The 144,179-nt window shown below is 39.7% G+C and overlaps 1 long non-coding RNA gene across 1 annotated transcript; it reads left to right on the top strand.

The window, feature by feature from the left end:
• The first annotated feature begins 6,207 nt into the window (after positions 1–6,207).
• On the top strand, positions 6,208–93,312 carry LOC133248936 (uncharacterized). Its single transcript, XR_009736785.1, has 4 exons — positions 6,208–6,287; positions 26,689–26,781; positions 46,290–46,425; positions 93,128–93,312. It is a non-coding gene; the product is annotated as an uncharacterized LOC133248936 (long non-coding RNA).
• Positions 93,313–144,179: the final 50,867 nt, after the last annotated feature.

Below are 144,179 nucleotides of genomic sequence, written 5' to 3' on the forward strand. Positions count from 1 at the left end.
CAAGCTACTATAACAGAATACCACGGACTTGGTAGCTTATAAAGAGTAAAAATTTATTTCTCAGAGTTCTGGAGTCTGAAAGTCCAAGATCAAGGTGTCTGCAAATTTGGTATCTGGTGAAGGCCCACTCCCTGGTTAATTTTTGCTGTGTCCTCACATGGTGGAAGGGAGAAACTCTTCAGCCTCTTGTAAGGGCACTAATCCCATTCATAAATGATACACCCTTATGACCTAATTACCTACTAAGTGTCCTGCCTCCAAATACCCTCACATTGGAGATCTAGGCATCAACATATGCATTTTGGTGGGACACAAACATTCAGTCCTTTGCATTAGTGAAACTCTTATGTCCTTTTACTAGTTTATTCTCATAAACCTCATTTTTTTTTTTTCCCTGAAGTGAAAACATTGTATAATTTTTCTTCATATTATTTAATCTTCTTTATAGGAATGTTAAGGTTTTATTCCATACCTGTGATGCTATGAGAGACCAAATGCATTTCAGATCATTATTAACAGCATTATATGGGTGTGAGAGAAATTTGATGAGCTAGGGCAGTGAGATTTGTAAGACACAGAATAATCTGTAACTAAATCATATGTAGTTAATAAATAATAACATTTTCTTCTGATGGAAATTGTTGTTTACCTGTTATTCCTCCTTCCTACATTTTAAATGCCTTTCCTTGTTGACTAAATTCAGATGAGTAGTTCTTGACTTTATTCAGCTGCTACCTGTCAAAAATGAAATAATGGAATGAACAAGGTGTGAAGTTAAATACTGAGACTTCACAGAATATACAACCACTGGTTAAAGTGATGTTGTGAAACCATGCTTGCTTAATATGCTAATCTCTTCACTTTGAAGTGTCTTGATGAAAGCTTAAGCCTAATTAATAAGTAAATATGCTTAATTCAGAGCATAGTAATGACATGACAGGGGATCTAACTTCATATTTTTTGAAGTCATTTTCGCCTTTCAACTTCTCTGTCACTACTAGTTTCTTCTTATTTCCTTTTATTCATTTGCATGTGAAATTTCTTTATTTAAAGATGTCTTAGGAAATATGTTGCTATAAAGGTTTTTATTTTATTGGGAGATAGAAATATTTTAGTCTTTTGTTGTAGAATTTATGATGCCACATCCAGACAATTATCACTGAAGCTGGTGAAGCAGGAAGGTGGTGGTGGTGGGCACAGAGGGAGAATTAGATTCAATGCAGCTTTTGTTCCTGATACAAACCAAACTCACTAACAAAACTATTATGATATATCATTTATATTATTATATATTTGAACTCTACAATTAAGTGCATACACATTTAAGATTGTTATGTCTGCTTGATGAATTAACTCTTTCATCATTATGGAATGCCCCTTCTCATTAATAGTAATATTGCTTGTTCAGAAATTCAGTTGTTGTTTTTTAGTCACTAAGTCATGTCCAACTCTTGCGACCCCATTGACTGTGCCTGCTAGGCTTCTCTGTCCTTGGGATTTCCCAGGCAAGAATACTGGAGTGGGTTGCCATTTCCTTCTCCAGGGGCTCTTCCAGACACAGGGATCCAGTCCATGTCTCCTTCATTGGCATTGGCAGGCAGTTTCCTGTGTTTTTTTTTTTTTTTTTTTTCTGTGTTCACTGCTGCTACACTTGATTTGTGAAGCCCTGGGCATAGCCCAGACACCACACAGAGCACAGGGGGAAAGCACAGGGTGTCACCGTGTGCTCCAGCCCAGCCCAACCCCTACCTCACCCCTCCTCCAGGTCCTCAGGCATGAGCAGGCCCTGTCCCTACCCCCACAGCTGGAGAACAGATTTGGGCCTGCTCAGATACCCGCTCCAGTGTGGCTCCCAGGCCACTCCCAGACATCTTAGCAGCCAGAGGAGGTCCCAAAGTGTGCAGAACCAGCACCGTCCAGGCAAGTCCAGGCCCCAGACCCTAGTGTCTGATCCCTGGCTTCACTTCCTGTCCACACAGTGTGAGTGCCAGTCTTGCCCTCTGCCACCTGCCGTGTGGCCCCAGGTAAAGCAGTCCAGACCCCACAGGCTGAGGGATCATACAGCAGGGATGGATGGTAGGGGCAGGGGTGGGCAAAGGAACAAGGCTTGGTGACAGGAAGCAGAGCAGCCATCGAGTGAGCAGCCCCAGGCAGGACAGGACACACCTGGCTGCAACACAAGGAGGGGACAGCACTCAGAAAGCAACTCCCCAGGCCTGGTGTGGCCCCCCAGGGCAAGGAAGGCAAGGTGGGTGGGGACAGCCACCAGGGCCTGGCGCCTGCGCACAGAGAGTAGAACGTCCTCAGATGGCAGTGAGTTTAATGGCAGAGCAGCCTGCAGCCCTTGCACTTGGGAGTCAGCTGCGCTCTAGCAGGACCAGGGCCAGTCCAGCAAGGAAATATTAAAAACTCAAACCCCGACAAGAGGCACACGCCTGCACATTTGCCACACTGACACACACACTCAAGAGACACGCACACATGACAATGACCTCCCTGCTGCCAGCCAGAGTCCTTTGCTGAGTCCTGTCCCAAGTCAATGGTCCAGGCAAGGGATGGGGAGAGGCCAGGTGGCATCTCAACCTTGTACAGAGCCTGCAGTAGATTGTGGCGGGGAAAGGAGCAGGATTCCAGGGTGCCGTTGGGCTTGGTCATGAATGCCAGCAGCAGGGGGGCAAGGGCCCTGGGGAAGTAGTCCTGCTGCACCACGTGGTTCAGCACCATCAGGGGACAGTACAGGTTGTGCCAAGGTCCAGCCCCAGCTGATCCAGGGTATTCCAAGGGGACACGGCGTCGGCGACTATTTACATATTTATCAAAGATATAAAGAGTAATAGAATGAGGATAGCTCAGTAGGAAAATTCAGTGGAGAAAAGAGGCTGAGTAGCTTGGTTTACGTGGAAAATCAATATAACTTGTGACACCAGGTTAACTCTGACCACGGAGGCTGCAGGCGCCCTCTCGAATAGCAGAAGGTGCCCCACCTTAGACACCTTCTCGAGTGGGTCTTAGAAGCCCAGGCAAATAAATGGTCGCAGAGGACCTCTGCGCTCCAGATGGAGACTTCAGCCAGAATGTGAAAAGAAAGAATGACATGGGGAGACCAAGCTCTGATGAGCAAGGCCCGTAGCTTTATTTTCAACAGGGGCTTTTATACCCTAAGTTACACATACAGGATAATAGGAGATGCAAAGTCAGCAGTTTTTGATCCTTATCAAAAATCAGGGTTTCTTTCCTGCAAATTTATCGTATACAAATGGTTTAGGTGATTTACATCATCTTCTGGCCAGAAGGCCTATTAACATTTTATGGCTCTTGACAAAGACTTATTAACCGTAAGACTTATTTTCTCTAAGAGTAATTATTTTAAGGTTTGGCGCCATCTTCTGAAGATAAAATTGCATTCCTATAGGGCGGATGTGTAATGGGTTTACAACAAAGGAAAGAATTTATTACCTTACGGGTCTAAAGTTACTAACACCAAGGTCACTACTTATTTTTTCTACATACCAACTATATTAATTAATACACATTCAAGGATACAATTCAGGGGATGTGGAAACTTGGCAGCAAGCATTGGCTCATCAATGAAATCTTTTACTAGTTTTATTCTGACAGTTTCTAACTCTCTGAGAGGCTCTAAGCTATTTGAATATCTTAAGCTTCCCGTGCCTCTCGAGGCTGGGAGACTGTAAACAATCGTATGCATAGCTGTAGGAGTCTGGGTAAACTTGTCAGGTGAGTTAGAGAGCCATCTGAGGGGTTTGGATTTAAACACTCCTTATTGCCCAGGAACTTTATTAATTGGAGCTGTAAGTTAACTCTTTGTCAGAGAGAGCGAGATGTTCGTGGCGGACAGCCCCCAGTAAAGTCAGAGGTGAGAGCACAAAGCAATAAAGTAGGCAGACTCTGGTTTTTTGGGGGTAGATGCTCGAGAATATCCGGGGGGACTCCTGAGGCTCGATCCCGCCTTTGCATATGCCGAGCCTCCTTCCTCATGACCTTTGTCACGAGTGGAATGTCTCTCGCCGGCTCCCGGCGAGGTTGCAATGGCCTTGATCTTGTCTTCACTCTTGAGCAGACCCATGTGGATGAGGAGCGGGTGAGGAAGGCATTGGAGTAGAAGGTGGAGCAGCTGAAGGCCGTCTTCATCAAAACATCTACTGCATCCTGTATGGCTGTTCTCACCTAGGCTTCCTCCTTGAACACGGAGGACACCTTCAGGAAGGCGGAGACCACCTTCTCCGGGTGGCAGGTTCTTTACCAGGTTGTTTCACTGTCAGCCACCAGGGAAGCCCTAGAAATCCAATTAATGTGATATTAATATAGCTTTCTTTTGATTAGTATTTGCATGACATAGTTTTCCCATCATTTAAATCTATATATCTATGTCTTTGTATTTTAAATAATTTTCCTTTAAAAAGTCTATAATTGGATCTAGCTTTCTTCATCCTCTCCAACAGTCTGCCTTTAACTGAAGTGTTTACACTGTTAATTTAATTACTGAATCATTTGTATTTAAATTTGCCCTTTTTAAAAACCTAATTTTAGTTCTTTTCTATGTGTCCTATTTGTTCTTGTTTCCTTTGTCTTTTTCTTATCATCTTCTTTTGAGTATTTTTTATGTTTCTGTTTTATCTCCCCTACTGGTTTATTAGTTATACATCTTTTAAGTTAGTTGGGTTGTTCTGTGGCTTCAATACAAAATTTTAACTTATGGCTATAGCCTGCCAGACTCCTCTGTCCATGGAATTCTCCAGGCAAGAATACTGGAATGGGTAGGCATTCCCTTCTCCAGAGGATCTTCCTGACCCGGGGGTTGAACCTGGGTCTCCCACATTGCAGACAGATTCTTTACCATCTGAGCCACCAGGCAAGCCCCTAACTTATGACAGTACATTTCCAATAATACTATAGTACTTCCTATATTGTGCAAGAATCACCATATTATTTATTAATTTCCTCCATCGTATCCTGCATGCTACTCTTCTTACATATTTTACTTCAACATATTCTATGAAACATATGCCTGACAGGTATTTTCACTTCAGACAGTTACCTTTCAAAGAGATTAAAATCAAGAAAAATGTCTGTCATAGTTACCCACATTTTTCCCCTTTTCCCATGTTGTTTCTTTTTCTCTATCTTATATCAGATTTCTTCTGCCTGAAGAGCTTCCTCTAAACATTTCTTGTTCTACAGATTTGCTGACAAGTAATTCTCCTCAGCTTTTGTTTCTCTGGAAAAATCTACCTTTCAGCCTCTTTTTTGAAAGGTATTTTCACTGGACACAGAATTCTGAGTTGATTTTTTTTTCCAGTTCTTTGAAGGGGTGACTGAACGGTCTCCTGCTTGCTTTATTTCTGACAGTAAATCTGTTCTGGCTTCCTATCTTTGTGCCTCCAGAAAATGTTTTTTTCCTCTGGTTACTATGAAAAATTTCCCTTTATCTTTGGGTTTCAGCAGTTTGGCTATGAGGAGTGTAGGTGGGGTTTTTCTTGGTACTTGTACTGCTAAGGCTCTCTGAATTTCTTGGATCTGTGGTTGCTTTTCTTTCAGTAATTTTGAAAATTATATCTTCAATAATCTTTCTGTCCACTTCTCTTTTATCCTTCTGGTACTCCAAGTACATGTGTATTGCCTCATATCTTTTGGATAATCTGTTCTCTTTGTTTCATTATTTTTTTAAAGCTTTTTTTATTCATGTATTTTTGGCCATACTAGTCTTTTTTCTGCCTGGGACTTTCTCTAGTTGTAGTGAGCAGGGGCTATTCTTTGTTGTGGTTCACAGGCTTCTCATCTTTTCTTATTGTGGAACATGTTCTTTAGGGTGAATGGCCTTCAGTAGTTGCGGCATGTGGGCTCAGTAGTTGTGGTTCCTTGGCTCTAGAGCACAGGCTCAATAATTGTGGTGCACAGGCTTATTTGCTCCACAGCCTGTGGGAATCTTCCCAGATCAGGAATATAACCTGTTTCTCATGCATTGGCAGGTGGATTCTTTACCATTGAATCACCAGGGAAACCCTCTCACTATATTTTGCCCCCAAATTCCTCCAATGGTGGGCTGCTGCCACTTTGTACTCAGCACGTGGTTTTCATTGCATGTGTGCTAAGTCACTTCAGTCATATCTGACTCTTTGTGACCTCATGGACTGTAGCCCTCCAGGCTCCTCTGTCCGTGGGATTCTGTAGGCAAGAATACTGGAATGGGTTGCCATGCTCTCCTCCAGGGGATCTTCCATATCCAGGGATGGAACCCACATCTCTTACATCTCCAGCATGTGAAGGTGGGTTCTTTTCCACTCATGGTTCTTTTCCACTCAAGGCCTTGCTCATCTACACTGTGGGTGTGGAACTGTCTTACTGTTTCAGACCTTTGTCCTCGCTACAACTTCCCCCACCTTCCCCTGTCACATAGCCATAGTCTGCCCTATACCAGTGACAGTGTCTCTCAGGGAGCCCTTCCATCAGGGCACATGTCCTGCCCTCTCCCAGTGATAGCAGGCCTCTGCTTTAGGGACCTGGGCTCAGTTGCAGGGCCTGGACTCAAACAGCTGTCTCATCCCCCTTCAGCTGCAGATCACTTCGCTGCTAGCCCTCCTTCCCCAGCAGCATACCTTCATCCAACAGCAGGTGCAGGAGGGTTCCCTACCACCTTCCCCATGTCTTCAAGGTTTTGCTTCATACAAGATGGGGTTTAGTGCTTGTGTTCCAGTGAAGGGGCCTATGCCAGGTACCATTCCTGTCCCGTCTTGTGAGCACTCAGTAGAGGCCCCCAGATAAAAGCTGGTGAATGAACACAGACCCTCCTTAAGTCTGAGGCTCCCAGGGATATAACCTGACAGGTTAGTCCATACTCAGCATTTCAGAATTTGTTAAAATTTCACTTTTTCCCCTTACTTTATGGTGATTATTTCTTTCTCCCACATCATGCTAAAAGTGAAACAGTTTGTGGGTCTCAGTTTTCTGCAGAGGAATTTGTCATCCACTGGATTTCAACAAATCCTGGTAGCTTTAAAGTAACTTGTTATTTAAAAAATGCTTCATAATATATCTTAGTATTTGAATTTAATAATTTCATACTGCTATGATCTTTTCCAGTCTTTATCCAATTGCATAAAAATGTTATTATACTGTTTACAAAATATTTAAAAAAATTTTTAAGCACAATAAACTCTCTATAGATTTTGTTAACACCAAGTACCCTGAGGTAGCATTCTTAGGGTATGTGAAGGCATTGGAGAAGTAGTTGGGTATACTGATGCCCAGGCAAATGTCTTTTAGCCAGGAAGAAGTTATTTAACTAGGAACATGATCAGATATCTTCATTTTAGCATATGAGAAACAGAGATGAGGGAAGCCATTGGAGAATTTATAGAAGAAACTATATTAGACTAATATTACTGGCTTTCTAAATTATCAGCCACTTTCTATTGGGGATTATCATTAGGTAAGAGGGTTTTATTCTGAAGACTCCTGCCTCTATTATTTTTTGGACTGGTTGATTTAACCCAAGCTGGACTTTCAAATTCCTTTATGGTGAAATACAGAGAATAAAATATATGCGAGACAGCAAAAGAGACACAGATGTATAGAACAGTCTTTTGGACTCTATGGGAGAGGGTGAGGGTGGAATGATTTTGGAGAATGGCATTGAAACACGTATATTATCATATGTGAAATGAATCAACAGTCTAGGTTCAATGCATGAGACAGGGTGCTTGGGGCTGGTGCACTGGGATGACCCAGAGGGATGGGATGGGGAGGGAGGTGGGAGGGGAGTTCAGGATGGGGAACACATGTACACCTGTGGTAGATTCATGTCAATGTATGACCAAACCAATACAATATTGTAAAGTAATTAGCCTCCAATTAAAATAAATAAATTTATATTTAAAAATATATGTACATATATTTATGCCTTGTGAGTCCCTAGAATATGTAGTAAAACAAAAATTATGTTGATATATTCATTTAAAAGTTTATTGGCAGCTGTGTTGGTATTTGAACTGAACTCAGCGCTAAAATGGTTTATTTCAATAAAATGTTTCTTGGCTTCATTCAGAAATTAGCACTAAGAGCTCCTTCAAATAAATCATTTGCTAAAGAGACAAAATTTCTTTAGTTTACTGGTAGCAAAATTTCTTTACTCTATGGGGTAGTTCTAGCTACTGCTGCCCTTGGTTCACTTTGCTTAATGTTAATTGGGCACTGGTGCTTGGCCATTTTTTATCACCCATATGAATTTCAGTCAATGGAAGATAAACTATTTCCTTTCTCAGTTAAAACTAATCAATTTAGGTATCTACCTTCAGATAAATGGCCAGGATCATATGTTGAAAGAGAAGATAACACAGTCTAGGCATTTCTGACTGACAAGCAATTCAGTCAGTCATAACATCTTCTTTGTTGAATATTCCATGTCTCAAGCTTTTCCATCAAAAAGTCACCATATGGAATTCTCTATCTTTAGTTAAGAGCTGTGATTTCAAGATAACCAAATATCTCTCCAGCCTTTTGTAAACACACATTAGCATTTCTCTTTTTCCCTCCCTGTCTTCCTTTATTCCTCCCTACTTTCTTCTAATGTAACCTGCCAAAAGATTGTGGTTATAATAAAAGCAGTCTCATCATAGTTCTGTTGTACAAACTCAGAAGATCTAGTAATAGTTCCTTCATGAGGACATAATTCTAGACTATGTAGCAAATCCTTAAGATCCCAAATTACCTGGTAAAAGCTCTAGTTTTTCCCCCCTGAAGATCATAGGTCACATGTTTGGGCACATGAATAATATAGGTCACATAATAAACATAGGTCACATGAACAATCTACATTCTGTAGAATGATTGTGACAGAAAACAAGAAATACATGCTAGAAACATTTTTTAAATGAAGAATTGAGAAGCCAACATTTTCAGCCAAAAAATAGGACTGTACATACAAAAATAATTGAGAATGAATATTTTAGAATTCAGCAACAAGCATCACAATTCATGATCATGATTATAAACCAATAACTGTGATTGTGACCACTATAGTTATACTTAACTGGGTACTTACTAATGGGCAGGAACTATACTAATTGTTTTGCATATTTATTTAAGTTTTACTATTGGCTCAGTGGTAAAAGAATCCACCTGCCAATGCTGGAGATGCAGGAGACCTGGGTTCAAACCTTGGGTTGGGAAGATCCCCTGGAGGAGAAAATAGCAACCCACTCTAGTATTCTTGCCTGGAAAATTCCATGGACAGAGGAGCCTGTTAGGCTATAGTCCATAGGGTTGCAAAGAGTCAGACATGACTGAGTATACACACAGCCACAGCCATTACAAAAGCATATGAAGTTTTCAGTACACAGAGTGGTGAAGAGCGTGGATTCATGCCAAAAGCCTGGGCTCCTGTTCTGTCCCACTATTTGTCAAGTGTATGAACTTGGGGAAATTTATCTTTTTAAATAGTATCTTAGTTTAATATCAAAATTAATGCAAAAATCATGATACACAAATATGTGTAATCATGGTACACAAAATATAAACATTTAGAAGGAAGATAGAATTTAACCCTGCATTTGCACAACTCGCCTCCCCCTAATCCCAGCCCTGATCCTTATTGCTCTCAAACTTCTGGGCACACTCCATCAGCATCCCTTTTCCATTTTCTTTTGCCCCAAAATATCTGCAAAGCATGGTCCCTCAACTGCTTTGACTTTTGCTCAAATATCACCTTCATAATGAGCCTTCCCTGACCCTTTATTTAAAATTGTAGTGCCCGTTACCAGCACTCCCTGTAGTCATGTACAGATGTGAGAGTTGGGCCATAAAGAAAGTTGAGAGCCAAAGAATAGATACTTTCAAACTGTGGTGCTGGAGAAGACTCTTGACAGTCCCATGGACAGCAAGGAGATCAAACCAGCCAATCATAGAGGAAATTAACCCTGAATGTTCACTGGGAAGAGTGATGCTGAACTTGAAACTCCAATACTTTGGCCCCCTGATGTGGAGAGCTTACTCATTAGAAAAGACCCTGATGCTGGGGAAGATTGAAGGCAGGAGGAGAAGGGGACAACAGAGGATGAGATGATTGGATGGTATCACTGACTCAGTGGACATGAGTTTGAGCAAATTCCAGTAGATGGTGAAGGACAGGGAAACATGTAGTGCTACAGTCCATGGGATAGCAAAGAATTGGACATGACTGGGTGACTGAACAATGAACGACAAAAAAGGATGATAAGAGTTATTTTAACAAAGTCAGTTTCTATTGATTTCTCTCAGCCTTGACTCCCTGTCTCTGGTGATATGACTGTTCCTTTCCTCCTGGTACATGGAAGGCATCTTTCACATAAGCATCATCTCTTTCTTAGGAAGAAAAGAGGAGGTCAGAGTGCTGGACAAATTTCTTAAACTTTGTGTCAGGGTCCTCATGTGCGCAGAGCAAAAATACTAGTACTTACCTCATTTGTTGTGAGGAATAAGTGAGATAATACATCAGTCAGTCAGTCAATTCAGTTGCTCAGTCATGTCCGACTCTGCGACCCCATGAACTGCAGCACGCCAGGCCTCCCTGTCTATCACCAACTCCCGGAGTTCACCCAAACCCACCTCCATCGAGTTGGTGATGCCATCAGCCATCTCATTCTCTGTCATCCCTTTCTCCTCCTGCCCCCAATCCCTCCCAGCATCAGAGTCTTTTCCAATGAATCAACTCTTGGCATGAGGTGGCCAAAGTACTGGAGTTTCAGCTTTAGCATCATTCCTTCCAAAGAACACCCAGGACTGATCTCCTTTAGAATGGACTGATTGGATCTCCTTGCAGTCCAAGGGACTCTCAAGAGTCTTCTCCAACACCACAGTTCAAAAGCATCAATTTCTTCAGCGCTCAGCTTTCTTCACAGTCCAACTCTCATGAAAAGGCTTAAAACAATCCAATGCATAGAGACAATTAATCAGTGGTAGAGCTCAGATTTTCCCATGTTTATTTTATACCAAATTGATGTTGAATTATTATTGAGAACTATATTCTTTCTACAATGTTCCTGCATTCTCTGTTGGGTACATTAGGGGAAATGGGATCATTTGACCTGTTAAGTTAAATTTTCTCTTTTTTATGAGCTTATAGTATTTGAAAGGGAACAAAAACAGAGTATTAAGAAATAAAAAATAAAAGTATTCTGGGATAATGTACTAAAGTTCATCAGTGTTTGGGATGCTTAGAGAATACCTGGGTTAACAGTCATTCCTAAACAAAGGGTGTATTTATTTAACTGGTTAATGCCTCATTATATTAATAAAGTATTGAGAAGAACTGTTTGTGTTTATTCGTTATTTTTCTGTAACTAACAATAGTCATATATAAGCTAGAAAATGTATATTAATTTTGAAATTATTCTAAGCATCAGTCCTTATGAGGAGACTGACATTAAAGACTTGCCTTTAAAGATTTACTCTCCAAAAGAATTGCTGAAGTATTTAAAGGAAACATAAATCTGAATTTCTAGAGTATGGAGGCAACTAATCTATCGTAATTTGAGAAAGAAAGAAAACAAATTCAAATAACCATCCAGAATTGGGTGAGTGAGAAGATAATGTTGAGGTTAAGGTCTGGCGTTCCTCTGCACCTAGTGAATAGTCAATGCATTTTCGTTATTGATTGATAGAGCTTTACGTGACTGTGAGTTAAATCTTTCTCAAAAGATTTTTCTTTTATACTTTGCATTCAGCTTTAAGTAATTTTTTGTGATTGTGAAAAGAATTATGATATATACTTCAAATATGAGACATATACATTATTGGTTAAAATGGTTACTTATTTCAATTGATAACTGTAATTTGGCTTTTATGCAAAAAAAATGAGTTGTCTTTCATGTCTCCAATGATTATTCATTAAATCACCTAATTTACAGCTGAGATGGTGAGTCCCCTGATCTTTCTTTAATCTTTTCAAAAAGGTGTTATCATGGTTAAAGACTAAGAGAATATGATATCTTAAAACCTGAGCTCTTACCATTGCTTTTCTTGAAAAATCTTCAGAATAGAAAACCACCATCTGGTTTTGTTCTTCTGAAAGCTCACATCACATCACAGGTGTTTTCTTGGTCGTCCTTGAGTCAAAGGTATAATGAACTCTGTGGTGATTCTGACTTGCTTTATGACCTTGGGCAATTTTCTCACCTCTCTGGGCCTCTATTTTCTCATCTTTAAAATACTGATAATTGGAGGAAGTTAAAGATTTTGAGTATCCTCTATGATCCTTCTATATCCAAAATCTTATAAAACTGTACTATTATGTTTCTTCTTTTAAAAATTGCTATTCTTGCAATGTTGGGTGCAAAACTGGAGGTTCTACTGTGTATTGGTGGCCGAGAGGGAATCTTTGCTCTGCTGTGCTCAGTTGCTCAGTCATGTCCAACTCTTTGTGACCCCATGGACTGTAGCCCACCAGGCTCCTTTGTCCAAGGGGATTCTCCAAGCTAGAATACTGGAGTGGGTTGCCATGCCCTCCTCTAGGGGATCTTCCCAACCCAGGGATCGAACCTAGGTCTCCCGCATTTCAGGCTGATTATTTACTGTCTGAGCCACTAGGGAAGCCCATGAATACTGGAGTAGGTAGCCTACCCATTCTCCAGGGGATCTTCCTGACCCAGGAATTGAACCAGGGTGTCCTGCATTGCAAGCAGATTCTTTACCAGCTGAGCTACCAGGGAAGCTGCAGGGAATCTTTGTTGTTCTGTTCTAATAAATTTAGGCAGTCATTGGTTCATTTAGTTAGTATATACACATTCATCACTTATTGTATGTGTTTTAGGAATCATTTGCTTGTTAGAAACAAAAACACTTTCAAAACTGTTTTGTAAAAATGAAAGTTTTATTGAAAGAATACATGAGAATCTCACCGAACTCAAAGCTGCATATGTGATTATGGTTTCTGGACACAAGCAATGGTTAAGTTAAACTGTCCTATTTTTCACCTTGTCAGGAATTTGCTACTTTTCTTTTGCATTTTGCCCATGTTGTCTTCCTTCCACCACCCCCCCCTTCAAAGACTATTTGCATGATCTCTCCATTTGTCTTGAGAAGAGATGAACTAGAATTATATTGTCCTGACTCCAGATCCTCATTAAAGAGAGTGTCTAGCCCAGCATAGGTTAGATGTCTGTCTACACTCTAGTGGGAGAGTCATGTAAATATAAAGCGTAATGATAGATAAAGGCACAAGGTGCCATTGGACAACTGAATGGAGCATCTTATCCATGTGGAAGTTGGGGTGGCATCCTGACAGATAGTGAGCTGCAGAAATGGTGGAATGTCTCGGCACAAGTAGCACGAGAGGTATGAACTGAAAACAGATGTGTGTGTGACAGCTCAGAACCTGTGTAGTAAGCAGGATGAAGTGGGGGATGGAGGCAGGAACACCATTAGGAAGGAAGATGAGAGAGATGCCAAGGGGACTCCTGCCTGAGGCAACAAGTACAGTGGCGTGGACATCTTTGAGTCAGATTCCTATGTGGCAAAAAGTGATGAAGTCAGAAGGACTTGAATGTGAAGGTTAAAAATAGTCAAGTTGCTTTATAAAAACTGCTGTTTTTTAATAAACTGACAATGATAATTGTTGAGAATGCCAAAGTCCTGGTTCTGAGATGTTTGCCATAGTTCAATCCTGCATATCTGTGAAAACCCAACATTGATGATCTCTTAAAATGTTCATTTTTCCTCTGAAGAATATAAAAATGAATGGGAACTTTCTTATTATTTTATACTTTTTATAATTTTATTTCTAGCTTCTAATTAATTTTGCCATTTCTGAACACTTAGAGTTGGATACGCTTGGGTAAAATGAAAGCTGTCTACCTGCCAGAGACATTTGAGACCTTGGTTGGAAGAGAAGAAATACATTCTCACAAAACTGATAATTGGAAGTAAAACGAACACTTTGGTAGTAATGTCTTGTTTACTTGTTGTTACAAACACACATTCATAGCCTCATTTTCAGAGTTTGTTTTATCCAGTTTTGATAATGTTATTATAATAATGAAATGGCAGCTAGTTTATGTTGATAAAGGTACATCTGAATTCCCTTGCAGAATGGGGGAAAAAAAATAGAGAATGTATTTCATCTGTGGTCTGCCAGTGAAAATTAAAATACAGGCTATTTATTAAATGTACTTCCATCTGGATTATTCTTGTGTACCTGATTGATATATAAAGCCCAACTAATTATGTGATTTGGCTTGGAATTTAACTCATGCTTGCTGCATCCAGGCAGCGGGTAAACTTTGTGCTTGAACAGATGACTGCTTATTTACTTGGAAAACAAAATAGACACATGTAAGATATATTTTACTGGCCTGATTGTTAGGAGGCTGCTTTAATGTTGATCATCTTCTTAAGTGATGTAACAGGTGCATATCCCCATCAGATTATGGTTATAAATTGTCAAGAATTCACTTTGATCAAGATTATATACAAGGCCTTTAGTATCAAATCTCTTTAAATTAGGGCTTGGATAGTAAGAAACAGTTTAGTTTTCACATAAGGAAAAGTTGCTTCATGACTTGAAAGGTTGTTCTGGTGTACTTATTTTTGAAAAGTGGTTCTGGCATTTCCTTTCTTGTTTATCTTTAATAATGATAGAGTAGCATAGTTTGGGCTTCCCAGATGGCTTAGTGGTAAAGAATCCTCCTGCTAATGAAGGAGATGTGGGTTTGATCCCTCAGTCGGGAAGATCCCCAGGAGAAGGAAATGGTAACCCACTCCAGGATTCTTGCCTGGGAAATCCCATGGACAGAGGTGCCTGGTGGGGCTACAGTTCATGGGGTTACAAAAGAGTCAGACACAACAACTAAACAACAACAGCATAGCTTAGTGATTAGGTACAAAGCTAGCCTCTAGGGACAGAAGTTCTGGGGCCAAGTCTCAGCTTTTTTACTGAGAAGTAGTATGAGCATAAGTTATTTTCTTACTCCAAAAATGGAATAATGGCCTCATGAAGTAGTTATAAGATTTAGGGGATTTGTTCAGTTGGTAAGTTATGTCTATTCAAACTTGAATCTCCTGCATCTTCTGCATTGACAGGTAGGTTTCTTTATTACTGAGCCACCTGGGAAGATTTCATCCTGTAGGCTGCTCCAGGTTCTGGAGGTTGCCCATTCCCATCCCCGGTATCTTCTTAGACAGCTAGAAACATTTGGTAGAGAGCACTTTTGTCTGATCTAACTTTCTTCTCATTCTGTGGGCCCTGAGTTGCTTTAGCCTGCATTTTGCCCTTGTTGGGCACTGATCATTTGACCTCCTCTTTCCTATGTTATCATCATGCTGGCAATAAGTGGGATTCTACTGTCCAGGGTCTTTGAGTTCAGCATTTTTCAAAAGGACCTTACTCATCTTTAAGTAAAATATGAAACATCACACTCCATCTCTAAGAAGCCCATATGTTTTTGAAGGACTGTAAAGTGACAGCCTGTTCACTGATAGAATGAAAACCTGGGCCCTGATTATTGTATCTGGTGGGTTTTTTTTGTAGAATTGTTCTGTTCCTCAGTAAAACAACATTGTGTGTAACATTTCTGGGGGATATACTCTTTTATTTTGGCAAGGTCATAATTATTTTTATGGGCTCTTGGCTGAAACTGTTCAAAGGTAATGCATGTCTGTGCAGGTATTTATGGTGATATGCTAAAGAAGTGCTTCTCTGTAATTGGTCATGGTCTTGTGCTAGGGAATCTTTAATTTCTTAGGAAAAAAAGTGAGGCAGGCTCACTTTATTTAATATAAATAAGAGGAAAAGGCAACCCAAGTAAGATGGTAGGTGTTGCAAGAGGGCATCAGAGGGCAGACACACTGAAACCATACTCACAGAAAACTAGTCAATCTAATCACACTAGGACCACAGCCTTTTCTAACTCAATGAAACTAAGCCATGCCTGTGGGGCAACCTAAGACAGGCGGGTCATGGTGGAGAGATCTAACAGAATGTGGTATACTGGAGAAGGGAATGGCAAACCACTTCAGTATTCTTGCCTTGAGAACCCCATGAACAGTATGAAAAGGCAAAATGATAGGGTACTAAAAGAGAAACTCCCCAGATCAGTAGGTGCCCAATATGCTACAAGAGACCAGTGGAGAAATAACTCCAGAAAGAATGAAGGGATGGAGCCAAAGCAAAAAGAATACCCAGCTGTGGATGTGACTGGTGATAGAAGTAAGGTCTGATGCTGTAAAGAGCAATATTGCATAGGAACCTGGAATGTCAAGTCCATGAATCAAGGCAAATTGGAAGTGGTCAAACAAGAGATGGCAAGAGTGAATGTCGACATTCTAGGAATCAGCGAACTGAAATGGACTGGAATGGGTGAATTTAACTCAGATGACCTTTATATCTACTACTGCGGGCAGGAATCCCTCAGAAGAAATGGAATAGCCATCATGGTCAACAAAAGAGTCTGAAATGCAGTACTTGGATGAAATCTCAAAAATGACAGAATGGTCTCTGTTTGTTTCCAAGGCAAACCAATCAATATCACAGTAATCCAAGTCTATGCCCCAAACAGTAATGCTGAAGAAGCTGAACTTGAATGGTTCTATGAAGACCTACAAGACCTTTTAGAACTAACACCCAAAAGAGATGTCCTTTTCATTATAGGGGACTGGAATGCAAAAGTAGGAAGTCAAGAAACACCTGGAGTAACAGGCAAATTTGGCCTTGGTATATGGAATGAAGCAGGGCAAAGACTAATAAAGTTTTGCCAAGAAAATGCATTGTTCATAACAAACACCCTCTTCCAACAACACAAGAGAAGACTACACGTGGACATCACCAGATGGTCAATACCGAAATCAGATTGATTATATTCTTTGCAGCCAGAGATGGAGAAGCTCTATACAGTCAGCAAAAACAAGACCAAGAGCTGACTGTGGCTCAGACCATGAACTCCTTATTGCCAAATTCAGACTGAAGTTGAAGAAAGTAGGGAAAACCACTAGACCATTCAGGTATGACTTAAATCAAATCCCTTATGATTATACAGTGGAAGTGAGAAATAGATTCAAGGGCCTGGTTCTGACAGATAGAGTGCCTGATGAACTATGGAATGAGGTTCATGACATTGTACAGGAGACAGGGATCAAGACCATCCCCGTGGAAAAGAAATGCAAAAAAGCAAAATGGCTGTCTGGGGAGGCCTTACAAATAGCTGTGAAAAGAAGAGAAGTGAAAAGCAAAGGAGAAAAGGAAAGATATAAACATCTGAATGCAGAGTTCCAAAGAATAGCAAGAAGAGATAAGAAAGCCTTCTTCAGCGATCAATGCAAAGAAATAGAGGAAAACAACAGAATGGGAAAGACTAGAGATCTCTTCAAGAAAATCAGAGATACCAAAGGAACATTTCATGCAAAGATGGGCTTAATAAAGGACAGAAATGGTATGGACCTAACAGAAGCAGAAGATATTAAGAAGAGATGGCAAGAATACACAGAAGAACTGTACAAAAAAGATCTTCATGACCCAGATAATCACGATGGTGTGATCACTGACCTAGAGCCAGACATCCTGGAATGTGAAGTCAAGTGGGCCTTAGAAAGCATCACTATGAACAAAGCTAGTGGAGGTGATAGAATTCCAGTTGAGCTATTCCAAATCCTGAAAGATAAGGCTGTGAAAGTGCTGCACTCAATATGCCAGCAATTTTGGAAAACTCAGCAGTGGCCACAGGACTGGAAAAGGTCAGTTTTCATTCCGATCCCAAAGAAAGGCAATGCCAAAGAATGCTCAAACTACTGCACAATTGCACTCATCTCACATACTAGTAGAGTAATGCTCAAAATTCTCCAAGCCAGGCTTCAGCAATATAAGAACCGTGAACTTCCAGATGTTCAAGCTGGTTTTAGAAAAGGCAGAGGAACCAGAAATCAAATTGTCAACCTTCACTGGATCATGGAAAAAGCAAGAGAGTTCCAGAAAAATATCTATATCTGCTTTTTTTTTAAATTTAATTTTATTTAACTTTACAATATTGTATTGTATTTCTGCTTTCTTGACTATGCCAAAGCCTTTGACTGTGTGGTTCACAATAAACTGTGGAAAATTCTGAAAGAGATGTGAATACCAGACCACCTGATCTTCCTCTTGAGAAATTTGTATGCAGGTCAGGATGCAACAGTTAGAACTAGACATGGAACAACAGGCTGGTTCCAAAGAGGAAAAGGAGTATGTCAAGGCTGTATATTGTCACCCTTCTTATTTAACTTATATGCAGAGTACATCATGAAAAACGCTGGACTGGAAGAAACACAAGCTGGAATCAAGATTGCTGGGAGAAATATCAATAACCTCACATATGTAGATGACACCACCCTTATGGCAGAAAGTGAAGAGGAACTAAAAAGCCTCTTGATGAAAGTGCAAGAGGAGAGTGAAAAAGTTGGCTTAAAGCTCAACATTCAGAAAACGAAGATCATGGCATCGGGTTCCATCTCTTCATGGGAAATAGATGGGGAAACAGTGGAAACAGTGTCAGACTTTATCTTTTTGGGCTCCAAAATCACTGCAGATGGTGACTGCAGCCATGAAATTAAAATATGCTTACTCCTTGGAAGGAAAGTTATGACCAACCTAGATAGCATATTGAAAAGCAGAGACATTACTTTGCCAACAAAGGTTCATCTAGTCAAGGCTATGGTTTTTCCAGTGGTCATGTATGGATGTGAGAGTTGGACTGTGAAGAAGGCTGAGCACCGAAGAATTGATGCTTTTGAACTGTGGTGTTGGAGAAGACTCTTGAGAGTCCCTTGGACTGTAAGGAGATCCAACCAGTCCATTCTGAAGGAGATCAGCCTTGGGATTTCTTTGGAAGGAATGATGCTAAAGCTGAAAGTCCAGTACTTTGGCCACCTCATGCGAAGAGTTGACTCATTGGAAAAGACTCTAATGCTGGGAGGGATTAGGGGCAAGAGAAGAAGGGGATGACAGAGGATGAGATGGCTGGATTGCATTACTGACTCGATGGATGTGAGTCTCAGTGAACTTCAGGAGTTGGTGATGGACAGGGAGGCCTGGCATGCTGCGATTCATGGGGTCGCAAAGAGTCAGACACGACTGAGCGACTGATCTGATCTGATGCCTATTTATTTATTTTAAATAATTTAAAATTGTATTTATTTTTGGGCGTACTGGATCTTCACTGTTGTTTTGACTTTTCTCTAGTTATGGAGACTAAGGGCTACTCTCTATTTGCAATGTGTGGGCTTTTCATTGCCATGGCTTCTTTTGTTGTGGAGCACAGGCTCTAGGGTGTGGACTTCAGTAGTTGCAGCACATGGGGTCAGTATTTGTGGCTCCCGGGCTCTAGAGCACAAGCTCAATGGGCTAGCTGTTCCATGGCAAGTGGGATCTTCCCAGATCAGGGACTGAACCCATGTCTCCTGCACTAGCAGGTGGATTCTTTACCACTGAGCCACCAGGGAAGCCCCTGCCTCCTATTTAAAATGAAGTATAGTTGATTTATCATATTAATTTCAGGTGTATGGCATTATGATTCAGTATTTTTACAGATTGTTCTCCATTAAAAGTTATTGAAGATAAATAATTCCCTGTACTGTACAGTATATCCTGGTTGCTCATCATTTTATATACAGTATTTTGTATCTCTTAATCCCATACCCCTAACTTGCTCCCACCTTCCCTCTCCCCAACAAAGTAATGGTTAGTTTGTTTTCTATACCTATGTGTCTGTTTCTGTTTTGCTATAGACTTTCACTTGTGTTATTTTTTAGATAATACATATAAGTGATATCATACAGTATTTGTCTTTCTCTCTCTGACTTATTTCACTAAGCATAATATCCTCTAGTTCCATTCACATTGTTGCAAAGGACAGAATTTTATTCTTGTTTTGGATGAATAATATTCCATTGCATATATACCAAACCTTCTTTATCCATCCATCTGCTGATGGACACTTGGGTTGCTTCTATATCTTGGCTATTGTTGATAGTGCTGCCCTGAACACTGAGGTGCATGTATCTTTTCAAACTGGTGTTTGCATTTTTCTAGATGTATACCCAAGAATAGAATCGCTGGGTTGTGTGGCAGGTCTATTTTTTTAAAAAAAATTATTATTATTATTTTACTTTACAATATTGTATTGGTTTTGCCATACATCATTTCTAGGGAATCCTCCATATCATTTCCCATACTGGCTGCACTAATTCATATTCCCACTAACAGAGTACAAGGGTTCCCTTTTCTAAGCATCCTCACGAGCATTTATTATTTGTAGACATTTTGATGCTAGTCATTCTGACTGATGTGAGGTGATTTCTCATTTTGATTTTGACTTGCATTTCCCTGGTGATTAATGATGTTGAGAATCTTTTCACATGCCAATTGGCCATCTGTATATCTTCTTTGGAAAAATGTTTATTCAGGTCTTCTGCCTGTTTCTTTTCTTTTTTTTTTTGATTGGGTTTGTTTTTATTATTTTTTTGATATTGTGTTGCATGAGCTGTTTGTATATGTTGAATATTAACCCCATATCCATCATATCATTTGCAAATATTTTCTCCAGTTCCTTCTGTGGTCTTTTCATTTTGTTGGTGGTTTCCTTTCAGTTTAATTAGATCCCATTTGTTTATTTTTATTTCATTTCTTTTGCCTTAGGAGACAGATTCAAAAAAATATTGCCACAATTTATGTCAAAGAATGTTCTGCCTATGTTCTTTTTTAGGAGATTGATGGTTTCTGGTCTTACATTTAGCTCTCTAATTAATTTTGAGTTTAGTTTTGTATGTGGTGTTAGAGAATGTTCTAATTTCATTCTTTTACATGTGGTTTGTCCAGTTTTCCCAGCACAACTTATTGAAGAGACTTCTTTCTACTGTATTTTTTTGCCTCCTTTGTCATAGATTAATTGGCTGTAGGTGTGTGGGTTTATTTCTGAGCTCATTATTTTGTTCCATTGCCTGTCCTTAATTATCAATAAATGGCTCAAAGTATGAACTTATTTTCCAGGTTACAGTGAAACGATAAGAGTTTCAAAATTCATAAACTTCCTCCTAAAGCTCTAGCCCCTCTCAATGTCTTCATGCAAGAATAACATACAAGAAACTGACAAATTTTATTTTGTCAAGGTCCAAAAGGTATGATCATCATGATCATCACCTTCATGCTTCTCTGGGCCACCATACCACTGGGAACTGCAAGTGAGAAGAGCTGCCCTGTGGCCCAGGCTCTCTGGTTCGAATAGACTGAGAGGACCAATTCGTTTCCTGCTTCTCATTCTATTTTTGTTTCTCACTGCTATGAGAAGACTAGAATTCCCAGCTTATGCATCAGTGCTCATATTCTCACCCTATTCTGGATATCCCCTTCCTTTTCATGCCATCCCAAACACCTCCATTGTGCACCCCACAACTGTCTTTAGCCAGCTTCTCCGTTCCGCATTCTCTTCACCTACTTTGACCAAGTGAAACCTAAATTTCCTCTGATGACACTGCAGTCCTCTTGAGTAAAGGCCATAATTTTTTTCTCTCCAGTAATACGCTGTGGTTGGTAGAAATGAACTGGATATCCTATACTGGCATCTTATCACCTCTTCTCCATCTTCCTTCAAAAGAGAAGCACCCCACAATAATTCTTTTTGTTGCTGTCATTGGTTGCCCACACATGTAGTTATTGTGGCAGGCTGGTTAAAAATGTATGCTCTGGAGTCCAATATTGCCTGGGTTTGAATTCCAAGGCTCCTACTTGTATGAGTTCTGGTATGCCGCTTAATTTCTGTGCTTCAGCTTCCTTGTCAGGAAAATGAAGTTTCTTATGAGAAGCAGGATAATAAATGAAAGGTTCTTAAAACAATGTTTGAAACATAGTATATGATTGATAAATGTGAGATATTATTTTTAAAAGTAATTTTCACTTCCATATGCTTATCTTCATCAATGACTATAGTGTATCTAAAGTCTGAATTTTAGGCAAAGTGTCTTCTTCCCTTCCAGCTTACTTCCTCTGATGTTTCCTCTAGCATTTCTTCCTTTCCACCAGGATCACCAAGTTTCACATCCTATTGCATTTAACTTCCAATCAGTATCCACATCATTGCTACCTTTCTTGGTCATGTTAGAACCTATGGGCCATCTTTGGAGTTCCTGTAATTTAATATTAACTCCCTTCTTGCTCTCTCCTTTCTTCATATTCATCTGGCAAAACCACAACTTTACTTAACCTGTTTTCATATCTATTCTGCTAGATCCAAGCAACTAAATATTCAAGGAAAAAGACATATAACTTTCAGATTAATGAATATAAATCTCAAATGACAACCCAATGCTACCCATCAATCTTACTGAACTTTCTAGTCCATTCATTTTTACATACTCCAAAATGATTGTCTCACATCTTCTCTCTCTTTCAACCTATAACTCTCCTGCCACTTCATCCTTTTATTTTTCTGATTATCTTTCTAATACATTGACTCTTTCCCCTTTGTCTTCTTTGCTTGCTACCTATTAATATTGTAATTGTTCTGCTTAATAAATCCCTCAAAACTTAATGGCTTTAAATGATCATTCCTGATTATCTTTCTCAGTTTTTGTGGGTCAGGAATTTGGGAGTGACTTGGGGTATCATGTAGTTGCAATCAGTTGTTAGCAGGGTCTGCAGTCATCTGAAGGCTTAACTTGGACTGACTCACTCATATGGCTTCTCTATGGTGCTACTTGAGTATCCTCACAACATGGTAACTGACTTTCCTTTGAGTAAGCAGAGATGCTGCGATGCTTTATATGACCAAACCTTGAAAGTCTTGCACCTTTACTTCTACAGTGTTTTGTTGGTCACACACACTAACCCTGATTTGTTGTTGGTGGAGTGTTGGAGTCACTGCCCAAGGGCATGGATACCAGGACATGAGGATACCAGGAGATGAGCCATCTTAGAGATTGTTACCACTACAAATCAGCTTGATGGCTAAATAATGACATTCCCTGTATCTCTGCATAGACATTTCTTTTTTTCTGTATCTATACTCTCTCCTCTGGTGCTCTTATCTAGTCTTATGGTATTATATATCATATATAAGCTGTTGACACTCAAGTTTATCTCCACGCCTAAACACAAGAGCTGTACATTCAAATTCTCACTTGACATTTTCAGTTAGATGTCTGATAGGTGTTTAAAACTTCCTTCTCAAATATCTCCTAAGCTTCCTTATCTCATGGAATGACATCAGCATCTGTCCAGTCACTCAAGTCAGAAATCTGAATTTTACCTTTCCCTGATGTAATTCTTAACAATACCTTTCAACCATACCTAAATTTGTCTACTTTGCTTCATCTCTGTTGACACTTTCCTAATCCAACACATCTTTATCTCTCATCTAATCTAGATCAAGAGCTCCTGACTGGCCTTTCTACTTCCCATTATTCACTCACTAGAGAGATCTTTTAAAAAGAGTATTATTATATTATGTCTTTGTTGTCATTGTTCAGTCACTAAGCTGTGTCTGACTTTTCGTGACACTGTGGATTATAGCTCCTCTGTCCATGGGGTTTCCCAGACCAAGAATACTGGAGTGGGTAGCTATGCCCTCCTCCAGGGGATCTTCCTGACCCAGGGTTTGAACCTGGGCTTCTCTTGCATTGGCAGTCGGGTTCTTTACCACTAGCACTACCTGGGAAGCCCTTAATGTGTTTCAACACCTCTCTTGGCTTCCCATTTCACTTAGAATGACATCCCACTTCCTCACCTCACCTAAAAGACCTTCCATGCGTGGCATCTGCACACCTCTCTGACCCTGTTTCCTATCACGTCTTCCCTTGTTTACAACATTCCATTCACCCTTGGTTACTTTCTGATCTTGAAACATGCCAGCACATCCCAAAACATGGCCTTTTGTGCTGGTTTTCACTCTGAAATGCTCTTGCCCTGGATCTTGGTGGTGTCATTCTTTTCTCATCATTCAGGTCTTGGCTTACGTGTCCAGAGAGGACAGTAAGGCCTCCTCAGAGAGGCCAGTCCTTCTCATACAATCTAAAGCAGCTCCAGGTCATTCTCTAACACATTTTATTTTCTGCATAACACTTAATGACACGGGCAATTTCTTGCTCCTTTGTCTGATGTTTGTACCCTTCAGTAGAATGTAAGCTCCATAAATGCAGAGGCCTTAAGTCCTTTGTTCATTACTGTATTTCCAGTACCTAGAGTAGTGCTTGGCTTATGTTAAAGACTCAGAAAATGAGTAGTTGAATGGAATAATGAACAGTTGTTAACTGGTCACTCACTAAGGTAACCTTCTTTGAATCATTTAAATTGAATTATACCTGGAAATAATAATAATAATTATATAGATAGATAGATATGAACTATTTAATTGGAAGACAAGTCTTTGGCACATTCTGGTCCAGAGAAAACAATTCAAAGAGGCATCTTCTTTTCTTCTGTAAGGCAAATATTGTCTTCTTAATACATAACATTTTTCTTTGCTTTTATGCATTCTGTTGTAAGAATTGAATACTCTTTATTGTTCTTGGTATTTAAGGAAATTTACCTACATTTTAAGAATGTTATAATTTCTGTTATAGATAATTATGCCTTTGGGGTACTACAGGCTTAAGGAGTCTTGTGTTAACAAAAATGTGTGTTCATTTATGCTGTTTGCTATGGCATTTTGGGGCTTCCCTAGTGGCTCAGCAGTTAAAAAAAAAAAAAAAAAAAAGGCCATCTGCAATGCAGGACATGTAGCTTGATCCAAAAGTCTACAAGCAATAAATGCTGGAGTTCAGTTCAGTTCAGTCGCTCAGTCATGTCCGACTCTTTGCGACCCCACGAATCACAGCAAGCCAGGCCTCCCTATCCATCACCAACTCCCGGAGTTCACTCAGACTCACATCCATCGAGTCAGTGATGCCATCCAGCCATCTCATCCTCTGTCGTCCCCTTCTCCTCCTGCCCCCAATCCCTCCCAGCATCAGAGTCTTTTCCAATGAGACAACTCTTCTCATGAGGTGGCCAAAGTACTGGAGTTTCAGCTTTAGCATCATTCCTTCCAAAGAAATTCCAGAGCTGATCTCCTTCAGAATGGACTGGTTGGATCTCCTTGCAGTCCAAGGGACTCTCAAGTGTCTTCTCCAACACCACAGTTCAAAAGCATCAATTCTTTGGTGCTCAGCCTTCTTCACAGTCCAACTCTCACATCCATACATGACCACAGGAAAAACCATAGCCTTGACTAGACAGACCTTTGTTGGCAAAGTAATGTCTCTGCTTTTGAATATGCTATCTAGGTTGGACATAACTTTCCTTCCAAGGAGTAAGCGTCTTTTAATTTCATGGCTGCAGTCACCATCTGCAGTGATTTTGGAGCCCACAAAAATAAAGTCTGACACTGTTTCCACTGTTTCCCCATCTATTTCCCATGAAGTGATGGGACCAGATACCATGATCTTTGTTTTCTGAATGTTGAGCTTTAAGCCAACTTTTTCGCTCTCCACTTTCACTTTCATCAAGAGGCTTTTGAGTTCCTCTTCACTTTCTGCCATAAAGGTGGTGTCATCTGCATATCTGATGTTATTGATATTTCTCCCGGCAATCCTGATTCCAGCTTGTGTTTCTTCCAGTCCAGCATTTCTCATGATGTACTCTGCATAGAAGTTAAATAAACAGGGTGACAATATACAGCCTTGACGTACTCCTTTTCCTATATGGAACCAGTCTGTTGTTCCATGTCCAGTTCTAACTGTTGCCTCCTGACCTGCATACAGATTTCTCAAGAGGCAGGTCAGGTGGTCTGGTATTCCCATCTCTTTCAGAATTTTCCACGTTTATTGTGAACCACACAGTCAAAGGCTTTGGCATAGTCAAGAAAGCAGAAATAGATGCTTTTCTGGAACTCTCTTGCTTTTTCCATGATCCAGCAGATGTTGGCAATTTAATCTCTGGTTCCTCTGCCTTTTCTAAAACCAGCTTGAACATCTGGAAGTTCATGGTTCATGTATTGCTGAAGCCTGGCTTGGAGACTTTTGAGCATTACTTTACTAGCGTGTGAGATGAGTGCAATTGTGCGGTAGTTTGACATTCTTTGGCATTGCCTTTCTTTGGGATTGGAATTGAAAACTGAGCTTTTCCAGTCCTGTGGCCACTGCTGAGTTTTCCAAATTTGCTAGCATATTGAGTGCAGCACTTTCACAGCATCATCTTTCAGGATTTGAAATCGCTCAATTGGAATTCCATCACCTCCACTAGCTTTGTTCATAGTGATGTTTTCTAAGGCCCACTTGACTTCACATTCCAGGATGTCTGGCTCTAAGTCAGTGATCACACCATCGTGATTATCTGGGTCATGAAGATCTTTTATGTACAGTTCTTCTGTGTATTTTTGCCACCTCTTCTTAACATCTTCTGCTTCTGTTAAGTCCATACGATTTCTGTCCTTTATCGAGCTCATCTTCACATGAAATGTTCCCTTGGTATCTCTAATTTTCTTGAAGAGATTTCTAGTCTTTCCCATTCTGTTGTTTTCCTCTATTTCTTTGCATTGATTGGTGAGGAAGGCTTTGTTATCTCTCCTTGCTATTCTTTGGAACTCTGCATTCAGATGCATATATCTTTCCTTTTCTCCTTTGCTTTTCGCTTCTCTTCTTTTCACAGCTATTTGTAAGGCCTCCCCAGACAGCCATTTTGCTTTTTTGCATTTCTTTTAGGAATGGCGGCTGCGCAGGCACAGGAGGGCCTAGAGGAGCTATCACATGTTGAAGGTCAGGAGGGCAGCAGTGAGGACATAACCCTCGTCCAAGGTAAGGAGCAACGGCTGTGCTTTGCTCGAGCAGTTGTGAAGAGATACCCCATGCCCAGGGTAAGAGAAACCCAAGTAAGATGGTAGGTGTTGAAAGAGGGCACCAGAGGGCAAACACACTGAAACCATACTCACAGAAAACTAGTCAATCTAATCACACTAGGACCACAGCCTTGTCTAACTCAATGAAACTAAGCCATGCCTGTGAGGCCACCCAAGACAGGCAGGTCATGGTGGAGACATCTGTCAGAATGTGGTCCACTGGAGAAGGGAATGGCAAACCACTTCAGTATTCTTGCCTTGAGAACCCCATGAACAGTATGAAAAGGCAAAATGATAGGATACTGAAAGAGAAACTCCCCAGCTCAGTAGGTGCCCAATATGCTACTGGAGAAGAGTGGAGAAATAACTCCAGAAAGAAAGAGGGATGGAGCCAAAGCAAAAAGAATACCCAGCTGTGGATGTGACTGGTGATAGAAGCAAGGTCCGATGCTGTAAAGAGCAATATTGCATAGGAACCTGGAATGTCAAGTCCATGAATCAAGGCAAATTGGAAGTGGTCAAACAAGAGATGGCAAGAGTGAATGTCGACATTCTAGAAATCAGCGAACTAAAATGGACTGGAATGGGTGAATTTAACTCAGATGACCTTTATATCTACTACCACGGCCAGGAATCCCTCAGAAGAAATGGAAGTGAAGTGAAGTGAAGTCGCTCAGTCATGCCCGACTCTTTGCGACCCCATGGATAGTAGCCTGCATCAAGCTCCTCTATCCATGAGATTTTCAAGGCAAGAATTACTGAAGTGGGTTACCATTTCCTTCTCCAGGGAATCTTCCCAATCCAGGGATTGAACCCAGGTCTTCCGCATTGCAGGCAGATGCTTTAACCTCTGAGCCACCTCTGCCTCAGAAGAAATGGAGTAGCCATCATTGTCAACAGAAGAGTCCAAAATGCAGTACTTCGATGCAATCTCAAAAACGACAGAATGATCTCTGTTCGTTTCCAAGGCAAACCATTCAATATCACAGTAATCCAAGTCTATGCCCCAACCAGTAACGCTGAAGAAGGGGAAGTTGATGGTTCTATGAAGACCTACAAGACCTTTTAGAACTAACACCCCAAAAAGATATCCTTTTCATTATAGGGGACTGGAATACAAAAGTAGGAAGTCAAGAAACACCTGGAGTAACAGGCAAATTTGGCCTTGGAATATGGAATGAAGCAGGGCAAGACTAATAGAGTTTTGCCAAGAAAATGCACTAGTCATAGCAAACACCCTCTTCCAACAACACAAGAGAAGACTCTACATATGGACATTACCAGATGGTCAACACCAAAATCAGATTGAATATATTCTTTGCAGCCAAAGATGGAGAAGTTCTATACAGTCAACAAAAACAAGACCAGGAGCTGACTGTGGCTTAGATCATGGACTCCTTATTACCAAATTCAGACTGAAATTGAAGAAAGTAGGGAAAACCCCTAGACCATTCAGGTATGACCTAAATCAAATCCCTTATGATTCTACAGTGGAAGTGAGAAATAGATTTAAGGGCCTAGATCTGATAGATAGAGTGCCTGGTGAACTATGGAATGAGGTTCGTGACATTGTATAGGAGACAGGGATCAAGACCATCCCCATGGAAATGCTAGAGAGGATGTGGAGAAAAGGGAACCCTCTTACACTGCTGGTGGGAATGCAAACTAGTACAGCCACTATGGATAACAGTGTGGAGATTCCTTTAAAAACTGGAAATAGAACTGCCTTATGACCCAGCAATCCCACTGCTGGGCATACACACCGAGGAAACCAGAATTGAAAGAGACACGTGTACCCCAATGTTCATCACAGCACTGTTTATAATAGCCAGGACATGGAAGCAACCTAGATGTCCATCAGCAGATGAATGGATAAGAAAGCTGTGGTACATATACACAATGGAGTATTACTCAGCCTTTAAAAAGAATACATTTGAATCAGTTCTAATGAGGTGGATGAAACTGGAGCCTATTATACAGAGTGAAGTAAGCCAGAAAGAAAAATACCAATACAGCATACTAATGCACATATATGGAATTTAGAAAGATGGTAACGATAACCCTGTATGCAAGACAGCAAAAGAGACACAGATATATAGAACAGTCTTTTGGACTCTGTGGGAGAGGGAGTGGGGAGATGACTTGGGAGAAAGGCATTAAAACATGTATAATATTATATAAGAAATAAATCGCCAGTCCAGGTTTGATGCAGGATACAGGAAGCTGGGGCTGGTGCACTGGGAAGACCCAGAGGGATGGTATGGGGAGGGAGGGGGAAGGGGGGCTCAGGATTGGGAACATGTGTACACCCGTGGTGGATTCATGTTGATGTATGGCAAAACCAATACAATATTGTAAAGTAAAAAAAAAGAAAAGAAAAAAAGAAATGTCCTATGATATTGTTTACCTTTTAGACTTTTTTTTTTTTCTTTTTTCCTCTCTTATCACCTGAGGAAATACATGCTGCATAGTTGACACTCAGTCTGGATCGGTGGGTACCTTCTCCTCTTCATGCTGGCCTGAGACCCACCTGAGTGAGCAGGACACTGAAATTATGTGTTGGTTAACTTGCCTCCATTCCATTAAATTTTATGTCAGGATGTTTTATGAAACATAGCTAATTCTGTGAGTTTAACTACACAAATATTTGTTGATGTTTGTTCAACACCTGCTAATCAGATACAATTCTGAATTCAGTAACAAATACCCCATAGATTTTAGACATTTCCAGAATAATTAATGATACCAGCTGTAACAGTTATTAGAGTTCTATCAGAGATACAAAGCTATATTTATATCCACATTTATATATATATCTATAGTTGATCCTCGTTATTTCTGGATACCATATTTGTGAATTCACCTACTTGCTAAAATTTTTTGCAACCCCCAAGTCAATATTTGCAATGCTTTTGTGATCACTTTTGGACATGCACAGCGTGACAAAAAATTGCCTTTTATGTATGTTCCCAACTGAGGGTAGAGGTTAGATGCCCTTAATTCTTGCTTAAATTCTCATACTGTGAACAAAAGGGTTTTTTGGTGGGGGGGGATGGGGAGCACAGTCTAAAGTCTAATGTACCATATTTTTCATACTTTTGTTCGTTTTTTTGGTGATTTCACTGTTTAAAGTGGCCTTTAAGTATAGTGCTGAAGGGCTGCACAGTGTTCTTAAGCACAGGAAGACTGTGATCTGCCTTATGGAGAAAAATCTGTGTTCTGGACAAGCTTCCCTTGGCCATGAGTCATAGTGCTATTGGCTGTGAGATCAATGTTTATAAGTCTGCAATAGGATACATCCATAAATAGGAAAAAGAAATTCACTGCTTTGCACATGAAACCACTCTTCAAAGTGTTAAGATAAAACTAGAGTGTGTGATGAAGCTATGGAAATGATGATAAAGTGGCTAAGATAATGCATTCATGAGCTAATGACCCATTAAAAGAGCATAGTGGACAGCAATGACGTGAGGTTGAGAGCCAAAGAAATTTAAAGCCATGTTACCCATGACTAGAAAAACATTTCTGGGCTAGTGCTACCTTGCTGACGCATTTCAAAAGATGATACAGTATTTAAAAAAAAAAATGTTGAAGATGAGGTAAGTTCTGCAGATCAAGAAGCTATAAGAAGAATTTTAAAAATACCTGCTAAATGGTTGACAAGAAAAGGGTTATGTGAAACAGCAGATTTTCAGCATTGATGAGGCTGGCTTCTTTTGCAAGGACAGTTCAGTTCAGTTCAGTCTCTCAGTCGCATCCGACTCTTTGTGACCCCATAAACTGCAGCACGCCAGGCCTCCCTGTCTATCACCAACTCCTGGAGTTCACCCAAACGCAGGTTCATTGAGTCGGTGATGCCATCCAACCATCTTATCATCTGTCGTTCCCTTCTCTTCCCGCCCTCAATCTTTCCCAACAATAGGGTCTTTCCCAATGAGTCAGCTCTTTGCATCAGGTGGCCAAAGTATTGGATTTTCAGCTTCAACATCAGTCCTTCCAATGAACACCCAGGACTGATCTCCTTTAGGATGGACTGGTTGGATCTCCTTGCAGTCCAAGGGACTCTCAAGAGTCTTCTCCAACACCACAGTTCAAAAGCATCAATTCTTTGATGCTCAGCTTTCTTTATAGTCCAACTCTCACATCCATACATGACTACTGAAAAAACCATAGCCTTGACTAGAAGGACCTTTGCTAACAAAGCAATGTCTCTGCTTTTTAATATAATGTCTAGGTTGGTCATAACTTTCCTTCCAAGGAGTAAGCGTCTTTTAATTTCATGGCTGCAATCACCATTTGCAGTGATTTTGGAGCCCATGAAAATAAGGTCTCACACTGTTTCCGTTGTTTTTCCATCTATTTGCCATGAAGTGATGGGACTAGATGCCATGATCTTAGTTTTCTGAATGTTGAGCTTTAAGCCCACTTTTCCCACTATCCTCTTTCACTTTCAAGAGGCTCTTTAGTTCTTCCTCACTTTCTGCCATAAGGGTGGTGTCATCTGCATATCTGATGTTATTGATATTTCTCCCAGCAATCTTGATTCCAGCTTGTGCTTCTTCCAGCCCAGCATTTCTCATGCTGTACTCTACATGTAAGTTAAATAAGCGGAGTGACAATATACAGCCTTGATGTACTCCTTTTCCTATTTGGAACCAGTCTGTTGTTCCATGTCCAGTTCTGACTGTGGCTTCCTGACCTGCAAACAGGTTTCTCAAGAGGCAGGTCAGGTGGTCTGGTATTCCCATCTCTTAAAGAATTTTCCACAGTTTATTGTGATCCACACAGTCAAAGGCTTTGGCATAGTCAATAAAGTAGAAATAGATGTTTTTCTGGAGCTCTCTTTGTTTTCCAATGATCCAGCAGATGTTGGCAATTTGATCTCTGGTTCCTCTGCCTTTTCTAAATCCAGCTTGAACATCTGGAAGTTCACGGTTCACCTATTGCTGAAGTCTGGCTTCAAGAATTTTGAGCATTACTTTACTAATGTGTGCCACCACCGCTAAGTCACTTCAGTTGTGTCCGACTCTGTGCGACCCCATAGACAGCAGTCTACCAGGCTCCACCATTCCTGGGATTCTCCAGGCAAGAACACTAGCGTATGAGGTGAGTGCAATTGTGCGGTAGTTTGCATACTCTTTGACATTGCCTTTCTTTGGGATTGGAATGAAAACTGACTATTTCCAAGTCAGTGGAAAAGGCTACTGTGACCACTGATGAGTTTTCCATATTTGCTGACAAATTGAGTGCAGCACTTTCACAGCATCATCTTTCAGGATTTGAAGTAGCTCAACTGGAATTCCATCACCTCCACTAGCTTTGTTTGTAGTGATATTTTCTAAGGCTCAGGTGACTTCACATTCCAGGATGTCTGGCTCTAAGTGAGTGATCATCATTATCTTGGTCGTGAAGATCTTTTTTGTACAGTTCTTCTGTGTATTCTTGCCACCTCTTCTTAACATCTTCTTCTTCTGTTAGTTCCATACAATTTCTGTCCTTTATTGAGCCCATCTTTGCATGAAATGTTCCCTTGGTATCTCTAATTTTCTTGAAGAGATCTCTAGTCTTTCCCATTCTATTGTTTTCCTCTATTTCTTTGCATTGATTGGTGAGTAAGGCTTTGTTTTCTCTCCTTGCTATTCTTTGGAACTCTGCATTCAGATGCTTGTATCTTTCCTTTTCTCCTTTGCTTTTTGCTTCTCTTCTTTTCACAGCTATTGTAAGGCCTCCTTTTTGCCTTTTTGCATTTCTTTTTGTTGGGGAAGGTCATCAGGCGCTCTGTCTATCAGATGTAGTCCCTTAAATCTATTTCTCACTTCCACTATATAATCATAGGGGATCTGATTTAGGTCATACCTGAATGGTCTAGTGGTTTCCCCTACCTTCTTTAATTTAAGTCTGAATTTGGCAATAAGGAGTTCACGATCTGAGCCACAGTCAGCTCCCAGTCTTGTTTTTGTTGACTGTATAGAGCTTCTCCATCTTTGGCTGCAAAGAATATAATCAATCTGATTTCAGTGTTGACCATCTGGTGATGTCCAGGATCTTCTCTTGTGTTGTTGGAAGAGGGTGTTTGCTATAACCAGTGTGTTCTCTTGGCAAAACTCTATTAGTCTTTGCCCTGCTTCATTCCGTATTCCAAGGCCAAATTTGCCTGTTACTCCAGGTGTTTCTTGACTTCCTACTTTTGCATTCCAGTCCCCTATAATGAAAAGGACATCTCTTTTGGGTGTTAGTTCTAAAAGGTCTTGTAGGTCTTCATAGAACCATTCAACTTCAGCTTCTTCAGCGTTACTGGTCGGAGCATAGTCTTGTATTACTGTGATATTGAATGGTTTGCCTTGGAAATGAACAGAGATCATTCTCTCATTTTTGAGATTGCATCCAAGTACTGCATTTCGGACTCTTTTGTTGACCATGATGGCTACTCCATTTCTCCTAAGGGATTCCTGCCCGTGGTAGTAGATATAATGGTCATCTGAGTTAAATTTACCCATTCCAGTCCATTTTAGTTCACTGATTCCTAGAATGTTGACGTTCACTCTTGGCATATCCTGCTTGACCACTTCCAGTTTGCCTTGATTCATGTACCTAACATTCCAGGTTCCTATGCAATATTGCTCTTTACAGTATTGGACCTTGCTCCTATCACCAGTCTCATCCACAACGGGGTGTTGTTTTTGCTTTGGCTCCATCCCTTCATTCTTTCTGGAGTTATTTCTCCACTGATCTCCAGTAGCATATTGGGGACCTACTGACCTGGGGTGTTCATCTTTCAGTGTCCTATCTTTTTGCCTTTTCCTACTGTTCATGGGGTTCTCAAGGCAAGAATACTGAAGTGGTTTGCCATTCCCTTCTCCAGTGGACCATATTTTGTCAGAACTCTCCACCATGACCCATCCATCTTGGGTGGCCCCACACAGCATGGCTTAGTTTCACTGAATTAGACAAAGCTGTGCTCCATGTGATCAGATTGGCTAGTTGTCTGTGATTGTGGTTTCAGTCTGTCTGCCCTCTGAAGCCCTCTCTCAGCTCCTACTGTCTTACTTGGGTTTCTCTTACCTTGGACATGGGGTATCTCTTCACGGCTGCTCCAGCAAAATGCAGCTACTGCTCCTAACCTTGGACATGGGGTAGCTCCTCCCGACCGCTCCTGTGCTGCACAGCTGCCACTTTTTGCAAGGACAGTTTCAAGTAAACCTATTTAATGAAAGTGGCTTCCAAATTCCCTGGCTTTAAATAACTCAAAGATCACGAAACTAATTATTTGTAATAAATATATATTAAATAAAGTGTCTTTAAACAGAAACACACAAGAAAACAAGATTATGTAATGACTGGTTGGCAAAAATAGAGTGACCAGAGGCTAGAGGAGTCTATGTATCTCCCCATAGGAGCAATGGTTCCATATTCACTAGTTGTGAAGTGTTCTTGGCAACTTTGTGGAAGATAACTACTGTAAATAACAAGAATTGGCTCCTCTTCAAGGAATATGATTGGTTTATGTGATTGTGGGATCTTTCTGGGAAGTCCAAAATCTATAGGACCTAAACTAGCCAACCAGAAACCCCTGGGCAAGTGCTTGCAATGCAGCCCAGAAGCAAAACTTCTCCATTCAAGGAAACCTGTTTTGCTCTTATCATCATTTGACTGATCAGATGAGGTTCTCCCGGTTTATTGAGGCTAATATTTACCAAAAGTCAAATGACTGTAGATGTTAAGCACAACAACAAAACTTTCACAGCAACACTAGACTAGTGTTTACTTGTATAACTGGGTACCACAGCCTAGTCAAGCTGACACATGAAACTATCCATCACACTAATATAATCATCTTTTTTTGAAAAAAAAAATTGGAGTATATTTGCTTTACACTATTGTGTTAGTTTCTGCTGTACTGCAAAGTGAATCAGTTATATGTATAGTACATCCCCTCTCTTTTGTATTTCTTTGCCATTTCGGTTACCACAGAGCATTGAATAGAGTTTCCTGTGCTGTAGTGTAGAATCTTGTTAGATATTATACGTCTCTCTCTAGCTCACCTACTCCAGTGTTCTTGCCTGGAGAATCCCAGGGACAGAGGAGCCTGGTAGGCTGCCGTCTATGGGGTCATGGAGAGTCAGACACGACTGAAGCAACTTAGCAGCAGCAGCAGCTCTCTAGCTCTAACTTGGTTACTCACTGGTGTCTGATTCTTTGTAACCCCATAGACTACAGCCTCCCAGGCTCCACTGTCCTTGGGATTTTCCAGGCTAGAATACTGGTGTGGGTTGCTACTTCCTTCTCTAGGGGATCCTTCTGACCCAGGGATTGAACCTATGTCTGCTGCATTGGCAGGCAGATTCTTTACACTGCACCATGTGGAAAACCCATTTTATACACAGTAGTATATATATGTCAATCCCAATCTTCCAATTCATTCCATGCCCCTTTCCCCACCTTAGTGTCATATGTTTGTTCTCTATGGCTGTGTCTCTATTTCTGCTTTGCAGATAGGTTCATCTGTACCATTTTTCTAAATGCCACATATATGAGTTAATAGCTGATATTCATTTTTCTCTTTCTGACTTACTTCACTATGTATGACAGTCTCTAGGTCCATCCATGTCTCTGCAAATGGCACAAAGTCTGGTTCCTTTTAATAGCTGAGCCATTGAGTGTTTTCTGTGTTCAGGCACTGTTGTCAATACCTCCATGCTTATTTAACCACCACAGCAATCTTTTGCAGCTGGTACTATCATATATGCATGTGATGGATGAACAAATGGAGACATAAGTAAGCAGAAATGACCTGCTCAGGTTCATGCAGCATGTGTGATGAAGATGAAAATCAGCTCTAACTCTAGCCCTAAAACCTGCCTCCTGGGTCCCTCCTCTGAATCAATTCATTCACTCTCTGATGTAAAAAGAAAGCTAGCTATGGCAGGAAATATCTTAACTTCATAAGTGGACGGGATTTTTACATTAAAGAACGGTACCACCTTGGCAGATATCAAGGGATATACTCAATTTGGAAGGGTCTAGGCTTCTGCATGGGTATTGTTCTCCTTCTGTCATGATCTTTACCTCTGTCCACCTAACTCAGGCTCAGCCTGGTTCTGAGTTTGATGAGACCACAATTGTGACTTGATGGGCTATTTTAGCTATTATCTCTTTTTTAACTAGCCTGGGAAAGGCCAATGCATGTTACAGAGTCAAATACTGTTGAGAAACAAAGTTCACATAAAGAGATTCAATGAATTGTGTTCTGAAAATGTTTACACAGAATTGAAATAACCTCAGAGGTCCCAGGTTATCTCCATAATCACAGTATGGCTTAATACAGTTGTTAACTAAACCGTTAACTGCCTCGAGGTAGAAGGATCTGTGATTGCTGGAAATACCCCTTAGAAATGTTTCAGTTGTAAAAAGCAAAACAAGCAAAAGTAGAACTGCAAATTACCAAGTGCTAAAATTGAGGTAAAAATAAAGTTAAATACAATTGAATGTCACAAAAATCTGATAATGACATTCCAACACAAATAGCGTGGGAAATACGGCACACTCCAAGAGACTGATTTTTCAGCTATTTCCATAATGTGATTCAAAAGTTTTTTCTGTTTAGTTTGTAGAACTCTTGAAATAATCCATGATTTTCTGGATTAAGGAAGCAGGTCACCCATCTACTTACTAACGTAGTCCCAAGAAAGTACCTTGAAACTGTGAGCAAAACTTAAGATGCATAGATATCCTAGGTAGAGGCGAAGGTATTCAAATGCTGTGTCTCCCACCACTCCATGCAAGATCAGATCAGGCCAGCTAAGGCACATGGCTCCATCAGATAGAGGCCAACTCATATGAGTGTTTGAGAAGAAATACATCATCTGTAGCATCACCCTTTCTCTCTCCCAAAGAACATGTGGAGGAGTACAAAGATAGAATGGCAACATGAATCAGAAAGGAGTGAATCATGATTTAAGCAAGTTTGCAACTGCTTGGTGAGGTGAGAGGTGTTTCAACATATATTTTAAGATGCATCTTATACTTAAGAGTATGAAGGAGCGTGGTTGATCATCATGCTATAAAAAAGGTAAAAAGAATTGAACCTTATTATTAAAAGTAAGTTATATTTATTTTCCCCAGTAAAGTGCTGGATGTAGGTCTTCAAAGAAATGTGACTGAATAGTTTCAGGTACATTAATGTAATGTGGAAATGGACATTTTGAAAAAAAAAAGTAGGCCTTGTGTTGTCAAGGGTTTCCTAAGTGGCACTAGTGGTAAAGAACCTACCCGCCAATGCAGGTAGACCTTAAGAGACTCGGGTTTAATCACTAGGTTGGGAAGATGCCCTGGAGGAGGGCACGGCAACCCACTCCAGCATTCCTGCCTGGAGAATCCCTTGGATAGAGGAGCCTTGTGGGCTACAGTCTGTAGGGTCTGAGTCTGCACAACTGAAGCAACTTAGCACTCATGCACTCAAGCACTGTGTTGTCAAAACAAAGAAATGGGAAGCTTCTCAAGATGAATAATAGAGCAAGCAAAACAATATTGAGACAGGTCAGGAAAAGCAGGTGTTGAGTACAGAAAAATGTTAACAAAGAGATTGAGGGGAAGCCCAGTGAGGGAATGAAGGCTTGAACAGAGAAGCTGGCTGTGAGCAGTTCAGGCCTCCATGGAGGCAGAGGCAGCCTGGTTGTAAGTTTTGTCAGGTCGAAAATAGGAGAGGGAGAAGGCTGGCTGTTTAGAAGATGGTCATTTTGACCAAAGTGTGTTCTCTGGAAGGAAATGGGAGGGGATGGGTGAAGACCTGAGACCTCAGCTGACTCTGTGGCCTCTTTGGACACTGGGCATGACTGTCAGTGTCTGACTTAAGAATGGAACAGAGGATAGTAAGTAACAACTTTCAACTTCCTGGAGAACACAAAGGATTTCCCTTTGATTATGGCTTTTCTGTGACTCTAAGGCATCCTCATGGTGAGTCGGTGTGGTCAGGGAGGCCCTGAACCCCAGAGTCTGACACTGGCCCACGAGATTGTTCTTGGGGTCCTGAGGAGGTGGGAAGGAAAGGGCGAAGTGGTGTCTCTGGGGTCAGATTCCCTGAATCAGATGCAGTTTTTTGCTACTCCCAAACTCTGTGACCTGCTAACTTACTTCACCTTTCTAATCTCAGGTTCTTCACATGTAAAATGGGACTAAAGACACCATCTCCCTCATAGAATTGTTAGGATGATTAAATAGACAATGCCCACGACTAGGCATGAAGTGGAATCCAGAAAATAATTGCTAGTATTGGCACCTTTATAGCGAGCGTGCTATGTGCCTGGTTCTCTTGGTCACTTGCTTTTGCTATAGTTATCTGATTTTAGCCTCATGCTAACATATACGTGTTGCTTTTATTATTTACATTTTTTTATTTGTAAAAAATTGAGCTCAGAGAAAATAACTTGTTAAGGAAAACACATGCAATCACTATGTGACTCTCCGTCTTTCCTGATCCAAGTCTATGTTAACTGGCCTGTGACGCTTAGCATTTGTAAGAGCAGATGTGGAGAATTAGTGGGAACCAACAGCTGAGTGCAGAGGCATGGTTCTAGTTATAGCAAAATGATTCATCTTGTCCAGTACTCTACACCAAGACCCTTCTAATGGTGACACAACCAGACCCAGATCATTCAGTGTGGCTGGTTATAGGAACTCATACTTTTTTGATCCCTTGATGTATGTTACACACCAAAAAAGGAGATTTCCCATTTAACATTAATAGGAATTCTCGGAAGTAGCCACCATTACCACCTCTGTTTTGCAGATGAGGGAATGGGACTGGTAGGTGGCCGAACCACAGTTGGAAAGGACATCTGTCTGGTTTCAGAGCCCATGACTCAATGACGCAACACCATCTGTACTGTCTCCCTCTGCTGCTGTGGGCTGATTGGCCTCATGTATGCATTTCATGTCTGCAGAGCTCCCACTGCTCTTTTGAAATAGTTTGCTCCCCAAATCCCTCTCCTCACTGGCATGAAATATACCTTGTGCTTACCAGTAGCTATGGTTTCCCTGTGTCATCACCCACCTCCACATCTTCTCCCCCATAATTTCTTTTGGCATAAAGCAATACTTTAGATACTTTATTTTCAAATACCCTGCCTTGTTCAGTTGCAACTTATCTGAAAACACACAGCACTTATTATTGATTTACATATTCAACAATTGTCATTTGCTGGTTTGTATTCTTAATTAGCCTTTATGTATCAGCACCTTTCCTTTTGAAATAGATTACCAAGTCCTTGAAGTTCATGACTTCTTAAAAAAAAAAAAACAACAAAACACTAGAAATTCTTGAGAGTTGGACCATAAAGAAAGCTGAGCACTGAAGAATTGATGCTTTTGAACTGTGGTGTTGGAGAAGACTCTCGAGAGTCCCTTCGAATGCAAGGAGATCAAACCAGTCAATCGTACAGGAAATCAATCCTTAATGTTCATTGGAGGAACTGATGCTGAAGCTCCAATATTTTGGCCACCTGATGCAAAGAACTGATTCATTAGAAAAGACTCTGATGCTGGGAAACATTGAAGGCAGGAGGAGAAGTGGATGACAGAGGATGAGATGGTTGGATAGCATCACCAACTCAATGGACATGAGTTTGAGCAGGCTCTGGGAGGTGGTGAAGGTCAGGAAAGCCTAGTGTGGTGCAGTCCTTGGGGCTGCAAAGAGTCAGACACAGCTAAGTGACCAAACAACAATAGCAAGAAATTCTTGCTTTACATATCATCTAATTTAATGAATATCAACTGATTCACTCTTTTCAGAAAAACAATGTATTTATCAAGAGAGATAATTTTATTTTATGTATTTATTTATTTGGCCTCCATGTTTATTATAGTAATCTGTAAAAACCTTTTTAAAAAATGGCAATGGGGGTTACACATGAAATGAAATACAAAGTTCACTTTATAAAAACACTGAAAACATGATTGTGTCCTTCCACAACCCAACAACACACATGGTGTCAGAAACACCCACATGGTTCAAATTGTAGGTTTTAGTCATTTGACAATTATTTCCTGCACACTTTTTACATGCAAGGCACTGCACTGTGGTAGGTGCTGGAGATGTATTAATAAGCAAAAGAAAATTCCAGCTTTCACAGAGCTTCTGGTCCCCTCGAGGGCAGACAGACATCAGATGTAACAAGTACAAACATGTCAGGTCATCAAAGGGGTATGAGGGCAGGGGGGAGGGCAGGTAGGAAAAGTTCCTGTACACTCTCCAAATTCTTAGGAGCAATCTAAGACTGCTTTGAAGGTCACAGTCTGGGGAAAACATATAAACTCTAAATATATATACATATATATTTTAAATGTATTTATTTATTTGGCTGGGCTGGGACTTAGTCGTGGCATGTGGGATTTAATTCTCTCACTAAGGATCAAACCAGGGCCCCCTGCATTGGGAGCTCCATGTCTTAGCCACTGGATCACCAGGGAAGTCCCTAAATATATATATATATATATATACATATATATATATTTTTATTTGAAACAAATTAATCTTTACACATACTGTAAGTGAAGACAAATGACAGCAAACTGCTGTAGGGAACATTTTGCAAATATATGTGTATTAAGAATATTGATACCAGCATTATTGATTATAATAACAGGACATTTGGAAAATATAGCCCGTAGGAAAGATTAGGTAAGTAAATTCTGGTATATCCACATAATGAAATGCTTATCAATTTGTGTTTTAGTTTTCTTATTATTGTATTTTTATTTATTTTTTAATTGGTGGAAAATTTCTTAATGGTTTTATGTTGGTTTCTGCCATACAACAATGTAGGAGTTAACACACCAGTTTGGAAAACTTGTCAACCATGTGCCCAAATGCAGCAGCAAATGTGACAGGAAAAAAGGATACATACTTAGATTTTAAGTAGTATTTCTCTTACATGTTACTTTAATTGCCTTAATACTAAACATAATGTTTGTATATTATATTATTTAATCATCTGACTTCACATGAATGAAGAAAGATGATTTAGAAATAAAGCTGGTACTCAATTCAGTTCAATCATTCAATTGTGTTCTTTTGCAACCCTATGGACTGCAGCACGCCAGGCTTCCCTGTCTATCACCAGCTCCCAGAGCTTGTTCAAATTCATGTCCATCGGGTCAGTGATGCCATCAACGATCTCATTCTCTTGTTGTCGTCTTCTCCTCCTACCTTCAATCTGTCCCAGCATCAGGGTCTTTTCCAATGTGTCAGTTCTTTGCATCAGGCAGCCAAAGTATTGGAGTTTCAGCTTTAGCAGCAGTCTTTCCAATGTATATTCAGGACTGATTTCCTTTAGGATGGATGCATTTGATCTCCTTGCTGTCCAAGGGACTCTCTCAAGAGTCTCCTCCAACACCACAGTTCAAAAGCATCAATTCTTTGGCATTCAGCTTTCTTTATAGTCCAACTCTCACATCCATACATGACTACTGGAAAAACCATAGCTTTGACTACATGGACTTTGATGGCAAAGGAATGTCTCTGCTTTTTAATATGTTGTCTAGGTTGGTCACAGCTTTTCTTCCAAGGAGCAAGCATCTTTTAATTTCATGGCTGCAGTCACCATCCAAAGTGATTTTTGAACACAAGAAAATAAAGTCTGTCATCACTGTTTCCATTGTTTCCCATCTATTTGCCATGAAGTGATGGGACCCGATGCCATGATCTTCGTTTTTTGAATGTTGAGTTTTAAGTCAGCTTTTCCACTCTCCTCTTTCACTTTTATCAAGAGGCTCTTTAGTTGCTCTTTGTTTTCTGCCATAAGGGTGGTGTCATCTGCATATCTGAGGTTATTGATATTTTTCTGGGATATCTTGATTCCAGATTATGTTTCATCCAGTCCAGCATTTTGCATCATACTCTGCATATAGTTATATAAGCAAGGTGAAAATATAGAGCCTTGAGGTACTCCTTTCCCAATTTTGAACCAATCAATCAACTTGTTTCATACCTGGTTCTAACTATTGCTTGTTGACCTGCATACAGATTTCTCAGGAGGCAGGTAAGGTGGTCTGGTATTCCCATCTCTTGAAGAATTTTCCACAATTTGTTATGATCCACACAGTCAAAGGCTTTAGTGTAGTCAATGAAGTGAAAGTATATGTTTTTCTGGAACTCTCTTGCTTTTTCTGTGATTCAAAGGATGTTGGCAATTTGATCTCTGGTTCCTCTGCCTTTACTAAATCCAGGTTGAACATCTAAGTTCTCCATTCACATACTATAGAAACCTAGCTTGGAGAATTTTGAACATTACTTTGCTAGCATGTGAGATGAGTGCAATTGTGTGGTAGTTTGAACATTGTTTGGCATTGCCTTTCTTTGGGATTGGAAAGGAAACTGACCCTTTCCAGTCCTGTGGCCACTGCTGAGTTTTCCAAATTTGCTGACATCCTGAGTGCAGCACTTTCACAGCATTATCTTTGGGAATTTGAAATAGCTCAATTGGACTTCTTTTCATTCCAGAATGTCCAGCTCTAGGTGAGTGATAACACCATTGTGGTTATCTGAGTCATTAAGATCTTTTTTTGTATAGTTCTTCTGTGATTCTTACCACCTCTTCTTAATATCTTCTGCTTCTGTTAGGTCCATACCATTTCTGTCCTTTATTGTGCCCACCTCTGCATGAAATGTTCCCCTGGTATCTCTAATTTTCTTAAAAATCTCTCTAGTCTTTCCCATTCTATTGTTTTCCTCTACTTCTTTGACTGATCACTTCAGAAGACTTTCTTATCTCTCTTAGCTATTTTTTAGAACTCTGTATTCAGATGGATGTATCTTTCCTTTTATCCTTTGCCTTTAACTTCTCTTCTTTTCACAGCTATTTGTAAGGTCTCCTCAGACAACCGTTTTGCCTTTTTTTTTGCATTTCTTTTTCTTAGGGATGTTTTTGATCATCATCTCCTATACAGTGTTACAAACCTCCATCCACAGTTCTTCAGGCACTCTATCAGATCTAATTCTTTGTGTTTATTTGTCACTTCCACTGTATAGTTGTAAGGGATTTGATTTAGGTCATACCTGAGTGATTCAGTGGCTTACCCTACTTTCTTCAATTTAAGTCTGAATTTGGCAGTAAGGAGTTCATGATCTGAGCCACAGTCAGCTCCTGGTCTTGTTTCTGCTGACTCTATAGAGCTTCTCCATCTTTGGCTGCAAAGAATATAATCAATCTGATTTTGGTGTTGACCATCTGGTGATGTCCATGTGTAGGGTTGTCTCTTGTGTTTTTGGAATAGGGTATTTGTGATGACCAGTGTGTTCTCCTGGCAATACTCTGTTAGCCTTTGCCCTGCTTCATTTTGTTCTCTAAGGCCAAACTTGCCTGTTACTCCAAATATCTTTTGACTTCCCACTTTTTCATTCTAGTCCTCTATAATGAAAAGGACATCTTTTTTGGGTGTTAGTTCGAGACAGTCTTGTAGGTCTTCATAGAACCATTCAACTTCAACTTCTTTGGCATTAGTGGTTGGGGCATAGACTTGGATTACTGTGATATTAAATGGTTTGCCTTGGAGACAAACAGAGATCATTCTGTATTTTTGAGATTGCACCCAATTACTGCATTTCAGACTCTTTTGTTGAGTAGGCAGGGCTACTTCATTTCTTCTAAGTGGTTCTTGCCCACAGTAGTAAATTTAATGGCCATCTGAATTAAATTCACCCATTTCAGTCCATTTTAGTTCACTTATTCCTGTAAAATGTCTATGTTAACTCTTGCCATCTCCTGTTGAACCACTTCTAATCTACCTGGATTCATGGTCCTAACATTCCAGGGTCCTATGCAATATTGTTCTTTACATCATCAAACTTTACTTCCATCACCAGTCACAATAACAACTGGGCATTGTTTTCGCAATGGGTCAACCTCTTCATTCTTTCTGGAGCTATTTCTCCACTCTTCTCCAGTAGCACATTGGGCCCTACTGACCTGTCATATCTTTTTGTCAGTGTCATATCTTTTTGCCTGTTTATGGTGTTAAGGCAAGAATACTGAAATGGCTTGCCACTCCCTTCTCCAGTGGACCACATTTGGTCAGGACTCTCCACCATGACCTGTCCATCTTTGGTGGCCCTACACAGCATGGCTCACAGTTACATTGAGTTAGACAAGGATGTGATCCAAGTGATCAGTTTGGTTAGTTTTCTGTAATTGTGGTTTCCATTCTGTCTTCTTTCTGATAGATAAGGATAAGAGGCCTGTGGAATTTTCCTCATGGGAGGGACTGGCTATGGGGAAATCTGGGTCTTGCTCTGATGGGTGGGTTCATGCTCAGTAAATCTTTAATCCAATTTTCTGTTGATGGGTGAGGTGTGCTCCCTGTAGTTTGGCCTGAGGCCAAACTATGGCAGGGGTAATGGCAGTAAGGGCAACCTCCTTCAAAAGTGTTTATGCCAGGACTATTGTATTTAGTGCCCCTGACACCACAGCAGGCCACTGTTGACCCATGTCTCTGCTGGAGACTCCTGGACACTGACAGGCAAATCTGGCTCAGTCTCCTGTGGGGTCACTGCTTCTTTCTCCTGGGTCCTGGTGTGCACAAGGTTTTGTTTGTGCCCTTTAAGTGTCTGTTTCTCCAGTGTATCAAATCCCACTGGCCTTCAAAGTCAACTTCCCTGAGGGTTCTCAGGCCCTTTGCTGGATCCCCAGGTTGGGAAATCTGTTTTGGACTTAGAACTTTCACAACAGTGTGAGAACTTCTTTGGTGTAATTGTTCTCCTGTTTATCTGTCATCTGCTCCATGGCTCTATGGTGGGGTTCACATGCTGTGCCTCCCAAATCTGCTTCAGCTAGAGGCCCTGTCTCTGTGGCAGGCCACTACTGACCCATGCCTCTGCAGGAGACACTCAAAAACTCAAAGGCAGATCTGGCTCAGTCTCTTGTGGGGTCCCTGGAACCTGGTGTGCACAAAGTTTTGTTTGAGCCCTCTGAGTGTCTCTGGTGGGTATGGGGTTTGATTTTAAATGTGATTTTGCCTCTCTTGCCAAAATCCCATGGATGGAGGAGCCTGGAAGGCTGCAGTCCATGAGGTCGCTGAGGGTTGGACACGACTGAGCGACTTCACTTTGACTTTTCACTTTCATGCACTGGAGAAGGAAATGGCAACCCACTCCAGTGTTCTAGCCTGAAGAATCCCAGGGACAGGAGAGCCTGGTGGGCTGCCATCTACGGGGTCGCACAGAGTCGGACATGACTGAAGAGACTTAGCAGCAGCAGCAGCAGCAGAAACAACCATCTTGTTGGGGCTTCTTCTGTGCCCTGGTACTCAATAGATTTAGACATTTTTATGTATCTTGAGAGTCCCTTGGACTGCAAGGAGATCCAACCAGTCCATTCTGAAGATCAGCCCTGGGATTTCTTTGGAAGGAATGATGCTAAAGCTGAAACTCCAGTACTTTGGCCACTTCATGCGAAGAGTTGACTCATTAGAAAAGACTCTGATGCTGGGAGGGATTGGGGCAGGAGGAGAAGGGGATGACAGAGGATGAGATGGCTGGATGGCATCACTGACTCGATGGACGTGAGTCTGGGTGAGCTCCAGGAGTTGGTGATGGACAGGGAGGCCTGGTGTGCTGCGATTCATGGGGTCACGGAGGGTCGGACACAACTGAGTGACTGACATGAACTGAACTGAACTGATGTATCTTCCTGTATTATTTGGTGCACAAGAAGCAAGTAATTTTTATAGTCATGTAAGTTGAAACAGTTATCTAGTTTTAAACTTTGTTTTTTATGAAGTTAATGTTTATTTTCTGATATTTTATCATCACGTTGTTTTGTGTTGTGCATGTATGGCTTTTAAACATAAGTGTGTTTTAAGCATATATCTGCTTTGCTAGACATTTAGGGTACTATTCGACCAATTGCTGTACTTGCTGAATTAAATCTTTTAGTGGGAACTATAGTTCACTGATAGAATATTATGAAAATCAAATTCTCATGGTTATTCTTACTCTTTCATCCAAAGCTTCTTTAAGAATATGTGGAATCAGTTTCTATTTCATATTCTAACATGATATTTGCAAGAAAATATGTGATCTCTTAATATCTCATGACTTTTTTTCTGTTTTGAATATCTTCTCATGTTGCCTTCAGATATTTTTAGAGGACAAAATGTAGAGATTCTGTGGCATTGTTATATCACCTTACAAAAAACAGGGAGTTAAAAATATCATTCTCAAAGAGACTTTTTCCCACTTTTTGTATCAATATAATGTCGTGCAGTTCCTGTTTTATTTATACCTCAATTCTGTACAAAGTTGATTATTTAAATGCGAGAGCATCTGAATCGTTATCACTCTGTTTACCAGCTCTTTTAAATGTGTGCAATTTATTTTAATACAGAACAGCTGGAGAACAATCAGGTGACACCTCTGTTGGCATCGAGAAATAATTACATCATCCTTATGCTAATCCCTACCATCCTCTGTTGCAGATGGCAGTGCTGTCTCCCTCCAGTGATCTTTCTCAGAGATGGCTCTAAATGTGGAATCTCTGCTTGCTTGTAGCAATCTGACTTATTTAAAAGGATAAGTGGAAGAGAGGACATGATAGCATCTCCTTGTCCCTAGGTATGTGTATTATTTTGTTGAAATTATAGACAGTTGTGTAACAGATTGTAAGGCACTCAAGCCCAGAATTGTAAGTAGTCTAAGTTACTAATAACATACTCTGTAATCCATCAGCCTCCTATGTGAAGAAATGTGGCTGCTTTCTATGAAATGCATTTTGAAAAAGTCACCTTGAAATTTTGTGTGTGGTAGTTCTTGAGAAGATGGTGGGTTATGCTACATACAATCACCGTATCTGATAGGCAAGCTACTAGGACATTTTTGTGCTCATTTCAAAATCTCATTTGCCCAGACGAAATATTTTGTGTTTCGGTGAATCAAAAAACTTTGATTCATTAGATAAGAATAAGTGGGTTTATATGGAAATAATTATACTTTTTTGTTTCAGCTTATATTACCTTTCACCCTCCCTCTGACTGTCAGCTCCCCTCTCCCTCCCCCATTACTGATTCCAGGAATATTTCCCTTGTGTGGCTTATTCCACAGTCTTCCCTGAGTCATTTCAGGAAAATCTGCCACACATAATCATCCACCTCTTTACCACCTACCTGGAAAAGTCTCTTCATGTTGAAAAAGTGGGAAAATTTTAATATGAAAAGTAAATATGTTCATCCATGAAAATAAGTGCCAGGCACTGGGCTAGGTCCAGAATATAAACCTGTAAAGTTGGGGTCTTATTCTCAGTGGTGGAATCATTTTTGGCACAGAAATAGACACAAAACCAGATAGAGGGACAGTGTAGGGGCCACAGTAACGACAGGAAAGAAGACATACTCAAGTTAGGGTAATTGGAGGAGGGTTTGTTCACAGGACTGGAAAAGGTCAGTTTTCATTCCAATGCCAAAGAAAGGCAATGCCAAAGAATGTTCAAACTACCACAAAATTGCACTCATCTTACACACTAGCAAAGTAATGCTCAAAATTCTCCAAGTCAGGCTTCAACAGTACATGAACCGTGAATTTCCAAATGTTCAAGCTGGATTTAGAAAAGGCAACGGTACCAGAGATCAAATTGCCAACATCCATTGGATCATTGAAAAAGAGAGATTTCCAGAAAAACATCTGCTTTATTGACTATGCCAAAGCCTTTGACTGTATGGATCACAACAAACTGTGGAAAAATCTTAAAGCGATAAGAATACTAGACCATCTCACCTGCCTCCTGAGAAATCTGTATGCAGGTCAAGAAGCAACAGTTGGAACCGGACATGGAACAATAGAATAATTCCAAATCGGGAAAGGAGTACATCAAGGCTGTATATTGTTACCTTGCTTAATTAACTTCTATGCAGATTACATCATGCAAAGTGCCGGGCTGGATGAAGCATAATCTGGAATCAAGATTGCCAGGAGAAATATCAATAACCTCATATATGCAGATGAAACTACCCTTATGGGAGAAAGTGAAGAAGAATTAAAGAGCCTCTTGATAAAAGTGAAAGAGGAGAGTGAAAAAGTTGGCTTAAAGCTCAGCATTCAGACAACTAAGATCATGATATCCAGTCCTATCACTTCATGGCAAATAGATGGGGAAAAAATGGAAACATTGAGAGATTTTATTTTGGGGGACTCCAAAATCACTTTGGATGGTGACTGAAGCCATGAAATTAAAAGACACCTGCTCCTTGGAAGAAAAGCTATGACCAACCTAGAAAGCACATTATAAAGCAGAGACATTCTTTGCCAACCAAGGTCTGTCTAGTCAAAGCTATGGTTTTTCCAGTAGTCATGTATGGATGTGAGAGTTGGACTATAAAGAAAGCTGAGTGCTGAAGAATTGATGCTTTTGAACTTTGGTGTTGGAGAAGACTCTCGAGAGTCCCTTGGGCTGCGAGGAGATCAAACTAGTCCATCTTAAAGGAAATCAGTCCTGAATACTCATTGGAAGGACTGATGTTGAAGCTGAAACTTCCTGAAGCAAGCTCCGGGAGTTCGTGCAGGACAGGGAAGCCTGCAGTCCATGGGGTCACAAAAAGTCGGACATGACTGAGCAACTGAACTGAACTGAACTTGTTCACAATGCAGGTGTAGATCCCACAGGAGTGCTACCCCAGGGTAGGGAGGGCAGAGTTACTGTTACCACCCCCAGGCCTGAAGGGAAGAGGGGGTGACACTTACTCAAAGCCAGAGGAGAGAATCCTGTAGAAAGCCTGAGACTTGCAAAGAGTGACACACCCATCCTGAGGCAGCCTTGCAAGACTCTTCCCTGACCTCCCTTCCTCCCACCTCCTGGCAGGGCTCCCCGTGAAATCAAACTGGAAGGCAGAGGCCACAGGGACCAGTTGTAGCACACAGGGCAGGTTTCTGTATGGAACAGAGAGGAGCAGGATGCAGAAATGGTCCTGGGGACCACGGGAGACCTGGAGCACATACAGATAAAAAACTCCTGTCAGTAGGAGCTCTCGACCATAGAGGAGGAAGAGTAAATAGAAATGGGCTCCCGCTCCATATGTGTTTAAGGAGGGTGCATGCAGTGTGCAATTGGAGCACCGAAGACAGACATCCAGCCCTTGGTGTGGAGGGCGGGCTCACAGTCACACTCCTGGGTTTTAAAGGATGAAGGGTTTCCTTGTTGAGAAAGCCAGCCACTGCTAGCTGGTTACTGGCCTGTCACTCACTGTCAGGCCTGGGTGTCTTGCTGCATACAAATAATTTCATAGAACAGCAACGTCTGAAAATATTGACAGATCTGAGCTCAGAATAATCAAGTCAAAAACAAGTGTATTCTAAAATCACATCTGAGCAGAGAAAAAAGCCAGAACATTGTCTAAAGTGCAAAGACGACCAAATATTCCTCCATTCTAGATAATATGGGTGAGTGCTCTTTCCTTACAAATTACAGATTCAGTTTTGCTTCAGTTCTTCCCCATTGTTAATAAGGTAGACAACAGTAAGTCTTGAGTAATGCTCTTCCTCGCTACCTGTATTCACCTAATACTAACCCCAATTCTATGATAGGTTCCTTCTAAACCCTCTTCCTAAGGCATCGCAGAGTTGCAAGGTGTCATTCCCCTTTCTGCAATGAGCAATAGACTAGACTGTCAACTGTTGAATATTCCTTGTAGTTTTCCTTGTAGGAAAACTTCCTTGTAGGAATCAGTGTATTCCTTGTTGTTTTAAGTTGGAAAGTATCCACAACAGTTAAAACTGAGAAAGAACATTTTAAGTATGTAAAAAAAATGCATAAAATGGAGAGAATCTGATAAACTGAAAAAAAAATCATAAGTAGTTCACAATGACTGGAGCTATCTTAGTCTGTGAGAAGCTGTAAACATGTCCCTATGTCTGTAATCAAATCTAAATTTCACTGCTTTCCGGTTTGTGTAATTTGGTGAGGAAGAAGAATAACGTGCATAAAAATTGGAGAAAGATCTTACATTTTGACATAACACCAAAATTACCTGTGAAGTGAAGTGAAGTGAAAGTCGCTTAGTTGTGTCCAACTCTTTGTGACCCCATGGACTATACAGCTCATGGAATTCTCCAGGCCAGAATACTGGAGTGGGTAGCCTTTCCCTTCTCCAGGGAATCTTCCAAACCCAGAGATTGAACTCTGGTCTCCTGCATTGCAGGAAGATTCTTTACCAGCTGAGCCACCAGGGAAGCCCAAGAATACTGGAGTGGGTGGCCTATCCCTTCTCCAGTGGATCTTCCCAACCCAGGAGTAGAACTGGGTTCTCCTGCATTGCAGGTGGATTACCAACTGAGCTGTGAGGGAAGCCTTACCTGTATGCACATATTAAATACTTACTTACCTGTGTGCACATATTAAAATAGCTTTATTCCCCTTAGATTTTCTGAGTGCAAAATTACAACAGATTCATAGAGCAGTGCTTCATAAGTTTTGTGGAGTGAGGTGGAAATGTGGCTTGTTTGTGGGTATCTTCAGGATGTTCAGTTGACCTACACTGGGTAACTGGGACTCGGGGACACTCTGGGGGGAGGAATAGTGGGGGAAAAGAATCAATAGCATCTTCTGGGCTCTAAGGAGTTGGTATTTTAATGAAACTTTCAGGCAGATGTGGAAAGATGATTTTGCAAAGCCTCAAGCTCAGAATTTTAAGTGACACATGTTGCTAATGAGACATTTGGCTTAATCCATCTGCCTCCTAAGAAATGTGGCTGTTTTTGTTTTTCTCATTGTGGCAAGAAGAGACTGGATTAGGAAGCAGGGATAAGACACTAAGCCATCCTTTTATATGGAGCCTGGGAGTTCTCAGTTCTTTGAAGGCACCAAGGTGTCACTATATCGAGTCTTGCAAAATCCATATCTTTAAGCAGAGGCATTCCCTGATAGCTCAGTTGGTAAAGAATCTGCCTGCAATGCAGGAGACCCCAGTTCAATTCCTGGGTCGGGAAGATCCTCTGGAGAAGGGGTAGGCCACCCACTCCAGTATTCTTGAGCTTCACTTGTGGCTCAGCTGGTAAAGAATCTTCCTGTAATGCAGGAGACCTGGGTTCAATCCCTGGGTTGGGAAGATCCCATGGAGAAAGGGAAGGCTACCCACTCCAGTGTTCTGGCCTGGAGAATTCCATGCGCTGTATAGCCCATGGGGTCACAAAGAGTTGGACACAACTGAGTGACTTTCACTTTCATATATATGCAGAACTTGGTAGTTGATGACTTTCAGATGTTTTTCTTGTCAAATCATTTTAAATAAAACTAATATTAAAAAAATAATTGCTGAAATTTTTATAGAATTTATTTTATGCCAGGCATCATACTCGGAGAAGGCAATGGCACCCCATTCCACTACTCTTGCCTGGAGAATCCCATGGATGGAGGAGCCTGGTGGGCTGCTGTCTATGGGGTCGCACAGAGTTGGACACAACTGACGCGACTTAGCAGCAGCAGCAGTAGCAGCAGGCATATACTTGGCACTTTCCATACATTCATTAGTTTACTCCCAACAGGAACCCTGTGAAGTAAGTATTGTGAGGATTTTGCATAAGGAATTGAGAGACAGTTTTAAGCAGTTCACCCAGGATCACACAGCTAGTAACAGTTTGTCGGTAAAGTCTGAGCTTTGCTGGACTGCAGGAATTAAGCAATGTGGTGTGGAGCTGTGCTTTCTTTCCAAACCTTAATATACATGGGAATCTTTAGGGGCTCTTTGAGAATAACTCCTGGTTCAACAGATCCTGCCACAGGGCCTGAGAACCTGAATTTCTACCAACTGCTGTTGATCTGTTTCTGGCAGCGAGGGATCCAGGACCTGCAGTTAGACATGGAGTCCATGTCTTAAGGGTAAGACTCTCAACCAGTGGTCTCTCTGCTCTTCCTTTTTCTGATGTGTCACATGAGCAGGTCGGGTGATATTAAGGCCCAGCCAGGCTTGTGAACCCCACGCCTCTGATTTCAGCCTGGAAGCACCTTCCAGCTGTCCTGGTGTGGTCTCCTGGTCATGACAGCCTAGGATGCCCTGGAGGGGAGCTGGCGTGGCAGCCTCCTCCCCACAGGCTGAGTTCAGGTGACAGCACTTGAGCTTTTGGCCACATAGGGGCTGCTCCATTCTCAGCTGTTCCTTCCAGGAACACAGCCTCCCCTAGCATCTGGCACTGCTTCCTTTTGCCACATGGATTCTCATTCCTGTCACAGCTGATTAGGGGCTGGGTCTAAAAACAGAGCCCGATACTCAAGGTACCACATTGTGTCATTTTTGGTGTGCCTTGTAAATGGAGCCCCAAATTGTAATATTCCTGTGAAGAAACCTCTAGCATCTGAATAAAGCTCCTTCTTCTTTAGAAGGGTTTCTACTATCAGACTAATGGAGGATACTTAATTCAGTGTGGCCAGTCAATGCTGTGCTTAAAACCCATAATTTTGAAACTCCTTTTGCTTTTGTAATAGCTGTGAGGACCTGTGAATAGAAAGTGATAAACCCTAGTATAACTTAAGCTTCAAAGAAGGTTTCATTGTTATGGTTTCCTAAATCTCACAGTCTTGTACATGTGGTTTAGGGTTCCATTTCCCTGTAATCCTCATTCCTATATTCACTATGCAAATCACAACTCTGTGTTTCAGATGATCAGTCAGGGTCCACTGTAGCGGGCCTTTCTGCTTTTTCTTTCTTTTGCTTTGATCATGCAGTGCTGTAGCACAGGCTCAATAAATTATGCAGAGAATTTCTCCAGATGCAGAGCTTCTGTGACATTATGCATTATGATTTCCTTGCTGCATTTTGACATTTTGTGGAATTTAATTGCATTCAATGATGCTCCTAGCCTAACTAGACCATAGCAGCCGTATTATCCCCCTGCTGCGCTCAGCAGTGCCTTCTGGAATGTTGTGGAATAGGGTGTTTGCTGTCCTGTTACCATGTGCATGTAATTCATTGTCTCAACTACATCCAGGTTAGTTACAAATCATGAAGATGTTTGGACTGGATAATCTTTTAAGCACATGTTTAACTTCCAAGTACAGAAACAAGTCTTTCCATCTTTAGAATGATCTCTATTCTAGAAGCATTGAATGATCTGGCTTCTGAATTTTTCCTAATCTGTGGTTAAGGATGCTTGTCTTATGTGCCATTGATACTAAATGATTATTCCAGCCATGATTTAGGATTAGTATGTATAATACTTAACCAGGGATGAGATATTTAGGATAAAAGGTACAGAGTTTCAGAAATTATTGTATATCTTGTGATGACTATGGTAAGATAAGGATGATGGTTCCAAAAACCCTTGAAGAGAAACACAGTTGGTCTGTATTTCTTTCTGTATGTCTGTCTTAGCTAAATGCTCCATTCCCACTTGTATTGAAGATCCAGAATTTTTTTTTCTTTTCCAAAAGAAAGCTATAAAAATCTGTAAAGCGTTTCTTTGGGATTTTCTTAATATTGGAAAAATGGTGGAATCCTTGTTATTAACAGAGTAAGTACTGTATTTAAATGTCCCCCATGAAAGCAAGCAGCTTTCATGTTAATTGATTTTGGATTATAGTAAAAACATTAAAAATATCTATTTAAACAGGTAGAAGTTAGGGCAGAAATTTAGGAAACCTCACAAGACAGGCTGCTTCTCCCCTGCCAGGCCTCACTTCCTATATTCTACCCACACTTTGCCTTGCAGCTCAGGAATTTAGGCAGAAACTCTCTCAGGTTTGTGGGGTTGAGTGGTACTCCCTGAGACTCTACTGTGTTTCCTGGAGCAGTGTTAGATGAATCAGAGCATAGTATACGGTCTTCCTTTTCCTTTTGGATCAATAATTGGTTACTCAGTCAGGCCATGGAATCCTGGCTCTGTATATGAAAGCTTATGACAAAAAAGTAAGAGGTCATTGTGGGATTTGTCTCTCTCTGCCAGATGGCCTGTTATTTGGATTCAGATTCCCTTTTCTGAAATGTCACTTTCACATTTGCGTGCATGCATGCTCAGTCGCTCAGTCGTGTCTGACTTTGTGATCCCATGGACTGTAGCCCGCCAAGCTGCTCTGTCCATGGAATTCTCCAAGCAGGAATACTGGAATGGTTTGCCATCTCCTCCTTCAGGGGGTCTTCCTGACCCAGGGATTGAACTTGTGTCTCTTGCATTTGCAGCAGACTCTTAACCACTGAGCCACCCAGGAAGCCCCACTTTTATGATTATGTAGCTGCATTTTGAATTTGAGTATTTGGTTTATAAAACTGGGACTCATGTACATTGTTCCCTCCCCACCACATCAATTCCAGTGTAGTTCTGATATTGGAATATACTTTCACACAATGTGAAATAGGTGTATCATGTGTCCTAATTTTTTACTTTACAATATTTTTTGTAAATATTAAATGTATAACAAAAATTGTAATAAAACATTTGATATATTTTAAAGTTTCAGATGGATTCAGTGAATATATCTGTATTGTGTGCCCCTCCCCAAACCATTCTGCCTCAGAGGCACCATTATCCAGAATTTTATGTTTATTTTGCCTTTATGGCTTAACCACATCTTTAAAACCACATCCTTAAAAATATTTTTTAGGTTTTCATATTCTTGAAATTTATATAAATCAAATCATCATTTTTAAGTGTTATTTTTGAAATTGCTTTTTTTTCATTTACCTTTATGTTCCTGAAATTCATCTACATTTTTGCATTTAGCTGTAATTGATTCCTTTCAGTGGATGTTGAATACTTCATTATAGGATTGTACTATAATGTATTTATAGTGCTATTGATAAACTTTGGTTTTCCACTGTTTTGTTACCTACTACAAATAGTCCTCGTATGAATAGTTGTTACATGCTCATTGATGTAAATGCATAAGACCTTCTTTAGTTAATTTTCCTAGAATTGACAATCCTGAAACTTAAGATATAGACGCCATCAATATTGCTGGATGGGTGAAAAAATTAAGGTCTTTAGCTAAATTTTCAGTCTTATCCTTGAATATATGCAATCCAGTTGATCCATATCTTTGCCAATACTTGATACTATCAGCTTTAAAATCCTGACCAATCTTGTGGGTGTGAAATGGTACGTCACTGTGGTTTTAAACTTGTTTTTCTGTGAATATTAATGAGATTTAGCATATTTTGATAGTGCACTCTCAGCCACTGGGGTTTTTTTGTGAAGGGCTTGTTTTAAGTCTTTGCCCATTTTTTATAGGCTGAATTGTGTCACTCCAAAACTCACATGCTGAAGCCCTAACCCCTAGTACTTCAGTGTGTGACCATATTTGGAAATACAACCTTCAAAGAGGTAGTTAATAGTACCTTGCTAGGGTGAGCCCTAATTCAATTCAACTAGTGCCTCAGTGAGAGGAAATCTGGACACAGATAGGTTCAGAGTGAAGGTAATGTGAAGAACAAGAAGATGGCTGTCTGCCAGCCTAGGAGAGAGGCCTGAGAAGGAACCAACACTGACAAAACTTTAATTTGAACTTCTAAGACCCAGAACTGTAAGAGGATGCATTTCTATTGTTTAAACAATCCAGCCTGTGGTTCTTTGTTATGACAGCAGGAAGATGAAGACTGCTATTAATTTTAACAACTTCCTCTATGGTTTATACTTATTGTGTCTTATTTAAGAAATCTTTCTCCATTCCAAATACATGAAGACCCTCCTATATTATATTTCTAAAAGTTTTTAGCTTTGCTTTTTCATAGCTGTTTTTTTAATTTATTTTTTATTGAAGGGTAATTGCTTTACAGAATTTTGCTGTTTCTGTCAAACCTCAACATGAATCAGCCATATGTATATATATATATCCCCTCTCTTTTGATCCTCCCTCCCACCTCCCTCCCCATCCCACCCCTCCAGGTTGATACAGAGACCCTGTTTGAGTTTCCTGAGCCATACAGCAAATTCCCATTGGCTATTTATTTTACTCATTAAAGACCCTGTAATTGACTTTTTTAGTACACACAGAGTAGCCTTGGAATACAGTTCCTCTTCCACTATGTCAAAAATCACTGATCATCATGTGGCTTAGGAAAAATCCACCCTTTCCTCACTGAAGTTTCCATGTATCTGTGATTCTCTTTTTACTTTCCCTGTGCTAATACCACATGATTTTTAATATTATAGCCTTATAATAACTATGGATTTGGTACAATAACAAATATGTTTCTTTTTTTATGGGTTCTTAGCTATTCTTAGACATTAAATATTCCAAATTTATAAAGTTTTGATTAAAATCATATTGAATTTATAGGTCACTTAAAGAGGCTTGATTTCATTAAGATATTCAGCCTTTCTACAACCATAAAGCTAATGTAGGCTGAAACTTATAGTGTCTCAAGTGACAGCAGTCAGTGGCTCTTGAACCAAGCATTCAGATTTTAAACAACAGTTCCATTTGGTGAATCAACAAGCTGATTGATTGCCTGGAAATGAATCCCAATCATGAGCCCTGGCTGTTCACAAGGTATTTCAGGATCCCCTTTCTCCTATTGCCTTTCAAAGCATTCTGTATTTCTGGACTAACGCAGTTAGAGTCATTGTGATGTCAGGGATCTATGCAGTGCAGGATAGGTATCTTTGTCACAATGAAGCTTTTAACTTTTATTTTAGAATAAGTTACCTTTTCCACTGAGCTTTCATTCATCTTGAATTTATAATTTTTTTCTTTAAATACACTACACATATTTGTTTCCTTAGTTCTTCAATTTGGACATCATGGAACATAGACAGACACCAGGGCAGCTTGGTTGCCTTTTCACAGAGTGGTAGGTCATAAACATTCTAAAATCTACCAACTTTTCATCTTATCTATTAATTCACATATGCAAAATCTAGTCAAATGCCTAAAAATTATAAAGGAGCAAAAGATCTGTTCACAAATTGTGTCACTGGTTTTTAAGCTTGGGATTCATAGCAACACTGATAACCCTTAACAATGACAGCAAGCGTCTATCAGTTGCTTGTGTGGCTGGGCTGTTTTGCATTCAACGTGTACTACCTCATTGATCCCTGCAGCCGCCGTATTAGGTAAAGTTTGTCATTAGTCTGTTTTCTTGATCTAGAAATGGGGGTGAGAGGAGTTAAGCACTGTACCCAAGGCCACTTAATAAGTGGCAGAGACTTAACTTGAACTTTACCGGCAATGTTCTTAACCTCTACACTTGTTTTCTTGCAAGATAGTCATCTGAGGAAAAACGATACTACTGAGAGTTAAACTGCAACTTTCAGCACTGAAATCACCATTTTTTCCTAACCAGCCTCCATATACTCTCAAAATATAAAGTGATGAAACAATGAGTAAAAACCCAGATTTCTTTCTTAATTCCACATTATCCATTTTTTAATTCACATTGTGGGTTAAAACTTATCCTTTTTTTCTTAGCAGCAAGTTTTTATTTTGGTTTTGCTGATTCCCATTACCTATCTCTTATTTTCCTTACATTGATTTACTAATGTGTATTCAAAAAGCAGTAAGTAATTTCATTAGAAATGTAACACCTGAGTTAATAAGAAACATGTCTTCATAATAGATAGAAGATATTTTCCATCATTTTATACTTTAAAATTATTTATTCTTTTGGAATAGTTAATACATGCATGTGACATTTAGAAGGCAAATTCTCATTATCCAAAAAAGTAACAAGTGAAGAATGAGTCCCTCTTTAGCCCTTTGTCCTCCAACTACCATTTCTCTCCATAGAGAGAACCACTTAGACCATGTTTGGGCATATACTAGATGTAGAAAGGAGAAATTCACTACCTTGTAAAATACATTTATCTCTTTTAGAAGCTTTAAAGTTGTTGTCCTATATTTGTTTTGATAGTTTACATATTCCTGCATAGTAACTAGTATAATAATGAGATTTAACTCATCATAAGTGATCTGCAGCTTTTGTAGAGTATTTAATCTTGGTAAGTGCCTGTTGTTACTTTACCATAAATCTCTTGAAAGCTGAGGAGGCAACTTGCCAAACTGAAGTACAGTTATTGGTCTGTTAGATTGTAATAAAACACATATTTTAGAAAGAATTGTAAACCCCCAACATCATAAATTTTTGAAAATTCCAGAATAATTGCTAAATGACTGTTACTTGCTACTTTCTAATTATAAGTGGGTATTATATCATATGTATAAGAACAGTCTTGTACCTAATAAAAAACATCAAAACTAAAGAATGCAATTGGTAGCCTAATTATAACCCTTAGAAAATTTTAAGAGTATTTATTTCCTATTTTGCGTGTGGGCAAATTTAAGTAAGATGTTAATAGGACACAGAACACAAGTATTTTTACTAAAACTGTGTCATTCTAGGAAAAATCAGCAGGCATGATTCCATTCAGACCTGGTATATTTCAAATAATTATGGGACAGTTCTCTAGGCCCAGAACTTTGATCTTGAAGCTTTTCTTTTATCTAGGGCTGGGAGTTTAAACCTTTAAACTTTTGGTTTGTGTACCTACTAAATTTTTACAAACTGCACATGCCCTCACAATTTTTAAATTGGTATCTTAAATTTTTTAATCATGTTAAAAGTTAAAGTATGTCATTTCCCATATACTTTTAACGTTGATGATTTACACAAAGCTGTTTTTATCTCTCTTTTTAATATACCTGCTGCTGCTAAGTTACTTCAGTCGTGTCCAACTCTGTGCGACCCCATAGATGGCAACCCACCAGGCTCCCCCATCCCTGGGATTCTCCAGGCAAGAACACCTAATAGAATATAAATACTGGAGTGATTTGTTATCCATTAACATCCATTTTAAACACACACAAATAAGAGGGCTTTCCAGGTATGGCAAAGTAAGTAGTTTGGAGAAATGCCTCCAAAACAAGAAAGTATAAAACTACACGTAATTAAAATAAAAAACAACCACTTTCAGGCCCATGCAAACTCGATGGAACCAGACAGAAAATTGAGAAGCATTCACTACTGAAATAATTCTAGACTTCAGGTAATAACATCAGGATATCTGCAGCCTTCTTGCCTGGAGCCTGTCCCAGTCATCCTTCCCAGCTGTAGTTTTGTCAATTTACCAGAGTAAAGATGGATGCAAAATAAACAAACAAACAGCTTCACTGCTAGAAGGAGCAAACAATCTGAGGTACAATGGAAAATCACTATTTTGTCAACTAAAACTTACAGACTCAGTGGAAACTTTGATGGTCCTAAGTCCTGTTCAAGTGAACTGTGGATCATCCAGAGAATTTAACAGTGAGAATCTGCAAATGAGAGTGTCATAGAAGGCTGACACAACCTCTACACTTGTGCCCAGTTAGCTAAAAACACTACATGCAAGCAACCAGTAAAAGGCAAGGCAGATCCAAGAACTGGCTGTAATTTTGAATGTGCTCCCCAAACCTCAAAAAGATTGACTCATGGAAGATGGAGGGTGTACAGCTCAAGGTAGTTAGGCAATATCTGCCCAAGTCATTAGGTAACCTCTAAGGTATGCAGACCCAGAAGCAACTCCTAGGAAACAAAACCAAAAAATAAAGACAGAATTAAAAATTAAGCAGAAACACCAGTGGCTACATACTGTAGGGGAAACAAATTCCAAAGTTCAAGCAAGTTACAACAAACAACAACAATAAAACCTTCAGAAAAAATAGAGTTTGTGATTTCTACAATACATTAGCAGAAATGACCAGTTTTCAACTGAGATCTCATGAAATTTACATTTAGGGGGAAAAAAAAAAAGGAAATAACACTGAGAAGGCCCAAATATTGGATTTTTCAGACAAACACTGCAAAGCAGTCCTTATAATGCTAAGAATGAAAGGAAACTATATTCTGAGAACTAAAATATGACAATAACTCAACAAATATGGAATATCATTAAAGAAATAGAACCTAAAAAGGAACCAAAAGATATTCTACAGTTGAAAACAACTTAAATACTCCCTGCTGCTGCTGCTGCTACTACTAAGTCGCTTCAGTCATGTCCGACTCTGTGCGACCCCATAGATGGCAGCCCACCAGGCTCCGCTGTCCCTTGGATTCTCCAGGCAAGAACACTGGAGTGGGTTGTCATTTCCTTCTCTAGTGCATGATAGTGAAAAGTGAAAGTGAAGTCTCTCAGTCGTGTCCTACTCTTAGCGACCTAGATTGTCTTAATAGCAGATTTCAGATGACAGAAAAAAGAATCATTGAACTTGAAGGTAGATGAATAGGAATCGTTCAATCCAAAGATCATGAGAAACAAAGATTGAAGAAAGTGAATGGAGCCTTAGGGATTTATACAAAACTGTCCTGTCAGTATATGCTTCATGAGAATTTCAGAAGGAGAAGAGAGAAAGACACAAAAGAAAAACTAGAAATTAATGATTGAGTGATTCCAAGTTTGAAGAAAGATATTAAACTGCAGATGCAATGAACACCAAGTTTATGAAAACAGAAAGATATATATTGTGAAACTACTGAAAGCCTGCCTGATTTTAAAACTAACTGTACAACACCATAGTAATCAAGATTGTGTATAATTGGTATAAGGAAAGATGTATAGATCAAGAAAGAGCTTCCAAGGTGGTGCAGTGCTAAAGAATCTGCCTGCTAATGCAGGACACACAGGAGACCCAGGTTTGATCCTTTGGTTAGGAAGGTCACCTGGAAATGACAACCCACTCCAGGAAATGACAACCCACTCAAGGAATTTTCTTGCCTGGAAAATTCCATGGACAGAGGAGCCTGGCAGGCTACAGTCCATGGGGTTGTGAAGAGTCAGACAAGACTGAACGACTGGTCACACACACCTGTAGATCAAGAGATAGTATAATGAGTGCAGAAAAAAAAATTCACTTGTTTACAGTGAATTGACCACTTCATGGATCATAGTCTTGTGGTGAAGGGGCTTCCATAACTCAGTGAAGCACTGAGCCATCTGTGCCATACAGGGCCACGCAAGATGGACAGGTCATGGTGGAGAGTTACGGCAAAACATGGTCAACTGGAAGAGGGAATGGCAAACCACTCCAGTATTTTCGCTTTAAGAACCCCATAAAGAGTGTGAAAAGGGAAAAAAAAAAAAAAAGGAAAAAGAAGAGTATGAAAGGTGAAAAGATAAGCTCCGAGGTGGAATGTGTCCAGCATGCTACTGGGGAAGAGTGGAAAAATAGCTTCAGAAAGAAAGAAGAGGCTGGGCCAAAGCGGAAGCGAAGCTCATTTGTGTATGTGTCTGGTGGTAAAAGTAAAGTTTGATTCTGTAAAGAACAATATTGATAGGAATCTGGAATGTTTAAATCAATGAATCAAGATAAATGGACATGGTCAGCAAGAGATGGCAAGAGTGAACATTTACATTTTAAGAATTAGTGAACTAAAATGGATATGAATGGGAGAATTTAATTCAGATGACCATTATATCTATTACTGTGGGCAAGAATCCCTTAGAAGAAATGGAGTAGCCTGCATAGGTAACAAAAGAATCTGAAATGCAGTACTTGGGCGAAATCTACAATACAACAGAATGACCTTGGTTCTAACACAAGCCATTCAACGTCACAGTAATCCAAGGATATGAGCCAACCACTAATGCACAAGAAGCTGAAGTTGAGTGGTTCTATGAAGACCTACAAGACCTTCTAAAACTGACACCAAAAGAGAAGTCCTTTTCATCCTAGAGGATTTCATCCTAGAGGACTGGAATGCAAAAATAGGAAGTCAAGAGATACCTGGCATAAAGGCAAGTTTGTTCTTGGGGTACGAAATGAAGTAGGGCAAAGGCTAGCAGATTTTTGTGAGAGAATACACTGGTCATAGCAAACACCCTCTTCCAATAACACGAGATGACTCTCCACATGGACATCACCAGATGGTGAGTATCGAAATCAGGTTGATTATGTTCTTTGCAGCCAAAGATGGAGAAGCTCTATACAGTCAGCAAAAACAAGACCTGGAGCTGACTGTGACTCAGATCACAAGTTCCTTATTGTAAAATTCAGGCTTAAAGAAAGTAGGGAAAACCACTAGGCCCATTCAGGTATGACCTAAATAAAATCCCTTATAACTATGCAGTGGAGGTGACAAACAGATTCAAGGGATTAGATCTGGTACAGAGTGCCTGAAAAACTATGGACAGAGGTTTGTAACATAGTATGGGAGGCAGTGGCCAAAACAATGCCAAAGAAAAAGAAATGCAAGAAGGCAAAGTGGTTGTCAGAGGAGGTTTTAAAAATAGCTGAGGAAAGAAGAGAATCAAAAAGCAAGGGAGAAAAGGAAAGATATACCCAAATGAATGCAGAGTTCCAGAGAATAACATGAAAATAAGAAAGCTTTCTTAAGTGAACAATGCAAAGAAATAAAGGGAAACAATAAAATGGGGAAGACTAGAGATTTCTTCAAGGAAATTGGAGATACCAAGGGAACATTTCATGCAAGGATGGGCACAATAAAGGACAGAAATGGTACGGACCTAACAGAAGCAGAAGATATTAAGAAGAGGTGGCAAGAACACACAGAAAAACTGTACAAAAAAGGTCTTGACCTGGATAACCATGATGGTGCGGTCACTCACCCAGTGTAGACATCTGGAGTGTGAAGTCAAGCGGGCCTTAGGATCATTACTATGAACAAAGCTATAGGAGGTGATGGAATTCCAGCTGAGTTATTCAAAATCCTAAAAGATGATGACATGAAAGTGCTGCACTCAATATGTCAGCAAATCTGGAAAACTCAGCAGTGGCCAGAGGACTGGAAAAGATCAGTTTTCATTTCAATCCAAAGAAGGACAATGCAAAAAGAATGTTCAAACTATCAAACAATTGTGCTAATTTCACACACCTGAAAGATAACTCTCAAAATCCTTCAAGCTAGGCTTTAGTGGTACACGAACTGAGAACTTCCAGATGTGCAAGCTGGATTTAGAAAAGGCAAGGAACCAGAGATCAAATTATTAACATTCATTGGATCATAGAAAAAGCAACGGAATTCCAGAAAAACTTCTGCTTCATTGACTACACTACAATACACTAAAGCCTTTGGCTGTGTGGATCACAGCAAACTGTAGAAAACTGTTAGAGATGGGAGTATCAGACCACCTTACTTATCTCCTAAGAAACCTGTATGCAGGTCAAGAAGCACAAGTGGAACAATAGGCTGCTTCAAAATTGGGAAAGGAGTACATCAAATCTGTATATTGTCACTCTACTTTTTAAATATTTATGTAGAGTACATCATGTGATATGCTAGGCTGGATGAATCACAAGATGGAATCAAGATTGCTGGGAGAAATATCAACACCTCAGATATCAGATGATACCACTCAAATGGCAGAAAGCGAAGAGGAACTAAAGAGCTTCTTGAAGAAGGTGGAAGAGGAGAATGAGAAAGCTGACTTAAAACTCAACATTCAAAAAGCTAATATCTGGTCCCATCACTTCATGGCAAACTGAAAGGGAAAAACTAGAAACAGTGACAGATTTTATTTTCCTGGGCTCCAAAATCACTGCGGATAGTGATTGCAGCCATGAAATTAAAAGATGCTTACTCCTTTGAAGGAAAGCTGTGGAAAACCTAGACAGTATATTAAAAAGCAGAGACATAACGTTGCCAGCAAAGGTCCCTATAGTCAAAGTTTTTTCAGTAGTCACATACAGATGTGAGAGTTGGGCCATATAGATGGCTGAGCACCAAAGTGCCGGGGTCCAGCCCCGGCTGATCCAGGGTATTCGAAGGAGAGACGGTGTCGGCGAGGATCAGGAAACAACTGCTTAATTAAACGTTAATTAAGGATATAAAGAGTAATAGAATGAGGATAGCTCAGTGAGGAAATTCAGTGGAGAAAAGAGGCTGAGTAGCTTGGTTTACGCGGAAGACCAATAAAACTTCAAGACAAGAAGTTTGCACCACTTACGTAGGCCGCAGGCGTCCTTCCGTTCTCCCGAAGGAGAGAAGACACTGAGGCCTCCCCGGTCGGATCTTAGAAGTCCAGGCATAATTAGTAAGCATGGTGGGTTCTGCGCTCCAGATGGAGACTCAGCCAGAGTGAGAGAGAGAGCGACATGGGGAGACCAAGTTTCGGTGAACAAGGCCCGCACTTTATTTTCCAAAGTAGTTTTTATACCTTAAGTTATGCATAGAGGATAATGGGGGAAGGGGTGGAGTCATGTAAGGACAGCAGTTCCTGGTTCTAATCGAAGCCAGGCTTTCAAACTTATCATATGCAAAAGTTCAGGTGATTTACATCATCTTCTGGCCAGGAGGCCTGTTAACATTTTAAGAAACTTATTTTTCTCTAAAGGTGATTATTCCAAAGTCAGGCACCAGCCTCCAAAAAAGGATTGGACAAAGCTGCATTCCTATAGGGCAAAGGTGAGGTGGGCTCAGTCAAGAAAAAAATTAACTCAAGGAGCCAAGGTTACAAACATTGAGGCTACTACTTACATTTCTATACATCCATTATATCAATCAATACACTGCCAAGGACACAGTAGGTAAGGAGTATGGAGACTTAGCAGCAAACATTGGCCCAATAAGTGAAAAACCCTTCACCAATACAATTTCTAATCAATCTTTTAACTACTCAAAGGAATCTGTGTTTAGACAGTTTAGAACATCTCCCGCCTCTCACAGTTGGGAGGCTCTGAACAATCACATGTGGCCCGAAAAACCTATTCAGGTAGGCTAGAGGATTTCCAAAGGAGTTTGTAGGTTGAAACACTGTCACACCCACCCAGGAATTAATAACTGGAGCTGTAAGCCAACTCTTTTTTCAGAGAGAGGTAGTTGGGGACAGCCCTCGTAAAGTCAGAGGTGTAGTTGAAAGCACAAAGCAGAAAGTAGGCAGACTCTGGTTTTGGGGGTAGATGCTCAAGAATTTCCAGGGGGACTCCTGAGGCTCGATCCTGCCTTCGCGTATGCCGAGCCTCCTTCCTAATGACCTTTGTCATGGGTGGAGTTCCTCACGCTGGCTCCCGGCAGTGATAGAATTCCAGTTGAGCTATTCCAGATCCTGAAAGATGATGCTGTGGAAAGTGCTGCACTCAATATGCAATATGCACTCAATATGCAATATGCAATATGCACTCAATATGCAATATGCCGGCTCCCAGCACCAAAGAATTGATGCTTCAAACTGTGGAGCGGGAGAAGACTCTTGAGAGTTCCTTGGACATCAAGGAAATCAAACCAGTCAATACTAAATGCAATCAACTCAATATTCGTGGAAAGGATTGATGCTGAAGCTGAAATCCAATATTTTGTCCACCTGATGTGAAGTGCTGACTTATTAGAAAAGACCCTTATGCTGGGAAAGACTAAGTGGAAGAGGAGAAGGGGGTGACAGAGGATGAGATAGTAGGACGGCATCTTGACTCAACGGACATGAGTTTGAACACACTCTGGAGGATGGTGAAGGACAGGAAAGCCTAACCTGCTGCAGTTCATGGAGTCACAAAAAGTCAGGCATGACTTGGTGACTGAACAATAAAGTTAGAGTCTTTCAACACCAAATGTTGGCAAGAATATGGAGAAATTCTCCTGCATTACTAGAAGGAATAAAAAATGCTACAAACTGTTTGGAAAACAGGCACACACAGTTTTTTAAAAAGGTATTAATAAATACACATTTCCTATTCTACCAGCAATTACATTCCTAGGTATTCATCAAAGAGAAATGGTAACATATGTCCACAATAGACTTTCATGTGAGTGTACCTAGAGGCTTCATTCATCGTTACCAGTCAAAAACTGGAAACAAACCAGTTATCCATCCATCATTTGGTGAACGAGTACACAAAATATGGAATATCTACACCATGAAGTACTACCCAAAAAGAAAAAGGAATGAACTACTGAATATGCAACAATCTGGGTGAAATTCAGACATCACTCTAAGTGAAAAAAATCAGCTGTGAAATACACATAATAGATGAGTCAAATATATTGAAATAATAGGAGAATGGAAAGTTATACAGGTAGAAAGCATGTCAGTGCTTGTCAGTGACTGGGGGTGGAATTGAGGATTAGTTGCAAACTGTGCATGGGGATTTTGGAGAGATGATGTAAATTAAAACTGGCTTGTGAAAATCATTGCAGGATTTTTATAAACCTAATAAATTCCTCATACTGTCCATTTAAATTATTGTATTTAATAGAGCTTTAAAAAAACAAATTGAATGAATTGATGCCTTTGTGATAAGAAAGTATAAAAATATAAGAAAATATCGATGTAGAGTGTATGTGGTAGATTTATGAATACTCCTTATAAAATTCTTATTTTTCATTGTAATAGTATTTTATTTTTTAAATATTTAATTGGGGGAAAATTGCTTTACAATGTTTGTTGGTATCTGCCATACAACAATGTAAATCAGTCAGATATAAATATAAATATAAATATATATATATATATATATATATATATATATATATCTCCCCTCCCTCTTGGGACTCTCTTCCTGACCCCATCCCATCCTTCTACATCATCACAATGTGCCAGGCTGGGCTGTCTATGTTATATAGCAACTTCACACTGGCTAGCTGTACTTCCCAGGGAGCTCAGTGGTAAAGAATTGCCTTCCAGTGCAGAAACTGCAGGAAACACTGGTTTGATCCCTGGGTGGGGAAGATCCCCTGGAGGAGGAAATGGCAACCCACTCCAGTATTCTTGCAGGGATAATCCCATGGACAGATGAGCCTGGTGGGCTGCAGACCATGGGGTTGCAAAGAGTCGGACACAACTGAGCAACTGTGCATGTATGTATGCACTGGCTATCTATTTTACACATGATACTGTATATATATATATATATACACACACATATATACATATACATATATACATATATATTGAGATATATATATATATATATATCTCAATACTACTTTCTCCATTATTCCCATCCCTTCTTATCCTGCTGTGTCCACAAGTCTGTTCTCTACATCTGTGTCTCCATTGCTTCCCTGCAAATAGGAGCATTAGTAACATTTTTGTAAATTCCATTTTATGTGTTAATAAATGATATTTGTTTTTCTCTTTCTGACTCACTTCATTCTGTATAAGAGGCTCTAGGTTCATCCACCTCACTACAATTGACTCACATTTGTTTCTTTTTATGGCTGAGTAATATTCCATTGTAAAAATGTACCACATCTTCTTTATCCATTCATTTGTCTATGGATATCTAGGTTGCTTCCAGGTCCTGGCTATTGTAAGCATCACTTCAATGAACATTGGGGTACATGTGGTCAAATTGTGGTTTATTTAGCATATATGCCCAGTACTGGGATTGCTGGATCATATTATAGATTTATCCATTGTTTTAAAAGGAATCTCCATACTATTCTCCACAATGACTGTATCAGTTTACATTCCCACCAACAGAGCAAAAGTGTTCCTTTTTCTCCACATCCTCTCCAGCATTTACTGTTTGTAGATTTTTTGATGATGGTCATTCTGATCAGTCCAAGGTGATAGCTCATTGTAATTTTTATTTGCATTTCTCTAATAATGAATGATGTTGAGCATACTTTTATGTGTTTATTAGCCCATCTGTATTTCTGTTTTGATTGTTTTCTGATATTGAGCTGTACAAGTTACTTATATATTTTGGAGATTATTCCTTCATCAGTTGCTGCATTTGAAATTATTTTCTCCCATTCTGAGGGGTATCTTTTCATCTTGTTTATAGTTCCCTTTGTTATGTAAAATATTGTGAGTTGTATTAGGTCTTTTTGTTTATTTTCATTTTTATTTCCATTACTCTAGGAGGTAGGTCAAAGAGTATCTTACTGCAATCTAGTTCTGAGAGTGTACTGCCTATGCTTTCTTGTAAGAACTTTACAGTTTCTGGACTTACATTTAAGTCTTTAACCCATTTTGAATGTATTTTTGTGTATAGTGTCAGGAAGTGTTCTAGTTTTATTGTTTTATAGGTAGCTGTCCAGTTTTCCCAGCACCACTTATTGAAGAGACTGTATTTTCTCCATTGTATAGTCTTGCTCCTTTGTTAAAGATGAGGTGCCAGTATGTTTGTGGGTTTATCTCTGTGGGCTTATTTCTATTTTGTTCCATTGGTCTATATTTCTGATTCTGTGCCAATACCATGCTGTCTCAATGACTATAGCTTTGTAGTATAGTCTGAAATCAGGGAAGTTGATTCCTCCAGTTCTGTTTTTCTTTCTCAAGATTGCTTTGGCTATGTGAGGTCTTTTGTGATTCCATACAAATTGTGAAATTTTTTGTTCTAGTTCTGTGAAAAATGCCATTGGTAATTTGTTAGGGATTTCACTAAATCTGTAGATTGCTTTGGGTAGTATAGTCATTTTGACAATATTGATTCTTCCAATCCAAGAATATGGTATGTCTCTCTCCATCTATTTGTATCATCTTTGATTCATTTACTGAGTGAAGTAAGTCAGACAGAGGAGAAGAAATATCATATGACATACCTTATATATGGAATTTAAAAAGAAAAGATACAAATGAACTTACTTACAAAACAGAAAGAGACTCACAGACTTATGGTTGCTGGGGGGAAGGATGTGGGGAAGGTATAGTTAGGGAGTTTGGGATGGACATGTACACAATGCTATATTAAAAATGGATAACCAACAAGGACCTTCTGTATAGCACGAACTTTGCTTTATGTTATGTGGCAGCCTGGATAGGAGCAGAGTTTGTTGGTGAATGGATACATGTATATGTATGGCTGAGTCCCTTTTCTGTTCACCAGAAACTATCACAACATTGTTAATTGGCTATACCACAATACAAAATAAAAAAGTTTTTTAAGAATCAAATGACTTTCATTGACTACTCTATCATATTTATTCACAAGAAAAATTTGTATATACATTTTCAAATTTTAAATTATGACTGTAAATTTCTAAATATGGAAAAATGTTTGTGGATTTGGTTATTAATACAAGTAACCTAAATATACTTATTATAAATGCACTGAGACAACACAAGGTATGGTTAAGAACACACACTCTGGAATCAGACTGCCAAGATTCAAAAGCTAGCTCTGCCCAGATATGTAGCCTTGGAAAAGTTTCTCAACCTATGTTTTTATTGCCTCAACTGTAAAGTGCAGTAAAAATAACATTAAGCTTGGAGATCTTAACAGAGTCCAATGAGATAAAAATATATAACACTTAACGTCCATAGTAAACACTATATATATATATATTATTTTCATGTTGATACTTTTACATGGAAAATAAATTTTATTGGAAATGCATGATAAATATCAGTTATTTCTCAACATCAGTGTTATCCCTATTTTCCATTGCAGTATTACAGAGAGCAACTTTTCTCATAAATCAGTAAATGGTTTTAATTTTCTAAGTGTATAATAAAATAATCCAAGTTACATCCCAAAAAAATCACTTCCCATTTTCGATCAAATATTTTAAAATGATCCTTCACTAGATGACCTGGTTCAATTATATTGAAAGCAAGGATTTGGATACCATCTGCCTTGCAAAGTGTTTCTTCTCCATGTTTCCAGTCATTTTTCTTTGTAACCACAACAGAAATTTTCTTTGTGATGCCTCATCAGTCTTTACCCTCCAGGGCAGTGGACTTTTGTGATGTTCTCGAAGAGGGGAAGTTTTGCCTTCCCTCTACTAGGTTGTAGGAACAGCTATTGGGAAGGAGAAACAACATAATAAATGGACTGCTTACTATCTCAGGCAAACCTAAGGAAGTAATATATGTAGAAAGACTTTATATGTGGCCTGAGGACAAGGACTTCAGTTTAAGGACTCACTGTACAGGGCCTCTTTTCTGTCCCATGTTGAATTAGGAACATATCATGCTCAGCATCTGCACACTTGAGTTTCCTGTTCTTGTTCCCATTTGTTGTGGATACTGAAGGTGGCCTGTGAACCAACAGTAGGGAAATGAAGTTAGGAAGAAAATAATTGCTATTGTGGCTGAGAACATGCTGCTGCTGCTGCTAAGTCACTTCAGTCATGTCTGACTCTGCAACCCCATAGACGGCAGTGCACCAGGCTCCCCCGTTCCTAGGATTCTCCAGGCAAGAACACATATTGTGGTTAAAATTTTGTCTTTAGGGATTAACCTATTTGGAGATTTTTGCATAGAAAATAGTTTCTTACAGAAAATAATACTCTTTTTTATGTGCATATTCTTTTATGTGCATAAGTCATGTCTAACTCTTTTATGATCCTGTGGACTGGAGCTGTCCAGGCTCCTCTGTCCATGGGATTTCCCAGGCAAGAATACTGGAGTGGGTTGCCATTTCCTTTTCTAGAAGATCTTCTTGACCCAGGGATGAAACCCGCACCTCCTGTATTGACAGATGGATTCTTTATATCTGAGCCACTAGAGAAGCCCCTATAATACTATCATCACCCTAAAGGAAAGATTCTGATTTTTCTATTAAAGTTATATTTATACAATTTATTTATTTTGTTGTTGATGATCTTAAATTTTAAAAAAAGACAAACCCACTGCAAACATTATCCTCAATGGTGAAAAATTGAAAGCATTTCCTCTAAAGTCAGGAACAAGACAAGGGTGCCCACTTTCACCATTACTATTCAACATAGTTTTGGAAGTTTTGGCCACAGCAATCAGAGCAGAAAAAGAAATAAAAGGAATCCAAATTGGAAAAGAAGAAGTAAAACTCTCACTATTTGCAGATGACATGATCCTCTACATAGAAAACCCTAAAGAGTCCACCAGAAAATTACTAGAAATAATCAATGACTACAGTAAAGTTGCAGGATATAAAATCAACACACAGAAATCCCTGGCATTCCTATACACTAATAATGAGAAAACAGAAAGAGAAATTAAGGAAACAATTCCATTCACCATTGCAACGGAAAGAATAAAATACTTAGGAATATATCTACCTAAAGAAACTAAAGACCTATATATAGAAAACTATAAAACACTGGTGAAAGAAATCAAAGAGGACACTAACAGATGGAGAAATATACCATGTTCATGGATTGGAAGAATCAATATAGTGAAAATGAGTATACTACCCAAAGCAATTTATAGATTCAACGCAATCCCTATCAAGCTACCAACAGTATTCTTCACAGAGCTAGAACAAATAATTTCACAATTTGTATGGAAATACAAAAAACCTCGAATAGCCAAAGCGATCTTGAGAAAGAAGAATGGAACTGGAGGAATCAACCTACCTGACTTCAGGCTCTACTACAAAGCCACAGTTATCAAGACAGTATGGTACTGGCACAAAGACAGAAATATTGATCAATGGAATAAAATAGAAAGCCCAGAGATAAATCCACGCACATATGGACACCTTATCTTCGACAAAGGAGGCAAGAATATACAATGGATTAAAGACAATCTCTTTAACAAGTGGTGCTGGGAAATCTGGTTAACCACTTGTAAAAGAATGAAACTGGACCACTTTCTAACACCATACACAAAAATAAACTCAAAATGGATTAAAGATCTAAACGTAAGACCAGAAACTATAAAACTCCTAGAGGAGAACATAGGCAAAACACTCTCCGACATACATCACAGCAGGATCCTCTATGACCCACCTCCCAGAATATTGGAAATAAAAGCAAAAATAAACAAATGGGACCTAATTAACCTTAAAAGCTTCTGCACATCAAAGGAAACTATTAGCAAGGTGAAAAGACAGCCTTCAGAATGGGAGAAAATAATAGCAAATGAAGCAACCGACAAACAACTAATCTCAAAAATATACAAGCAACTCCTACAGCTCAACTCCAGAAAAATAAACGACCCAATCAAAAAATGGACCAAAGAACTAAATAGACATTTCTCCAAAGAAGACATACAGATGGCTAACAAACACATGAAAAGATGCTCAACATCACTCATTATCAGAGAAATGCAAATCAAAACCACTATGAGGTACCATTTCACACCAGTCAGAATGGCTGCGATCCAAAAGTCTACAAATAATAAATGCTGGAGAGGGTGTGGAGAAAAGGGAACCCTCTTACACTGTTGGTGGGAATGCAAACTAGTACAGCCACTATGGAGAACAGTGTGGAGATTCCTTAAAAAACTGGAAATAGAACTGCCTTATGATCCAGCAACCCCACTGCTGGGCATACACACTGAGGAAACCAGAAGGGAAAGAGACACGTGTACCCCAATGTTCATCGCAGCACTGTTTATAATAGCCAGGACATGGAAGCAACCTAGATGTCCATCAGCAGATGAATGGATAAAGAAAGCTGTGGTACATATACACAATGGAGTATTACTCAGCCATTAAAAAGAATACATTTGAATCAGTTCTAATGAGGTGGATGAAACTGGAGCCTATTATACAGAGTGAAGTAAGCCAGAAGGAAAAACATAAATACAGTATACTAACGCACATATATGGAATTTAGAAAGATGGTAACAATAACCCGGTGTACGAGACAGCAAAAGAGACACTGATGTATAGAACAGTCTCATGGACTCTGTGGGAGAGGGAGAGGGTGGGAAGATTTGGGAGAATGGCAATGAAACATGTAAAATATCATGTAGGAAACGAGTTGCCAGTCCAGGTTCGATGCATGATGCTGGATGCTTGGGGCTGGTGCACTGGGACGACCCAGAGGGATGGCATGGGGAGGGAGGAGGGAGGAGGGTTCGGGATGGGGAACACATGTATACCTGTGGCGGATTCATTTTGATATTTGGCAAAACTAATACAATTATGTAAAGTTTAAACATAAAATAAAATTGGAAGAATAAAAAAAAAAAACAACAACAACAACAAAATAAAAAGAGAAAAGAAAAAAAAATAAAATAAAATCATGACTTCTCAAAGTTAAAAAAAAATTGGAATAATTTTGATTATTATTTGATTATATATATAATTTGATTAACTCTTAAGCCAGGTTTTTGTGACTCAGGGGAAGTCTTAGAGACTAAAGCTTGGGGAAGGTCCTGTCCTGGGAAAGCCCCATAAGGTCCTGCTTGGTTGCATATATTTAAGGACAACATGATGATTTGATGTACATATATATAGTGAAATGATTGCCACAATCAAACTAATTAAGAAATCCATTACCTCACATAGTTACCAGTTTTCTTTTTTGTGTTAAGAACACTTAAGGTCTATTATCTTAGCAAATTTCAGATATACAACACAGTACTCCTAACTGTGGTTGCCATACGCACATTAGATCCCCAGAATTTAGTCATCTTATAACTGCAAGTTTGCACTTTTTGTCTGATATCTCTCCATCCTCCAGCTCCATTATACTCTTTGTTTCTACAAGCTCAGCTGTTTTAAAATCCGCGTGTAAGAGAGATCATACAATACTTATCTTTCTACACTGTCGATTCTCTTAGTGTGTTTTCTGTTTGTTGTAAATGATCTGAAAGTGCCATTCATTTTTAGGCTTCTCTTCCATGTATTTTTTTTTCCCCACGGCTGGCTGCAGTACATTTGAGAATGGTGGGGCCTTATGAAAAGAGTATGTTGAGATGAGCCAGAAAATATAGGGCAATCTGTAAAGTGGCTTTGGGAGGATTTTGCCAAGAGCATGCAGAAGCTCAACAGTTTATCTTTCATGCCCTGCCTCTCAGCCCCATATCCCTGAGTATTTCCTATGTACACTCCTCTGATTTCATTAACTCACTCATTATAGCCATGTTAGAAATATATTATCATTTTTAGTTTATAACTTGAGTTAAAAAAAACTAGGGTGCTTCCAAGGTGGCACAGTAGTAAAGAATCTGCCTGCAATTCAGGAGACTTGGGTTCAACCCCTGAATCAGGAAGATCTCATGGAGAAGGAAATGGCAACCCACTCCAGTATTCTTGCCTGGAAAATCCCATGGATAGAGGAGCCTGGAGGGCTACAGTCCACTGTGTCACAAAGAGTTGGACACAACTTAGCAACTAAATAACAAAAATTGACAAAACCCTAGCTCAATGTGTTTAATTTTTTAGCATTAGAATTTATAGAACAATGAAGAACATTTCAGTAGGTTAGAAGGAACAGAAAAACAACATTTGGATTAAACTCAGAAATCTATTTACTTTGAATACTTGTTTATTCCACCCACACCCCACAATCATCACAAAAATCGTGTGTAAATACTTCCTCTTCTTACCTTGTAAAATAGGTAACTTTCATAGTACCTATTCTGAAAATGGTCTGCTAAGGGTTCAGGGTTTGCCAAGGCCATTTGAGGTCCAGGTTGATGACAGACACTGGGCATCAGCATCAGCACTTGGTGTCTCGGTCATGTGGTTCCTGAGACATCCCTGATTCAGGAGTGTGGTTCTGATGGCAGCAGAAAAAGAGCAGCCTGCAGACTAATTGGCATGCAGTGGGAGCATGAGCAGCCAAGTGACTTACAAGGCATCCACTGTGTCCTTACAGGCCTACAGATTCTCGGCAGACCCTGGCCAGGGGGTGCGGGCTGAGTTTGGAGTAGCTCAGTCTGGAAGCCAGCTAGCTGTGTGTCAGCTGCTTGATTAAGGGACCTTGTTCAGTAGAATCAATAGGAACAGAAGTCAGCTGTAAACTCTGCTTGCTTCTCTGAAAAGGGACAAACTGTGCTCGGCACAGCAGACCAGTGAGGGGCCCAACATGTTTAGTGCAAAGCTGCCAAAAAAACCTTTAAGCTGGTCCTATCATAATGTTGGTCCCTCCCTTAGCAAATCAGCCATTTCAGACTTACTCAAGATAACTTGCCTCATTATGGGAGTGCCTGTCTTTTTTGTGCATAATTTTCTTCACTTATGTTTTCATAAGATGGTGAGACATTTGATAGCATTTTTAATTTTTCATTGTGATTTATGTTCATTTATGATGATGCTGTGAAAGTGCTACACTCAATATGCCAGCAAATTTGGAAAACTCAGCAGTGGCCACAGCACTGGAAAAGGTCAGTTTTCATTCCAATCCCAAAGAATGCTCAAACTACTGCACAATTGCACTCATCTCACACGCTAGTAAAGTATTGCTCAAAATTCTCGAAGTCAAACTTCAGCAATACATGAACCGTGAACTTCCAGATGTTCAAGCTGGTTTTAGAAAAGGCAGAGGAACCAGAGATCAAATTGCCAACGTCTGCTGGATCATCAAAAAAGCAAGAGAGTTCCAGAAAAACATCTATTTCTGCTTTCTTGACTATGCCAAAGCCTTTGACTGTGTGGTTCACAATAAACTGTGGAAAATTCTGAAAGAGATGGGCATACCAGACCATCTGATCTGCCTCTTGAGAAATTTGTATGCAGGCCAGGAAGCAACAGTTAGAACTGGACATTGAACAACAAACTGGTTCCAAATAGGAAAGGAGTATGTTAAAGCTGTATATTGTCACCCTGCTTATTTAACTTCTATGCAGAGTACATCATGAGAAATACTGGGCTGGAAGAAGCACAAGCTGGAATCAAGATTGCCGGGAGAAATATCAATAACTTCAGATATGCAGATGACACCACCCTTATGGCAGAAAGTGAAGAAGAACTAAAGAGCCTCTTGATGAAAGTGAAAAAGGAGAGTGAAAAAGTTGGCTTAACACTCAACACTCAGAAAACTAAGATCATGGCATCCGGTCCCATCACTTCATGGCTAATAGATGGGGAAACAATGGAAACAGTAGCTGACTTTATTTTGGGGGGCTCCAAAATCACTGCAGATGGAGATTGCAGCCATGAAATTAAAAGACGCTTACTCCTTGGAAGGAAAGTTATGACCAGCCTAGACAGCATATTAAAAAGCAGAGACATTACTTTGTCAGCAAAGGTCCATCTAGTCAAGGCTATGGTTTTTCCAGTAGTCATATATGGATGTGAGAGTTGGACTATAAAGAAAGCTGAGCACCAAAGTATTGATGCTTTTGAACTGTGGTGTTGGAGAAGACTCTTGAGAGTCCCTTGGACTGCAAGGAGATCCAACCAGTCCATCCTAAAAGAGATCAGTCTTGGGTGTTCATTGGAAGGACTGATGTTGATGCTGAAACTCCAGTACTTTGGCCACCTGATGCGAAGAGCTGACTCATTGGGAAAGACCCTGATGCTGGGAAAGATAGAGGGCAGGAGGAGCACGGGACAACAGAGGATGAGATGGCTGGATGGCATCACCGACTCAATGGATGTGAGTCTGAGTGAACTCCGGGAGTTGGTGATGGACAGGGAGGCCTGGAGTGCTGTGGTTCATGGGGTTGCAAAGAGTCAGACATGACTGAGTGACTGAACTGAACTGAACTGAACTGATGTATATTATAAACCTCATACATTTATGTATATTGTAAATATTACATGTCAGCATCAATAAACATAGAGCTATTCAAGTTTTCTTTTTTAATGGAGTGTTAGTTGCTCACTTGTGTCCGACTCTTTGGGACCTTATGGATTGTAGCTTACCAGGCTCCTCTGTCCATGGAATTCTCCAGGCAAGAATACTGGAGTGGGTAGCCATTCCCTTCTTCAGGGGTTTTTCCTGATCCAGTGCTTGAACCTGGGTCTCCTGCATTATAGGCAGATTTTTTACCATCTGAGCCTCTAGGGAAGCCCCAAGAATACTGGAGTGGGTAGTCATTTTTGTGGCTCAGACGAGTTCAACCATCAGAGTTCTCTGGTTTCTTTTCCATGTTTTGCTTCTTTCTTTTGGACATCTGTGAGATTTCTTTTTCTCAACCTTTGTTTCTGATATTATATTTTAAAAGTATTTTAAAAGATGTAGTTTTATATGGAAACATCTTACTCTCTTCTTAGCTCTCTCTAATGTGGAAATATTTTTTCTTTCTTTTTTCTCTTTTCTACTTTCTTTCTTGCATTTTTGAAATGTGTCAAGTATCCTTCTAAGTATTTTATATGGATTATTTTTTATTTAATATTTACTGAGCTCTACATGAGGCTATAATTATTGCTATTGTTATTATTATTATTATTCCCATTTTGCAGAAGAGGAAAGTATGCTCTGAAATGTTAAATGCATAGACCAAGGCTATTCAGTTCAAAAAAGGATTAAAATTTATTTGTTGCAGCAGTTTGGGTCCAAAATCTATGTCTTTATAACCACTCTATAAAATGGGTTCCTTACATTTTGAAACTTTTCTGTAAATTTGAAACTTATGTTTTTCATTACGTGGTGTAAAAAGAAACAAAAACAATGACTTAATCTCTCTTATTTTGTGTTTCTACACTTGTTCAGTATCTTTTCATGCTGATTTTTCTCCTACTAGAGAGAACTAGTCTGGAAGCATGTACACTTGGCAGACACAGTACTTTCTTTTATTCCCATGTTTACAAGAGAAATAAAATAACTCACTTTACTCAAAAGAAAACTAAGATAACTTTTTGTTTTGACTTGTTCCTACTTAAGGTATGGATTTGATTTGTAAATGTTCCAAACATCTTGAATCTGTCTTTTTAACTGATTGTTCTCCTTTTTGGCGTCTCCCCCCCACCGCCAAACAAAGTTTAAGAGAATATATTCTAGATTTGTCTTTAGACCCTTGTGGATATTTTTTTCAAGGAGAACTTCTTTTCTTAGGAGTTTATTGAACAAATCAAAGTTTTGGGGAGGACCTGCTATTCTGGGTATGCTGTAGCTCTGACTGGAAAACTATTATTTACCTTGACTGTATATGTCATATATCTAAAAGTATTGTAAGAAAAATGCTTTTTAACTCATCATGGCATTCTTGAGCTTTAGCGGGGGTCTCACTGCAATTGTCTGCAAACATTTATTTGTCTTAGAATTCTTAAGGGTTCCTCAGATGCTAATAGTACAAATTTGGATGATGTCTAAAGTTACTTCCAGTCAAATTATTTATTTTATGATTTTTATTGATTATGATTAGTAGTTTTTCTTTTTGAATTCCACATGGGTTTTTTAATAAAGAAAGTGTTAGATTTGTTGGGAGCTTCCTTGCACATATTTCCTGTTCTTCTTAGCTGTATTCATTCATTTACTCATTCATTTGTTAATTCACGCTGTGCCAAAGCAAAAACATGTTCCCTCAAACTAAGTAAGGTGACCCCATTACGAGCTCATTATGGCATTCAATAGCTTTCTGAGGTAATTTTACCACTGTTTGTAAATTAAATATTTGTATGACATCTCCATCACTGGATTGAAAGCTGCAGGAGGCCAGGGTCCACATAATAAGAATTCAAAATATCACTGTGGAATGAATATATCTCTTTGTCTCCTTACAGTGTCTTGTACTAATTGAGACTCATTCTATATCTGTTGTAAACAAGTAACCACCTGGAGGGGTAGAAAAGAAGACATATACCATGACTGCTACCTCAGGGTGTATACAGTTTAGCCCAGGAAAATGAAGAATCAAACCCATAGCTATCAATGTAGTGATGTGGGAGTTGGAGAAAAGGGGAAGTGGGAGTAGGCAGCTAGAAAGGAGGGCTTCTCAGTGAAGGGAGGCCTGACATGGAAAATGAGTTGTGAGGAGAAACCCTGTCAAGGTCATCTGAAGAGCAGAATCAGCAAGAAAGGTGATGCTAAAACCAATGCAAGGGTAACATAAACATCTGAGGAACTTCCCCAATTGCTCTTTTGTCTCAACTTTTCCCCTTGTGGGGCTTCCCAGGTGGCTCAGTGGCAAAGAATTTGCCTGCAGTGCAGGAGAACTGGGTTTGATACCTGGGTTGGGAAGATCCCCTGGAGAAGGAAATGGCAACTCACTCCAGTATTCTTCCCTGGAAAATCTCCTGGACAGAGGAACCTGGTGGACTAGAGTCCATGGGGTTGCAAAAGAATCACACACCATTTAGTGACTAAACAACAACAACTCCTCTTGTGAGAGAAAAAAGTACTTTACCCAATGTCAGTAGGTGAATAGCTGCAGCCATGACAAGCTGGGAAGAGGAGGATGTTAGAATTTGTGATGGGAACAAAGGTTTTCAAAAAGAATAAAGGGCAGCCCTGAGACAAGTAGCAGGGCTCTGAGTGATAGCCTTGGAGCACAGGATGTCCTGGGTGGAGAGCAGAGGAAGATGAGATTTGTATGGGAGCATAATGGTGAGAGGCTAAAAGAAATGCATAATAGCAGCTAGGAAAGCTCTGTTCTAGGGGACACAATACCCACGAGCCAAGCATCATCTTTGTGTCTCATGAATCTCATCAGGATGAAAATAAGGATGGTTGGTGAAGAAGCCAAGCCAAGGAAGGACTGTCACTGTGCCCATCATGGGGAGGGCCCTTTGGTGTTGGGTGACCTGCATACGTGATTGATACTGCAGAGTAAAACCAAGACATCCCAACATCACCCCCTAAACATTCACTTTGTATCTGTTTGGGATCATTTTGCCTTTGGTCCAGTAATTGCTTTCTCTCTAATCCTCCCCACTCCTCAGTTCAGTTCAGTTCAGTTCAGCTGCTCAGTCATGTCCGACTCTTTGAGACCCCATGAACCGCGGCAGGCAAGGACTCCCTATCCATCACCAACTCCTGGAGTCCACCCAAACCCATGTCCATTGAGTCAGTGATGCCATCCAACCATCTCATCATCTGTCATCCCCTTCTCGTCCTGCCTTCAATGTTTCCCAGCATCAGGGTTCTTCTCAAATGAATCAGCTCTTCATATCAGGTGGTGAAAGTATTGGAGTTTCAGCTTCAATATCAGTCCTTCCAGTGAACACCCAGGACTGATCTCCTTTAGGATGGACTGGTTGGATCTCCTTGCAGTCCAAGGGACTTTCAAGAGTCTTCTCCAACACCACAGTTCAAAAGCATCAATTCTTCGGCACTCAGCTTTCTTCACAGTCCAACTCTCACATCCATACATGACCACTGGAAAAACCATAGCCTTGACTAGATGGACCTTTGTTGACAAAGTAATGTCTCTGCTTTTTAATATGCTGTCTAGGTTGGTCATAACTTTCCTTCCAAGGAGTAAGCATCTTTTAATTTCATGGCTGCAGTTACCATCTGCAGTGATTTTGGAGCCCCCCAAAATAAAGTCAACTACTGTTTCCACTGTTTCCCGATCTATTTGCCATGAAGTAATGGGACCAGATGCCATGATCTTAGTTTTCTAAATGTTGAGCTTTAAGCCAACTTTTTCACTCTCCTTTTTCACTTTCATCAAAAGGCTCTTTAGTTCGTCTTCACTTTCTGCCATAAGGGTGGTGTCATCTGCATATCTGAGGTTATTGATATTTCTCCCGGCAATCTTGATTCCAGCTTGTGCTTCTTCCAGCCCAGCGTTTCTCATGATGTACTCTGCATAGAAGTTAAATAAGCAGGGTGACAATATACAGCCTTGACGTACTCCCTTTCCTATTTGGAACCAGTCTGTTGTTCCATGTCCAGTTCTAACTGTTGCTTCCTGACCTGCATAGAGATTTCTCAAGAGGCAGGTCAGGTGGTCTGGTATTCCCTTCTCCTTCAGAATTTTCCACAGTTTATTGTGAACCACACAGTCAAAAGCTTTGGCATAGTCAATAAAGCAGAAATAGATGTTTTTCTGAAACTCACTTTTTTGATGATCCAGCGAATGTTGGCAATTTGATCTCTGATTCCTCTGCCTTTACTAAAACCAGCTTGAACATCTGAAAGTTCATGGTTCACATATTGCTGAAGTTTGACTTTGAGAATTTTGAGCATTACTTTACTAGCATGTGAGATGAGTGCAATTGTGCAGTAGTTTGAGCATTCTTTGGCATTGCCTTTCTTTGGGATTGGAATGAAAACTGACCTTTTCCAGTCCTGTGGCCACTGCTGAGTTTTCCAAATTTGCTGGCATATTGAGTGGAGCACTTTCACAGCATCATCTTTTAAGATTTTTAAGAAATAGCTCAACTGGAATTCCATCATCTCCACTATTTTTGTTCTTAGTGATGATTCCTAAGGCCCACTTGACTTCACATTCCATGATGTCAGGCTCTACATGAGTGTGAGTGACCACACCATCATGATTATCTGGGTCGTGAAGATCTTTTTTGTACAGTTCTTTTGTGTATTTTTGCCACCTCTTCTTAATATCTTCTGCTTCTGTTATGTCCATACCATTTCTGTCCTTTATCAAGCCCATCTTTGCATGAAATGTTCCCTTGGTATCTCGAATTTTTTAAAGAGATCTATAGTCTTTCCCATTCTATTGTTTTTCTCTATTTCTTTGCATTGATCGCTGAAGAAGGCTTTCTTATCTCTTCTTGCTATTCTTTGGAACTCTGCATTCAAATGGTATATCTTTCCTTTTCTCCTTTGCTTTTCACTTGTCTTCTTTTCACAGCTATTGGTAAGGCCTCCTGAGACAGTCATTTTGCTTTTTTGCATTTCTTTTTCTTTGAGACGGTCTTGATTCTTGTCTCCTGTACAATGTCACCAACCTCCGTCCATAGTTCATCAGGCACTCTATCTATCAGATCTAGTCCCTTAAATCTATTTCTCACTTCCACTGCCCCACTCCTCACACACGCATATTCACTTCATGAGACCCAGCATGGCCCCCAGGTATGTTTTATCTTCTCAAGGACAGAAATACTGACATCTTCTTCCACAACTCCTAATCACACTTCCCACAAAAAAGTCCACTTTTCTGCTAGGAGTTTTTTATTTTCTCTCACCATTGCACTTCCTTCCACATCACATTTCATAGATAAAGCCTAATCTATAGCCTTCATTTCCCTTGCATGTATGCTCAGTTGCTTCAGTTGTGTCTGAGTCTTTCAGACCCTATGGACTGCAGCCCTTCAGGCCCCTCAGTTCATGGGATGGATTCTCCAGGCAAGAATACTGGAGTGGGTTGTTATTTCCTTCTCCAGGGAATCTTGCTGACCCAGCAATCAAACCCTGTTTCCTGCATTGCAGACAGATTTTTACCGACCTAGCCACCAGGGAAGCCCTCATTTCCCTTACCTTTCTTCTTACTTTTTGGTCACAATTTTAAAAACAAAACAAGAATTATAGCAAAAAAAAAAACTCCATTAACTTACAAAAAAGGGAGGCGGTGCTTTGCAGAGTGAGAAACCACAGCACAGAAACTAAAGTTTACCAAAAATGCCATTAGAGAGTGTCATCAATAGTGTCAACAATATAATTCAGGGAACTGGGAATCTGATTCTAGTCATTAATTTTGCACAGAAATAATCATTTTTATGCATAACCATCCCTAAGTGGTTGATGATTCCTGGACTCAGTGTTCCAGATGAAAGCATCTGTGCTAAACCCTATTAAAGTACTTCCAGAATCACTTCTTCACATCCCCACATTTCAGTAAAGAAGCCAAAATGTAGCTCAAAGTAATTACTTCAGACTAAGCCCTGATGCTAATGGCACTACCTAATTAGCATTGTGGCTCAGTGAGGAGCCAGAGTGTATTTTTAATGGCTTTAGAATGGTGATAAAATTAAAGTGGAATTGTGCAGAAGGAATATGTAATCCTATTACACTAATGCCTCAACATAAAGGGAATAGTGAGGAGGGTTGTATAGAATTGCATTACTTTGCTCTTGTCTCTGCATTTAATATTCCCAGTTTCTTGAGCTCTTGCCCTCTGGGAAGTGCACACCTGCCCCCTCTAAATCCCTTCTTTCCTGCAGGTGTCGGATCAGTTTCAGTCTCTCCATGAAGCTCTTTCTGACTATTAGGTGCATCTTTCTTTGAAAGCTGGTGGTGGTGTTATTTGAGCACCAAAAACTCAGTTGTTTTAAGCCACAATTCTATCTTCTTCTGTGGTAGTGCCTCATACAAGACATCTTCAAAAATTGATTTCAGGGACTTTTCTGGTGGCCAAGACTCCACTTTCTTAATGCAGGAGAGCTGAGTGTGATCACTGGTTAGGCAACTAGACACCAACCACATGCCACAACTGAGAGTTCACATGCCACAACTAAATATTCTACATGCCACAACTAAGACTTGATGCAGCCAAGTAAGTAAATACATAAAAATAAATCTTAAAAAAAGACAAGAAAATCAATTTCATTAGAAAGCATATGAGGATGATATGTAGAAAATAGCAAAATTCAGCTTTGTTCAATTTTTTGGAGAAATTATTGTGAATAGAGCACAATAATTAATTAAATTAAATTAAAACTATTGACCTGAAATTCTTAATCTTATTCAAAATGTTATTGAATTAACAGATATGCAGATAAATCAAACTTTCCAGAATTCCTTCCAGAAGAACGAAATTATCCTAATAAAGATCATATGAACTCTTTCTAATGAGAGTACCATCAAAGAACAATGAACAAAGGCCTCAAAGACATGAAATTACTCATTCATTCATTCATCCACCCACCTGTTTTGAAGCATTACGTGTTCATGACAGGTGTTAGGACACAGAAATAAAAATGTCATGGGTAGAATTCTTGACCTCATAAAGATACTGCCTCTGTAAATGCAGGAAGACAGAAATGCTGTTAGAACCAAATCATGAAGGATGATGTAAGCCATGGGAAGGTATTTGAATTTTATTATGAATTCTATGGGGAAGTGTTGAAGATGTTAAACAAGGAAGTAATGAGAATGATTGATGTTCTTGAAAGATCCTTCTGGGAGTTTTTGAGAGTGAAGACATGACCAAACAATTTTCAATATAGGAGAATTAGAAAGAGACCATCAGATATTTAAGATATTTTCTCCTAACAGAATTAAAAATAGGGATCTGTACCACCAGTTGGGAAGCTGAAAACATTTCTTGATGAACACTCGACCAGTTTAAAAGCTTTTTGGTCATGAATTAAAACAATTATGGACTTCTTGGCTTTGAAAATAATTTAAGTTTGAAAACAAAATTTTGGTTAGAGTTATATGAATTTTTATTAAACTAATGTGTAAAAAGAAGCTATGTTTATCTGATTTGTTGACTTAAACATGGAGCCTTTCAGAATAAATCAGCATTCAAAGGGAATTAAAAACATTTTGAAAGTGAAGTGAAAGTGTTAGTCATGTCTGACTCTGCGACGTCATGGAACTGTAGCTTGCCAGGTTCCTCTGTCCATGGAATTCTCCAGGCAGGAATACTGGAATTAGTAGTCATTCCCTTCTCCAGGGGATTTTCCCAATCCAGGGAAAGAACCCCAGTCTTCTGCATTGCAAGCGGATTCTTTACCAACCACCACAGAAGCCTTTATGGTTTAATAAAACTTTTTTGTTCTTTCATATAGGTTCTTATTAAGAACAAGGCACACTAAAATTTCATTTGTTTCCTTCACCTTTACTGTGTTCTCTGCCAAAAGTGGAAGTACTATTTTCATGTAGAAGAATGTATACAAAACAATTTATAAATTTCAATGAAAGTAATAAAATCTTGTCTAGACCTATAAAGGAAAGAACTTTACATACGCAAAAATTCTTTGGTTGACACACCATAGAAATTACAGATATTGCTTTGCACAGCTGTTACCTGCCCTATTGTAAATTTGGTTAAATGAAAATTATTCCTTAGTCCATATCTAATTCTTTCATCTCCTCTCACTCCTACCTTGGAACAAAAAGGACATTCCTAAGTTGGGCGTCTTGTGGGGTCCATAAAGATTGTGCTTGTGCACATAGCTTGTCCTCTCTTGTCTTGATGGTAGATTTATAGCCCCAAGTATCAAAGGGTCAAAATTCCATTGCCTATTAGTCCTAATAAAGCAGCAGGAGTTTCCTGAAGGGAATGCTGACAAGCCTAATTGTTCATAACTGGAGGGTGAAGGGTTCATTCTATCATTGAGATTTTAACCCTCTCTTTACTCATTTCCTTCTTGACTTAACAGATAAGAGTTGGATTCATAACAGAGGTATTCAGATTTTCAAGATAATGAAAGACTGTAGCAAGACTGAGATATTTATTTGGATTTGGTGATACAGTGATGGGTAATGTCAGAGGTCTGTGCAAGAGTGTCAGTGTCTGAGACAAGAGTCAGTGCTGAAGTGTGACTGTTTTGGAGGGTCAACCAAATGGGATAATGGATCAGCTACAGAAGAAAAGTCTCTTCCTAGTTTTCCTAAGAGTTCTGAAAAAAATATAAGAATGAAGAGACAGCTTATATATAAATGTCTTCAGAAAAATATGTATCATGCAAGCAGAGGACTTTGAAGACCAAATTTCTTAGAAATACTAGAGAAGTTTTCACAAACTACACTTGCTGTCATCCACAAATACTTCTTGGTATCTATTGTGAGAGGATGGTGTGACACTGACAATGCAAAGAGAATCTTATGATAGAAATCTAGGGAGGCAGGCTGTGTTCTTGTAAAGGTAGGAGGCATATCAAGGCAGAGCCTATGACAAGTGCTACAAGTCTACAGGAAAAAGGGGGACCAGTAGTAGACTCAAAGGAAATCACAGAGAATGATATGTATAGTACAAGGAAGGTCAGGAAAGCAATGAATGGGAATTTCAGGAAGGAGAAGATGACCAGCACTATTGATTACTCCAGAAAGTTAATGAGACTGAAGACTAAAAATGAGTAAGGCAGGAATATGTGGTTTTGGTTGAATGGGGATGATGAATGAGAAGAAGTAAACATTGTTTGACATGGGACAAATTTGAGATTATCATCATCATGTGTAAAAAAAATATTACCAAATTGAATTCAACCATACATATAAAGATAATACACCATCATGATCTAATGGGGTTTATCTCAACAAGACAAGATGGTGGTAAATACACATACCCATACACAAGGACACACATATGTGTAAATAATTGGCTTATCTATATTAATAGATACCATATTAACATAATAAGAAAAAATTTTAAAGTACTCACATGATCATCTAAATAGATGTAGAAATACATTTGACAAAAATCTATTATATATCCATTCATGATTTAATGAAACAACTCTCAGAAAATCAAAAATCAAAGGGAACTTTCTTGATAAAGCACATCTATAAAAACTATAAAACTAGTATCTTAGTGGAAAGTCTGAACAAAATTGGGAAAAAGATAAGGATGACTACTCTCATCATGTGTATTCAGCATTGTACTGGAGGTCCTAGCAAGTGTAAAACAACAAAGAAAAAATAAAATGCATACATATTGGAAAAGAATCAAAACTGGATTTACTCTCAAACAATGTGATCATGAAATTAGACATTGTAAAAAAATCTATATATAAAAAAGCTGTTACAACTAATAAGTGAATTTAGAAAGTGACTGGATAGAAAATGAATGAAGTATTTCCATATACTAGCAATGAGCAACTTCAAAATGAAATTAAAATAATATCATTTACAGTAGCCCCAAACATGACATACTTAGGGATACTTTTTATCAAAATATATGCCAAAGCTACACACTGAAATTTACAAAACATTGCTGAGAGAAATCAGTGAAGAAAAAATAAATGTAGACATATACCATGTTCATGATTCAAAACATCAAATGTGGCTAAAATGTCAATTCACTTCAAATTGATCTAAAGATTCAATGTAATTCTAATTAAAATCCCACCAGACTTGTTGACAAAAATTTTTTTTCCAAATTTTACAATGCAAATTTTGGGAATTCAAAGGACTTCGAATGGTTAGAGCAATTTTAATGAAAAGAAAATATTGGAGAACTTATATGTGATTTCAAAACTTACTGATTTGGTCTATGACATACGGACCAGAACAGCAGAGTAGAGACCTGAAGCAGACCCACATATGATTTGGCAATTGGAATACCAAACTGTATTACGGGGAAAGGATTATTATGTCAGTACATAGTGCTAGGAAATGGATATCCTTATAGGGAGAAAACTTCAACCTCAGTTATTCCCTTATGCCATGCCTGCGTGTGTATGAAGTCGCTTCAGTGGTGTATGACTCTTTGCGACCCTATGGACTGTAGCCTGCCAGTCTCCTCTGTCAATGGGATTCTCCAAGCAAGAATACTGGAGTGGGTTGTCATGTCCTCTTCCAGAGAATCTTCCCGACCCAGGCATTCTTTACCTCTGAGCCATTGGGGAAGCCCTCCCTCACCTTATATAATATTCAGAAATTAATTCTAAATGGCTGATAGACATAATCTATAAAACTTTTGGAAGAGACCAAAAATGGTGTTTTTGTGACGTTGAAGTAGGCAAAGATTTCTTAGACAAGAGAGTTAAAGCCCTAAACATAAAAGGAAAAGAAACTGATAAATTATCTTTCATCAAAGTGTAAAGCATTATAAAGAAAATAAAGATGAAAAGGCAAGCCTTAGACTGGAGGAAAATACCAGAGTAGATATGTAGGACTTGTATTCGAAATAGATGAAGACAGTTTATAGCATGATAGTAAGAAGCCACACAACCAACTTGAAAAATTGGGCTTAAGATTTGAACAACCATTTCAGAAAACTAGATCTAAAAATGACCAATAAACACATAAATGATGTTTGACATCATGATTTGTCAAGGAAATACAAATTAAAACACAAGAGCACGATTTGCCTGCTAGAATGGTCAAAATTAAAGACTCACAATATTAAGTGTGAGGTGGTGAGGGAACTGGACCTCTCAGACATTCTTATGTCTGAGTTTAGTTTACTAGCATAAACTAGTACAAGTATTTAAAAAATAATTGGTAGTTTTCAATGAAATTAAATATTAGCATAAGACATGTCCACAAAAAGACATGCAAGTGAATATTTATGAAAAGTTTATTCATAATATCCAAAATGGAGACAATCCAAAATGTCCATCAACAAGTGAATTTATGAATGAATTGTGGTATATCCATGCAATAAAATGATACTTAGCAATAAAAATCTATGAAATGCTGATACATACATTGATATGAATTCATCCTAAAAATATAATGCTGAGTGAAAGAAGCCAGACCAAAAATGCAGTTTGCATAAAGCTGTTCCTCATGCAGGGGAAGACAGGACTGAATTCAAAGGGACACTTCTAAAGGAGATGGAAAAGTATATATCAGACCAAAAGTATCTAAATGTATGCATATAACTTGTGCATTTTATTTCATGTAAATTATATCCAATAAAGTTGATTCATAAGTAAAAACATGGTAGACACATACATTGATATGAATTCATCCTAAAAATATAATGCTGAGTGAAAGAAGCCAGACCAAAAATGCAGTTTGCATAAAGCTGTTCCTCATGCAGGGGAAGACAGGACTGAATTCAAAGGGACACTTCTAAAGGAGATGGAAAAGTATATATCAGACCAAAAGTATCTAAATGTATGCATATAACTTGTGCATTTTATTTCATGTAAATTATATCCAATAAAGTTGATTCATAAGTAAAAACATGGTAGACACAAATGGTATGGCTTGGTTTTGTCTTTTAAAATAGGATTAATATTGTAGGTACCAAGCATAGTGTCCAATATAGCAAGACATGATATAATTAAAACTAACGGTAGAATCCTTTTGATGTTCAGTTGTTCACTAGCTAAGTCATCTCTGACTTTTTGTGACCCCTTGTACTGCAACACATCAGGCTTCCCTGAATTCTTTTTGTCCATGATGTATATTATATTTGAGTTCAGTTCTTAAAATATGAACCTCCACTGTAAATAACTAAGCAGTTTTTTTGGTTCATAAGTGAACTCTTAAAACCATTAGATTGTACATAATCAGATCAGATCAGATCAGTCGCTCAGTCGTGTCCGACTCTTTGCAAACCCATAAATCGCAGCATGCCAGGCCTCCCTGTCCATCACCAACTCTCGGAGTTCACTCAGACTCACGTCCATTGAGTCAGTGATGCCATCCAACCATCTCATCCTCTGTCGTCCCCTTCTCCTCCGGCCCCCAATCCCTCCCAGCATCAGAGTCTTTTCCAATGGGTCAACTCTTCACATGAGGTGGCCAAAGTATTGGAGTTTCATCTTTAGCATCATTCCTTCCAAAGAAATCTCAGGGCTGATCTCCTTCAGAATGGACTGGTTGGATCTCCTTGCAGTCCAAGGGACTCTCAAGAGTCTTCTCCAACACCACAGTTCAAAAGCATCAATTCTTCGGTGCTCAGCCTTCTTCACAGTCCAACTCTCACATCCATACATGACCACAGGAAAAACCATAGCCTTGACTAGACGGACCTTTGTTGGCAAAGTAATGTCTCTGCTTTTGAATATGCTATCTAGGTTGGACATAACTTTCCTTCCAAGGAGTAAGCGTCTTTCAATTTCATGGCTGCAGTCACCATCTGTAGTGATTTTGGAGCCCAGAAAAATAAAGTCTGACATTGTTTCCACTGTTTCCCCATCTATTTCTCATGAAGTGGTGGGACCGGGTGCCATGATCTTCATTTTCTGAATGTTGAGCTTTAAGCCAACTTTTTCACTCTCCACTTTCACTTTCATCAAGAGGCTTTTGAGTTCCTCTTCACTTTCTGCCATAAGGGTGGTGTCATCTGCATATCTGAGGTTATTGATATTTCTCCCGGCAATCTTGATTCCAGCTTGTGTTTCTTCCAGTCCAGCATTTCTCATGATGTACTCTGCATATAAGTTAAATAAACAGGCTCATTCCAAATAGCCTTAGACGTTATGAAACTCTTGTTTCTTACATTTCTTCTTGTTATTTTTTTAAGATTAAAATATAAAGTATGTTATATTGGCTGACTTCAGTATGCTGAATTTGTCTGACTCTATGGATGAGTATTGGACTTCCCTGGTGGCTCAGGTGGTAAAGCATCTGCCTACAATCTGAGAGACCCAGGTTCAATCCCTGGGTTGGAAAGATCCCCTGGAGAAGGAAATGGCACCCCACTCCAGTATTCTTGCCTGGAAAATCCCATGGATGGAGGAGCCTGGTCGGCTATAGTTCATGGGGTGGCAAAGAGTTGGACATGACTGAATGACTTCACTTTCACGTTCATGGATGAGAAAATTCTAGTTCTCCTATTTGCAGAATGAATGAGCTGAAACCAGTTAGTATTTATTTTTCACCAGAGAAACACTTGCCTTTGATACATTTTTTATAGACAGTGGGTGAATTTCAGATCCAAAAGACATGTTCAAGGAAAAATGAAGGAAGTGCTGGTTTTTTTTTTAATTTGTTTATTTAAATTAGAGGCTAATTATAATATTGTATTGGTTTTGCCATACATCAACATGAATCCGCCACGGGTGTACACGTGCTCCCCATCCTGAACCCCACTCCCACCTCCCTCCCCATACCATCCCTCTGGGTCATCCCAGTGTACCAGCCCCAAGCTTCCTGTATCCTGCATCAAACCTGGACTGGTGATTCGTTTCTTATACGATATTATACATGATTCAATGCCATTCTCCCAAATCATACCCCTCCTCCCTCTCCCACAGAGTCCAAAAGACTGTTCTATACATCTATGTCTCTTTTGCTGTCTCCCATACAGGGTTATTGTTACCATCTTTCTAAATTCCATATATATGCGTTGCTGCTGCTGCTAAGTCGCTTCAGTCATGTCCGACTCTGTGAGATCCCATAGACAGCAGCCCACCAGGTTCCCCTGTCCCTGGGATTCTCCAGGCAAGAACACTGGAGTGGGTTGCTATTTCCTTCTCCAATGCATGAAAGTGAAAAGTGAAAGTGAAGTCGCTCAGTCGTGTCCGACTCTTAGTGACCCCATGGACTGCAGCCTACCAGGTTCCTCCGCCCATGGGATTTTCCAGGCAAGAGGACTGGAGTGGGGTGCCATTGCCTTCTCTGTATATATGTGTTAGTATACTGTATTGGTGTTTTTATTTGCACTTTTGGTTAGTCTTTATTGCTTGTGTTGTACCTGCTTATTGGAGGATGGCAATTTAGTTTCACTGGTAACATTTTAGAAGCTACAACTTTATGGTAGAAATTTTTCAGAGGAAATTTTATTTGGCCATGGGCTCAGGTTTAGGCCAAAAAGTGTATCTTTTAAAATATGACTATTTTAAATATGATCATGATATTATTAAGATTTTTGAAAGACAGGATATGAATAAAATTTTTCTTTCATAAATTCAAATGAATGAATTAAATGCTTACTGTGTAAAGCCCTGGGATGGAATGGAAACACAGATAAGATACTCATTGCTCCTACAGAGCTAGAAAAATTAAATGATTTTCTTTATTTGGAAATTAATTCACACATGGTTTGGTGATTGGAAATATAGTAACAGTGCAATAGCATATCAGTGAGAAAATGAAATTGGCTGTAAACAAAATGGAAGCTTCCCTAATGGCTCAGTGGTAAAGAATCAGCCTGCAGTGCAGGAGACGTGGGTTTGATCCCTGGGTCAGGAGGATCTCCTGGAAGAGGAAATGGCAACCCACTCCATTCTTGACTGGAGAATCCCATGAACAGAGGAGCCTGGTGGGCAACAGTCCATGGGGTGTCAAAGAGTCGGACACAACTTAAGAGATTTAACACACACACCCACAAACAAGTCTCTGTGAAGTCGTTAGTAATATGAAGCTGCTAGTCCCTAAGTGTTAAGTAATAGTGAGGTCAGGACACCCATATATGCTTTAGAATGAAGTGTGGGCACAGAACACATGATTGCTGTGTGGAGGACACCTTTTGTACATTTAGTATATGGGCTTCCCTTCTCCAGGATAGATGCAGGTTCTGCCTCATTTGTCCCCTCAGCAAGGCACCTTCTCACAACTGCATTGTGATGGTCTGACCTCAATATAAATGCTGAATTAACAAGGAGAATGTTGAAAGTCAAATAAAGTTTTATCTTTTGGAACAAAAGTGTGTTTCATTGTGCTTTGCCTTCCAGTAAAGAGGAAATTAATAGACTTTCTGAGAGCTTAGAATGAGAGGAAGCAGTAGAGATCACTGTGGAAACAGGCCCAGAAAGCCCAGAAACTTACCCAGATTCACAGAGCACTGAAACTAAAAAGTTTGCAAAAAAAAAAAAAAGAGTCCTGATTAAAGTATTTTAAGAATCAGAACACCACCATCATTAGGAAGACCAGTCAGAGAGTAAATTGGACCAGTATGAAGTTATTATTTCAGGGCTAGAAAGAGACAGATCACTGCCATGGATAAAGGCTTAGGCTCCTGGGGTCAACTGGGCCCGAGTGACATTTCAGGTCTTCTGTTCAATTGCTCTGTGACTTTGGGCTATGTGACCATGTTTTCCAGCAGACAATGGGATAATAGCTCTTGCCTGCTTAGAGGGAAGATCATTTGGGGCCATCACTAATCACAACTGTTATTTGCAGTCTGACTCATACAGGAAACCAGAGACTATGTCTGAATTAAAAACTCAAAAAACTACTTTTGATAAAGACACAAAGATTTGGGGGATAAATTTGGTTTTTGTTTTATTTTTATCTGTGTTTGTATTTTAGTGTGTGTTCTTTGACTTTGTGGCCATGTCGTGGCTATTCACTCCCACACTCAGACTGCCTGGAGGACCAGGGTGGGGGGTGGGGCCCTGCAAACAGGATTCCTCATTCTCAGGATGCAGCACAGTATGGACCACTACAGCTGGACAAACTGGGGTATTTTCTACTGATTCCTGATTTTTCGCATTGGAAATACACTTGGGTTGATTTGATCAGAAATGTGAAAAGCAAATATGCAAACATACTGCATAATAAAATAGACCAGAATTTCTAGATTTTAACAGCTTTCCAATGTAAATATCCTTTCCACCAAATATAGACTTATGGGTCTATGGAGGGATTAGGTTTCAAAAACTGCATAACCTAAAGAAATGCATGGTTTACATGTATATAAGCCATGATTAAGCTGTATACATTATTTCTGCAATGCTGATAGACATGGTAGGCCAAGTTTTATATCCTGACATGAATAACGTTTGTATGTATGTCTCGAATACTCAGTGCTGGGCTCAATGTGGTTCTTGTTTCTACTTCAAAATGTTATTTATGGCATTTTTCCAAGGAGCTAGCTTTCCACGTGAGTGAAAATTCAAAATAAAAGAAAAAATCAAATTGAATATACATTAGGAAGTGAAGCTTTACAAAAAAATCTACAGGCTGTTTTTAACATGACACAGGTCTTTGTCCTCAAGGTAAAAATAATCTGAGGTTCAAGTGAAGAACTACAGAGCACTTTGTCCAGGTAGCTCTCTCCTCCATGATCTCTGGCCACTGTCAACTGCTGGGATGCCCAGTTCAAGTCCAGCTCAGGAGACCTTTCTCAATCTCCACTGTGGTCTGGACACGTTGTCCAGGCCAGTAAGTTGGGGATGATTACTTTCATTTTTCAGGAGTCACTGGCTTTCATTGCCTAATGTTTTAGGTGTTTTTTTTTTTTTTTTTTTTTTTGAGGAACAATTAACTTTAAAGGTGCTGGCAAGATTGTGTAGAGAGTGACTTATTCCTGACTTTCTACCCCCATCTACAACAATGATCAAATCATCATACCTTAAATATAAACCTTAAATATAAAGCTACATTGAGAGCAAGATGGGGAATGTGACCTGTTCTTTGGATGAGTTTTGTTTGGGCTAGAAAAAGATTTATTTCTTCTTGTTTCAGCATTATTTATACCCTTTAAATTGCACTGTGTTTTATAGGAGTTGCCTCTGCTGAAGGACTTTGACCCCAGCTATGAAGTGATCTATTTGAGGACAAGCTGTGGTCTGTGGGAAGCTGAGGCTGCAAAACATCTTCCACGGCCCCTGTGTGAACTCAGCTCAAAAAACAGATGGATTTTAATTTTTTTTTTAACTCTTAACTTTGAAATTATTTTAGCCAGAAAAAAAATTGGGAAAAAATTATGCCAACTAAAAAACTAGCACTGATACGATGTTATTAACTAATCTATAGGTCTTATCAAAACTAGACACTGTTTCCACTAAAGTCCTCTCTCTGATCCAAGGTCCAACCTAGAATGCTTGTGTGCTCAGTCACTTCAATCATGTCCGACTCTTTGCAACCCTGTGGACTGTAGCCCACAAGGCTGCTCTGTCCATGGGATTCTCCAGGCAAGACTACTGGAGTGGGTTGCCATGTCCTCCTCCAGGGGATCTTCCTGACCCAGGGATTGAACCTGCCTCTCTTACGTCTCCTGCATTGGCAGGTGGGTTCTTTACCACTAGCACACATAAAAATGCATCCATCCTAAGTGCACATTTCAATGAACAAATTTATATGCTATGTGACCCTACCAAAATTAGTAAGTAGAGCATTTCTACCAATCCCAAAAGTATTCCTTGTACTTGCATCACCCTGAAAAATCTATCGTATTCCTTCCCGGCTAGCCACTTGCAGCCCTGGTAATCACTGGCCTACTCTTTGTCACTACAAATGATTTATCAAGTATTTCAAATAGGTGGGGTCATGTAGCACATATACCTCAGCATCTGGCTTTTTATGTTCAGTATAGTTACTACTTGTTGGAGGGACTGATGCTGAAGCTAGAGCTCTAATATTTGGTCATCTGATGCAAACAGCCAACACATTGGAAAAGTCCCTGGTGCTGGGAAAGATTGAGGGCAGAAGGAGAAGAGAGCATCAGAGGATGAGATGGCTGGATGGCATCAGCAGTGCAATTTACGTGAACTTGGGCAAATTTCGGGAGATGGTGAGGGACAGGGAGGCCTGGTGTGCTAAAGTCCATGGGGCCGCAAAGAGTCAGACACAAAAGGGCAACTGAACAACAACTTAGTTACTTGGAGATGCATCCATGTTGTGGGATCAGTAGTTCTTTTCTTTTATTGCCAAGTTTGGAAGTACCATACAATTTATCTATTTGCTTGCCTGCTGATGGATGGCTTGTTCCTGGGTTTAAGATATCCAGAGGTGGAGTCATAGGGGAAGTGAACCCTTCCCTGCCCTTCTGCTTATTCTTCTAGGTAAAATTTTTGGCTAGCAAACATAAGTAAAGAGAACAGTAATAGAATGGACATCAGAACACCATTAGATACCTCTGGTTCATGTCCCTCTCTTTATGGTTGCATTGGGATGAAATTGCTTTGGGTTCAGGGCTTCTTCTTCCCCTGTTTTAAATCTGAGATGTAGGAGGCGGTCCTAAAATGGAGGAGGAATAGGACGGGGAGACCACTTTCTCCCCCACAAATTCATCAAAAGAACATTTGAACGCTGAGTAAATTCCACAAAACAACTTCTGAATACTGGCAGAGGACATCAGGCACCCAGAAAAGCAGCCCATTGTCTTTGAAATGAGATGTTTTATCAACACTGCTGTATAGATGGAGAAGTCTTGAGGCTACTATAAAAATAAGACTGAACAAAGGAAACTATTAGCAAGGTGAAAAGGCAGCCTTCAGAATGGGAGAAAATAATAGCAAATGAAGCAACCAACAAACAACTAATCTCAAAAATATACAAGCAACTCCTACAGCTCAACTCCAGAAAAATAAATGACCCAATCAAAAAATGGGCCAAAGATCTAAATAGACATTTCTCCAAAGAAGACATACAGATGGCTAACAAACACTTGAAAAGATGCTCAACATCACTCATTATCAGAGAAATGCAAATCAAAACCACTATGAGGTACCATTTCACACCAGTCAGAATGGCTGCGATCCAAAAGTCTACAAATAATAAATGCTGGAGAGGGTGTGGAGAAAAGGGAACCCTCTTACACTGTTGGTGGGAATGCAAACTAGTACAGCCACTATGGAGAACAGTGTGGAGATTCCTTAAAAAACTGGAAATAGAACTGCCTTATGATCCAGCAATCCCACTGCTGGGCATACACACTGAGGAAACCAGAAGGGAAAGAGACACGTGTACCCCAATGTTCATCGCAGCACTGTTTATAATAGCCAGGACATGGAAGCAACCTAGATGTCCATCAGCAGATGAATGGATAAGAAAGCTGTGGTACATATACACAATGGAGTATTACTCAGCCATTAAAAAGAATACATTTGAATCAGTTCTAATGAGGTGGATGAAACTGGAGCCTATTATACAGAGTGAAGTAAGCCAGAAGGAAAAACATAAATACAGTATACTAACGCATATATATGGAATTTAGAAAGATGGTAACGATAACCCTGTATACGAGACAGCAAAAGAGACACTGATGTATAGAACAGTCTTATGGACTCTGTGGGAGAGGGAGAGGGTGGGAAGATTTGGGAGAATGGCATTGAAACATGTGAAATGTCATGTATGAAACGAGATGCCAGTCCAGGTTCAGTGCACGATGCTGGATGCTTGGGGCTGGTGCGCTGGGACGGCCCAGGGGGATGGTATGGGGAGGGGTGAGGGAGGAGGGTTCAGGATGGGGAGCATGTGTATACCTGAAATTTAAAAATGGAAAAATAAAATTAAAAAAAAAAAAAAAAAGACTGAAAACCAGAAGCAGGAGGCTTAAGTCCAAATCCTGAGAACACCAGAGAACTCCTGATGCCAGGGAACATTAATTGACAGGAGCTCATCAAACGCCTCCGTACCTACATTGAAACCAAGCACCACCCAAGAGCCAATAAGTTCCAGAGCAAGACACACCACTCAAATTCTTCAGCAACACAGGAACACAGCCCTGTGTTCCTTCAATATATAGGCTGCCCAAAGTCACTCCAAACCCATTGACATCTCATAACTCATTACTGGACACTTCATTGCACTCCAGGGAGAAGAAATCCAGCTCCACCCACCAGAACACCAACACAAGCTTCCCTAACCAGGAAACCTTGACAAGCCACCCATACAACCCCACCCACAGCGAGGAAACTCCACAAAAAAGGGAACTCCACAGACTGCCAGAATATGGAAAGGCCCAAACACAGCAATATAAACAAGATGAAGAGACAGAGGAATACTCACCAGGTAAAGGAACAGGATAAATGCCCACCAAACAAAAGAGGAAGAGATAGGGAATCTACCTGATAAAGAATTCCAAATGATGATAGTGAAAATGATCCAAAATCTTGAAAACAAAATGGAATCACAGATAAATACCCTGGAGACAAAGACTGAAAGGTTTAACAAGGACCTCAGTTCAGTTCAGTCGTTCAGTCGTGTCCAACTCTTTGCAACCCCATGAATTGCAGCACACCAGGCCTCCCTGTCCATCACCAACTCCCGGAGTTCACTCAGACTCCGTCCATCGAGTCAGTGATGCCATCCAGCCATCTCATCCTCTGTCGTCCCCTTCTCCTCCTGCCCCCAATCCCTCCCAGCATCAGAGTCTTTTCCAATGAGTCAACTCTTCGCATGAGGTGGCCAAAGTACTGGAGTTTCAGCTTTAGCATCATTCCTTCCAAAGAAATCCCAGGGCTAACTCCTTCAGAATGGACTGGTTGGATATCCTTGCAGTCCAAGGGATTCTCAAGAGTCTTCTCCAACACCACAGTTCAAAAGCATCAATTCTTCGGTGCTCAGCCTTCTTCATGGTCCAACTCTCACATCCATACATGACCACAGGAAAAACCATAGCCTTGACAAGATGCATCTTTGTTGGCAAAGTAATGTCTCTGCTTTTTAATATGCTGTCTAGGTTGGTCATAACTTTCCTTCCAAGGAGTAAGTGTCTTTTAATTTTATGGCTGCAGTCACCATCTGCAGTGATTTTGGAGCCCCAAAAAATAAAGTCTCACACTATTTCCACTGTTTCCCCATCTATTTCCCATTAAGTGATGGGATCGGATGCCATGATCTTCGTTTTCTAAATGTTGAGCTTTAAGCCAACTTTTTCACTCTCCTCTTTCACTTTCATCAAGAGGCTCTTTAGTTCCTCTTCACTTTCTGCTGTAAGGGTGGTGTCATCTGCATATCTGAGGTTATTGATATTTCTCCCAGCAATCTTGATTCCAGCTTGTGCTTCTTCCAGTCCAGTGTTTCTCATGAGCTACTCTGCATATAAGTTAAATAAACAGGGTGACAGTATACAGCCTTGATGTACTCCTTTTCCTATTTGGAACCAGTCTGTTGTTCCATGTCCAGTTCTAACTGTTGCTTCCTGACCTGTATACAAATTTCTCAAGAGGCAGGTCAGGTGGTCTGGTATTCCCATCTCTTTCAGAATTTTCCACACAGTCAAAGGCTTTGGCATAGTCAATAAAGCAGAAATAGATGTTTTTCTGGAACTCTCTTGCTTTTTCCATGATCCAGCGGATGTTGGCAATTTGATCTCTGGTTCCTCTGCCTTTTCTAAAACCAGCTTGAACATCTGGAAATTCACGGTTCACGCACGGCTGAAGCCTGGCTTGGAGAATTTTGAGCATTACTTTACTAGCTTGTGAGATGAGTGCAACTGTGCGGTAGTTTGAGCATTCTTTGGCATTGCCTTTCTTTGGGATTGGAATGAAAACTGACCTTTTCCAGTCCTGTGGCCACTGCTGAGTTTTCCAAATTTGCTGGCATATTGAGTGCAGCACTTTCACAGCATCATCTTTCAGGATTTGAAATTGCTCAACTGGAATTCCATCACCTCCACTAGCTTTGTTCGTAGTGATGCTTTCTAAGGCCCACTTGACTTCACATTCCAGGATGTCTGGCTCTAGGTCAGTGATCACACCATCGTGATACATCATTACAATGGCTTTGGCTGTTTTTAATCTTCTTAGCACTGTTTCCTTACACACCTGCATGAGAATGTGCTGCAGTAGCAGTGATTTTATTTGCATGGATTCCTTGAGTCCATGCTGTGTAAAAAGTTTAGACAGATGGAGATCAAAGAAAAAACATGCTGTATTCCGTATCTTTATGGTCATAAAGCTAAGAGAAATATGAACAGAAAACTCAAATTCTTGTTCACTGTTTACTGCCTCTGGCCATTTTAGCTCTGCGAGCCTTACTTGTGATATGGGAACAATGCTTGCTGACCTGCCAACATCACAAAGATCCTTCAAGGATAAAATAAGATGGATAGAAAAGCCCCACATAAGCTATGAAATGATATACAAATACATAATGGGTCTATTTATGTATGTTTAAATATTCTAGCAAATTAAATACAATAATAGAGAATTTTTATACATAACAGGTTACAAACCAATTAGCAGAACATCATTTTGAGAAAACACTTAGCACCTAAATCATACTGATATATACATATTATATACTTTCCTCATTTCATTCTTTTCCACAATTAAGGGAGAATTGTGCATGCTCAGTCACTTCAGAGGTGCCCAACTCTTTGCAACCCCATGGTCTGTAGCCTGCCAGGCTCCTCTGTCTGTGTAATTCTCCAGGCAAGAATACTGGAGCGGGTTGCCATTTCCTATTCCAGGATGTCCCCAACCCAGGGATCAAAACTACATCTCCCACATTCGTAGGTGGATTCTTTACCACTGAGCCACATGGGAAGCCCAAGGGAGTCTTTGCTTCCTACCATTACAACATTCTCAATATTTCTAAAAGTGCCCTTGATGTTCCCCCAAAGCACTGCTGTCTACTTTGTTTCTGGCTCTCATCACTGATGTCTCTGGTCCTTGGGCTTTGCTTTGCCATACCTTGTCCTACACCATGGTGATTCTTTCTGCCATGGACCCAGAGTGGCAGTGCACCAATGTTGTGTGCTGTAGATGCTATATTGCTTGAAATCTGACTGTGTCATTTATGTGCTTAAAGCCCTTTCCTGGCTCCTACCTGCCTTCAAAATAAAGGGCAGACTCCTCATTAGGCCTCAAAGGTCCAGTTTCTTTTAGCCTTTCTCTTTTTCTTTCCCTGGCCTCACTTCTCACATTTAGCCAGTGGTTGATACTCCCACTATATTTGATCTTGAGTTATTCCCTTGTTCCCTGCTTTCTTTCAAGCCTAAGGTTTTGTATATGCTCTTCTCTCTAAGTCACCTGCAGTCATCTCATGAATTCTTCATCATCCTTCTTGTGCTAGCTGCAGCCTGGGCTGCAGATTTGAGTCTCTGGGACTGGTTGGCTGATTCATCAGAGAAATTATAATGCAGCCAACTGGCCTAGGGTTTGTCTTCTCCTCTGTGTATACTCTCTATGTTCAGCTGTTTTCACTTAGGGGTTTTGAATCAGCCTCTTCTTCGGATTCTGTTTTATCTTTCAGTATCCAATATATGAGGCTTCCCAAGTGGTAAAGAATCTGCCTGCCAATGTAGGCAATGCAGGAAATACAGGCTCAATCCCTGGATCAGGAAGATCCCCTGGAGGAGGAAATGGCAACTCACTCCTGTATTCTTGCCTGGGAAATCCCATGTCCATAGGGTTGCAAAGAATTGAATGTGACTGAGAGACTGGGCACACATGTACACACATCCTATATTTATATTTTAAAATAGTTTGTAAAAGGCCCTTCAGGGCTGCGCATTGCCTAAGTTCATTCTTTTTGTGACAAGCATTTATTCTGTACTAGCTATGTGCCAGGGACGATTCTCATTTTAGGAGGCTCCAAAGATACATGAATGATACTGCTGATTTGCATCAACATGAATGGACTTGGAGGGCATTATACTAAGTGATATAAGTCAGACAGAGAAAGACAAATACTGTATGATATCATTTATATGTGGAATTTAAAAAATAAAACAAATTATGAATATAACAAAAAAGAAATAGACTCATATATAAAGAGCAAATTAGTGGTCACTATTGGGGAGAGGAAAGGAGGGAGGGGCAATATAGAGGTAGGGAATTAAGAGGTACAAACCAATAAGAATGAAATAAGGGATAAAGATATATTGTACAATGCCAATATTTCATAACTATAACCTTTTAAAAATTGTGAATCATCATACTGTAGACCTGTAACATATATAACACTGTACATCCATATTTTTTTAGAAAAACAAATAAATAATAATCATTGTATTATAGACACTCAGAAATACCAGTGGATAAAAACATGCTAGATAAGCAAAACTTTGTTTTAGTTGCAGAGGGTAGAGATTAGTTGATGGCTTTGAGTCCTACCTCCATCACTTTCCAGACTCCTGGATAAGAGTCTCTTAACTCTATAACTCAAAACTCTGAACTTCATAACTCTGTAAAACAGATTTATGACTCTGTTACGACTCTGTGTAGCACATTTGCTTCACACAGGGACCAATAAATATTAAACACAGTAAATATCAGATTTTGTTATTAAATTGAAACTTCTCTGACTGAAGTGGTCAGCAGCACCAAACTGATTAAATCTATTAAGTAAATTTTTGGCCATGTCATGAGACCGGGGATGGAACCTAAGCTCCCTGCTGTGGAAGCTTAGAGTCCTAACCACTGGGCCGCCCAGGAATTCTCTAAAGGTATTAATTTATAGAGAATAGATATTATTATTCTGGCATCTCTGGCTAAATTGTTCATACAGTATATTGAGGAAAAAAGCTGAAATGAACATAAAGAACCTGAACCCCAGTTGACTGTTGACACTTTGACAGTAAATGATGAAAGTTTCATGCAAGTCATTTCATTTTTCTTATTTGTAAAACTACAAGAGCTCATATGGTCCCTTCTAATTATACTAGAATTTTGGCATCTCTTGAATGATTTTAAAATTGGTTTCAAGAACTGAAATTATATTCTACTTGATTCTCACATCTCCTATCTCTATATTTCCTAGTAGGATAAAGGGAAATATTTTCTTGTACATAATCCTTTCTTTGTAAGTAACTTGCTAGGATAAGAGTTTCACAGTTCAGGAAGAAACATTATTGTAGCCATGGAACAGTATATTGAAGGTTAATTTGAGCTTTGGTGCAGTGGAGACATTTATGAGTGCATTCTTTGACTGGTTGAACAACTTCTTTCCTTCAGAATCTGCCTTTGAATATCAAAGGAGACATCAAAGGTCGTTCTGCCTCTCTGTAGATGCTACTGGTTATTAAGGTGTACACGAAACACTTCATTTGTTCAAGGGAGTGCATTCCAGGGAGAACGCATAGACACAAATTCTCTTTGTTGTTTTTGTTAAACTGTAATCTTTCCCAATGTGAGCTGTGTCTTTGCTACTTTGGTCAGCTGAGAAATCTTTTTTTCCTACTGTTGAAAAGAAAATCATATTTTTCAACTTTTATTCTAAAAACTTTGAATTCAAATTCTTTCTTAAAGCTCTGAGTCTCTTCTTATCCTTTATTGTGTAAGAAAATAATCTTACTATGATTCATATTTTAGAAGAAATTTTATATAAAGCTATTTTGCAACTTATGGCTGTAATGTAGTTACAGTTCTTTGCAATGTGATTATTTTGGTTACTATGGGCACTATTTAGGCAAAAAGTTATTAAGTGTTTATACATTCTGTGAAGGGCTTGAGACTCTAATAGGATATTTTCATTTCAAACACCAGAATTAAGATGAGGAAATGACATTTTCCAAGTGGTTCTTCTCCTTGATCCTGCTGTCCATATGCCATGCTTAATTAGCTCTAGATGGTAAGAAAACATAAAGGGAGAGCGAGAGAGAGAGAGAGAGAGAGAGAGAGAGAGAGAGAGAGAGTTAGCAGGGGTGATAAGAGAAAATTTTAATTGGAAGAACAATAAAGGTCATGTAAATTCATTTCAGCTTGGTAAATATTCATTGATCATCTTGTTATATTTAAGGTATATAGCTGTCATTTGGTAGTTCAAATGGATAAGAAAGAAAATTCCTTGATTACCCAGGTACTCACAAACTTGTGAGAGAGATGGATAGACACACTTTTTACTACTACCAGGCTGATTATGGTAAAGGCTGTTATATAGACACTGAGGATCTCTGTACACAAAAGTTAAGGGCAGAAGCTCCTAAAGACAGACCTGGCCAAGCCAAACTCTGCACTATATATTTTGTGTAACTTTGGATAAGATATTGACTATTCTTAAGACCCAGTTTCCTCATCTATAAGTGGAGACAATAATGTTGACCTCTAAGGGTCAGTGTGAGGATCACAGGCATAAAAGGATTATATAATTTTACACACAGAAGATTATATGCATAAGTAGTTATATGCATTGGCACAATGTCAGACATTTAGTAAGAGTTCACAAAATGGTAACTATGTGGTGAAACTCCAGAGAAGGAGGAAATCAAATCCTACTGGGGTTTTGTAGACACCTTCTCAGAGAAGGTGATGTCAACAACAAACTGGCGCTTGCCAAGAGCATTTGCCAGTGACTGAACAACCACAAGAACATTTGCCATCTGCCTCTGCAGAGATTGAACTCTGTGCTGCTGCAGCTGCCAACTTTCAACACCGCCTAAGGGGAATTCATGGTGGAGAGTGAAGCATTTTTCTGTGTTCCAGGGAAACTGGTGGAAGAGATCTTTAGATAGTTAGATATTTTCAGGAACTGATTTCATGATCCCAATCCTTGCATCTCTTTATATCTAGACAATCACTGAATCCCTTCATGGTTACATCAGCTCCTCATGACTAGCAGAAAACCTTTTGTAAAGTAAGCACTTGATTACATGAACTCCCCTTCACCAAAATTTTATATATTGCCCTTTCCCCACTGCCTCTTTGGATCAGTGTCTCGGAGCTATGTGAGGTGCTGTCTTCTGAGCTGCAGCCCTCATTTTGCCCCAAATAAAACTTAACTTGCAACTCTCAAGTTGTACATCATTTTAGTCATCAGTGACATTTTATTTTGGTCTTAAATATTGAGCAGGTCTCAGGAGCCATGGAAGGGAAAGGAATTCAGGGCACAGGAAACTGTGTATTCAGAGGTTGCAAGATATACAGAAGAAGAACCTAGACAGCATTAGTAGAGGAGATTTGGGTGTGTCTGCCATGGGAGATTATTTGGATATGTAGCTCATGGTTAGGTTTTGGAGGCTTTGAATGACAATAAATTTAGACCTTAGTGAGAGTTACATATTTGGGATGAGTTTCATAGTTTTCAAAGAGCCTTCTCAAACATTTAAAAGAACTTTATAGTCTGTGAGGTAGGTTAGGCAACTATTACATAATCCCATTTTATGCCTAAAGAAATTTAGCTTCAGAGAGGTTAAATGTCCTGTTCCAGACCACAGAAAGAGTAATGGTAGATCTAGAACTGGGTCTCAAATTGTTTGAGCTAGATAAATGTTTTGCCCAAGAAGCTACCTGTGATTGCTGTGATTGCTATGTGCAGGTATTAAGGGGAGAGATAACGGGGGCCAGAAATAAGAAACTTCCATGGAAAGTGGAAAAGGAAGCACAGACTGAAAAGCCTCTGTGAAGGTAGAATCAACAAGCTGGAAGGGCTGGTTAACTATGGAGGGTAAACTAAGAGGAAGCAGTTTAGGGCTCTGAGGTTTGGAATCTGATTAACTGAGAAGGTGAATGCTAATGCTCAGGGAGTTTGAAGTGCTTTTATTGTTGGAATGCTGGCTGTCTTTGCAGCAGCAAATCTTGGAGCAGTTGGCAGAAATAGAAAAGTAACTAATGGCATTTGAATAGTGTCTTATGTTTACACATCACAATCAGGTTCTTTATCTCATGATTTATTTGAGTAGCTGAAAACACCTGATATAATGATTAAGTATTGTTTCTAGTTTTTTGTTCTTCTCATCTATCAAATGGATATTATAATGATTTGCCCCCTGGAATTATATTGTATGAGAAATATATTTGAATTACAACAGTGTCTGGCACATAGAAATTGTTTTCCATCATTGCTTTGATTTTGTTGTTGTTAAGTTCCAGTTCTGCAGATCATATATAATGGATTGATGAGGAAAACCCCAAAGGCCAGTTTTTATAGGGGTGAGGGGCAGAGTGAAGAGATTAAGTAACTCAACTCCTGGAGTGTTCTCTGTATTAATTTATGAATTTCAGCCTCCAACTAGAGGAGGGAAGCCAGATCATTTTTGGCTTATTTTCTGTTTTATTATGGGTTGAAAAAGAGAAATAGAAACCTTGGAATAGAGGTTGTTTATTTAACCATTGATCACTCTACTCCTTCATTTCTATGAGAAGCTAACTTTTAATTGAAAAATTACTTGATCCCCTCAGATTCACTTCTTGAGGGAATGGAATTTTTCGTGGGGGAAGAATTGTCAAACAAGGGAGAACCTCATACATAAAATTCCTCCAAATAATACCCCTAATATACTTTCTGGGAAGTAGAATACAAGAAATTTACTTCAATATCACATTTTAAAAGAAATCCCCAAACCTGGAGTTTGTTGTTTTAGGAGAAAAGAAACCACTTCTGATTTTATCCATTTTGTTAAGACCTGGTCTTTACAAGGATGTATCTTGCCTGAGGACAGTGTTACCTTAAAATGTAAATTATGGGAGTAGGTCTGATGAGGTCAACCTCCAGACATTCTTTGGATTCATTGGAGAGTATATAACTTCATTGTCAACACTAGCAAGCGGGTACTCTTCCTGCCCCCTTCTGATGCCTATGTCAGAAGCTTTCTCTATCTCCTTTATACTTTAATAAAACTTTATTATACACACACACACACACACACACACACACACAAATAACAGAAGTTGAGAAAATGAGCCTTCAGGGGCACTTATCCATTCAGCTCCGCCCTTTTGAGCACCTTATCCCACACTGTCATTCTCTCTCTTTCTACTGTTTAACTCCTAAAGAAATTTCAGGAATAACCAGAGTTTAGTCTTTGTGGTGTTGAGCCGAAAATAATACCCATAAGGGAGTCTGGGCTGAGACGGAGAGTATGCTTAGGAGAGTTCTAGCAATTTAGTATCACAAATTCTATTGACTGAAAATCAAAGTTAGACTTTTATCTCAGAAAAATGTATGTGTGCACATATATGCAAAATGTTACTAATCACTTCAAGGGCTGTGGACTCCCTTAACCCCTTCTTGGCGCAGGAACTGTGCCTGTTTCCTGAGTGCAGGTCAGGAAGCAACAGTTAGAACTGGACATGGAACAACAGACTGGTTCCAAATAGGAAAAGGAGTACATCAAGGCTGTATATTGTCACCCTGCTTATTTAACTTCTATGCAGAGTACATCATGAGAAAAGCTGGGCTGGATAAAGCACAAGCTGGAATCAAGATTGCCGGGAGAAATATCAATAGCCTCAGATATGCAGATGACACCACCCTTATGGCAGAAAGTGAAGAGGAACTAAAGAGCCTCTTGATGAAAGTGACAGTGGAGAGTGAAAAAGTTGGCTTAAAGCTCAACATTCAGAAAACGAAGATCATGGCATCTGGTCCCATCACTTCATGGGAAGTAGATGGGGAAACAGTGGAAACAGTGTCAGACTTTATTTTGGGGGGCTCCAAAATCACTGCAGATGGTGACTGCAGCCATGAAATTAAAAGACACTTACTCCTTGGAAGGAAAGTTATGACCAACCTAGATAACATATTCAAAAGCCGAGACATTACTTTGCCAACAAAGGTCCATCTAGTCAAGGCTATGGTTTTTCCAGTAGTCATGTATGGATGTGAGAGTTGGACTGTGAAGAAAGCTGAGCGCCGAGGAATTGATGCTTTTGAACTGTGGTGTTGTAGAAGGCTCTTGAGAATCCCCTGAACTGCAAGGAGATCCAACCAATCCATTCTAAAGGAGATCAGTCCAGGGTGTTCTTTGGATGGACTGATACTAAAGCTGAAACTCCAATACTTTGGCCACCTCATGTGAAGAGTTGACTCATTGGAAAAGACTCTGATGCTGGGAGGGATTGGGGGCAGGAGAAGGGGACGACAGAGGATGAGATGGCTGGATGGCATCACCGACTCGATGGACAAGAGTTTGGGTGAACTCTGGGAGTTGTTGATGGACAGGAAGGCCTGGTGTGCTGCAATTCATGGGGTTCCAAAGAGTCAGACATGATTGAGTGACTGAACTGAACTGAACTGAACTGAGAGTATCTCAGGGCTTGCCAAGCTCATGATTAGGAGCTAACAGAGAAGTGCTAAGTCATTTCAGTCATATCCAACTCTTTGCAACCCCATGGACTGTAGCCCATCAGATTCCTCTGTCCATGGAATTCTCCAGGCAAGAATACTGGAGTGGGTTGCTATTTCATTCTCCAGGGGATCTTCCTAACCCAGGGATTGAATCTGTGTCTCTTGTCTCCTGAATTGGCAGGCAGGTTTTTACCAGTAGTGCCACTTGGGAACAGAGAAGAGAGGAAGATAAAAAGTAAATATGGTGCTTGTGGGTGAATCCAGTCCAAATCTTGCTGAAAGAGACTCAGTTTGGTGTATTCTTGATTCTTCTCATTTTCTCCATTGGCTAAACACCTGGACAGTTTTCTCAGTACATACCACTTCTGTCAGAATTGTTAGTATAGTAACAAAGGACCTGATGTTATGAGAGATAAGGAGAAAAATGGGGAAAAAAGACATGATCTGAGTTGGTCATTTGCTCTCTGTGCCAGTTAGGCACATTTAACTATTAGAAAATATATAAGGCCATGGACATTTTCTAAGTATCAAAGCAAGTTTCTTTTGGAGTTGTTAATTCATTAGGCCTTACAGGAGGATTTTCCCAGAGGATCCCATTCAAGTTCAAAATTTTGAGAGAAGCAGAGAAATATCCTCTGAGGAAAAATATTATTGAAAAAACAATAAAAGGGTAGGGGAAAAGCAAAAGTGGGTGGACTGTAAGGGTGAGGGAAATGGTTGCAAGATTTTAGGATTAGATACAATTCTTTTTGTCTCCTCTCTACCCTTTCAGTTCAGTTGAGTTGCTGAGTCATTTCTGATTCTTTGTGACTCCATGGACTGCAGCACGCCAGGCTTCCCTGTCCTTCACCACCTCTTGGAGTTTGCTCAAACTCGTGTCCATTGAGTCAATGAGGCCATCCAACCATCTCATCTTCTTTTGCCCCCTTCTCCTCCTGCCCTCAGTCTTTCCCAGCACCAGGGTCTTTTCCAGTAAGTTGTTTCTTTGCATCAGGTGGCCATCTACCCTTTAATATGTAGTTAATTTGCATGCAGTTTGCACATGGAAATTACCTCTGGATATAACCACAGAATATATGCAAAATTTGATATTGAATAGAAAGTAAACAGTCACATATTCTAAAGCTGTGAGGCCTGCAGCCTCCTGCCTCTCCCCTTTACTTGTCCTCGGTCAGTTGGCAAGCTAATGTACAGACATGGACTGAGAAGGCCCTACCCTCTGTCTGCCCATTCTGGAAGATTATATTCTGGTAACCAAGGAGGAGAATTCTCTGCATATCATCAAAGAATCTATGCAAAAGTTGACATTGGAAAGAAAGTAAATTATCACATAATTTAAAGTTGTGGCCTGAAGATCACAGAGAAAATGACACATGATGTAAAGCAGGAGGCCACTGAGCCCACCTTTGATGCTTATTAACTTTGTGACTTTGTAGAAATCACATAACCTAACCTGACCATGGTATTTCTTCCTTTTTTTAGTATAAGACAGTGACCCCCAATCTTTTTGGCACCAGGGACTGGTTTCGTGCAAGACCATTTTTCCCTGGACCCAAGAAGGGGGGATGGTTTAGGGATGATTCAAAGGCATTATATTTATTGTGTGATTTATTTGTATCTGTTATTACATCAGCTCCACCTTAGATATCAAGCAGTAGATCCCAGAGGTCAGAATCTCTGGTATAACAGATTATTTGGAAGATATTAAATAACATAAAATAACTCATTTACTCTTCTGAACAGAATTATCCAGTAGATGTCATTTCTTAGTTGAGAAAAATATGGAGGTATAAAGAGATTATGAAACTTGCTCAGGTCTCCTAGACAGGGCTGGGGGGCTGAAACAGGTGGTCTGGCTTCAGAGGCCATGCTCTTACCTTTGGTCATTGTTGGTTTGAAAATTGAGCACAAAGAGCAAGGGACAAGTGAAGAAAGACAGGGATCACTCTAGATGGGAAGGCATTGAGTTTAATAAGTAAGGGAACTCAGGTTCAAAACTTGTCTTAGGTGGCTGCAAGATGAATAGATCTCTGTCCCCACCTGACAGAAACTTAAAAATAATAGAGATACCTGAACTGGGTTCAGTCCACATGGCCTCAACAACACTTTACTCTCTCAGGGCTGTGTCCTTGGAACGTCTCCCACTGTGGGAACCATGGGCAGAGTGTATATTCCAAGCATGGGGGTTGAGGGTGGGGTGGGGAGGGGAAGAGCCTCTGACTGCCCAGGTCTAGTTCATGGGTCAACTATCAGTTAAATCTTCCAGTGACCTCCTGTGATAGTCTTTTTCATTAACTGCAATTAATGCAGATTAAATGAAACAGTTTTTAAGACCAAGGTATATTTCTTTTGAAAGAAGAACATTACGTATGTGGTAGACTCTTAGCATTGTTTTGGGAACATTTTTTCTTTCCTGTTTCAGGTATATGGCTAAAAGCAGCATGCATGCTAAGTCGCTTCAGTCATGTCTGACTCTTTGTGACCCTGTGTTCTGTAGCCCACCAGGCTCCTCTGTCCATGGGATTCTCCAAGCAAAAATACTGGAATGAAATTGCCATACCATGACAATTGGAATGGGTTGTCATACCCTCCTCTTCCTAGGGGTTGCCATACCCTCCTCCTCCTAGGGGATCTTCCCAATCCAGGAATTGAACCCCCGCCTCTTTCATCCCCTGCAGATGATCTCCTTACATCTTACACCTCCTTACATCACCTCTTACATTGGCAGGTGAGTTATTTACCACTAGTGCCACCTGGGAAGCCCAAAAGCAGCATGAGACCATTTTTAAAAAGACTGTTTTGGTCATAAGCTATGTAGATACATATGTACTTTTGGACTGATAGAGACTGTTTTTAATTTAACTGACTCGGAGACATGACCCAGAGTATTTAATAAACTCTATGCTGGAGTCCAATAACATGATCTAGTAGCATGATCTAATAGCAAAGGATATTTCCACATCCACTTCAAGTTGTTAAATCAATAAACAGTCCTACAGACCCAGTCACTCTCTTCTGCTGTTAGAGTATCTTAATCGGCCAGTTCAGGAGACCAGCCTTGTGAGATGCTGCTCTTTATCATAAATTTCCTATTAAAAATTATACATAAAAATGTCCTTCTGGTTATATGTAATTTCAGCCACTAACATAATCAATTATTTACCCAATGTTAAAATATATTTGTGAGATAAGAGGATTATCCTAAAAATGGAATAAAATGAAGATTATTTTTTAAAAGAAGCAAAACATGTGTCTAGAGAATACTCTTGCAGATAGAATTAAGATGCTACTGCCTGCACTAAAAATCTTTATTGTGTTTGCATGTATGTGATGTGGGAATTGTGTGTGTTATGATGATGAAAACTGTCAAATTTCAATCCATCTGTTGATTGAATAGCTTATGTCTCAAAAGCCCCTTTTCTACTTGCTTTCCATTCATGTTTTTGCTTCCATTATCATACTTTTTTCATACTGTTTTCAGTGAAATCACATTTTTTGAAGATACTTTTCCTACCAGTTTTATAGTTGGTGTTGCCTCTAAAATGTTTTTAAGAATTTAAATTTAGTCTGAAAATTTGTCCCTTATCTTGATCCACCCTAAAAGAGGACTTTGCATAAGTGTGAAATTGAGATGATGTAAATTTATGCATACCCACTGTTAAACTGATGAGATAATTGGACTGATGCCACATATTTATTCCAAGTTTTGGATTTGGGCCACTTATTCAAATAGGTCTATGATATTCATTTTTAAATATCTAGCCATGACTACTTCACAAAACACCACCCAGTGACTTCAACACTGGCAGTGTAATTGGTCCTGACTGAAATGAGAAGAATGCCTAGACTTACTATGAACAGAATTCATCCTGGCATCACTGGCACCTCAGTCTCTGTAGTTTTCTTGCCCAAGGTGGCCACAGGACCCCAGTAGTCAATGAGGTTAAAAATGAAAAGAAAAATCTTTTCTTGACATCTGTTGAAATAAAGCTTTGCTAGTGTTTTGTCTCAGGACATTCAAGATTTGGAGTTCTTCTGACTGTTTTCACGCAAAAACAAAAACAATCAATATTATGAGTCACATTAAAATTACTTTGAGAGGCTGTGTGAGCAGAATGGTTGAGAGCTTTGTCTTTGAGTTTTAAAGACTAGCCCCTGAAATTTACTAGCTCTGTGTCCCTGGACACATCACCTAACTTCTTTACACCTTGAGCTGTTTGTAAGAGGTTGGTAGAGATAATGATACTTAGCTTCTAGAGTGCTATGAGGATAAAACAAAACATGAAGCATTCAGTACACTGACCACAGGGGCGGAGTGACCAGCAGCTGTTCCCTTTACTCAACTTTGCCTTTGCTCCATCACCTCATTACTGATTCTCTTTTGGCACAGCTACTTCCACTTTTCTTACTCAGTTCATCATTGGGATAGAAATGCTCACCATAAGAAGTGTTTGTAAAGTGTCTTGAAATGTCCACTGGGTGGTTATTTACTCACCACTTTTTTTTTCTCTGCCGTGACTGTGCTCAGGCTATTGTATTTCTGCCTGTAGGTAATGTAAGGGTCCGTTCTACTCTTTCCAGAGAATCCAGTCTAAATGACTTACATTTTTGCAAAATCAGTAGAAATCACATTTTTGGAAATTTACCTTGGTATTCATTAGATAGTTTTTAATAATCCTCCCATGTTATCTTTTGGTTTTGTACTTTGAGGAAAGAACAATCACATCCTATTCAAGGAGAGGAAAGGTTAGAGTGGCAAATAAAAATGAATAGTTATTTTATAAAGATACATTTGGTTATGTCACCATTTGTCTGCAAGAGTTACAGATATAATTAGGACAAGGGGAAATATCTGATTCAATGACAAGGCTTTCATGGGAATTGATGGCATTATTGGTTTGGTTAAAAGGCTATTTAAACATTCAAATGTATAGTATACCTGCTGCTGCTGCTGCTAAATCGCTTCAGTTGTGTCCGACTCTGTGCGACCCCATAGACGGCAGCCCACCAGGCTCCCCGTTCCTGGGATTCTCCAGGCAAGGACACTGGAGTGGGTTGCCATTTCCTTCTCCAATGAATGAAAGTGAAAAGTAAAAGTGAAGTTGCTCAGTCGTGTCCAACTCTTAGCGACCCCATGGACTGCAGCCCACCAGGCTCCTCCGTCCATGGGGTTTTCCAGGCAAGAGTACTGGAGTGGGGTGCCATTGCCCTCTCCAGTAGTATACCTAGCATATGGTATTTATGTGGGAAGCTGTATAAATAATGCAAAACTAGTTTATTTTGTAATATTTTTTGTTTCTTTACCTTTAACTTTCAAGTTAATCTTCTAAAAACAGGACCTCAAGAGTTTTTTTCTGTGGAGTAGATTATTAATCGCCAACATGCTATCAATGATGATTGCAACAAAACTATGAAAAATGTGTTTAGACTCTTTCACGTTCTTTTGAAACTTCTAAAATCAGTTTTGAAGAGCATATGGAGACCTACAGGCAATTATTTGAAGTGAGACTAAAGCATAATTGAAAATCATTTGAGAAAGTGAAATATTAATGAATATCAACATCTTAATTTCTGTACCATTGAAACTGTTTATAAAAGCATGGTGTGTAATATAAATAACACAATGTCATGTTTAATAACATGTCACACCAGATTCTTTCCTTTTTATCCTACAACCAGTTTCTTTTGATGTTTGTTTTAGCTGCTTTAGAATGACTTGTTTTCTGTTTGTCATTCAAATTTATCATTTAACAAAAGCCCCCTGGCAGTGTTATGCCAGCCTTCTACCCTTCCTCTCTTTGATAGGCCAGTTTCTACCGCGTGTGATTTGGTAGAGGCTGAGAGTAACAAGAGGTATAGGTAATGGAGAGTTGGATGATAATGACATAAAAATGAAAAGTGTCCAGTACTGTGACTGGTCCAGATTAAATGTTTCATATATGAGACTTCTATTGCTTCTTCTTATAAATGCATTTATAGTATTTTTTGTCTCCAAAGCCTTGATAAATCTTATGAAACACACACACAGAGCAAAGAAGTTTGCCTCCTTTGGATCTTACTTCCACAGGACTATGTGATTTTTAATAAATCTAAGCACCTCACTAGGAAAAAATTAAAACAATGAGCCTTAGATTCTATTTATATCTCCTTAGCATTTACTATCTTATGGTAATATTATATTATATAATATCAATATATACCTAGTAGTATGTTTCTTATTCTGTATGTAAATTTTATATATACATATATATATCCTTTAAATGATACTTTATTATAGTCTGGATTTTTTCCATGACATAGACATTAGGGTATAATTTTTAAATGCTTACATAGTTGAGCAACTTTAGAGTCTGCTTTTGTTATTTATCATATGACAAGGTAATATAGGATATATATATATATATATATATATATATATATATATATATTCTCCCTTTCTGATATTTATTGTATTTTTCTTTTCTAAGCAAGTCTAAAAAATAATCTATATGGACTTAATTTAAAAAGTTATTTTTCTGTCTTGTCATTAAATTTTTACTATTACAGGGTTAGTTTTATGTCATTTGTTATTTGATGCAGATTTTTAAATTGCATTTATCTTTATTTTTAATTTCACATTTACTGAACTTGATATTATAAACTGATAAGGCTTCCAGGTACAACTATATTTTTCATTTTTAATCAATAGTTCTTCAGAATATACTGTTACTATATTGTTTGGAACTGACACATGTAATAATGTTAAGTATTCTCTTATTTAATATGACTTCATGAAAATTTATTTAACATAATCATTACTTGATTAATTTGTCTTAGTTTTTTGCCATAATAGAAAACCCTAGATTTTTCCTTTTTGTATTTGCACAGATACTGCATGCTTTAAATTATTCTGTAGATTTTAGCCCACATATATTTTTGTGTCTTGTATAGGCATTAGATTGTCATCAAGGAGAAAAATCATATTTACTGGATCCAGTTTTTTTTCTCTTGGAACCAGCCTTGTGCCTCAAGTCTGAGCATCAGGGCATTCTTAATTTTATAGTAATATATGCTACCCATCTTTCTTGAGGTTACAGTTTCTAGAAAAGTAAGATGTGTAGTCAAAAGAGACAGGAGGACCAGAACAAGTATATCTGCTACACCAGACTGTTCTCAACTCACCAGAGTGATTTCTATCAAATGTTCTTTCATCAGTAAGGAAGTGCTTGTCCTACTCTCCTTTGAGCTCTGGCTTACTCTTCTCTAAACCATCCCATCTTAGCCGCTCCAGGTTTGTGTTGTGGCTTCTTCCCATATGGACACCTGAAAGAAAAAAAACCAAAAAACTCTTCTTTTGGTGAATCTCATGGCAAAATTAATGCCTCAGGACATTCACCATGCCCTGGCCTTCAGTTCAAGAATCTGGATATAAACACATTCTAAAATTTCTTCTCAAGACCTCATATTCTTTTGTTTATGTGTTTCAAACTTTAAAAATGTGACAAGTAGGCACCCAGGTGTATTTCAATGAAGATCGTGCCCAGTTGGTTTTTCATACTTCTCCAAGATCAATAGATATAATATTGATGTATATCAAACTATATTAATATTCTATTAATAATCTATTATTAATCTATATTGAAATGAAGTCACTCAGTCATGTCCAACTCTTTGCAACCCCATGGACTGTAGCCTACCAGGTTCCTGCATTCGTGGGATTTTCCAGGCAAGAATACTGGAGTGGGTTGCCATTTCCTTCTCCAGGAAATCTTCCCGACCCAGGGATTGAAGCCAGGTCTCCCACATTGTAGGCAGACGCTTTACCATCTGAGCCACCAGGGAAGCTCAGACTATATTAATAATCTGTTAATATTATTATAATTAGTAATAAATCTAATAATTCTGGATTATAATTAGGTATATTGACAGTCCAAAATTATCTTTATTTCTTAGATAAGACTTCCCACTTTGCTTGCATTTTTACACAAGTAAAAATGTGTAAAATCTGCCCTTTAGTACACAGATTATTTTCAAATTGGATATGCTTTTTTCTTTAGGTTTCTCTTTCTTTACAATGGTGTAATGATGCTGTGTTTTTACCTGTTGTATTTGTTTGTTTGTTTGTTTTTACCTGTTCTATTAATCTGTTTTTATTATTCACAGTTTCTTCATTCTGGATGTCAGTTCTCCTCCTAATGGTCTCCTCTTATGCTTGACTTCTTTTCTAGCATTTGTAAATTTCATGAAAATTTTAATATCCTTGCCCCTTGTTTTGGTAATAATTATCTCTTCTTTTAAAGTAGTGAGAGTAAATTGCTCTACAACCACATAAAGGAGATTCAGAGGATGGATGTTTTCTCTGACTTCCCATCCTTTTAGTAGTTGCTCTAATAGTAAACTTGGGTTTTCTAAAATCTTATTTGTGTTCTATATGTAACTTGTTGACACTCCTTATTACATTTTCCTGGTTCAAATACTCTTTTATGAATTTCTCTCTGAGTTTTCTTCTCCTTTGGATTTTCTCTTTTCTGAATTTAGCTAGGAGAAAGTACTCTGTCATTTATTAGTTTTTCTCAGAATTTTTTTTTTTTTTTTGCTTTTGCTTTAACTGAACTGAGGAGAAAGAAAATATGAGGTATGTAGAAGGCAGAGAGTACTCCTTCACAATTAATCTTTCCTTCATAGTCATCTTAAATGCATTTATGTGACAGACTATAGAATAATCCCTTCCACCATATTACTTTCATGGAAAAGGTCAAGATAATAATAATGACAATAGTACTTATGAAAATTTGTCAACAATGAAAAATTAGGTAACTATAGAGTGCTTTCCATTTATCATCTACTTTATACTCTTGGGTGGTAAGATACATGGGCAAATGGTTTCCCAAATTTACCAATGTGCAAACAGCCATGAAATTAAAAGACGCTTACTCCTTGGAAGGAAAGTTATGACCAATCTAGATAGCATATTCAAAAGCAGAGACATTACTTTGCCAACAAAAGTCCATCTAGTCAAGGCTATGGTTTTTCCTGTGGTCATGTATGGATGTGAGAGTTGGACTGTGAAGAAGGCTGAGTGCTGAAGAATTGATGCTTTTGAACTGTGGTGTTGGAGAAGACTCTTGAGAGTCCCTTGGACTGCAAGGAGATCCAACCAGTCCATCCTAAAGGAGATCAGCCCTGGATGTTCATTGAAAGGACTGATGCTAAAGCTGAAACTCCAATACTTTGGCCACCTCATGCGAAGTGTTGACTCATTGGAAAAGACCCTGATGCTGGGAGGGATTGGGGGCAGGAGGAGAAGGGGACAACAGAGGATGAGATGGCTGGACGGCATCACCAACTCGATGGACATGAGTTTCAGTGAACTCCGGGAGTTGGTGATGGACAGGGAGGCCTGGTGTGCTGTGATTCATGGGGTCACAAAGAGTCGGACATGACTGAGCGACTGAACTGAACTGAACTGAAACAGAATTCGACAGCATATTGAAAGGATTATATACCATGATCAAGTGGGATTTATCCCTGGGATGCAGGATGATTCAGTAGTGAGAGTAATGCACTCATTGGTAAATTTGGTTCAATGACTTGCCCTTGGTCACTCATCCTGGCCAGACTGTGAACTTATATATTCTGGCTGTAAAGCTTGATATCTTTTTACTATAACATCCTAATTTTAAATTAATGCTAAGATTCTCTCTTAGTCCAGTAAAGATAATGTTTTCCTAGTAGGGTCCTTCTAATGCACGGATGTCATGCTGAGCTAGTAACTAATAACCGTGGGTTATAAGTAAAACAGTCTGAGGATTAACTGCATAAAGCTTACCTAAAAAGAGCATGGTTGAGAAATAATTTATGTTACCAAAAAGTTTGGATGCATTTTGGAACTTACTTCTTAATTTTGATCAGTTGGCCTGTCAAATCACACAGAGGACCACTACTAATTAGGGATCACCATTCAAGATATGCTAGTGACAAGAATACTTTCATCATTCACATTTCTATTTTATCTCCAGAGGCCAATTGTAGGCTGTCAGCAATTCTGTGTGTTTGATCAATAACTTTTCTGGCTTGGAGTGAATAGAGTGTGCTGATCAGTTGAATGATGTGACATTGAATGGCAAATGTGTCTACTTTCAAGTTGTATAGGAATCTGTAATTAAAAGTTGAAGGATAAAGGAGTCATTGTATTTTGATAAGGCAGCCTCTGCATTTATCACCCTATGAGGAGTGAGGTATAGTCTCTGAACAGCTTACCCCACCCTATAGAAACCTCTAAGATTCAGATCACCATAATGGTTGTCCAGGCTAGAACACCTGGCAATCATTTTATCAACTGTCTCTTTCACCTCTCACAGTCAAGTAGTCACCAGGGCTGTGGTTCTGATCATTCAGTTTCTCCAGAATTTGACCACTTATCTCCAACACTCTGGCACCATCTTGGTTAAGGCCCTCATCCAGTCAACCAGTCTTACCTGGGTTACTGCAAATAGACTCCTACCTTGTCTCCCTGCCCCCAGTTTTGCACCTCTTCAGCTCCATTCTCCACACTGCTAGCCCTTGATCCTCCTAATTATCTTAAAATAGTAAGTGGTTTCCTGTAACCTTTAGAGTGGAGACTAATACTCCTGTGCAGGACATATGATTTTGATTTGGCCCTTGCTGATTTTTTGGCCTTACCTCTTGACATCTCTCCTTTAATGTTAGCCATTATCCATCCTAAAATACTTTCAGTTCCCCAAATATACCAAATTTCATTTGGCTCAAAGCTTTTTCACAGACTTCTTCCTTTTTCTGGAATGCCCTTTTCTTTATCCTTAGCTCATACTCCTTCTTTAGGTATTGTTTCTAGGACTTCTTGCCAGAACTTTCTTATCCACAGTGTTTCATACATCTGATGCTCCAACAGCATTTACTTCTATCTTATTATACTTTTCATTGTTTCTTTTTTATATATACTTTTCATTGTTTCTTAATGACTGTGACTCTTTTCTGCTTTGATGTGAGGTCTTCTAGGGCTGGGACCATGCCTTCCTTTTTATCTCCAATAGATATTATAGTGTTGAACCCAGAATAGACCTACAATAAGTATTTTTCCCCAGCTTTATTAAGCTATAATATACAAATAAAATGATATATATTTAAAGCATACAGTGTGATGATACATATACCTTCTTATATATTGTTAAATAGTCACAACTGTCAACATAGTTAACATAGCCATTACCATCATCTCATTTGGTTAACTTTTGTGGGGGGAGTGCAAACACTTAAGCTCTACTTTCTTAGAAAATTTCAAGTATACAATACAATATTATTAACTATATTCGGGGCTTCCCATGTGACACTCGTGGTAAAAAAAAACCTGCCTGCCAATACAGGAGACATGAGATGCAGGATCAATCCCTGAATCGGGAAGATCCCCTAGAGGAGGGCATTGCAACCCGCTCCAGTATTCTTGCCTGGAGAATCCCAAGGATGGGGGAGCCTGGTGGGCTACAGTCATAGGGTCGCAAAGAGTCGGACATGACTGAAGTGACTTAGCACAGCACAACTACATTCACCATGCTGTACATTAGATTCCCAGAATTAATTCATCTTGTAGCTGAAAGATTTTACACTTTGACCAATGTCTCCCCATTTTACCCACTGCACAGCCCCTGGTAGCCCCCATTCTACTCTGTTTTTATGAATTTGACTATTTTTAAAGATTCTACATGTAAGGTAGATCATACAAATTTTCTTTCTCTGTCTGGCTTATTTCTTTTAGCAAAGTGTCCTTCAGGCTCACCCACATCATTGCACAGGGCATGATTTTCTTCTCTTTGTGGCTGAACAATATTCCACTGTGTATGTATCTGTATCTATACATATTCTTTATCCATTCATCCACTGACAGGCACTTAGGTTGTTTTCATGTCTTGGCTATTGTGGCTAATGCTGTCATGAACATGGAAGTGCAGATATCTCTTCAAGAGAATGATTTCCTTTCTTTCAAATATAAAGCTAGAAGTGGAATTGCTGGGTGATATTAGTTCTAGATTTGTCACATGTGACCCTTTTTGTTGAGGTACATTCCTTCCATATCTAATTTTTTGAGATGTATTACTGTGATAGGATACTGAATTTTGTCAAATGCTTTTTTGTGCATTGACTGAGATGGTCATCTGAATGTTATCCTTCATTCTTTTAATGCAGTGTATCACTCATTTAATCTGTGTATGTTGAATCATCCTTGCATCCCAGGCATAAATCCCACTTGATCATGATGTATGGTCTGTTTGGTGTGCTGCTGAATTGTTTACTTTGTTGAAGATGTTTTCTTCTATGTTCATCAGTGATATTGGTCTGTAGTTTTATTTTCCTGTAATATTCTTATTTGGGTTTGGTATCAAGATAATGTAGGCCTTGTAAAATGAATTTAAGAATGTTCTCTCCTCTTCACAGTTTTGGGAACAGATTGAGAAGGATTGGTATTAATTCTTATTTAAATACTTTATAGAATTCACCATGAAGCCTTTTAGCCCTGGATTTTTCTTTGTTAGGAGATTTTTGATTATTTATTTAATCTCCTTACTCTGTTGATGTGCCAAGATTTTCTGTTTCTTCACTATATAGTCCTGATTGGTTTTATGTTTTTAGGAATTTATTTGTTTCCTTTAGATTATCTAACTTGTTAGATAGTTCCATTTTTTAAAGCTTTTATCCACCCCTGCCCTGGGTGATTTCTTGGTTGATATTTTTTTTCTATAGGTCCCTTGACTTCCATATGCTGCCCAGCTTTTCCTTCTTGCCATCAATTCCCTTCTCTGTGCTGTGCCTTCCCAAATTCCTGCTAGTTTCTTATGCTGATAGTTATTTTATATATTATCTTTTTTTATAGCTCCAGACCATATAGGGTTTTCCAGGCTAAACTATTTTCAAAATCAGCTCCGTCTATGTGTTATTCAGGTTAGGATATATTGACATATCAAGCAACTCCCAAATCTCAGAGAATAACACACAAAGATTTAGCTCTTGTTCATACAAGATCCACTTTGGGTCATCATGACTACTCTGTTCTAAGCTGTGACCTGGGATTTCATGCTGTTATGTCCTACAGCCTTGCCTCTGAAATAGGTAGTTTATTGCTTATAGGAAGGTAAATATTTCCTTCTATTTAGGCAGTATTGCAGGAGGGGAAGGCAAGAGGGTCTCACACCAGCTCATCTTTTAAAAATGTTTTATGATAGTAAATTTCAATTATATAAAATAGTAATCAATCCAGGGCCAATTTTGCTTCACTTGTATTCCCACTTACCCTTCCTACTCTCACTGGACTGTTTTTAAACTGGTCCCAGAAAGTTCTTCTCTATCTACCTTTAAAAGATATGGAGGAACTTCCCTGGTGGTCCAGTTGTTAAGAATCCACCTGTCAATGCAGAGGACATGGGCTTCTATATCTTGTTCCAGAAGATCCCACATGCCACAATGCAGGTAAGCCTGTGCACCACAACTACTGAGACACATCCTAGAGGCCAAGACCTGCAAATACTGAAGTCCCTGCACCCTAGAGACTGTGCTCTGTGATGAGAGAAGATGCCGTGATGAGATGCCCATGCACCTGGCTAGAGAGTAGTCCTCACTCACTGCAACTACAGAAAGCCAGTGAGCAACAACGAAGACCCAGCATAGCCAAAAATAATTGATTAAATAATTAAAAATAAAAGATATGGATTCTTTCTAAAAGCATCATCTGGATATCTTTCAGTTCAGTTCAGTTCAGTCGCACAGTCGTGTCTGGCTCTCTGCGACCCCATGAATCACAGCACGCCAGGCCTCCCTGTCCATCACCAACTCCCGGGGTTCACTCAGACTCACGTCCATCGAGTCAGTGATGCCATCCAGCCACCTCATCCTCTGTCGTCCCCTTCTCCTCCTGCCCCCAATCCCTCCCAGCATCAGGGTCTTTTCCAATGAGTCAACTCTTCGCATGAGGTGGCCAAAGTACTGGAGTTTCAGCTTTAGCATCATTCCTTCCAAAGAAATCCCAGGGCCGATCTCCTTCAGAATGGACTGGTTGGATCTCCTTGCAGTCCAAGGGACTCTCAAGAGTCTTCTCCAACACCACAGTTCAAAAGCATCAATTCTTCGGTGCTCAGCCTTCTTCACAGTCCAACTCTCACATCCATACATGACCACGGGAAAAACCATAGCCTTGACTAGACTAACCTTTGTTGGCAAAGTAATGTCTCTGCTTTTGAATATGCTATCTAAGTTGATCATAACTTTCTTTCCAAGGAGTAAGCGTCTTTTAATATCATAGCTGCAGTCACCATCTGCAGTGACTTTGGAGCCCAGAAAAATAAAGTCTGACATTGTTTCCATTGTTTCCCCATCTATTTCCCATGAAGTGATGGGACCAGATGCCATGGTCTTCGTTTTCTGAATGTTGAGCTTTAAGCCAACTTTTTCACTCTCCACTTTCAATTTCATCAAGAGGCTTTTTAGTTCTTCTTCTCTTTCTGCTATAAGAGTGGTGTCATCTGCATATCTGAGGTTATTGATATTTCTCCTGGAAATCTTGATTCCAGCTTGTGTTTCTTCCAGTCTAGCGTTTCTCATGATGTACCCTGCATAGAAGTTAAATAAGCAGGGTAATAATATACAGCCTTGATGTACTCCTTTTCCTATTTGGAACCAGTCTGTTGTTCCATGTCCAGTTCTAACTGTTGCTTCCTGACCTGTATACAGATTTCTCAGAGGCAGGTCAGGTGGGTCTGGTATTCCCATCTCTTTCAGAATTTTCCTCAGTTTATTGTGATTCACACAGTCAAAGGCTTTGGCATAGTCAATAAAGCAGAAATAGATGTTTTTCTGGAACTCTCTTGCTTTTTCCATGATCCAGCAGATGTTGGAAATTTGATCTCTGGTTCCTCTGCCTTGTCTAAAACCAGCCTGAACATAAGGAAGTTCACGGTTCACATATTGCTGAAGCCTGGCTTGGAGAATTTTGAGCATTACTTTACTAGCATGTTAGATGAGTGCAATTGTGCAGTAGTTTGAACATTCTTTGGCATTGCCTTTCTTTGGGATTGGAATGAAAACTGAACTTTTCCAGTCCTGTGGCCACTACTGAGTTTTCCAAATTTGCTGGCCTATTGAGTGCAGCACTTTCACAGCATCATCTTTCAGGATTTGAAATAGCTCAAGTGGAATTCCATCACCTTCACTAGCTTTGTTCGTAGTGATGCTTTCTAAGGCCCACTTGACTTCACATTCCAGGATGTCTGGCTCTAGGTGAGTGATCACACCATCGTGATTATCTGGGTCGTGAAGATCTTTTTTGTACAGTTCTTTTGTGTATTCTTGCCACCTCTTCTTAATATCTTCTGCTTCTATTAAGTCCATACCGTTTCTGTCCTTTATCGAGCCCATCTTTGCATGAAATATTCCCTTGGTATCTCTAATTTTCTTGAAGAGATCCCCAGTCTTTCCCATTCTGTTGTTTTCCTCTATTTCTTTGCACTGAATTCTGAGAAAGGCTTTCTTATCTCTTCTTGCTATTCTTTGGAACTCTGCATTCAGATGCTTATATCTTTCCTTTTCTCCTTTGCTTTTCACTTCTCTTCTTTTCACAGCTATTTGTAAGGCCTCCCCAGACAGCTATTTTGCTTTTTTGCATTTCTTTTCCATGGGGATGGTCATGATCCCTGTCTCCTGTACAATGTCACAAACCTCCGTCCATAGTTCATCAGGCACTCTATCTATCAGATCTAGGCCCTCAAATCTATTTCTCACTTTCACTGTATGATCATAAGGGATTTGATTTAGGTCATACCTGAATGGTCTAGTGGTTTTCCCTACTTTCTTCAATTTAAGTCTGAATTTGGTAATACGGAGATCATGATCTGTGCTACAGTCAGCTCCTGGTCTTGTTTTTGTTGACTGTATAGAGCTTCTCCATCTTTGGCTGCAAAGAATATAATCAATCTGATTTTGGTGTTGACCATCTGGTGATGTCCATGTGTAGAGTCTTCTCTTGTGTTGTTGGAAGAGGGTGTTTGCTATGACCAGTGCATTTTCTTGGCAAAACTCTATTAGTCTTTGCCCTGTTTCATTCTGTATTCCAAGGCCAAATTTGCCTGTTACTCCAGGTGTTTATTGACTTCTTACTTTTGCATTCCAGTCCCCTATAATGAAAAAGACATCTTTTTTGGGTTTTAGTTCTAAAAGGTCTTGTAAGTCTTCATAGAACCATTCAACTTCAGCTTCTTCAGCGTTACTGGTTGGGGCATAGACTTGGATTACTGTGATATTGAATGGTTTTCCTTGGAAACGAACAGAGATCATTCTCTCGTTTTTGAGATTGCATCCAAGTACTGCATTTTGGACTCTTGTTGACCATGATGGCTACTCCATTTCTCCTGAGAGATTCATGCCCACAGTAGTAGATATAATGGTCATCTGAGTTAAATTCACCAATTCCAGTCCATTTTAGTTCACTGATTCCTAGAATGTCTACATTCACTCTTGCCATCTCTTGTTTGACCACTTCCAAATTGCCTTGATTCATGGACCTGACATTCCAGGTTCCTATGCAATATTGCTCTTTACAGCATCGGACCTTACTTCTATCACCAGTCACATCCACAGTTGGGTATTGTTTTTGCTTTGTCTCCATCCCTTCATTCTTTCTGGAGTTATTTCTCCACTCTTCTCCAGTAGCATATTGGGTACCTACTGACCCGGGGAGTTCCTCTTTCAGTATCCTATCATTTTGCCTTTTCATACTGTTCATGGGGTTCTCAAGGCAAGAATACTGAAGTGGTTTGCCATTCCCTTCTCCAGTGGACCACATTCTGTCAGATCTCTCCACCATGACCCGCCCATCTTGGGTTACCCCACAGGCATGGCTTAGTTTCATTGAGTTAGACAAGGCTGTGGTCCTAGTGTGATTAGATTGACTAGTTTTCTGTGAGTATGGTTTCAGTGTCTGTGCCCTCTGATGCCCTCTTGCAACACCTACGATCTTACTTGGGTTTCTCTTACCTTGGGCGTGGGGTATCTCTTCACGGCTGCTCCAGTACAGCACAGCCGCTGCTCCTTACCTTGAATGAGGGGTATCTCCACACTGCTGCCCTTCCTGACCTTCCATGTGGATAGCTCCTCTAGGCCCTCCTGCGCCCGCACAGCCACGGCTCCTTGGACGTGGGGCTGGTCCTCTCCCACGCTGCCCCTGGCCTCTGGCGTAGGGTAGCTCCCCTTGGCCGCCGCCCCTGACCTTGGACTTGGGTAGGTCTTCTCGGTCGTTCCTGCGCCGTCGCAGCCTGGCACTCTGACCCGCTGCCCCTGACCTTGGACGTGGGGTAAATCCTCTTGGCCGTCACCCTTTGGGCATGGGGTCCTCCGGGCTTCTGCCCCTGACCTTGGACATGGGGTAGCTCCTCTCGATTGTGCTTAGTGCGCAGGTCGAAGCCACCGTGAAATCACACCTAAAAGATGACACGGTCTCCTAACATCATTTAGCATTCAGTTAGCCCCACCAGCGGTTAGGTATTTTAGCTAGGAGTGACACATGACAATTCTGCTCACATCTATTGGCTTAAACTAGTCACAAGGCTCCAACTAAATGCAAGGATGCTGGGAAATGCAGGCTTTTGGTGTACCCAGGAAAAGCTTTATGAAGCAGGACTTGGTGAATGCAACCTAACATTAGACAAATTTCTGAGCTAACATTGCCTCTTTTCAAGTATGTTTTTCTCCCCTTATATTTAGATATCAATAAATGTTCTCAAACATGTGGAGTGATGCTGGATTAACTACTGGCACAGTCCGTCTCAGAAATTTGGGACAGACACACATTGTTTATTTAACCCATAGGTATTACATTCTGAATCCTGCCCATAAGTTTCACCCATTCATAAAGGTCCAATTCGAGTATTCACCTCTTTCAGAGAAAGGTTTTCCTGACATAAAACTCATAATGAACTTTCACTTCCCAATTGTTGAAACACACTAGTTATTTGTACCACTTGTGAATCACTTCAATCAGATTGTTTTCTTTTTGAAGTGCATCTAGGATCTGATCCCTGAGTATCAGGGTGTTCTGGCTGGTGATTTTGCAGCATTAACCCTCTCTGGGAGAGCAGGTCGAGGCATAGATCATGTGATAAGAAGTCTGGGGCAGGCGTATGCTCTGAAGGAATGCAAGTCTTAAGAGAAGACACCCTCCCATTCACAGAAATATATCAGTAAGTTAAGTGGGAGGGCGTGCTAATGACAAACCTTTTGCCCAATTTTTATTATATTCCCAGAAGTAGCAGTAGCACTATGGGCACCCAAAACTTAGACTACTTAGTGGCCTTGGCTAATTGAAATGATTTAGCTGATTATGCAGTGACTAAATCCTGTCTTATCCAGTGGGGGAATGATGACGTCTGTGAAACACCTGGCACCAAGACAGGGGTGAGATTTGTTGAGGTATTTTCTTTTTTTTTTTTTTAATTTTTATTTAATTTTATTTTATAACTTTACACTATTGTATTGGTTTTGCCAAATATTGAAATGAATCTGCCACAGGTATACATGTGTTCCCCATCCTGAACCCTCCTCCCTTCTCCCTCCCCATACCATCCCTCTGTGTTGAGGTATTTTCTGAAGGTGTGTCACCTACCTGCTGTTTCATGCTGCATCAGAATTTTGATTATAATTTAAAATGTAACGTTCTATTCCTTGTCTTGTTTTCTGTCTTAAAATATAGTATCTTACAGAAGTTTTTGCACTTGTAGGTTTGTTTGAGAGTTCCTAAACTTATACAATGGAAAGGGAAAAATGACTTTCTAATTAATTTAAGCTTCAGTTCAGTTCAATCGCTCATTCATGTCCAACTCTTTGCGACCCCATGAACTGCAGCATGCCAGGCCTCCCTGTCCATCACCAACTCCTGGCCTTCACTCAAACTCACATCCATCGAGCCGGTGATGCCATCCAGCCATCTCATCCTCTGTCGTCCCCTTTTCCTCCTGCCCCCAATCCCTCCCAGCATCAGAGTCTTTTCCAATGAGTCAACTCTTCGCATGAGGTACAAAGTACCAGAGTTTCAGCCTTAGCATCATTCCTTCCAAAGAACACCCAGGGCTGGTCTCCTTTAGAATGGACTGGTTGGATCTCCTTGCAGTCCAAGGGACTCTCAAGAGTCTTCTCCAACACCACAGTTCAAAAGCATCAATTCTTCAGCACTCAGCTTTCTTCACAGTCCAACTCTCACATCCATACCTGACCACTGGAAAAACCATAGCCTTGACTAGATGGACCTTTGTTGACAAAGTAATGTCTCTGCTTTTCAATATGCTATCTAGGTTGGTCATAACTTTTCTTCCAAGGAGTAAGCGTCTTTTAATTTCATGGCTGCAGTCACCATCTGCAGTGATTTTGGCTTAATTTCATACAAAACAAGGTATGAATTCTCTAGAGAGCTGGTGGTCCCCTCTGGCTAACCCAGTCTGTCTTGATTACTGCTTTTGTCAGGCTGTTTCTCTGAGACTCACCAAGTTGGTTCTACAGATTTCTCCCATCTTGAAAGTGTGAAGAAGTGAGGCTGCTTTTATCTAATAGCATGATTAAATTAATATGAGATTTCTCTGTATCTTGCATGTAGTTCTGCATTAATTATCTATTAAGTCATTTTTTCCTAATTAAAATGTTTAACTTTCGCATGTCCAAACTCCTGTGTCTTTCCTACCCCAGAAGGAATTTCTATAGGAGCAAGTGCTAGATGAGAAATTTTCACCAACAACAAAGGAAGTGAGTGGAGGCAAAGCAATGCATGAAGACAGGGAACAGAAAGCCCAGATGCTTATCTGCAGACTCTTGAGAGTGCAAGGAAGTGAAAGCCAGCTGTCGAGAGTGAGTATAGAGCCAGTAACTCTGAAGTAAAAAATTTGGAAAAGAGCCTATAAAAATGAGCAAAAGTGGAAGATAAGGTTGAGAGCTGGGTCGTTGTCAAGAACAAACTCTGGGATTCTTGGTTTGACTTTATGAGCTGGAAGGAACTTGGTAAGTGAGTGGGCCGCCAGGTGAAAAACCCAGTGGAGCAGACACAGTACACTCTTCATTCCCATGTCTCCCTCTGGTTTGGATGGTCTATAATCTGCCAGCTCATGCTTTGTTCAGTTTATTCTGAGTGGGAACTTTGGGTTTCATTGATACTATTGTGGTGATGAATAACTCAGAATTATAGTTCCATTTGAAAATGTTTCCTTCATGACCCAGAAACATTGTACAATGCCACTTCCTGAGCCTGATCATCCAAAATCATGTTGTGGTCAGAGCCACACAGGCTCTCTGATTCACTTTCTAACCAACCACAGTTTAGACAGAGGTTTCCAAAGTTGACTGGGCATCAAGGACACTAGGGTGCTAACTCTGGGCTCTGTGCCTAGAGTTTCTGACAATACACTCAATGGACTTGAATTTGGGAACTAACATCATAGATTCATTGTGTAATGTGTCCTGTTTGAGTAGTATCATGTAATTGCTGTGGTTATTAATCTTTAGAAACTGGACACTTAGAACTTAACTGTGGAAATCTGAGATATGGATGGACCTTAGAGCATCCATTAGCAGGGTGCTGTGATGACCTAGATGGGTGGGATGCAAGGGGAGGTCTAGGAGGGAGGGGATATATGTATACACATGGTTGATTCACCTCCTTTTATAGCAGAGACTAGCACATCATTGCCAAGCAACTATACCCCAATTAAAAAAATAAAGAGCCCCAGTTAACTACAAATCTTCAAAGGATTACAGCCTGCAGTAGTTGATGCAGCCGGCACTTTTCTGCAGACTAAATGTTGTCCAGTAGTAGTCAACCTCTGCCCCCTAGTACTTGAAGGAAAGGAGTAATGCAGTGTATGTTTGATAAAGATGTTCTGCTTTTATAGTACTGAAAGTCTTGGCTTCCATAATGGGTAAAATTGGACCCATAGGGAAAGAACAGAAAGACCTTCTGTCAGCATCATGCTATTTTCATGAGGTGTGGTATGGGAGAGAAGACTATATATGTATATATGGTCAGATCTGTTTCTGCTGTAGAGAAATGGAAGAAAAGACATGTGCTACTCTTTAGGAAAAGAACAGAAGTGACCAAAAAAGCTATTTAAGACACAGTCCAACATTTTTCTTTCCAAAAAACTTTCTCCTGACTTAAGTTTCTATTGATGACATTACAGAGACTGAAACCCTCAGATTTCATTAGTTACTGCCTTATTGACTTTACTTTAAAGGGAACTACCATCAAAGGACAATTCTGTCCCCTACATGTTTATGCAAGACCTTCCAAAATCATTTTTGCATTTTTAAATTGTTGGGAAAAAATTCTGAGATGAGTGATATTTCATTACATGTGAAATTGACTACATGAAATCCAAATGTTAGTATCTATAAAAGCAGTTTTATTGGAATGAAACCAAGCTCATTCATTTACATGTTATCTCAGACTGCCTTTAAGATGGCAGAACTGAGTAGTTACACAGAGGCCAGGTGGCTCATAAGCCAGGAACCCTTACCCTCTAGCCCTTTACAGGAAAAGTTTGTCTTAGTAGATTGTAAGCTCCTTGAATCCAGGAACTATGTTTTAAATCCTAAGAAGCCTCTAACAGAGTGTTTAGCACAGAAAATTCTCAATAAATTTTTGAAGAACTGTACTTCAGAAGTATAAAATGAGCTGCTTTTTTTCATTGCAGCAACTAACCCAGAGACTTTACCTAAGGGGATTTCAGTATATATTTCTTTTAATTGAAATTTAATTATTCTTTTGCTTAAGTCAGTGGTCCTCAAACTTTACCTTGCATCAAAACCACTTGGAGGACTTAAAAAAAAAAAACAGATTCTGCAGCCCTGCCCTGAGAGTCTGATTCAGTAGGTCTGGGGCAGGACCTGAGAATTTTCATTCCTAAAATGTTCCCAGTGATGCCGCTGCTGCTAGTCCAGGCACCACACTTTGAGAACCATTGATTTCATTAATACTTCCCAAACCAAGATGAAAACCAGCATCACCTGAGGAAGTATGTTAAAAATATAAATTTCTAGGCTTCCCTGCCAGATATTCTGATTCTGCACATATAGGATTGGGGCTGGTAATCTGTTTATTTAACAAAGCATTCAAGTGTTTTTAGATTTCCAGAAGTGTCACTTTTTGGAATCCATAGGTACAACAACATCCTCTGAGGTGTGATTTCTTCTGCTTAATATTCAAATACTTAGTGCTTTATTCATAGAATAATAGTTTCATGGGTTTAGAAGAGACCATCTAGTTTGCTAGTTTGGTTTTCAAAACTCAAGTGACAAAATGGTTGGGTGAAGTATTTAATTAAAAAAAATCTCAATTAGAATTGAGATTAGAGGAAGTATGAAGTGGAGTGAATAGGAGGGCTGAGCAACCTATCTGGTATCAGGATGGTGTCTGCGAGGGAGCTGTTATGGGTGATAAAATGTGCCTTCCAGCAGCTGGGAAGTACTGATTCAGTCTAACAATTGGCTTTTGACTTTTCAGAGAAAAATGACATAATCCTACATACTAATATTTTCACTGAATTTTCAGTTGCTGAGAAACCAATGGAAGTTAAGGGAACAATCCTTTTCTTCAAAAATTGGAACATAATGACAAAAATAGTTTTTATAATGACAAAAGTGCCAGGCTCTAGTGAACGCTCTGTAGAGCTTTTAATTTACAATTTTATTTCTGGCTGTGTGATGCTCTAACACAAATTTTCAGCAGGGTAAACGTCTACTGACCGTGCTGTTTGCAAAGATTATACACTCATTAGAAGCGCACGTCAGCCCTGATTTAGCCACATGGAAGGTCAAATTCACCTGGGCTGCATTGTGGACAGCCTGGGGCTCAGGCAGGTGCTTCTGCAGAAGCAGTATTTGACACAATATATTCCCTGTCCGTTCTCCACATGAATAAAGAAGTGGGAATGAGAGACTGCGTGAGGCAGCACAGAACTGAATTTGGAGCCAGCCAACCCAGTGGGACTCTGCTGTGCACTTGGAGTGACCTCAAGAAAGTCACACAACCTCTTGAGCAGTCTCTTCCACCATAAGACTGAAGGGGTTTTTCGGCATCACATGATTCTTAAATGAAGGTGCTTCATAGACCAGGCAGCCTTGTCCCTGCTTATGGCATTGTTGATGTGCTCCAAATGTGTCATGAGATTCGCAAGATTCTTGTCTGGAAGTCTTAGAAACATGTGCCTGGTGTAGACTATACAATATGTACGTGTTTCCTGAGTGAAACTGAGAAAATAAAAGAGAAAGAAAACATGTCGGTTTAAAACAAACTTAATAAGAGCTTTATAGAGCAGAACTCAAATATAGGTAAGAAATGAACCAAGTGGATCTTTGAAGAAGGGTTCATTTACTTTTTTCAGGTCTGTGACTTAGAATTCATGGTTAGCAGTGTTAGACATAGAACTTTACCTTTTAAAAATCCCTATGACTCTGTCTCTGTTACTAAGATAATGTCATGTATTATCTTAGTATTAATGTCATGTTAAAAAAGTCAGTCTAAAGGTTCGTCTAGTCAAGGCTATGGTTTTTCCTGTGGTCATGTATGGATGAGAGAGTTGGACTGTGAAGAAGGCTGAGCACCGAAGAATTGATGCTTTTGAACTGTGGTGTTGGAGAAGACTCTTGAGAGTCCCTTGGACTGCAAGGAGATCCAACCAGTCCATTCTGAAGGAGATCAGCCCTGAGATTTCTTTGGAAGGGATGATGCTAAAGCTGAAACTCCAGTCCTTTGGCCACCTCATGCGAAGAGTTGACTCATTGGAAAAGACTCTGATGCTGGGAGGGATTGGGGGCAGGAGGAGAAGGGGACGACAGAGGATGAGATGGCTGGATGGCATCACTGAATCGATGGATGTGAGTCTGAGTGAACTCCGGGAGTTGGTGGTGGACAGGGAGGCCTGGCGTGCTGCAATTCATAGGGTCGCAGACAGTCGGACACGACTGAGCGACTGATCTGATCTGATCTGAATGTCATTTCAGTTCCACTTTAGATTTACCCAGGGTAAGAAAAATTCTCATTTAGATTGTTTTTGTTCAATGAGAAATAAAAAACAGTCTGGCACAACTTTATTTATATGTTGATATTTCTGTAGCTTGTAAAGGGAAGTGAATCCTCACTCATTGCTCACTAGTTAATGCCACTGAGCACTAAAGGGCTGTCCAGAAGAAGCAGATCTTCAGTGTGTGCCCTCTGCCAGGTGCCCAAACAACGGGAAGGATAGCAGGTGCTTTTGTAGAAATATCAAGATTTACAAGGTGGCCTCAGCAAGAACAAAAAGTATAGGGAAAGTATTTCTGTATTTGTAGGTGTTGCTTTAATATAGGTTAATTTATCAAAACATATTGAGTCCATATTTAGTTATTCAAAGATCTGGGAGCTGGGGAGGTAACTATACTCAAGACATAGTTCCTGCCCCCTGAGCTTCTGGTTTAGTGTGGAGACAGGCACATTAATAGGCAGTTATGGGGCTGTGTGTATGCCCTGAGCTTGTAGGAACTCACAGTGAGGACCCCAGCATGGCTAAGGAGGGGGCTGGGACTGGGAAGGCTGGTCACATCTATGCTGGAACTTGAAAGATCGAGAGTAGGTGATGTTCAGCAATCTGTGAGATATGTTTCCAGATGAATTGAGCTAATGGGTGCTGCTCTTAAGAATGTAAAACCTGGGAATGAGCTGTGAAGACAGCAGTGACAGGTGTGCAAAGCCAAGAGGAGAAAGGGAGAGGCCAATAGAAGCCCAGAGGACCCTGCTCCAGCCTCAGTTATGAAAAGGCGGAAGCCCATGAGCAAAGGGAGGAAGTAAAGCCAGAGGGAAGCGGGTGGGATGAAGGAGGGAGAGTGCTGCCTAGTCTTTGCAGGCACTGCCTAGTCTGATTCCCAAGACAACTGGAGTTACTATTATTCCCAGTCTTTGGCTTCTGTGAGATTCCTCAATTCTCAAAGCAACCTCATCTGTATTTGAACTAGCTTGAATAGGCCTTTGTCCTTCATGAGACAGAAGATCTTGAACTGAGTGGGAGGCCAGTCAGAATGTCCTAACATGTCTCTTTCTGAACAGTCTTGCTTTCCCTACTCCCAGATGCAGAAGCAATATGCTCCTGTTGAGTCAAAACCTTGGAACACTGCCTACCCCCACCCACCCTCAACTCCAGGAGAGCTACACCTCGTGTCTAGACCTGCTCCTCCTCTTCTGTGCTCTACTGAGGGATAGGTCACTAAGAAGTGCCTTCCTCTATCTTATCAATTGACTGGGAATTGCCTGGCCTGTCACCCTGGGGTTTGTCTCAGTCAGTCCAATGTTAGCTTTATACCGCTTTCCTTAAATGAGCCTCCTTTGTTGCACATTCATAACCTGTTCCCAGAGCTTTCAAAGTACCATGGTCTGTGCCCTTCATCTTGATGCTTGATTTGTGGTTACTGGAATCTGCCATGACTCTACTTCAACTTTATCTATGATTGTTACCCCCTCTCAAGGTGACATTGCTGCTACAACATTGCCATGTGACCCTTACAAAGTCCCTAAGAGACAATCTGAGCACCACTGTTTTCCCAGTTTAACCTTTCCATGTCAGTTGATTGAGCTTATTATAATATATAAAACTCTCAGATATATAAAATTTCAACAGAAAAAAATTATATATTATAATGTATTAAAACTCTCAAATCTATAAAGCACCACATTTGTTTTTATTTTTTTTCTTCCAAAATAAGAATGGAGCACAAGGGTAATTATCGTTGATCACTGCACGATGTGAGATAGTGTCAGTGAGTGGGGGATGGATAGGTGATAGGTAAATGTGAGGCAGCCAGCATAAAGACACAGGCTGGCACATTCCCAGTGAGAACAGGATGGAAATAAAATCTCATGGTTTGCAAGAAGGGGAGCTTGTGCCCAACTGAAACTGTGATTTGATTATCCATATCTGACAGATTTAAAAGCCTGGAGGTAACAGAGATTTAGTCAATAACAGAACCCACATCTTCTGGTTCTTGAAGCGACTCAAACTTCTGAGAAAATCAAGAAAACAACTTCTCCTCTAACTCCACACACACCAACTACTGGGCTAGACATGTAAGAATTAGGCAGGACCTGGGGTGCATCTAGTCTAATACAGTGCACTGTCTGAAGCAAATATTCTCACTACAACATCCTTTTGCAGTAAGCTTCTTGCCATAATTCCATAATTCCTGTAATTCCAAGCTCAGGTTACTAATGAGAGAACTTTTTCTCTCCCACCATGCTCTATTCTATAAACTTGAATTTCCTTCCCATAGGCTCTATTTTGGCAATACACTATCCATTTCCAATCACCTAAGCCAGAAACAGCCATCTCTGATAAACCCTTTTACTTTTCTATATGTTAATAACAGAATCCTGGTTTGATTTGTTTTGTTCTGTTTCTTTGGTGCAGTTTTTCTCCTCTTCTCTTTTCCTCTGTTATCATTCTCTATCCCTATCAAGAACTTCATCATTTTGTGCTCTGTTGATAAATTTCACGCCAGATCGATTTATCTATCTCAATGATTTTGTCAGAGCTCTCCTGTCCTTTTCAAAATCTTCTCCAGAGAAAGGTGCAAAAATGAGTTTTATTGTGCCATCTGGATTTTAAGGCTCTTTGTAGCTTTTATAAATGGCAACCTCTCCTATTTAATTTCACATGTATATACTTCACAGTTTGACAATATTTCTACTATTCTCAGAAAAATATCACATTTGTTCATAATAGGAAGCCTTTTGTATTCAGTGGTTCTTGCTAGAGCTGGCTGTGTCCCACCCTTCCAAATAAATTGTCTAGAAAATTGACAGATCTTCTCATATTCTCCCTTTTTCCATTGATTTCTTATTTCTTCATTGACACCTGATTTGGTGACATCCAGCCGTTTAGTTATCCAGTGAGAGTACGTATGTGTTTGAGATTATTATCACCGGAACGTAAGCATTAGCACAAACGGGGCAGATTCGGAGTTGTGCTTCCATTGAGGAGAGAAGTGCTGAGTCACTTTCTTTAGTCCTGGAGAAGATAATTGACAAGGAAATGGGAAGGGAGAGATGTAAATAAGTAGAAGGCAGGTGATACCCGCATAGAGTTATAGTTGGGGTAAGGTCTGGAAGCCCTTTGAGGCATTGGTGCCTAACTCAGGAGGATTGAGGGCAAAAATAGAGGACAGTCTTCGCAGGTAGGTCAGATCACCAACACCTAGTAAGTAGAAAACAAGGAGGTGGGGCAGAGTGATGGGCCACATGCTTGTCTTAAATGTTTTAGATATTGAGACTGATGTCTTTCCCCAAGAAAGCAAGTTCTCTGAAAAAGATCAACCTTCTGTGTCTTTATAGAAGCAAGGAGTTTTAAAGTGAAAGAATCAGAGGGATCTTTTGGCTTTGAGCAGTAACATTCTGATACAGGACAAATCATTGATGTTTTTGTTTTTTCATTTTTTAACATACTTATCATAGGCATATTCCTATGCTGAGGAAGTATTTTGGGCTCCTATAATTTCTTCCCTGAAAAGGGTTTCTCAAAGGCAAAAGAACAGAGCTCTGATTACATTTTTTAAGTTAATGCATTCTGGAATATTTAAAATTTTCTTGATTAAAATGACAATTTGAATTCAAAGGGCCACACGATATTAATTAAGTGCCAACTGATGGATGACAATTGCACCATAGTCTCATCTTCCCTTTCCCATTCACCTGTTCTTGTTATGAATTCCTTTACTCCTTCCTGATTAACAAATGGAAATACATGACTAAATTGTTTAAGCTTAATTCATGGTTTATTTTTGCTGTATATTCTATTTTGTTGGAAGATATTTTAATGGTTTTTCTTCCATTAGAAGAATTTGTGGTAGAAACTTGCTTTTGCTTTGAAAAAGAGACCTGGCAGAGCAGACATTTTAAGCTGATCACTTAGTTTCTGAAATTTTAGAGGAAATAAACAAGATGATTAGTTTGAAATGTAATTCATAGTCAATGAGTTAAAAAAAAAAAATACTTGAGTTGCTGATTACAGCTAGCTCAAGCAGATCTTCTAAAAAGTAATTCACTTTTGGAGAGATTCCAAATGGATTCTTTCTGCTTAAATTTGCAAAATTTCCCAATGCTGTGTCAATATTTCAAACAGCACTGAAAAAAAGTTTATAAGCAGAATTGATTTGACTTCAACTGCTCTGAATGTAGGCGGTGTCTTGAATTTTCTGAGCCACAATATTCACAGATTGAAAAGAGACTTGAGTTTAGATAAATAGTTCTGATTCTCCTTAGTGCACTTGCAGCTCTATTGCCCGTCTCCCATAATGCTTTTCTTTTTCTTTTTCCCTTTTGAATTTTTTTTTCCCTTTTGAAATTTTTATTGTGGATGATTTCAAACATACACAAAAGGAAAGACAACAGAATAGTAAACCTCCAAGTAACCAGTGCTCAGCTTCAAGAATCATCAACTCAATGGCTATCTTGTTTCATTTGTACTCCAACCAGTTAATATTTTCTCCTTTCCCCCATAGTCAATTATTCTGAAGCAAATTCTAGATATTCAAGTCACTTCATATTTAAATATTTTAGCATGATCTCTAAATTATGATTCCTTTAATATTATTACCATATCTTTAAAAATTCAGAGTAATTTCCTTCAGGAAATATCCAACTCAAATTCTCTGTTTTGTCTGATATAGTTTTTAATAATGTATTTATTCAGATCAGGATCTAAACAAGGGCTCACATATTGTATTTGGTCAGTATGTCATTTAAATCCTTTTCAGTATAAGTTTTCCTTCCTTCTTTTTCCCCTTACAATACATACATATATATATATGTATGTATGTATTTTTTGGCAGGGGAAACTGGTCATTTATTCCTGTAGATATTCTCACAATATGGATGTTTTTATTTAACATCTTGCTTTGTCTCTTGCATTTCTTTAATAATCTGATCACTGCATGATCTGCCCCTGCCTGATTCTTCAGTCTCATCTTACACAGAACTGTCTGCACTCCACCCACATCAGCATTTGCTCACTGGTACTTAGAATGGCCTTTGATTGCTTGGCTGAATCTCTTTTATTTGTTTATTCATTTGGTTGTATCATGAGGAATCTTTCGTTGTAGCACATGGACTCTATAGTTGTTTCTTGTGGACTCAGTCAGTATGGCACATGGGCTCAGCTGCTCCATGGCATGTGAGATCTTAGTTTCCTAAACAGGGATCAAACCCAGGTCCCCTGCAATGCAAGGCAGATTCTTAACCACTGGATCATCAGAGAAGTTCCTGAAATATCTCTTTCTTATTGTTTAGTTGCAAAGTTGTGTCCAACTCTTTGCAACCCCATGGGCTGCAGCCTGCCAGGCTCCTCTGTCTATGAGATTTCCCAGGCAAGAATGCTGGAGTGGGTTTTCATTTCCTTCTCCAGGACTTTATCTTATTAAATTATATTTAATACAAAGGAAGTAATCATGAGTAGTGCTTCAATTATTTTTTATTTTACTCCTATCTCCAGGCCCTTCTACTTGTGGTCACTGTGGTTACTTTTTATTCCCAGTATCCTGTGATACTACTCACAGGTGGATAGTATTCTGGCAGAGACCATAACTGATGTGGAATTCAGTCACTTCTTTAAGTCTTGATGGCCTCGGGGCCTACATTGCTTAGCTGTCTCCACAGAGTTTCTCAAAATGCAAATAATTCTCCATGTTTAAAAGGAGATGCTTATGCTTGTTTATTAGTTTGCTCGGGTTGCCATGATAGAATGACACAGACTGGGAGACTTAAACAACAGAAGTTCATTTTCTCATAGCTCTGGAGGCTGGAAGTCCAAGATCAAGGTGCTGGGAGGGTTGGTTTCTGCTGTGACTTCTCTTCTTCACTTGCAAACAACTGCTTTCTGTTTTTTCTGTGGGCATGCAGAGAAGTCTCTGGTGTTGCTTTCCTTTTTTATAAGGACATCAGTTCTATTGGATTAGGGCCTCACCATCATGACCTGAATTAATTACCTCCTTAAAGACCCATTTTCAAATAAATTCATACTGTGGGTTGGGGCTTCAACACATGAGCGGCCACAATTCAGTCCATAACTATCCAAATAACACATTCCCCAGGAGTCTGGGTCCAAACTGAACCTACTCTGCTAACTACAAAACATTTCATTTGTTTCAATTCTTAGCAATAGGTGACTCACATTTTATTTTATTTCATTTTTTAATTCAGCTTAATAATATACTTCCCTGGCTGTTCCTTTTAATAATTAAATTGTCCCAAAGCAGTCTGTTCAAGGAGGTTTCCATTCTTTTTGACACAGCTGTTTCCACTACTACTTCCTTATTTTTTGCTTTCTGACACAAGATGTTTCAGGCTCAACTTCGACTTTTCTCAGTCCCAGACCTAGAGTCAACCACTTCTCCAAGGAACCCTGATTCATTTTAGTGAAGAATGATATTTAGAAACTAAGATCTGAGCACTAGGTGGGCTCACCATTACTGGGATGGCCTTTAGTTAGTGAACCTCTCTTCACTGACAACTCTTTTTTGAATCATGGAGTCATAATGTTACAACCAGTCCAATCCATTACTATTGGAATTATGTCCTCTGATTCCATATTCATATCTCTCTTTCACTGAGAATCCTGATTTCCAACATCAACATACTCATTCACTTGCTCAAACAGCATCACAAGTACAGTTCCAGAATTACACCAATGTTACTACTAATGAATACTAAGTTTAAATTTTCTGTTTGTTTTTTTTTTTTGTCTTTAGAATATATCCTATCCACAATATGCAAAGTACTATGTTCTAAAGTCTGTGAATTAATTCTTTCCTCCATGTGGTCAACAATCTGACATAAGGTTAGGTTAACTTATTTCTGCTTATATTCAATTTTAGGGTTTGCTTTTCTTCATTCTTTTAGATTTTACATTTTGAATATGTTGAACATTTTTTACAGTTTAAAATCAAATGATATAAAGAGATATATCAGGAAAGTGTCACTCCCAATTACTATCCCCTACACCCCCAAATCCTACATGCCTGTCACTGTTAACCATTTAATTAACTTCTACCTTATTCTTATTTCTTCAAACATACATACACACACTGTTTGCAACTTACTTTTTCAGGATATCCTGGAACTTTATACCAATTCGTGGAGATATTTCTTATTATTTCTTAGAGCTGCATAGTAATTCATTGTGAGAGTATAGTAGCCAGTCTCCTACAGACGGGCATTTAAGTTGTATTAAATATTTTGCCATTACAAATTACACAGCTGTAAATGTTTTTTGTATTTATTTTACATTTGTGGGATGATATCTTCAGGGTAAAATTTCTTGAGCAAGCTTGCTGGATCAAATGGTAAATGCACATGTGCTCTAGATATTGCAACATTCCTCTTCACAGAGATAGAACTATTTTCACTCCTGAAAACAGTGTGTAACAGTGCCTGTTTTCTCACAACTTTATCATCAGAGTGGCTTGTCAAACTTATTTTTTTCTCAGTCTGACAAAAGAGAGACATGGTATCTCAGGAAGCTTTAGTTTCTATTTCTCTTATTATAAGTCAGTCTGATGATCTCATATAGCAAAGAATCGCCATATAACATTTTTGTGAACTGTCTATTCATGTCTTTTGCCTTTTTTCTAGACAATATTTGATATTTTTAACTTTGATTTTCAAGAGTTCTTTCTATATTAGCCACATTAAAATTTATCTATGGTATGTGATACTTTAGTTTGTTCTTTTCATGAACATTTTTAAGATGCAAAGCTTAAACTTTTGAAGATATTTAATGGCATCAAATTGATCACCACTTTATTGTTCCTGGAGTTTGACTCTTAGTTAAAAAGTCTTTCTACTTAAGAAGGAATGTACCCTTGTTTTATTCTAGTGGTTATATAAATTCATGTTTCTTACATTTGGACCTCTAATCTATCTTGAGTTGATTCAAAGAAAACTTTTTACTGAAGGCAAGTGTAACCTTTATTTTCAAGGCCATGGTATTCTAGTCTTACCAGTAAATACCAAAATTATACCAACCATTAGGTACACTTTCAATTAGGTACACTCCTCAGTATGAAGTAGCCCACCAGCTCCTCTCCCAGCTCCACCCAGGAGGCTTCCATCCAGACAGAGCACAGGGATTTAGGAGGGCTGGTTGGGTACAATTTTGATAACCTCCTTTTTAAGCTATCAGCTATTTCAGGTATAGTATCAACTATTTCAGGTCAAGAATTTATTTTACTACTTAAATATCTAGCCACTAACAGATAAGCATTAGGGAATTCTCTGGGGTATAGCAATGCTCTGTTTGTTGTGATGATGGTTTTTACACATGGATAAAAACTCATCTAACTATACATGTGAAAAGGGGTAAATTTAGCTGTATGCCAATTACCCCTCAATAGATAGGACTTTAAGAAATTGTGTCTATAAAGTGTGTTTGTGGTAGAGGAAATGGGGAGAGGATGATAAAATTTCTTAAAACACTAGAGCTATGTTAAAACAAATAGTTATCCCCGCCCCCACAAAAAAAGCCACAAAATTAAAGAAAAGGAGAAAAGAAAGGAGACAGAGTGTCTCTCTGGGTATTTGATGAGAGGCTCTGTCGTTTACTCCCTGTAGTGCTGCTCTGCCCCATGCACCTTTCACCAGGCAGTCACCTGCCTGCATCCAAAAGTTGTCTGCAGTAAACTTGTGCTACTGATGCAGAAGAAAGTGGACCCGCTGAACCGGCTGGCTGCCCAGTGGTCATACCCTACTCACGTGGCTTCGGCCTGTAGAAAGGGTACAGAGATCATGCCGCTGAAGCCTGTCAGGTAGGTCTACAACCCCAGAAATATGCACAGGTACCAGGGAGGAACGTCTTCTATAGTGTAAACCATGTTCAGTTTCGGAGTCTAGACTGCCAGTTCTATCCAAGGACTCTCAGCGAGAGAGCTCTTTTCTATGCTGCCGTTTTCCATGGGGCATTTGCCACGAGCTTGATGTCTTCATTTTCATGTTCACCGTTGGACGTGGCACCCCCGTTGATCACCACTGGTAGAGTAAAGAAAGTGAGGCCCTTCGCTCCGTCTTTGTATTTCCCTTCAGTCGAGCTTACAGCCCCTGTGGATATGGACATAGTGTTCTTACTAATACTCACTTGTAGTGTACTTACTAATACTTACTAATAATCATTAAGAGAAAAGGAATAGCTTGGCCTTTGGACTGAAGTGGCTGGAAGTTGTCTTGCTCAAGCGAGGAGCTCAGGATCAGAGTCCAGTGCCTGGAGCCTCCGATTCTCAGGCAGAGAAAGGCCCTACTGGAGGCAGCTTGGGAGGCTCCAGTCCTGCCGCTGCTCCACAGTACCTGCCACCACCTCTAGATGATTCATTTTAAAAGACACTATCAGAGGTTAAAAGGCCATGTTGACTATAGCCTTATTTCATCTGTTTCTACCAACTCTAGGAAAATTGGATCAAAAATTTAAAATTAATAATATGAATTATATTTTTCTGTGATTAATTTTTAAATAGTTGATTTAATATAATGGTCAGATTAGTTTTAAGTACTAAAAGGGCTTCCCAGGTGGCACTAATGGTAAAGAACTCACCGGCCCAAGCAGGAGATCTAAGGTGGGTTCCATCCTTGAGTGGAGAAGATCCCCTGGAGGAGTGTATGGGAACCCACTCCAGCATTCTTGCCTGGAGAATATCATGGACAGAGGAACCTGGCAGGCTACCTTCCATGGGGTTCTAAAGACTCTTTGAAAGGTACTTAAAATATACCTACTTAAAAGGAACAGTGACATCAATATCTTTGTAATCAATTTATAAAGGGGCCTTATAAAGACGATGCAAAAAAGCTCTAACAAACTCTGACATACTAGTTTTATGACCCAAAGTTCAACTTTTACCTACTCAAAAATGCACACGCTGACCACCTTATTCACGCTTCTCATCAATTCCCCATCTTCCTTTCATGCTTTATTTCTTCCACAACAGATCATCTTCTGAGATACTGGATATTAGATGTGTCGAAATTTAACTTGCTTATTTTGTTTTCCTGTCTACTTCAACTAGAATGTAAACTCCATGAGGTCAGAGTTTGTATCTGTTTTGTTCACTGGTATATCCCGAGCCTCCAGAACAAGACTTATCACATGATGTGTGTGTGTGAAGTTGCTCAGTCGTGTCCGACTCTTTGTGACTCCATGGACTGTAGCACATCAGGCTCCTCTGTCCATAGGATTCTCCAGGCAAGAATACTGGAATGGGTTGCCATTTCCTTCTCCAGGGGATCTTCCCAACCCAGGGATTGAACCCAGGTCTCCTGCATTGTAGGCAGACGCTTTACCGTTTGAGCCCAATGGGCACTTGATATATATTGGCTAAATACATTAATGAATTAATAGTATGTCATTATTCTGTCCAATAATTATCCATTATTGACACACAGATCTTTTCTTTTAATGTAAGCTAAATAGAAGCATGGTATCAGAATCAACTGGAGAACTTGTTACAGCACAGATTATTGAGCTCTACTCCCAAATTTTGGATTCTATAAATCTGGCACGAGGCCTGAGAATTCGCATTTCCGCTAAGAGTAGGACATGACTGAATGACTTCACTTTGACTTTTCACTTTCATGCATTGGAGAAGGAAATGGCAACCCACTCCAGTGTTCTTGCCTGGAGAATCCCAGGGACGGGGGAGCCTGGTGGGCTGCCGTCTATGGGGTCACACAGAGTCAGACATGACTGAAGCGACTTAGCAGCAGTAGCAGCAGCAGCTGATGCTGGAGGTAGAAGGAACACTTCAAAAAACACTGCTTTACAGAAACCAAAACTCAATAGCATCATGAAATTTGGGGAATGGATGTGAATTACTAGCATCTGGCCTTAGCTTTGGGCTTAGTACATCTGCTATATTATGATTAACCTGCAGGAGCAAATGTGGTGGGGCATAGGATTGGTATGGCAGTAAGTAGTTTCCTTGACTCTCTCCCAACAAATTAAGAAGCATGCTGAGTCCCCACAGGCTGTCCTTTCGTTCAAGTGTGTTTTGAGCCTTCGTGATGGCAATAGACTCTCATAAAGCAAGCCCTGGCCTTCCCCAGAGTGTCTTAGTTAACATGATGAATGAGTGGGAATTTTCCCATTGGAAGGCTGTTATGGGTTTTCTTTTGGTGAAATCTTCTTAAAAGATTCTCTAATGCAACATGAAAAAAAAAAAAATAGCATTCCAGTTACTGAGACAGTAAGCCCTTCTACAGTGGCTTTCATCCTGATAAGTCTTTGCAAACATCAACTAATACCCTCAGGCAATCCTTGGAGGCAAGTTGTATTCTCTACATTTTGTTCTTTTAGAGATTGGAGACAGAGGTTTGGCTTCCAGCTCATGTTTTTGTGGCCTGGCCTCTCTCCTTTTTGGTCTGTTTATTCGCTGGAAGAGAGATGAGAATTAAGCCTTAAAAACCAGATTCTCTGCTGCTTAGTAACCTCCTGATGCAGGTTATTTCCTGCCTCAGTTGTTATTTCCAACAATCCTGTTTTTCATGTGCAATGATTAATTACTAAGGCAATGATCTTAAGGACTATGACATTGTTTATTATTCAGTAGGGGTGAACTTTTGCATATCAGTCCCCTATAATGAAAAGGACATCTTTTTTGGGTGTTAGTTCTAAAAGGTCTTGTAGGTCTTCATAGAACCGTTCCACTTCAGTTTCTTCAGCGTTACTGGTTGGGGCATAGACTTGAATTACTGTGATATTGAATGGTTTTCCTTGGAAATGAACAGAGATCATTCTGTCGTTTTTGAGATTGCATACAAGTACTGCATTTTGGACTCTTTTGTTGACCATGATGGCCACTCCATTTCTTCTGAGGGATTCCTGCCCGCAGTAGCAGATATAATGGTCATCTGAGTTAAATTCACCCATTCCAGTCCATTTGAGTTCGCTGATTCCTAGAATGTCGACATTCACTCTTGTCATCTCTTGTTTGACCACTTCCAATTTGCCTTGATTCATGGACCTGACATTCCAGGTTCCTATGCAATATTGGTCTTTACAGCATCAGACCTTGCTTCTATCACCAGTCACGTCCACAGCTGGGTATTGTTTTTGCTTTGGCTCCATCCCTTCATTCTTTCTGGAGTTATTTCTCCACTGATCTCCAGTAGCATATTGCACACCTACTGACCTGGGGAGTTTCTCTTTCAGTATCCTATCATTTTGCCTTTTCATACTGTTCATGGGGTTCTCAAGGCAAGAATACTGAAGTGGTTTGCCATTCCCTTCTCCAGTGGACCACATTCTGTCAGATCTCTCCACCATGACCCGCCCGTATTGGGTTGCCCCACGGGCATGGCTTAGTTTCATTGAGTTAGACAAGGCTGTGGTCCTAGTGTGATTAGATTGACTAGTTTTCTGTGAGTATGGTTTCAGTGTGTTGGCCCTGTGATGCCCTCTTGCAACACCTACCGTCTTATTTGGGTTTCTCTTACCTTGGGCGCGGGGTGTCTCTTCACGGCTGCCCCAGCAAAGCGCAGCCATTGCTCCTTACCTTGGACGAGGGATATCTCCTCACCTCCACCCTTCCTGACCTTCAACATGGTATAGCTCTTCTAGGCCCTCCTGTGCCCTCGCAGCCACGGCTCCTTGGATGTGGGGTTGGTCCTCCCAGCCACCGCCCCTGGCCTCGGGCGTGGGGTTGCTCCTCCCGGCAGCCGCCCTTGGCCTCAGGTGTGGGGGCGTGGGGTATCTCCTCCCGGCCGCCGCCCCTGACCTCGGACATTGGGTAACTACTCTGGTCACCGCCCCTGGCCTCGGACGCTGGGTATCTCCTCTCGGCTGCCCTCCCTGACCTCGGACATGGGGTAGCTCCTCTCGGCCGTTCCTGCGCCGTCGCGGTCTGGTACTCTCGGCCGCTGCCCCTAATCTCGGACGTGGGGTAACTCCTCTTGGCTGCCGCCCTTTGGGCATGGGGTCCTCCCGGCTTCTGCCCCTGACCTCGGATGTGGGGTGGCTCCTCTTGGCCTGCGCTTTAGCGCACCCGTCGCAGCCACCTGTGCCTTTTTGTTTCTTTTTTTTTTTTTTGCATTCCTACTGGAATGCAAAAGTAGGAAGTCAAGAAACACCTGGAGTAACAGGCAAATTTGGCCTTGGTATATGGAATGAAGCAGGGCAAAGACTAATAGAGTTTTGCCAAGAAAATGCACTGGTCATAACAAACACCCTCTTCCAACAACACAAGAGAAGACTCTACACATGGACATCACCAGATGGTCAACACTGAAATCAGATTGATTATATTCTTTGCAGCCAAAGATGGAGAAGCTCTATACAGCAAAAACCAGACCAGGAGCTGACTGTGGCTCAGACCATGAACTCCTTATTACCAAATTCAGACTTAAATTGAAGAAAGTAGGGAAAACCACTAGACCATTCAGGTATGATCTAAATCAAATCCCTTATGATTATACAGTGGAAGTGAGAAATAGATTTAAGGGCCTAGATCTGATAGATAGAGTGCCTCATGAACTATGGAATGAGGTTCATGACACTGTACAGGAGGCAGGGATCAAGACCATCCCCATGGAAAAGAAATGCAAAAAAGCAAAATGGCTGTCTGGGGAGGCCTTACAAATAGCTGTGAAAAGAAGAGAAGTGAAAAGCAAAGGAGAAAAGGAAAGATATAAGCATCTGAATGCAGAGTTCCAAAGAATAGCAAGAAGAGATAAGAAAGCCTTCTTCAGCGATCAATGCAAAGAAATAGAAGAAAACAACAGAATGGGAAAGATTAGGAATCTCTTCAAGAAAATTAGAGATACCAAAGGAACATTTCATGCAAAGATGAGCTCGACGAAGGACAGAAATG

Source organism: Bos javanicus, chromosome 5, assembly GCF_032452875.1.
Source record: "Bos javanicus breed banteng chromosome 5, ARS-OSU_banteng_1.0, whole genome shotgun sequence".
In the NCBI taxonomy this organism is placed as follows: domain Eukaryota; kingdom Metazoa; phylum Chordata; class Mammalia; order Artiodactyla; family Bovidae; genus Bos; species Bos javanicus.